Source organism: Schistocerca serialis, chromosome 2 (assembly GCF_023864345.2).
Source record: "Schistocerca serialis cubense isolate TAMUIC-IGC-003099 chromosome 2, iqSchSeri2.2, whole genome shotgun sequence".
NCBI classification, from domain to species: domain Eukaryota; kingdom Metazoa; phylum Arthropoda; class Insecta; order Orthoptera; family Acrididae; genus Schistocerca; species Schistocerca serialis.
Window position 1 is genome coordinate 519449350 of NC_064639.1, and position 144179 is coordinate 519593528.

Genomic DNA, 144179 nt, shown 5'->3' on the forward strand with positions numbered 1-144179 from the left:
CTTGTAGTGGTACTTTCGTGAACAAGGAGGTGACGTCGAAGCTCACGAGTAGGTCATCACTCTGTATTCGGATGTCCTTCAGTTTTCTAACGAAATCCGCGGAGTTTTTCACGTGATGTCTGCAGTGTCCCACCAGTGGTTTCAATAGTGTCGCCAGGTATTTGCCCAGTCCATAACTGTGCGAGTTGATAGTGTCCAGAATCGGCCGTAGAGGCACCCCATCTTTGTGAATCTTGGGCAATCCATACAGGCGCGGTGTCGTGGCCCTCTGGGATACAGCCGTTTCTGCACTGCCTCTGGTAGATCTGAGTCCTTCAGTAGCGCCACGGTTTTCCTGGTCATCGTCGATGTAGGATCCTTGTTGAGTCTGGGTAGAAGAGAATGGCTGTATTCCATTCCTGGACATACTGATCAGGAAGAAAGCGGATGGCACGCTGGGCCTTTCAATATATAGAAAAAAGACACACACAGACCTGTACCTCCATGCAACCAGCTACCACCATCCGGCGCAACGCCAGTCAGTACTGACCACCTTGGTACATAGGGCGCACGTCATTTGTGACAAAGAAAGCCTCTCAGACGAATTACACCAACTAAGAGAGGTATTTCGGAAAACCGGGTACAGTGAAACACAGATTGGCAGGGCCTTCAAGAGGAGACAGGCTGACAAATTTCAGGAAGAGGAAGTTAACAAGAGACTCGCCTTTCTTCCATATTTGGGGCCCACATCAGCCAAAATCGCGAGGCTATTAAGAAAATCAACCATAAATACCGTCTTCCGACCACCGCCCAAGTCGAAAGAAAATGGCATTGTGGAACGGACAAGTTCCGACAAAAAACACCGTTCATTTCCTTAAGCTCACTTTCGTTAAAGAAAACTTCAGGTCTGAAGAATGCCTTGTGGCCTTCTAAGAATCACAGGAATAGTTTTCTAAACTTTTTGAGCACACTGTAAGTTTCAATCTTTTTTTCCGATCTGTTTTCGAAACCGTTTGCGCAGACGTAACTGACTGATCCTGAGTGCTATTTCCAATTTAAAAACAAATTGCTTTATACTAAAACTCGCAAGGACGCCTGCATTGTTTTCCTTAGCTAATCTACGCCTTCATAATGAGGTTCCAAAAGTGCTACAACATTTTGATGAAAACATGAGTTGAAAGACCTGAGTTTGGGAATCTGTGCAGCAATTATCCGCCTCTGTCAGTATGCCGACAATTTGTACCAGATAAAAATTATATTACTCCTTCAGTACCCCAAATATCGTTAAATCATTGGTACGTGGTTCCTGTTCGTACCACACTTACCCACCATATTTTAGATACCATAAAAGAGGAAGCGTGGTGGAATCATCGTTGGTAGTCACAATTTGTAATTAAGACAATTTAGTAACATTACGCCGTTTAAGGAATTTGACAATTACAAAATGTGGACGAGCCACTAGATAAAGCTTTGCAAATACAGTTAAAAACCAACGTACTCACTACTCAAATAAACAGTCCTATAAGAGAAAGTTATAAAAAACTTAATGTGCCCGGCATTTACAGAAACTTGAAGCACAGCAATTATCAATTACTTCACACAGCCACTTCATCAAACTCCTTAAAACCATTTATTACAATAAGATGGCCACACTTAACATTCTTCACTAAAATACCCTTATAAACTTACTATTTCAATCCGTTAAAGTAGCTGTCAATTACAAACTCACCGTTGCCGGGCACTAATAACCTCGCTTTTTTTCCTTATTAAGAAAACGGAATTACTGATAAACTTCGTAAATTCAAACTCCCATGTAGAATTTTCCTCAAAATACATATAAGGAAAACAGTTACCAATAAAGGGTGAATTAATGACACTTCAACACTAGTGCCAAGCTAAGATCCAATTACATAACAAGATAGAACCACTTACATAAAAAACTACAGCAGAAGCAGGGATCTTTAAAAATGAATGTTCACGTGCTCAGACGTGTTAATGAAAGACAACCAGAAAGAGCTGCGCAAGGAATTCAACAGATTCTATGCAATTTAAAGCTTAGCCAGTTGCCAGCCGCTAATTTTTAAGGAAACAGGTTCGTATAAGGACAGGTTACATACAATATATATTTGTACATCTACCAGTTTAATCCGCCTTGGCGGAAGGCAGATAAATAGTAAACTTTGGAAGGCGGTATGTGAAAAACTCCCGGTAGTGGCCAGGTTCTTAAACACGGCCAGGCATAGACCTCCGATGACATTTCACTCCCCGCCAAGGCGCTGGCACTATCATAGGTTCTTGCGCGAATCGCAAAGATATTCCAATAACTCTCAAACATAGAAACACACGGTAGAACTTTTGACTCGGTATATGGGTAAGCGTGTAAAGGAACACGTTACACTACTGATAAATTTGCAACTTTGACCTTAAACGTTTTACACATGGACAACTGTATAAATTGAGCGCAGGCTTTGAAAATGCCAACACAAAATCATTTGATTACAAGAAACACAGAGCACTAGTAAAACTTCTGAGAAAACTTTCAAATAGCGGCCACCATTTAAATAGGCCAACTGAACACTTCCACAGCATATTAAAGTTCGACTGTGAAAGTCTCACCACAATAATAATATTTAAATGCCTCTGAGTGCGTCGGTCAACGAAACGCAGTTACGGCCACTTACTTCATATCACGTATACAGTAAGAATGAGCGGGTTCCACAGCTTCACCGCTTCACTTCAAGTTTTGTTCCCAGCGAAGACACAACTTGTATGTCCAATCTGCCCATGTCGCCAAAACGCCCGACCTATTTCACACCACAACATATAACGGCCATCACACTCGTTCGGCAGCCGTTGACACTCGTCTCCCAGCGAATGTCACCAGATCTCGAGGGTTACCCGTCGAAGGCTAACAACCAAATCGCTTCGCCCAACAACTCGGTGGATAAGAAACGCGAAAAGGTTCAAATGGCTCTGAGCACTATGGGACTCAACTTCAGAGGTCATCAGTCCCCTAGAACTTAGAACTACTTAAAACTAACTAACCTAAGGACATCACACACATCCATGCCCGAGGCAGGACTCAAACCTGCGACCGTAGCGTTTCCAGACTGTAGCGCCTAGAACCGATCGGCCACCCCTGCCGGCAGAAACGCGAAAAGCAAAGATAGCTTAGATCAACCACAATCAATGTCAACGATACGTGAACAAAATGAAACGTGCCCTTACAAAAATTATTCAATTACTGTGCTGGTAAATCTCTTACATTATTTGATTTTCAAACAGCTGAGCAAAACTGAACGTACTCAGACACTTCGCTCTTTACTTATTCTGATCAACACTAAACTGACACACAATATTTTTTTAGCGCAACGCAATCTGACTTTCAATAATCCCTACATAAGAATCGCCCTGACTAACATTAACCTATACCTTTCACAAATCACTTACCTCACAAAAATCTTAGTTAATCAAACTACTGCATTACAGCGAGCGCCACTACTGCCAGCTAAATAAAAGATTCAAACTACTGAAGGCACTAACTACTGATAGGCATAGTTAGCAAATCAAAGATTTTGATAGAGAACAATATACCTACCTCAATAGTGTTAAAAAGTCATAATATATATAGCAGTTCATGTCATCCATTCTTACAAATGTACTGTTTCTGATGGACACACGACCAGATCATCCGCTCTCAAAAATCCGCCATCTCACTTCCCCACATCCACCACTGCTGGAGACTCACCTCCAACTGCGCAACGCTACGCGCTGTTAACAGCCAACAGCCCAACACTACAATAGCGAATATTACAACAATGCCACCCAGCCACAGACTGCACACAGCACAGCCGGTGATTTTCATACAGAGCGCTACGTGGCGTTACCAATATAAAGACCTAAACAGCCTACATACAAAAATAACACTGGCGCCAGCTCGCCACGGCACAAGCATGTTGATTTTTTTTTTTACCTGTGTTTTTGTGAAATGTGATACATAAAACCAAGTCGTATGCAGCGCGTGTGCATCTCTATTTAAATATGGCACATTTGCAGTTCCCCCTCGACATGCTCAGACAGTGAGCCGTGACGGTGGTGGATGTGTGCATACTGGCGTAATGTAGACGAAGACTTTTACACCAACAGGGAGTAGAAACTAAGAGCGACAGCTGCCGTGCTGCTGCTTACGCGGTGCGAGCGCGTATCAACAGCCTCGAAGGAGACTGCAGATCGCAAAATGCGGACATTCGTAAGAACGAGGCGGCGTTGCCTAATCCCCGGCTCGCCGCTGCCTGCCAGCCAAGTTGGCGCGGCTGGCGGCCGAGCGGAGCAGTTTTGCCGGCAGATCGCAGGGCGGCCGTGTTCATCCCCGGCCGGGAATCTCCTTAGAGCGGCCAAACGAGCGCCGGTTTTAAGCCGCGTTGTCTGCGCCAGCAAGACAGCGGCCTCCGTGCCCGGCCGCCGCTGCTGTCTCTCCGCGCTCCGCCGTAATCGGATTTGCGGCGCCGTGCCTGCTGCTTTCTGCCTGCTGTTGCTGCCGCTCGCTGCTCGTCAGCGCCGCTACGCCACGGCGGCAGCGGCCAGTTATCCGGCTGTAGGCGGACGCAGTAGCTGCAGCAGCAGCAGCAGCGGGCGCCGGCGTGCCGGCCGGGCAGCGTGTGTGCGGCCCTGCATAAGCGGTGCGCCCAGCCAAAGGTCAGGCGAGCACACACGCTCCGCGTGACGTCACGTCGGACGTCAGAGGTCGCACATACGCTGCGGGAAAGTAAATATCTCTTGGGGCTCTTTCAGTATGTAACGATTCAAAATCAAACGCACTTTCATCTTCGACCACTGTTTAGTATGTGACACGGTACTGAACACATCATGATACCTCCTATCAATTACACAATCATAAACACACTTAAACGTACCTCCGTCCTAACAGTGCTCACTGCTTTACATGCTTGAGTTATGGGCCATGTTCCTCGCTCAGCAGAACATCAAATTACGAGAATACTAAATCGAAACACCATACCTTTGCTATCAAAACACCGATCAAACCTAGCTTCGCCTCCTGAACCACTACTCATGCCTAACGGCGTATACAGGTTGATCAAAAAGTCAGTATAAATTTGAAAACTAAATAAATCACGAAATAATGTAGATAGAGGGGTACGAACTGACACACATGCTTGAAATGACATGGGGTTTTATTAGAACCAAAAAAATACAAAAGTTCAAAAAATGTCCGTCAGATGGCGCTTCATCTGATCAGATCAGCAATAATTAACATAACAAAGTGAGATAAAGCAAAGATGATGTTCTTTACAGGACATGCTCAGTATGTCCACCATCACTCCTCAGTAATAGCTGTAGTGGAGGCATAATGTTGTGAACAGCAGTGTAAAGCGTGTCCGGAGTTATGGTGAGGCATTGGCGTCGGATGTTGTCTTTCAGCATCCCTAGAGATGTCGGTCGATAACGATACTCTTGCGACTTCATGTAACCCCAAAGCCAATAATCGCACGGACTGAGGTCTGGGAACCTGGGAGGCCAAGCATGACGAAATCGGCGGCTGAGCACACGACCATCACCAAACGACGCGCGCAAGAGATCTAGCACGCGTCTAGTAATATATTTTTTTGGTTCTAATAAAACCCCATGTCATTCTAAGCATGTGTGTCAATTTTTACCTACATTATTCCGTGGTTTATTAAGTTTTCAAATTTATACTGACTTTTTGATCATCCGGTATATTACTAAAGAGTGAGCCACACCTCTTGCTCGTGACAACGTATCGACTAAATCATCCAGGTGAAAACTAACACATTTAAACCTCCTGTCACTCACTGAACTGACAAGCAGAACTCAACCCCAGGAAAAACCCACTGACTTGCCACGACACTTGTATTTAAAATTGAGAGAGCCTGCATTCAACCTACCATATGTCGATGAAACTGCACCTTTGCATTAGCTGATTCATTTTCTTCATCCACAGATGAATGTTGTAGGCGTTGTTTCTCCCACTGCTGTCACCAAACAGTAACGGCTGACAGAAGTTGACGAGCGCAGGTGCACTCAGCAAGATTAGTGCTGGCGACAATGGGCCAGGAGGCTCAGTAGATACACTACTGATGGAAACGAATATTTTTATCGTACTTCGATTAGACAGTGCATCGATGGCTCAGTCCGTTGAACCTGGCCGGCGCTGACTCATGGACAGCTCCTTCCGTCTGGGGTAGGAGAGGCACCCTTCTATGCCGACAACAGGCTGGACACAGCCGGCAACCTCACTAGACCGTAGTGGTGACGTCATCAGAACTGCATGTTGTGCTGTGATGGGGTTCTTATGAGGACTGGTATCTCTTTGCAACTCAGTAGAGCATTCATTTACGGCAGTCGCACATATTGTTGCTGCTGAGTGTGGAACACGACGTGCAGCTCTCTGGCAGGAGTTGGATGGTGGCTGATTGGATGGCAGTTCAGCAGCACTGAGCTATCAAGCCTCCAGGGGACGGAATGATGGTGCTGGGTCGCCACACCTGGTCTTGAAAACATGGTTCTTGCTCGATATACCCTGTTGCCTTGTCGTCTGGTATGGCCAGGCATTGTGGTACCTCTGTCTCAAAATTTAGACCTATTGATATGGATACAGCATGCATTTGTTACATTAAAAGGTTTGCAACCTGGTCACATGGGTTATAACTTGAATCTTGCCCTGCTATTGACCCACCCACTTTGGACATTACCGCTGCATTTTGCGGTTTTCTATCTTGCTGCACACACGTTATTCTGACCCACACGTCGCCACACTGTGGCTGTCAGACTATGGCTGCTGCTGAAGTGCTCCACGGTAGTTTTCTTACCACTTCTTATTAATTTCAATAAAAACTTCGTAGCTTGCTCCCGAGGTAGGAAGCAGCAATATAAAAAGTGTTTGCATCCGTATTTGCTTATGGATGGCCGTAGTTGGGAAAACAGGTAAGTGAGACTTCATGCTAATATTACTGGACTGCAATTCAAGTATCTCCTTCATCCCATGTTCGATGTAAAAGCTCAACGGTAGTGCAGATATACTGAAAAGCTGCTTCAAATTTAAATTAAGAACATATATTTTGTCCTTATTTTATATCTGGCTTTCTCTCAAAAGGTTCATATAACACATACATACGTCACTGCACCAACAAGCAGGTCTCCTGGACACATAGATAACCAAATATAAAGTACACATTCAAATTTTTTGCTTGTAGCGTAACGTTCCATCGGTAAATTAAAACAACTTGAACCACTTGGTTTTCAAGAGGATTCTCCAGATTGTAAGAAAAGAACAGGAACTGTAAGTACTCACCGAAATATTCTTAGTAGGCGTATCGTCTCCCCCTTTTACCATCTCAACTCGTATTTGGCTGAAGAGGAATGATCTCAGCAATTGATTTCATCTCGGGAGGACTGTTCTAACTTTTGGAGTACCGACTCCAACTTATTTTAAAATTGCTGATTTATACACACACTGTACATGCAGTCTGCCTACACGTGTCTTATCATTTATACACACAGGAAAATATCGCAACATTAAAAAATGTTGAATGTGAAATAACAAATTTTGCGAATACAATTGTCTAGGGGAACTATTTAAGTGTTTAACACTGGAAGGTCACAGATTAATGTAAGCACGAGATAAGCGATTGCAAATATGAAATTCTGGTACTTCAATAACCAATTTAACCGCCAGACTGTTGAATGCACGTATGCAAACGTTCATGCAATTTGTTGTACACGTGACGGATATCAGTTTGTGGGATGGAGTTCCATGCCTGTCACACTTTTTTTGTCAAAATAGGGATGATTAATGCTGTTTGTGGTTGAAGCTGGAGTTGTCGTACGATGATGTCCCATATGTGCTCGATTCGATACAGATCTCATGATCAATACTTCCCGAGGAGATCACGAATGTAAAATTAGAGAGATTAGAGCGCGCACGGAGGCTTTAACACAGTCGTTCTTCCCGCGAACCATACGCGACTGGAACAGGAAAGGGAGGTAATGACAGTGGCACTTAAAGTGCCCTCCGCCACACACCGTTGGGTGGCTTGCGGAGTATCAATGTAGATGTAGATGTAGATGTAGATCAAGCAGACCAAGGTAACATCGACACTCTACACAGCGTGTTTCGTTATAACAGCAGTATGTGGGTACGCGGTATCCTGTTGGGAAACACCCACTGAAATACTATTCAAAATGGCAGCACAACAGATCGTATCAAAATACAACGTACAAAAATAGCACACAGGGTGCATGGGACAATCATTTAAATGCTGTTGTTGTCGTACGAAATCGCAGCCCACATCATAACTCCAGGTGTAGTCCAGTATGTCTAGCACACAGGTTGGTTGCAGGCCCTCAGTTGCCTTCTTTGTAAGCAAGACATGGCCATCACTGGCACAAAGCCAAAACCAGCTTTCATCAGAAAACACCAGACCTCTACTCTGCCCTCCAATTTGGAAAAGTTCGTTGTATCACTGTGGTGCCAACTGCTGTTCAAATCGCTGTTGCAGATGCAGTACGGTGCACCGGAGCTACACGCCGAACTTTATGGTCTTCCCTATCGGTAGTGCCACATGGCCATCCGCAGGCTGGTCTTCTAGCGACCGTACATTCTCGTGACCACCGATGCCAGCAATCACGCACCGTGGGTATATTCCTGCGAAGTGCTTTGCAGTATCGCAGAAGGAACATCCAGCTTCTTGGAGGCCTATTACATGACTTCGTTCAAACTCAGTGAGGTGTTGATAATGCTGTCTTTGTCACCTCAAAGGCTTGTATCAACTCACTATCTCCAGTCTCAAAGGTAACTGGTTCAAATGGTTCAAATGGCTCTGAGCACTATGGGACTTAACTGCTGAGGTCATCAGTCCCATAGAACTTAGAACTACTTAAATCTAACTAACCTAAGGACATCACACACATCCATACCCGAGGCAGGATTCGAACCTGCGACCGTAGAGGCCGCGTGGTTCCAGAATGTAGCGCCTAGAACCTCTCGGCCACTCCAGCCGGCCTCAAAGATAATTAACGCTCACGACCGTTACAGTGTGTTTTGAAGATAAACTAATTTCCATCACCTTAGTGACGCTAATAGAGCCACTCTTATGCGACTGTCCCGAAATGTGAATAGACATAATCTTCCAGATATGGAAATACACCCACCAACTTTCATTTATGTCGCACAAATCCTTCTCCTCGCTGCAGTTCTTATTTTCCATCCGTGTAGTATTCAGCAAGGGACCATAAACATATTCAACGTTTACAAGATTTTTACAGGGTCAGTATTCCTAAAAAATAACTTTTAGACTTGAAAGGTGAACAGCACTATTTTCAGCTGGAGCTCTTGTTCTTGTCTTGCATATTTTATTTTATTTCCAATTACCATTTTTCGCTAAGACGGTAAAAATTGAATTTTGGCCTTCGTTGGCTTCAAGACGTGACTCTGAAACATTAGTCTCAGAGTCATCATCGCTTGATATGAAATCAGTTCTCCATCCGTTTCATCTTCTGTACCATAGTAGTATGGGTCACTGAGGATCGATTTCAGGAAAGTAATAAATAGCTACTTAGCGAATAGATGATACAATAAGTTGCAGACTGGAACAACAGAAAGACACACGTTACCTTTCAGCCATAGCCTTTGTCAGAAAAGGAAAACACACACACATTCATTCAAGCAAGCAACCCCTCATGCACACATGACCACCATCTCCGGCATATCGAACACGAATGCAACTGTCATGTAGAACGGAAGCAATAATCAGTAGAATGCAGGGAAAGGGAAGGGACAGTGGGGTACAGGTAGGAGGCGAGAAGAGCGAAATCTTGTGGAGCATGCAGGGTCTAGGCTGCCAACCGATGCAGCGTCAGGAGACTGTGGGATAAAGAGGTGGGGTGGGAGAGGGGTGGAAACAGCGGACAAAAAAGGAGAGGAATGGGGAAGGGAAAGACAGGTGGGTGTATTGGCAGAGTATGGCACACAGAGACGGTGGAAGGAGAGAGTAAGGCGGATGTGATTGGACGGAGGGGAGAAACTCTTGGCTGCGGGATATGGGGTCAATATATTACCGTAGGTTGAGCATGGGATAATTCCAGGAGCAGTGCAGGTTTTGTAAGGATAACTCCAATCTTCACAGTTCAGAATAACTGCTTATGGAGGGGAGGATCCAGATCGATTGGGCAAGCATTGAAATCAAGCACTTAATGTTCAGCTGCATGTTGTGCCACATGGTGGTGTATTTCCTCTTGGCCACATTTGGGCAGTGGCTGTTCATCTTCACAGACAACTGGTTGGTAATCATACCAGGATAAAAACCTATGCAACGACTACAGCAGAGATGATATATGATGTGGTTCGTTTTCAGGAACCTGTTCCCTGATAAACCTGTGACTGGACTAGAACAGAACATGCTGGCTGGGTGGATTGGGCAGGCATTGCACCTGGGTTTTCCACAGAAATATAATACTTGTGGCAAGGGGTTGGATTAGAATGTTGAGGAGGTTGTATGGGCGATGAAATACCATTTTAGGAGGAGTGGTAAGGATCTTGGATAAGACATCTATTTCAGAGCTTGTTGATAGGTAATCAAAGCCTTGGAAAAGAATGTGGCTCAGATGTTCCAGTCTGAGCTATTATTGGGTGATGAAAGAGGCACTCCTTTGTAGCTGGTTCTTGGAGTTAATGGGAGTATTCTGGATATGAAGAAGAATGGCACAGGAGATATGTTTGTGTATTAGGTCTGTGAGATAGTGCCTTTCTGTGAAGGCCTTGGTGAGACACTGAACTTACTGGCCAAAGGAGTTCTTGGCACTGCAATATGCCATCCATAGGTGGCCAGGAGTGTATAGAAGGGATTTTTAGGTGCCAAAGGTATGACAGTTGTCAAAATGCAGGTACTGTTGGTGATTAATGGGTTTAATGTGGACAGAGGTGTAGATGGAGCTGTCGGAGAGAAGGAGATCAATGTCCAACAACGTGGCACACTGGACTGAGGAGGAACAGGTGAAGTAGATTGGAAAGAAATTGTTGAGGTTGTGGAGGAAGGAACATAGGGTGCCTTCGCTCTGAATCGACTTCTTGAAAATATCTTCAATGAACCTGAACGAGCCTAGGATTTGGCATTTTGTTAGGCTTAGAAGGTCTCCTCTAGATGGCCCACAAGCAGGTTGGCATTTGAGGGTGTAATTCCAGTGTTATAACTGTGCCACCAATTTGTTTCTTATATATTCCCTGGAAACGAGAAGTATTTGTGAGATAGGATGAAGTTAGTAATAATAACACAGTAGTGTAAACATTGGTCGTTAAAGTAGAATATTTTATTTCAATTGCAGGTCGATTTCAATCACTGTGTGAACACCTCAGTGCTAGCATTAAGCCATGTGGCTTCATAACAGTGAAGAGTACTAGTCAGACTGAAGTGGCATTTTTATCTCCCATCTGACAATTACTCTTCATTGATATGTGCAGATATTGCAGTTATGCTGCTTGTATTTATGAGTCCATAGGGCCTTAATACTGACACTGATGATGCTCGCACAGTGATTGAAATTGATTTGTGACAGGAAGAAGTATTTATACTTGAATGACCAATGCTAGACCTCCTTTTGTTATTAATACTACTGCGGAGGCTGTGCTGCATGTAACATCTGATGAAGTCCCCATTCAAAAAAATTAAATTTTAAGGCATGTGAGGAATGAAGTGGTGGGTCTGGAGTCTGAAGGACATTGGGAAAGGTAATGTTCAATAGCAGTAAGGCCATGGATTTGATGGATGTTGGTGTAAATGGGAGGTGGCGTCGACAGTGACCAGTAGGGAGCCAGGAGATAATGCGGTGAGAATGGTGGAGTATCATTGAAGGAAGTGGTTTGTATCTTTGACATGATAGGTTAGATCATGGGCAATTGGTTGGAGGTGTTGGTCAATAAGAGCCAAAATTTTCTCAGTGGACAAAACAACCACCTACAGTGGTGCATCCAGGATTGTTGGGTTTGTGGATTTTGTGGACTGTATAGATGGTGGGTATGTGGGGGTTCATATGGGTGAGCAGAGAAATGGATTTGGGGTGAAAGGTTCTGGGAAGATTCTAAGGCCCTAGGTGGGGATTGAAGCTTGTGTTGGACCTCTGGGATGAGATCACTCTGGTCGACATTGTGATGGTAGAATCTGTGAACAAGCAGAGGCCTTCCACAATGCAGTCAGTGCAATTCCTAACAAATGAGGTGGGACCATTGACAGCAGGTAGGATAATTACATCATGATTGGTTTTGAGGTTGTCTATGGCTGGAAGAGCATCATGATGATCCCTCCATTGGCAAAAAATTCCAGGTTGGCCCTCATTTGGATCTATTGGAGCGGACGGCCAAGTCGGAAGTGACCATGAGAAGAAGATTGAATACCCAACGAAATTATAACTTTCTTTGAGTCAGGGTGTAGAATGTCAAAACTCGGAGCTCGGTAGAGAACCTAGAAAATCAGGAAAGGCAAATGCTAAGGCTCAGTGTAGATACAGTGAGCGTCAGTGAACTAAAGCGGGAAGAAGCCCAGGATTTCTGCTCGGATCAATATCAGTATGATTCTTTATGAACAGGAAGCGAGTTACTGTGAACAGTTCAGAGATAGGGTTGTCCTCACGAGAATCGACAGTAAATCAACAGCAACAACAATAGTTCAGGGATACATGCCGACTTGCAAGCAAAAGACAAAGACATAGAGAAAGTATATGAAGATATGAACGTGTAATTCAATAAGTAAAGGAAGATGAAATTTTTACAGTCATAGGTGATTGGAACGTCGTTGCAGGGGAAGGAGTGGAAGAAAGGGTTATAGGAGAATATGAGCTTGATAGAATGAGAGAGGAGGAATACTACTTGAGTTCTGTTATGAAGTTCAGCTAGTAGAAGCGAATAGCCGGTGCAAGAATCACAAGAGGAAAAGATATACTTGAAAGGCTGGCAGATACAGGAAGATTTCACTTACACTACATCATGGTGAAGTAAAGAATCCAATATCAAGTAATGGATTGTAAAGCATACCCAACGACAGATACAGATTGAGATCACAAGTTGGTAATGATGAAGAGTAGGTTGAAGTTTAAGAGACTAGTCAGGAAGAAGCAATGAGCAAGGATGTGGGATACAGACGTACTAAGGAATGAGGAGATACGATTGAAGTTCTGCAAGGCTACAGATACTGCGGTAAGGAATACGTCACTAGGCTGTACAGCTGAAGAGGTATGGACATCTCTAAAAATTGCAATCACACAGGCTGGAATGTAAAACATAGGAACAAAGAAAGTAACTGCGAAAAAACCATGGGTAACTGGAGAAATTCTTCGATTTATCGATGAAAGAAGCAAGAGAAATAATATTCAGGGACATTTAAGTATAGAGAAATACAAATACATAAGGAATGAAACAAATAGCAAGTGCAGGGAACTTAAGGCGTAATGGCTACATGAGAAATTTGAAGAAAGAGTGAAAAGAAACGGTTGTCAGGAGTGACTCAGCATAAAGAAAAGTAAAAACAACTTAACATTAAGGATGTAATGGGAATTCCATTGTTAAATGCAGAGGAGAGAGTGAGTAGATGGAAAGAGCACACTGAGGGAATGTATGAGAGGAGGGCTTAGCTGATGAGTTGACAGAAGAAGAAACAAGAGTCAGTATCAGATTAAAAATGTAGAGGAGGTTTATCAAATAAGGCATTATGGTAGACAACATTCAATCGGAATTTCTGAAATCATTTGGGGATGTGGCAACAAAAACGATTATTCACGTTGGTGTGTAGAACGTATAAGACTGGCGATATACCATCAGAATTTTGGAAAAATCTCATCCACACAATTCCCAAGATTGCAATAGTCGAGAAATGTGAGAATTATCGCTCAGTCAGCTCAAGAGCTCATGCATGTACGTGCTGACATGAATAATATACATAAGAATGGCAAAGAAAATTGAGAATCTGTCAGATGGCCATCAGTTCTTCATTAGGAAGGGAAAGGCACCAGAAAGACAGTACTCACTTCGCGCTTGATAAAAAAAGAAATACTCAAGAAAAATTAAGACACGTTCGTAGGATTTGTTGAACTGCAGAAAGCGTTTGCCATTGTAAAGTGGCGCAATATTATCGAAATCCTGACAAAAGAAAGTGTAAGCCTTAGGAAAGATGGGTAATATACAATATGTAGAAGAACCACGAGGGATTAATACGAGTGGAAAATCAAGAACGAAATTATGGATAAAAAAGGATGTAAGATGGGAATGTAATTTTTCGCCCCTGTTGCTCAACCTGTACATCGAAGGAGCATTAACGGAAGTAGAAGAAAGAAGTTCGAGAGTGGGATTAAAATTCAAGGTGAAAGGATAAAAATGTTAAGACTGCCAGATGACATTGCTGTCCTTAGTGAAAGTGAAGAAGTACTGGAGGACCTATCGAATGGAATAAACAGCCTAATTTAGGGCATATCAAAGAAGGACGGAAATAACCAGAGGTAGCAGAAATGACAACAGCGAGAAAGTCAACATCACAGTTGGTGATCACGAAGTAGATGAAAGAAAAAGCATTTAAAATTTTTTTTTGAACATTTTCCCAGTAAAACAGCGATCTATTAATTTATAACTTACTTAACGGACAAAATAGTGATCTAATTTAAGTCGTTAATTTTTATGTTTTTCGTGTCCAGTTTCGATTTTCTATGAGACCATCATCATAACCACATTTCTTGATGACAGTAGGAAGAGCTGGTGTGGAGCTAGTCCATCCTTGTTGGCGTTCAGAATAGAAGGACGGACCTGCTCCACGCCAGCTCTTCCTGCTGACATCAAGAAATGTAGCTATGATGACGATGTGGTAGAAGATAGAAACAGGTCATCTAAAAGATAAGAATTAACAACTTAAATCCAATGCCGACTATGTCTATTAAATGACTTAAAAAAAGCATTCCTGGCCGAGAGAAGTCCACAAGTAGCAAACATAGGTATTAAAGGACGAAAATACTGAGGACGTTTGTTCGGAGTACGGCATTGTATTACAGTGACACATGGACTACAATAAAAACGGAACACAAGGGCATCGAAGCGTTTTAGTTGTAGTACAACAAAATTGAAAATTATGTGGAGTGAAAATGTAAGGAATGAGGAGGTTCTCCGAGGAATCAGCGAGGAAAGGAATGTATGGGAAACAATGACAAGGAGAATGGAGAGGACGATAGGACATCTGGTAAGATGCATGATACCAGAGGGAGCTTTTTTTTTTTTTTTGGTCATCAGTCTACTGACTGGTTTGATGCGGCCCGCCACGAATGCCTTTCCTGTGCTAACCTCTTCATCTCAGAGTAGCGCTTGCAACCTACGTCCTCAATTATTTACTTGACGTATTCCAATCTCTGTCTTCCTCTACAGCTTTGCCCTCTACAGCTCACTCTAGTACCATAGAAGTCATTCCCTCATGTCTTAGCAGATGTCCTATCATCCTGTCCCTTCTCCTTATCAGTGTTTTCCACATATTCATTTCCTCTCCGATTCTGCGTAGAACCTCCTCATTCCTTACCTTATCAGTCCACCTAATTTTCAACATTCGTCTATAGTACCACATCTCAAATGCTTTGATTCTCTTCTGTTCCGGTTTTCCCACAGTCCATGTTTCACTACCATACAATGCTGTATTCCAGACGTACATCCTCAGAAATTTCTTCCTCAAATTAAGGCCGGTATTTGATATTAGTAGACTTCTCTTGGCCAGAAATGCCTTATTTGCCATAGCAAGTCTGCTTTTGATGTCCTCCTTGCTCCGTCCGTCATTGGTTATTTTACTGCCTAGGTAGCAGAATTCCTTAACTTCATTGACTTCGTGACCATCAATCCTGATGTTAAGTTTCTCGCTGTTCTCATTTCTACTACTTCTCATTACCTTCGTCTTTCTCCGATTTACTCTCAAACCATACTATGTACTCATTAGACTGTTCATTCCGTTCAGCAGATCATTTAATTCTTCTTCACTTTCACTCAGGATAGCAATGTCATCAGCGAATCGTATCATTGATATTCATTCACCTTGTATTTTAATTCCACTCCTGAACCTCTCTTTTATTTCCACCATTGCTTCCTCGATGTACAGATTGAAGAGTAGGGGCGAAAGGCTACAGCCTTGTCTTACACCCTTCTTAATACGAGCACTTCGTTCTTGATCGTCCACTCTTATTATTCCCTCTTGTTTGTTGTACATATTGTATATGACCCGTCTCTCCCTATAGCTTACCCCTACTTTTTTCAGAATCTCGAACAGCTTGCACCATTTTATATTGTCGAACGCTTTTTCCAGGTCGACAAATCCTATGAAAGTGTCTTGATTTTTCTTTAGCCTTGCTTCCATTATTAGCCGTAACGTCAGAATTGCCTCTCTCGTCCCTTTACTTTTCCTAAAGCCAAACCTAGCGCATTCTCAATTTTGTTTTCCATTCTTCTGTATATTATTGTTGTAAGCAGCTTCGATGCATGAGCTGTTAAGCTGATTGTGCGATAATTCTCGCACTTGTCAGCTCTTGCCGTATTCGGAATTGTGTGGATGATGCATTTCCGAAAGTCAGATGGTATGTCGCCAGACACATGTATTCTACACACCAACGTGAATAGTCGTTTTGTTACCCCTTCCCCCAATGATTTTAGAAATTCTGATGGAATGTTATCTATCCTTTCTGCCTTATTTGACCGTAAGTCCTCCAAAGCTCTTTTAAATTCCGATTCTAATACTGGATCCCCTATCTCTTCTAAATCGACTCCTGTTTCTTCTTCTATCACATCCGACAAATCTTCACCCTCATAGAGGCTTTCAGTGTTACGGTATATTAATAATTTTTACTTATGGACCGTCTGACAGCAACTGAATAAAACACAATTTTAGTGCCATACGCGTTTAGCCTTTATTTTCTGCAAGGCATCATCAGTAGCCTGGAATATGTACATATGTTAGCAATTGTATTTTCATTTTTGTCATTGTGCCTATAGGTTATAAACAGTTCTGGTGGTTGGTATTTCCTATTAAGTAGTAATGTTTTGAACTGTACTTACAGGTTGCGTGGACAATTTCCTACACATTACGCTCCTGTTGCATTTTTGGTGTTGTTCTTCTTCTTATGAACGCCACTTGAATGTCAAAGTTGTGATGCAGTATACATAGGCATGACATGCAGGAATTTTCAAACAAGATACAAAGAACATATCAGATGTTGGAAGTACGAAACAAACCATTCCACAATTGCAGAGCATTTAAAACACTACAACCATCATCCTACAAACATGGAACAAGAATGGAATACAATGAGAATAAGCAACCATGACAAACATCTTATACAAATGCAAGAAAACTTCCACATCCAGAAAGCCATAGCAGAAAACAAACATGTGGTAAATGAACAAACACACATCAGCACAGGCTCCCTACTACACTTAGTAAAGTTAATGATAACATAAAACAAAAAATAATAAAAAAAGAAAACTCTTCCCCACATCATCTGGAGACACACACACACACACACACACACACACACACACACACACACACACACACACACACACACATACATACACAAACGCACACACAAGTGCATACACAAACAGACCACAGATACTTCAATAGTTACACTCATAAGTTTGGCAATAACATTCGATCTTTGGCAAAAACATTTGACAGTCGGCAACAGATACCAAAACATTTCTTTAAAACAAGCGTTCAGTGCATAGTGTTGTGGAATGGGAAAAAAACCACAAATTGGCGTTCATAAGAAGAAGAACAACACCAAAAATGCAACAGGAGCGTAATATGTAGGAAATTGTCCACGCAACCTGTAAGTACAGTTCAAAACATTACTACTTAATAGGAAATACCAACCACCAGAACTGTTTATAACCTATAGGCACAATGACAAAAATGTAAATAAAATAGCTAACATATGTACATATTCCAGGCCACTGATGATGCCTTGCAGAAAATAAAGGCGAATCGCGTATGGCACTAAAATTGTGGTTTATACAGTTGCTGTCAGACGGTCCATAAGTAAAAATTATTAATATACCGTAATATTACACGCAACTGAGGAAGACAGGACTATAAAAGTTGAAGAGGCTTTCAATGTATTCTTTCCGCCTATCTGCTTTCTCCTCTGCATTTAACAGTGGAATTCCCGTTGCACTCTTAATGTTACCACCGTTGCTTTTAATGTCACCAAAGGTTGTTTTGACTTTCCTGTATGCTGAGTCAGTCCTTCCGACAATTTATCTTTTTCGATGTCTTCACATTTTCCCTGCAGCCGTTTCTTCTTAGCTTCCCTGCACTTCCTATTTATTTCATTCCTCAGCGACTTGTACTTCTGTATTCCTGATTTTCCCGGAACATGTTTGTACTTCCTCCTTTCATCAATCAACTGAAGTATCTCTTCTGTTATCCATGGTTGCTTCGCAGCTACCTATGTTTTCCTTCCCAACTTCTGTGATGGTCCTTTTTAGAGATGTCCAAACCTCTTAAACTGTACTGCCTACTGCGCTATTCCTTATTGCAGTATCTATAGCGTTAGAGAACTTCAAACGTATCTCGTCATTCCTTAGTACTTCCGTATCCCACTTCTTTGCGTACTGATTCTTCCTGACTAGTGTCTCGAACTTCATCCTACTCTTCATCACTACTATATTGTGATCTGAGTCTATATCTGCTCCTGGGTACGCCTTACAATCCAGTATCTGATTTCGGAATCTGTGTCTGACCATGATGTAATCTAATTGAAATCTTCCCGTATCTCTCGGCCTTTTCCAAGTATACCTCCTCCTCTTGTGATTCTTGAACAGGGTATTCGCTATTACTAGCTGAAACTTGTTACAGAACTCAATTAGTCTTTCTCCTCTTTCGTTCCTTGTCCCAAGCCCATATTTTCCCTGTAACCTTTTCTTCTACTCCTTCCCCTACAACTGCATTCCAGTCGCCCATGACTATTAGATTTTCGTCCCCCTTTACATACTGCATTACCCTTTCAATATCCTCATACACTTTATCTGTTCATCTTCAGCTTGCGACGTCGGCATGTATACCTGAACTATCGTTGTCGGTGTTGGTCTGCTGTCGATTATGATTAGAACAACCCGGTCACTGAACTGTTCACAGTAACACACCCTCTGCCCTACCTTCCTCTTCATAACGAATCCTACACCTTTTATACCATTTTCTGCTGCTGTTGATATTACCCGATACTCATCTGACCAGAAATCCTTGTCTTCCTTCCACTTCACTTCGCTGACCCCTACGATATCTAGATTGAGCCTTTGCATTTCCCTTTTCAGATTTTCTAGTTTCCATACCACGTTCAAGCTTCTGACATTCCACGCCCCGACTCGTAGAACGTTATCCTTTCGTTGATTATTCAATCTTTTTCTAATGGTAACCTCCCCCTTGGCAGCCCCCTCCCGGAGATCCGAATGGGGGACTATTCCGGAATCTTTTGCCAATGGAGAGATCATCAAGACACTTCTTCAAATACAGGCCACATGTCCTGTGGATACACGTTACGTGTCTTTAATGCAGTGGTTTCCATTGCCTTCTGCATCCTCATGTCGTGGATCATTGCTGATTCTTCCGCCTTTAGGGGTTATTTCCCACCCCTAGGACAAGAGAGTGCCCTGAACCGCTATCCGCTCCTCCGCCCTCTTTGACAAGGCCGTTGGCAGAATGAGGCTGACTTATTATGCCGGAAGTCTTCGGCCGCCAATGCTGATTATTTATCAAGGGAGCTATAGAGAGCAAAACTGTAGAAAAATGCCGATATCCGGATATATGCAGCAAATAATTAAGGACGTAGGTTGGAAATGCTACTCTAAGATTAAAAGGTTGACACAGGAAGAGAATTAGTGGGGGGCCGCATCAAACCGAGCAGAAGACTGACGTTAAAAAAAAAGGTTTAAAGGTCTATCCTTATTTCTACTGAAAGGTTGGTGTTTGCGGAAGGGGCCTTGGGAAGGGTAGTGAGGACAGGTTAGTGATAAGGAATTTCTGGCAGGTCACCAATAGTTTCTCAGGTGACAGGAGAGAGGACAATGGTTGGATGGTAGGGGCAGTGTTCATTGTTGGGATTAGGTTGGCTTTGGCTGGAGGTATTATCAGCGAAGAAGTGTTTCGATTGCAGGGATCGGAAGAAAGAGAGTAAGGTTTTGACATGTAGAACAAGGTTAAAATTGAGTGCAGGACTAAAGGTGAAGCCTTTGGATAGGACTGAAACTTCTGTAGGTCTGAGGATTTTGGTGGAAAGGTTGACAACAGTCTTACAGGAATGTTTGGGCACTCGGTTTGGTGGAGTGTTGGTAGTTAGTTTTGGCGAATATGGCAAGTTGGAAAGGTCAGTTAGGTGGGGATTGGTTGCTATGAGGGATGCGAGGAGGAACACTGTGGGTAGGGTAGAAGTTGAATAGTGGTGCCACAACGCGACAGTAGGATGTCAGCAGGTTGGATAATTTATGGATGTGGTGTCTGAAATGCTCCTCCAGGTGTTTTAGGCCAAGGGATTCAATTTCAGAGATGTGATGCATGTAGAAGGGATGGCACAGTACCAGTACGTTGCGGAGGGAGTAGAGGCGGTCCTGGAAGGCCTCTGCCATGGAGAAGTGTCTTTTAAGTACCATGTTTGTGAGTGCCAAGGTCTGGGGAAATCTGATAAGGTGAAGTTTACTAAGACCGTGATGACTGGGTGTAGTGTGATGTTCTTAGGTTAGTTAGGTTTAAGTAGTTCTAAGTTCTAGGGGACTGATGACCATAGATGTTAAGTCCCATAGTGCTCAGAGGGCCATTTGAACCATTTTACTAAGACGCCTCATTACGCCTCTACAAGGGATGACGAAGAACGCCTGGGCAAAAGGAGGTTAACATCATTCGAAAATGCACACTTGAACTACAATTACAAAATTACCCATAATTCAAAAAGTCTAAATGACTGATCCCCAAAACCAAATGGTATACTTACCAATCTCTAAATTAAGTGCAACGGAAAGAAAAGATTTAGGTATGATGAAATGTTCCAAATAATCTGTACATCAATGAAAATTTGAGAGTAAAATTAGATAATCTTAAAGGTATAGGATTTAAATAAAATCAAATAACTCTTAAAAGTTTTTAGCAGTGAGTGATATAATGTACACAGACTCACAGTAACATACAACTGAAACTCACACGGCACATCCAGTGACATTTAAATCAATTTAAATACTGTTCTAAGAAAAAAAAAACGTATACAATAACTGTAATAAAATATTTGAATGTGATATTTTTGCATATGCAGCAACTGAAATGACAAATCTTAAGGCGAAATTTTACAAAATATTCGGAGCAACCTTTCGGTATTGCAAGCGGTTCGCACAGGGAGGTAGATACGCGACACTCCACAAGAACGCGGCCCAATAGCCCAAAAAAACAGGTTATAAAACATACACGAGACATTATTACAAATACAATACAATTAACAGGCGCAGTGGAGCTTGGCAACGAGTAGTTGAATCTCACACTCTGCGAGTGAGGTTTAGAAAATAGCTGGACCGCTTCCTCCACAACCACTCTGTTTTACAATATAAGGAAGGTCAAGTAAAGAAAAATTCTCTTACCGGGTGATATAACAGCGAGCTGCAATAAATTAATATAATACTTCTTCATTTACAGGGAGTGTTTTTTTTCCAAGACCCGCACTACAGGTGTGAAATAGACCATTCTATTTACAGGAAGAGAGCCCAGGCTCAGCCAACTCTTTAAGGCTAGCCGCTAGAACATAGATGGAGCGCTAAGACTCACGCGAAATTTTACGCTGTTCATAACAACAAAATTCACTGAATGTCAGATTTTATGCCCTTATTCACTTTTCTCACCAACGGATCAAGGCAATAAACAGCAAGCATGTAGTTAAAAGGACGTTTTACCACGGAAGGTTGACCTTGTCAAACAAAAGAAATGGTTTAAATAGCAACATGATAATTAGCGGCTATTGGATTCTCTCAAAGGTCCACCCAGTTAATGAGCATTACGCAATTTAGCGCACCTGCACGACACTCGGCTGGTGTAGTATGTAGTAACTGTTGTTACAATACTGCTGTTGCAGTGCTAAATGTAAGTAACAACGTCAAGTTCCTCACTACCGGCCGCGTTGGTCTCGCGGTTCTAGGCACGCAGTCCGGAACCGTGCGACTGCTGCGGTCGCAGGTTCGAATCCTGCCTCGGGCATGGATGTGTGTGATGTGCTTAGGTTAGTTAGGTTTAAGTAGTTCTAAGTTCTAGGGGACTGATGACCACAGCAGTTGAGTCCCACAGTGCTCAGAGCCATTTTGAACCTCACTGGGTATTAAAGGAGAGAAGTAAACAAGCAGCTGATGTTCCGTGACCAACACGTGGAGTAGAGCTCTGGCACAGGTAGCGGTTTGCAGCACCAGTTTTAAGGTAGCGGTGGAAAAGGACCCTCTTCCCTCGATACCAATAATTACGGCGGAACGCGGCCTATGCGCCCGACGTCGAAATCACAGCTGCCAACCCAGGACCGCCAGGTGCTCCGTATGCCCCATGAGCTATCCAGCTAAGACCCACCTGCCTCCATGGCGGACTGTCTGAGAGAGCGGGCGAGCTCGATATCGACGTCTTACAAGCCGCCTGCTGACGCCCTCTAGGCAAAATAAAAGCACACGAAAGCATGACGCCATAGGTCGATTCGCGACACTGCTCAGTAGTTGTGGAAGGAGAGACGAGATCCAGAGAAAGGAAATTTTATAGTTAGGCCGTGGAGTAGCGGACAGAGTTTCAGGGCGCCCTCTTGTCCTTGGGGCCGGAAACTGCCCCTAAAAGCGAAAGATTCAGCAATGATCAACGGCATGAGGATGCAGAAGGCAATGGAAACCACTGCATTGAAGACATATAACGTGTATCCAAAGGACATTTGGCTCGAATGAGATTTTCACTCTGCAGCGGAGTGTGGACTTGTAACCTCCCCCTCACTTATCGACCTTAATGACAGTGAAAAATGAAACCGCGTGTACCTAATGGGAATTTTGGAAAACAATCGTCACCGAAGTTAACCTGTCGGTAAAGAGGCGGGAAAGAGTTACATCTAAATGAAAGGAAAAATTCAAGTGAAACTGGTGGAAATTAATTTTAAAATAAGGATAAAGTTAATAAAGAAAGTAAATGTGCGGCCGTTACGTTAACAATCAACTAGCGGTAATTAGATATTTGAGATTTGGGGGAAATTACGGTCGCCAGTCCTATGAACAATTACTATAATAACTGAAAAGGAAAGGTAATACACATATAATTACGCTAGAAGTGTGGCAACTGGAGGTTGACACGCGTAGTGTGAAAACTGAAAGTTTGTCAGAAGTAATAAATTTCGCTACACTTAATTTAGCAAAAGAATTAATGAAACCGGAAAATCGAAAGTTAATTTAGTGACAGAAGTTAATAGTGAGCTTTCTTTCTGAAGTACATCGAAATACAGTTAGTCTTGGACTACTTCAACAATCATTTCTAAAGCTACTTGAATCTACGCAATTTAGAAAGAAGAGATTTAACTTTGAACTTGAATTAAACGATTCCGAACAATTAACAATAGTAAAATTTAGTACGTACCAAGCTGAGCTGCAGTCACAGGTAAGCTAAAATACGGTAACAAAACTCGCACTCTTAATTTGTGCTTGTGTAATGTAACTATTGTAGACAGCTATGAATACTTAAATTGAACTTTGAAATTAAAGCAGTGAAATGGAATTATGCTGGCGTTTGAATTTCAACGACACTCGGGTTCATTTCGGAAAAGGAAGGGGCCCTGCTTGGCAATGCAATTGGGACAATGAGCAACAAAGGTTCATGCTAAGTTGCTGTAATTTTGCGAGGCAAATGGAACAATTTGAAAAGCTGAGGTCTGCCATACAGTTCTGAAACTTTACGTGCTTTTAGTCTTCCTTGTTGGTTGATTGAAGGTTTGAAGCCGTCGATCGAGGAGGTGGCGACGGTCACTCATTGTCGGCCGTCGCTGTTGCAGAAGCTGGATGTTGGCGCGCCTTCTTCTCGACACGGTCACCAGGCGAAACGGGCTCTTGATGTGCGCCAGCTAATGCTTCCCGTCCGCGACACCATGTCAGAAACTATCATCGCGAATCGAGCGCAATTACATGCTGCCAAACCCCGAAAGCGCGGCAACTCGCGGGAGCGTCACACAACACACCTGCTCCACTCGCTACTCCAGCCAGACTCCTACAGCTCTGCCCGCGCTCCACGCGGCAGAGTTAACACTACCAAAGATCCTACACACTTTGAGTCTTCACACGACCTATCGATGTAATCGTTCGATAGCAGTTTTCCCTAGGCAAGACCCAGCGTAAAAATACAAATAATATTTACGAATCAAACCAATTATACATCGACATAAATGCATAAATATATATATACAAATAGTAAAACAATTACAATATGTAAAGACACAGAAATGTCATATATTCAGGTAACAAAAATAAGGAAAACAAATAATAGTACAATAGATGGAAATAGGAGGATATGCATTTCCGGCGTTACAGGCTGATATGAAACTTCCTGGCAGATTAAACCGTGTGCCGGGTTCGAGTTCGAGTCTCGGCCAGGCACACAGTTTTAATCTGCCACGAAGTTTCGACATTTGGGCTGTAATTGAAAAGGTGTTATGATGATCTCTTCACTCATAAAATATTCCGGGATAGTCCCCCGTTCGGATCTCCAGGAGCGACTGCCAAAGGGGGGGGGGGGGGGGGGTGACCATGAGAAAGAGATTGAGCAACGAACGAAAGGATAACGTTTTAATAGTCGGAGCGTGGAATGTCAGAAGCCTGAATGTTGTAAAAAGCTAGAAAATCTGAAAAGGGAAATGAAAAGGTTCAATCAGGTTATACACTCCTGGAAATGGAAAAAAGAACACATTGACACCGGTGTGTCAGACCCACCATACTTGCTCCGGACACTGCGAGAGGGCTGTACAAGCAATGATCACACGCACGGCACAGCGGACACACCAGGAACCGCGGTGTTGGCCGTCGAATGGCGCTAGCTGCGCAGCATTTGTGCACCGCCGCCGTCAGTGTCAGCCAGTTTGCCGTGGCATACGGAGCTCCATCGCAGTCTTTAACACTGGTAGCATGCCGCGACAGCGTGGACGTGAACCGTATGTGCAGTTGACGGACTTTGAGCGAGGGCGTATAGTGGGCATGCGGGAGACCGGGTGGACGTACCGCCGAATTGCTCAACACATGGGGCGTGAGATCTCCACAGTACATCGATGTTGTCGCCAGTGGTCGGCGGAAGGTGCACGTGCCCGTCGACCTGGGTCCGGACCGCAGCGACGCACTGATGCACGCCAAGACCGTAGGATCCTACGCAGTGCCGTAGGGGACCGCACCGCCACTTCCCAGCAAATTAGGGACACTGTTGCTCCTGGGGTATCGGCGAGGACCATTCGCAACCGTCTCCATGAAGCTGGGCTACGGTCCCGCACACCGTTAGGCCGTCTTCCGCTCACGCCCCAACATCGTGCAGCCCGCCTCCAGTGGTGTCGCGACAGGCGTGAATGGAGGGACGAATGGAGACGTGTCGTCTTCAGCGATGAGAGTCGCTTCTGCCTTGGTGCCAATGATGGTCGTATGCGTGTTTGGCGCTGTGCAGGTGAGCGCCACAATCAGGACTGCATACGACCGAGGCACACAGGGCCAACACCCGGCATCATGGTGTGGGGAGCGATCTCCTACACTGGCCGTACACCACTGGTGATCGTCGAGGGGACACTGAATAGTGCACGGTACATCCAAACCGTCATCGAACCCATCGTTCTACCATTCCTAGACCGGCAAGGGAACGTGCTGTTCCAACAGGACAATGCACGTCCGCATGTATCCCGTACCACCCAACGTGCTCTAGAAGGTGTGTCAACTACCCTGGCCAGCAAGATCTCCGGATCTGTCCCCCATTGAGCATGTTTGGGACTGGATGAAGCGTCGTCTCACGCGGTCTGCACGTCCAGCACGAACGCTGGTCCAACTGAGGCGCCAGTTGGATATGGCATGGCAAGCCGTTCCACAGGACTACATCCAGCATCTCTACGATCGTCTCCATGGGAGAATAGCAGCCTGCATTGCTGCGAAAGGTGGATATACACTGTACTAGTGCCGACATTGTGCATGCTCTGTTGCCTGTGTCTATGTGCCTGTGGTTCTGTCAGTGTGATCATGTGATGTATCTGACCCCAGGAATGTGTCAATAAAGTTTCCCCTTCCTGGGACAATGAATTCACGGTGTTCTTATTTCAATTTCCAGGAGTGTAGTTAGGGTCAGTGAGGTGAAATGGAAAGAAGACAACGATTTGCGGCGAGATGAGTATAGAGTAATATCATCAGCGGTAGAAAACGGTTTACTTGCAGAAGGGTTCGTTATGAATAGTAAGGTAGGGCAGAGAATGTGTTAATGTGAACATTTCATTGATATGGTTGTTCTTATCACAATCGACAGCAAATCAACACCGATAGCTCAGGTATACATGCCGATGTCGCAAGCTGAAGATGAAGAGATAGAGAAAGTATGTGCGGATATTAAAACGGTAATACAGTACGAAAAGAGAGATTAAAGTCTAACGGTCAAGGGGGAAGGAATAGATGAAAAGTTTACGGGGGAATAAGAGCTTTGGATAAGGAGTGAGAGAAGAGAAAGAATAATTGCGTTCTGTAATTAATTTCAGATACTAATAGTGAATACTCATTTCAAGGATCACTAGAGGAAGATGTACGCTAGGAAAAGGCCGGGTGATACGATAAGATTTCAGTGAGATTACATCATGATCAGAGAGAGATTCCGAAACCAGATACTGGATTGTAATGCGTACGCAGGAGCAGATAGAGACTGAGATCACAATATAGTACAGATGAAGAGTAGGCGGATGTTCAAGCGATTAGTCAGGAAGAATCAACACAGAAGTACTAAGGAATGACGAGATACGCTTGAAGTTCTCTAATGCTATGTATACAGCAATAAGGAATCGTTAAGTAGGCGGTGCTGGGTTAAGTAGGCAGTACTGTGTTACGTAGGCATTACGCTCTCATTTTCGAGTAGTTATTCCCTGGCTGAACATTGAGCACTGCAGTAATCATTCAACATCTTGAAGGAGTATTTTCTCTTTTCGGGTCAGCTAAGGTGGTTGTTAGTGGCAGTGTGCCAAACTTCAGTCTAGAGAGATCCATATGTTTAGTTTCTATAATGGTATCTACCATTTCACCACTGTTCAAAATGGTTCAAATGGCTCTGAGCACTATGGGACTTAACATCTGAGGTCATCAGTCCCCTAGAACTTAGAACTACTTAAACCTAACTAATCTAAGGACATCACACACATCCATGTGCGAGGTAGGATTCGAACCTGCGACCGTAGCGGTCACGCGGTTCCATACTGAAGCGCCTAGAACCGCACGGCCATCACCACTGTTCCTCATTACCAGCAGTCTCCGTTTGCGGAGGGGTGAATAGGAACCTAACATCCGCATTGATCACTTACCAGGGAAATACTCAAACCATCTAGGACAGGTCCTTGAGCTGGCTCAATTTCACTATGAAGCTGACAAGACAACCCCGGCTAAATTAATGCTGGGATATTTTATTAACTCAAGAAGTGTTAATGCTTGGATCATTAACGATGTGCTCCCGGAGAAGATCGACCCCGAATTGATTAGAGGAAATTTGGCAAGCACCTTAATGGTTATTCTGCTTCAACACCACAGAGAGTACAAATCATGGCCAGCAGCAAAATTATGAGGGTCCACCTTAGTTATATCAAGAGTGCAGGGTAGGTGGGCATTCAAGAAGCTTGGCCAGGTACTACTGGGAATGTTGAGGCAGATGCTAGGTCTCGATTTGATACTGGCGCCGATTACAGATACTTGATGTAGTATCTTTGATGTACGTATGTTTTTCCCGGTCGCCGTGTGGACACCGGGGGCGTGGCAGAAAGTATGTATTCAGCACCAAACGCGCCTCCGCGGAGAGAGTCGACCTCTTCCCGTTCAGGACACGGGGGCGGCAGTTGGTGGATGGAAAGATGGCCGAACAACAACGCTTTGCTAGCGGTGCCACTTCGTTGATGTGGAACGAACTATTGCTAGGACAATTAAATGGCAGTTCTCAGCCCACGTCCCCCCTGAAAAGGGAAACTCCCCATCCCACCTCCCTCAGATTTAGTGGTAATTGGCCCATTGGATAGCCTGTCAAAAACTGAACAAAGATCAAGCATGAAAACAAGAAGTAAGATGTAGTGAACTGTGGACATAGGAAGCAAAACAGAAACAGTGAACGATCCGTATTTAATATGTGCAATATCGTGTTGTGGTTTTGTAATCACGATGTCGGACTGCGACGATAGATATCCGGGTTCCATTCTCACATGGTCCATCTTTTTTTTTTTCTCCGTAATATTAAGAACTTTCCGTCCGGTCATTGACGTGTCTGTTCGCTGTATTCAGATTTTTGTATGTGTCGTGGCGTAATATCCTTTTGCGACAGCGAGGTGTAGCGAAGGAATCATCAGACCTGCGTACTTCCCATTGGTTCCACACAGGTGCCACACCTTATGCCTTCTGTGTTCCGTTCGGAAGTTTTGACTCTTAAATTCCTCCGTTTTAAAATAGTTCACACCCGTTAATTTGCCGTTTTCATTTCTGTCAGAGGTGTAGATGGTATCTCGCCTGCTCTTATAATTCATCACATTTACTTTCGACGGTAATATATTTTTACCACGTGACTCATACTCTGTGATTGTTTTAACGACCGTTTTATGGCAGGAGTCAGTTTCCGAATTCGTGTTCTGCTTCAGCTGAGTATTAATGCCAATCCAGCAGAACTCGTATAATTTTTCTCTCTGTTCTGCTTCCGCAGTTCTGCAGTATCTAACTTGAGCTGTGATTGCCATTCAGGTAACTTCGTTTTTCTTTTTTCTATGTGTAGTAAGTGAAGCGTCGCGTGAGTCTTTGCATTAAGCTGTGCATTAAGTTGCAAGCAACGCGGTGCCGTTCGGCATCTTCATATGGGAAGCCAATTCATCCACCAATTTGGTTCACGTACACTATGTGATCAAAAGTATCCGGATAACCGCAGAAACATACGTTTTTCATATTAGGTGCATTGTGCTGCCACCTACTGCCAGGTACTCCATATCAGCGACCTCATTAGTCATTAGACATCGCGAGAGAGCTGAATGGGGCGCTCGGTGGAACTCACGAACTTCGAACGTGGTCAGATGATTGGGTGTCACATGCGTCATACGTCTGTACGCGAGATTTCCACACTTTTAAACATCCCTAGGTCCACTGCTTCCGATGTGGTGGTGAAGTGGAAACTTGAAGGGACACGTACAGCACAAAAGTGTACAGGTTGACTGAGTGAGCCCGCCGACAGTTGAAGAGGGTCATAATGTGTAATAGGCAGACATCTATACAGATCATCACACAGAAATTCCAAACTGCATCAGGATTCACTGCAAGTACTATGACAGTCAGGCGGGAAGTGGGAAAACTTGGATTTCATTGTCGATTGGCTGCTCATAAGCCACACATCACGCCGGTAAATGCCAAACGACGCCTCGCTTGGTGCAACGTGCGTAAATGCTGGACGATTGAGCAGTGGAAAAACGTTGCGTGGAGTGACGAATCACGGTACACCTACACAATGTGGCGATCCGATGGTAGGGTGTAGGTCTGGCTAACACCCGGTGAAAGTCATCTGCCAGCGTGGATGTGGTGTTATGGTGTAGTCGTGTTTTCATGAAGGGGGCCTTGTTGTTTTGCGTGGCACTATCATAGCACAGGCCCACATTGACGTTTCAAGCACTTTCTTGCTTCCCGCTGGTGAAGAGCAATTCGGGGATAGCGAATGCATCTTTCACCACGATCAATCACTTGTTCATAATGCACGGCCTGTGGAGACAATAACATCCCTGTTATGGACGGGCCTGCACAGAGTCCTGACCTGAATCGTATAGAACACCTACTGCATGTTTTGGAAGCCCAACGTCAAGCCAGACCACACCAAACGACATCGATACCTCTCCTCACTGCAGTATTCCGTGAAGAATGAGCTGCTGTTCACCAAGAAACCTTCCAGCACCTGACTGCACGTATGACTGCGAGAGTGGAAGCTGCCATCAAGGCTAAGGGTGGGCCAACACCATATTGAATTCCAGCATTACCGATGGAGGGTGCTACGAACTCATATGTCATTTTCAGCCAGGTGTCTGGATAGTTTTGATCCCTTAGTGTATATCTTGATAATCTGGTTAATCATGTTTTATGTAATTCTTAATGAATTATTGAAAGAGTCACTAAAGCCCATTAGCGTTAAAACACGCTAAATTTTCTTAATTCTATCTTTCATTTTAGCTCAAACATTTTGTTTCATATAAAAAATGACAGTGGTAACCAGTCCCTGTAAAATGATCTGTATTTTAATTATTATTGACGAAGAGCTGATTTATATTAGTGTTACCATTGTACCAAATGACATTAAAAGAAAAAGGAGAGAAGAAATAAACGATCCGCAAACAAAAATATTATTCTTTGACAAAAAATATTTCTTTCCTGGATAAGATTCGTTTGCCATATCTATGTACGTTCACTTGCTATCAACGGCCATTTCCCAGATTGTCACACACGTTTTTTTTATTTTTCCATAGCATTTGGAACGACAGTTTTATCCCATTTTACCGTTAAACCGCTACTCTTATTTCTTCGTATGTCTCTGACCACTACTAACTCCCGATTGGTCTTTATTAACGGATTGTCGTGCTGAGTCCTACAGACATCGCATACCCGCATCATGTGTCTCGTAGATCTGAATGTTAATCACCATGCTTGGGGGTCGTGGAGCGGCTCCGGTTCCACCGACACACACACACACACACACACACACATATACACACATATATTTGTATAACTGCAGCAACAATTAGAAGAAGACACCTTTTCTTGTTTATTCTAATTCCTTGGGTATCTGAAAGGTATAATCGTACAACATCGTGTAGCTAAACTGTGTTGACAGAATTTGCTATATACCGGTTGGTCATAATTAAACTTTCCAAAATATTTAACACTTTACAACACAGAAACTAATTACTCTACGAGAACCACACTTGGTAGAATTAATGTCAACGACTTGGGGAAGAGAAATAATGCAGAATCAGTTCAAATGAAACACTTTTAATGTGCTGCTACGGTACATCATACCGTTACATACCATTAGTGCAACAACAGAGTGCCAATATGGCGCCCATCCGTGTCCATAAGAGTCTGAAAGCGCGGGATTCCATTCTGCACAGCAGAACGAAACGTGTCCGTAAGTGTGCTGGCTACCTCTCTTGATATGCTGTGTATCAGATCAGTACATGTGAGAATGTTGCCCCTTTAAACTCTGTCCTTTAGATAGTTTCCCAAACCAAAAATCACAGGGAGTCAGATCAGTTGATCTTGCCTGCTAAGCATTTGGAGACGATCGGCTGATAATTGGATCGTTTACAAATGTGTTTCGGAGAAGCAGGTGAACTTCACAAACGACACGCGAAAGGGGCCCCATCTTCCGAGAAAACTGTTTTCAATACGTCTCCCTACTGTAGGGTGGGTACGACGTGCTGGCGAAGCAATCGCAGTAACGGTGGCCAGTCACACTGCAAATCCTTGGTGCTAGAGGGCCAACCTGTTCAGAAAAGAATGGTCCAATGATGAACGTAGCCGCGAAGTCACACCGTACGGTGACACGTTCACTATACAGAGGAACTTCATACACAGTGACTGGAAGTGAAGATCCCCACACCCGGCGATTCTATGTGTTCACCTCACCCATCAGAGAAAGATGAGGATCGTTTGTACATAGGACCTCTAGTCCTTGCGAGAAAGCAGATAGCGAAGACAACACGTCGTTGTGCGTCCTGTGGTGCAGCATTCTGTACGATATGGATCTTGTACGGATACCATCTGAGAATGATTCGAAACATCTTCCGAACAATGGACCATAGGGATGTTCAACTGTCGTGACTCAGAACCGCACTGCCTGACGATCGGGAATTGCGCACAGCGTTGTCAGCCCTAGCAACATCGATTTCATCAACTACCTGTGGTGCAACCGGTTTTCGCCCTCTTCCCGGAGGGACCCCCAGTTCTTCAGTTGACTTGAACTTCTTCATCATCCTCCGCAAAGCAGGTGGAAAAAGAGGCCCATTGCACAATCCTTTCAGCCGGCGTCATTCTCTAAGTGCAGCTGCGGCATTACTGTTCTTTTGGTGATAGAACTTCACCAAATTTCTTTTAATGTTCATATTTTGTTGCCAGAGGTACCGTCAAGGTCAGGATAACTAAATTTTACATCTTCACCCTGCTCCTCTTGTCCAAACTCATGTTGACACGTCAACAAGTGCACTGCGACTGGTGCGTCGTGTGTGTGTGTGTGTGTGTGTGTGTGTGTGTGTGTGTGTGTGTGTGTGTGTGTGTGTCGGCTCGATGGGGATGGTTGTTCAAGTCTGGTTGACAAAGGTCGGCATCCGTCGATCGCGACAACTCCGATCTGTAATTTTTTGAAACGAACTTCTCGCTTTGCTTGTTTAGTGTCACATACTATTTCCCTTTAACAGATATACGCGTGTCGATGGAACAGCACGCCGAAATGTATAAGCGACCGTCGCTTATAATTGAAGCAATGGTGTTCGAAGGATGTCTGTCTTCTTTACTGCTACACACAGCGACTGCACCACTCGGTACCGCAACAACCCCCTTTATCTGACGGGATTATAAGCTTACGCGAAACTTGATAAAAGTAGTTTTTATGCCCGGTTTGCAAATGAATGTTCGAATGTAGATAATATGATATCTCTAATTATAAGTTCCACCATTCAAACCGATGCTACATTATAGTCGAGCGATGATGTTTACTTGTGAACACTGTAGCGACGTTAATGCTACGCTACGATGTTACTTTACGTCGTAAGTCCAGAGATGATGTATTCACTAAATAACGTACAGAAAGCATCGTAATACAATGTTCCATCACTCTTCACCGTTAATAATGTCACTCAATCACCTTCAGCTTCGGCCTTCTATCAAGAAAATAATTATTTCACGATTACACAAAAAGTTCATTTAAATGATGTGGGCGACACGAAGTATTAACTCTATACCTGAGTTTACTGAAGATCTGAATTATCCAACCACTCTACTAAAAAGCACACCGATCTGTCATTCAGGGAATTGAAGCTACGATTTACATCAGCAATTCTGACATTGACTACAGCTTCCGACAACACGGCGTACCTGTTAATTCTTCATTATTGCATGTATATGTTTCCTACCCAAGTCTATTTGCGGTGTTTATGTCGACGTTTGGTATATTGCTGTCTCCTTCAATGTTCATCACGATCACAGATCACGACGACTAAGTCCCTGAATTAGTTAAGTATCACTGGAGTTACTTTTCCCTCGCGTATAATATCTGTTTCGTTGTCTGGCTAAACGGTATATGTTTAATCACTTTTCTTCAGAACCTTGAGTAATACGTGAATACGATACTTGAAAAACTTTAAAATTCAAATCGGTCTGAAACAATCTAGTATCGGTCAATAAGCGTGCTTCTATCTCGACGTCTACAAGAGACCGAATTAACATCTCTATTGAAGATTTTCATTGTAGTCCCACCGAACTTACAGCTCGATGCGGCTATAACACTTTTCTTGGATAAATGTTATCTCTGAGCACTTTATCTCGTTTGGCTTTTAATCTTCGTAAAGCATATGTTTTGACCTCTTTGTTTAGAGTTTCGTGCTTCGTACATCAATTGATCATCTGATAGTCTTTCATTTAGTTCTTTTCGTGAAATAAATGTTGTTACTTCCTCAGTATTTATGTTGATCAAACTTTCAATAGTGTTCATATTTTGTTGCCAGAGGTACCGTCAAGGTCAGGATAACTAAATTTTACATCTTCTGCTGTCAAAAGGGATGTCATTAGGGGCTCTGTATTTGGGGTGTTATACTGGCTATGTGTGTGAGACTATGAATCATGATGACTAATTGCGGCACCTGTTGGCCATAGTTGGAACTGTATTGTGGCGCTGGAAATCATGCACTTCCCTACTCTGGATATTAAGGTGCCAAGTTTGGTACTCGTACGGTAATTAGTTTCCGTGTTACAACGTCTTCAATAGGGGAAATTTAATTATACCCACCCAGTACAGTAACTAATGATTCATGTTTCTTCTTAGATGTAGAAAGCCGCTAGTAAATGGCTGTTACGGTACAAGGGAGGTGCCTATCGTTATAAGAACACGCAGCAACGGCAAATGTATCGCAAGGACCAAGTGAAGAAAGACAAAAGTATTTTGAAAACTATTAGACTTCCACAATTAAAAAAGATGCTCTCAATTTATTGTTAAGCCAGATTAGCAAAACCACTGAAGTAGAAACATATTGTTAGATGGAAAGATGAAAATAAGGTGATAAGGTGCTTGCTATAAGTTTATTATATTCAGTGGTAGATTGTTTGAAAGGATATTCTCGGTTTTATAGAATAGTCAGTTTGAGTAAAATCCTCGTGCTTTTAATGGTCATCTCCGCCATCATCATGAGTAAGAACCTTATACTTGTATGGGTGCGATTGCAGCGTCTGACACCAACACCAGCTGCGGCTCGCCGCGGGTCCGAGTGACGTCAGAAAGCGCGATGGGCCGGCTCATGTTTGACGCTGCCGCCCCCTCACAAGAGTCAGGCATCCACCTTTACTTCATTTTCCAAAGCGCCCCCAGCCTCCCTCTACCCCCACATCTACGAAGTGAGTACCCCTGGTCCCTATTCAAATTGCTGCTGCTTATTCTAATTTTGGCCGCCTCCTTTATGACAGAATCACAATTCACAATATGTTGACGCATGAACCAAGGCTCTCGTCTTTTCAGAATATATTTTGTGCCAGTTTTCGCGGCAGTGCTCAGCTATGGCGGACTTGTAAAGCTTCCATTGTTTAAAATATCGCTTGTGCTCGGTACATAGGGGATTCAAAGAGTTTTGCACAGTCATCAGTAATTTTTTTTACTTTTTGCAGGAGGAGGATGAAATTTTTTGTGAACACACTTGGAACACTTAGCTATACATTGAGCCTACTCATTGTCGCCTCCATCAACTGTGACGCATCACTACCAACGTTCTTTCCGTGATGTAAATGCACTTTAGTAAAATACTGAGGTTTCACTTTTACACCATCCCTTGAGCAGGAAATAAGGTCTTTCTCCCTATGAAATATTTCACCGCGCAAGTGGGACTTCAGGCGACCAAAGAGGTAAAATCACACGGAGCCAAGTCCGGGCTGTAGGGAGGATGAGGAACAATTTTTCAACCCATTTTCCTGATTTTCTCTTGCGTCATAAGGAGTGTATGGGGTTTGGCATTGTCTTGGTGTAGTCTGATGAGCTGACCCTCAAGCTGTGGTGTGTGGGTCTTGATAGCACGTCCCAGCTTGTCCAATCGCAAACAGTAACGGTCCCGGTTAATTGTGGATCCAGGTTCCAAAAAGTCAACGAAAATGACACCACACTGATCCCAGAAAAAGGAGGCCATCACCTTTCGATCTGCTGTTCGTAAAGTATTGGTTTCTTCTTCCAAAGGGAATCCCGATGATACTGCTGCGATCCACTGCGTCCTCCCCGTAAACAGGGAGCAACTACCTGTGACTCGATGTGGCAGAGTCATTGCCGGTCTTGAAGAGGAACTGCGTCACCTGACATCCACTTCACGGTCTATTATGACTCACCTGTAAATAAAAGAAAATACTTTTATGTGCCAACTTATAGCTAAATGTTCCAAGTACGTTCACAAAAAATTTCATTCTCGTCCTGCAAAAAACAAAAATAAATTAGAGACTACAGCGCAAAACTTTTGATCACCCTTTGTACCTCGATACTACGATTCCCAACCGTGCTGTTTGACCTGTATTGATACTGCGGCATTCGCAAGGGACATCATACACACAGGGGACACGAAGAGCTATGTCGTGCCGTCCATTGTGGCCGAGCGGTTCTAGGCGCTTCAGTCCGGAACCGCGCGACTGCTACGGTCGCAGGTTCGAATCCTGCCTTGGGAATGGATGTGAGTGACGTCATTAGGTTAGTTAGGTTTAAGTAGTTCTACGTTCCAGGGAACTGATGACCTCAGATGTTAAGTCCCATAGTGCTCAGAGCCATTTGAATTTTAGCTATGTCGTCTTCAACAGGACGCAGCACATTCGTATCTTGGGGGCGGGCCCAGAACACATGTCTCCTTCCATGTCTCTACAGCCTACGTCCTTACATGCTGCTCGTTGTCCCACAGTATGGCAGGAGTGCAACCGGTCCGCACTCTTCTGCCGATTCTCAAGACGCACAGATGACGGTGGCACCCGAATACATTTGCAATCTACATGTTGCTAGAGCCATTCTCTCAGTATACGTGTCTCACATACTGCAAGTCAAACTGTAGAGGATCGTCATCAGAAATAATCTTTGCTCCGTGTTCCACGGTGTTCGCAATTGAAGAGATTTTAAAATCCGACCATGTTTTCCATATTCGTAAAAATATCAAAACCATGGTGAATGGATAATAAACGTTTATTGGCAACTGGTTCACTGATTTTTCAATCTCTTCAGAATAACACAGTTTCTGCTTCGCGGCAGTGTTTAAGATTTTGTTCAGCACCGGTTTCGTGTGTATACGATGGTGAAAGCGGTCGGCGTTCAAGCATGGATAAGCGTGAACTGGTTTCCCACACTGAATGATCTAGACGACCTCCTGCCTTCCGATCAACTAAATCATTCTGGAATGGTAGCTTACCACCCTTCTTCATAACGACAGTAAATTTAATGCTTAGATGGACGCCGTCCATGTCATCGACGAACTGCTGCAATCCATTTTCACCGTGACGCCACATCCCGCTATATAAGAAGCGGCTTAGAATAAACAGCAACAATTCTAACAGGGACCTGGGGTGTAGACTTAGATGGGCGTGGGGGCTGACTTAAGATATCAATAGGAAGCAACGACAGAAGCTTGACGCTTGTAGGGAGGCGGGAGTGGCAGTTACTGGGCTTGACTTCGCTCGATCCCGCGGCTTGCTGCAGCTGCTTTGAACCGCCCAACTCGGTTTCATCTCACGGGTCGCTCCGGCCCGCTCTGACTGGTGCCAGGTACTGCAACCGTGCCCATGTAAGCGGTAAAGAGTATGTCAAATTACAGAAATTTTAATAAATTCCTTAAAATATTCTTTATATTGTCTCAATTGCATTGAACATTAATTTTTTTTACAAAGCAATCAGTTAAAGAAATGTTTTCAATACGACTGAGACAATGTATAGAAAAAAAATTTCATAGTATTCTGAAGTTTCATTGAAAGTTTTTAAAATTTCTACAATTTTACATTTTATTACATGCTTACTCTCTCTTTCTACTATTCTAACAATGCCAGATATATTAAGCAGAACATCGTGCCAGCGCGTACAGACAGTGTTTTTACTCCTGTCGATGGTGGTGGAGATAGCCATGAAAAACTCAAGTATTTTGTTAGAACAGATGTGCATTGCAAATCGAAGAGATTTTATTCAGGAATGGCACCTCTGAAAACTGCGAGGGCACGTGGTCTTACAATTATTCCTCTCTTTGGTTTTAAGTGAACTGTAATATAATCAACTTATGATAATGTTTGCAACATATATTACCATTAATAATATAAAGATAAAGGTTGTACTTGGGGCCATTGGCGCCAATGACTAACACACAAAATGAAACACAGTATGTGGCGTCTATCCTTTTTGTACTTGGAGGAGCTTATCCGTGTCTCTTACGTGTGAATCTCAACGTTTACATTCTTTTGGTATAAACGTGTTAAGCTGCAGTTATCTCCAGCGTCACATGGATGTTTAGATTCTTTTGGTATAAACGTGGTAGGCTGTAGTTGTCTCCAGCGTCACATGGATGTTTACATTCTTTTGGTATTAACGTGGTAGGCTGTAGTTGTCTCCAGCGTCACATGGATGTTTATATTCTTTTGGTATAAACGTGGTAGGCTGTAGTTGTCTCCAGCGTCACATGGATGTTTATATTCTTTTGGTATAAACGTGGTAGGCTGTAGTTGTCTCCAGCATCACATGGATGTTTATATTCTTTTGGTATAAACGTGGTAGGCTGTAGTTGTCTCCAGCGTCACATGGTTTTTTATATTCTTTTGGTATAAACGTGGTAGGCTGTAGTTGTCTCCAGCATCACATGGATGTTTATATTCTTTTGGTATAAACGTGGTAGGCTGTAGTTGTCTGCAGCGTCACATGGTTTTTTATATTCTTTTGGTATAAACGTGGTAGGCTGTAGTTGTCTCCAGCGTCACATGGATGTTTATATTCTTTTGGTATAAACGTGGTAGGCTGTAGTTGTCTCCAGCGTCACATGGATGTTTATATTCTTTTGGTATAAACGTGGTAGGCTGTAGTTGTTTCCAGCGTCACATGGATGTTTACATTCTTTTGGTATAAACGAGGTAGGCTGCAGTTATCTCCAGCGGCACATGGATGTTTACATTCTTTCGGTATAAACGTGGTAGGCTGTAGTTGTCTCCAGCGTCACATGGATGTTTATATTCTTTAGGTATAAACGTGGTAGGCTGTAGTTGTCTCCAGCGTCACATGGATGTTTATATTCTTTTGGTATAAACGTGGTAGGCTGTAGTTGTCTCCAGCGTCACATGGATGTTTACATTCTTTTGGTATAAACGTGGTAGGCTGTAGTTGTCTCCAGTGTCACATGGATGTTTTTATTGTTTTGGTATAAACGTGGTAGGCTGTAGTTGTCTCCAGCGTCACATGGATGTTTACATTCTTTTGGTATAAACGTGGTAGGCTGCAGTTATCTGCAGCGTCACATGGATGTTTACATTCTTTCGGTATAAACGTGGTAGGCTGTAGTTGTCTCCAGCTTCACATGGATGTTTACATTCTTTTGGTATAAACGTGGTAGGCTGCAGTTATCTCCAGCTTCACATGGATGTTTACATTCTTTTGATATAAACGTGGTAGGCTGTAGTTGTCTCCAGCGTCACATGGATGTTCATATTCTTTTGGTATAAACGTGGTAAGCTGTAGTTGTCTCCAGTGTCACATGGATGTTTACATTCTTTTGGGATAAACGTGGTAAGCTGTAGTAGTCTCCAGCGTCACATGGATGTTTATATTCTTTTGGTATAAACGTGGTAGGCTGTAGTTGTCTCCAGCGTCACATGGATGTTTATATTCTTTTGGTATAAACGTGGTAGGCTGTAGTTGTCTCCAGCGTCACATGGATGTTTATATTCTTTTGGTATAAACGTGGTAGGCTGATGTTGTCTCCAGCGTCACATGTATTTCTTTAAGAAGATGTTATACCTTGTCACTGCATTCATGAGGTTTAATCCTACTTGCAGTTATTTTCGAATCATCCGTGTCTTCTCATATTAGACAAACATTTGGAAGCAAAATTTAGAATAAGTATTTGGTAAATCAAGTATAAAAGTGGTAAAAGACAAACATTATCCTTACGTCGCTTGTGACAGGCTAACAACTTTTTCCGCAGAGAGTGCCACGACTGTATGTACACACTGCTTAAGCTTTCACTACTTGAGAGAGCCCCCGTGACAGAAGGCTCATCGTACGACTCTGAAACTTTGTGGAATCATATGTAAAGACATGCGGAAGAGGAAAAAGGAATAAACCATTGAAAGAAACGCTTTTAATTCTCCATAGGGTAACATTTGTTAACTGCGTATCATGTTCAATACTCCATGTTAGAAACGTTGCTCAATCTGACGACCATCTGTCACTTACGACAGCATGAAACTGGACAAGAGATTGCTCTGCTGTCGTTCCTAGGTCAAATGTTGTCAGATTGAAGTCATACAAAAATAATAAAACTGAAGTCTGCTCAAATGTCCGAGTCACGTTGCAAATATTAGTGAGTACTGTGAAGTTATTACGGATACCGTTTCACAGTTCGTTGCGGTTTTAGAACGGTGAAACATGGAATGTTTATCTAGCGTGTCACACCTCGTACACTGCTTGAAGTTGGCACATTACGTCCAGCATTTTTAGCATGACAACAGTAACTTATCCGACAAAAGTTGCGTATCCATACGGTAAATAGTTCTCCGTCGACACTGGCTCAAGTCGCAAATAGTTAATTTATACTGCTCTGTATATGTGACAAAACTGTCCTTCTGTGAATTTAATTCAAAACAACGTAACGAGTCATTAGAATTAATGTCTTTTCCCTAAGGATAGTCCGAAGCCTAAATCTCTAAGCCAAGGCGCACAGATAGTTTGCTCTAGTTTAGCATAACTTTTGACTTTCAAAATGTAGTCTCCTCTAGTGACAACTGGCATCTGTGGAATGTCATTACCTCTGTTTGTGGTCAACAACCAAAATGCTAGGTCATATATCTGATCACCACGTGCATCGCAATGATTTTACGCATTAAATAATAGCGAAACCCTCATTCTCGACGTTATCTACACACGAAGTGAGTGAATGAAGCAAAATTCACTATGCGCAAACATCTGGGATTCCATCCAAACACAAATCCGTAGGACTATATTGCGACGGAATTGTGATTCTGTCTATTCATGGTCTTCATAGAAGACCATAATCAACTTCTGTAGACGCCTGTCGACATGAAAACACCATGAAGGTAAGGCATGAAAGAAAAATTGTAGCAGCTAGCCTTGCTAAATTACATTGTACAGAAAGGGGAGCTACAGTGTCCGTGGTCTACTAGAACACTTAATCAATGCCACTTCCCTCCATGTCCACGCAGGAAACCATTCTAGCAGTGACTATGGGATATCATTACAGCAGTGCTACTGGATTCATGTTCTCCTGTCAGAAAGATCAATTAGATGGGAAGCCATCTAGTGAAACCGACCTTATACACTCCTGGAAATTGAAATAAGAACACCATGAATTCATTGTCCCAGGAAGGGGAAACTTTATTGACACATTCCTGGGGTCAGATACATCACATGATCACACTGACAGAACCACATGCACATAGACACAGGCAACAGAGCATGCACAATGTAGGCACTAGTACAGTGTATATCCACCTTTCGCAGCAATGCAGGCTGCTATTCTCCCATGGAGACGATCGTAGAGATGCTGGATGTAGTCCTATGGAACGGCTTGCCATGCCATTTCCACCTGGCGCCTCAGTTGGACCAGCGTTCGTGCTGGACGTGCAGACCGCGTGAGACGACGCTTCATCCAGTCACAAACATCCTCAATAGGGGACAGATCCGGAGATCTTGCTGGCCAGGGTAGTTGACTTACACCTTCTAGAGCACGTTGGGTGGCACGGGATACATGCGGACGTGCATTGTCCTGTTGGAACAGCAAGTTCCCTTGCCGGTCTAGGAATGGTAGAACGATGGGTTCGATGACGGTTTGGATGTACCGTGCACTATTCAGTGTCCCCTCGACGATCACCAGTGGTGTACGGCCAGTGTAGGAGATCGCTCCCCACACCATGATGCCGGGTGTTGGCCCTGTGTGCCTCGGTCGTATGCAGTCCTGATTGTGGCGCTCACCTGCACGGCGCCAAACACGCATACGACCATCATTGGCACCAAGGCAGAAGCGACTCTCATCGCTGAAGACGACACGTCTCCATTCGTCCCTCCATTCACGCCTGTCGCGACACCACTGGAGGCGGGCTGCACGATGTTGGGGCGTGAGCGGAAGACGGCCTAACGGTGTGCGGGACCGCAGCCCAGCTTCATGGAGACGGTTGCGAATGGTCCTCGCCGATACCCCAGGAGCAACAGTGTCCCTAATTTGCTGGGAAGTGGCGGTGCGGTCCCCTACGGCACTGCGTAGGATCCTACGGTCTTGGCGTGTATCCGTGCGTCGCTGCGGTCCGGTCCCAGGTCGACGGGCACGTGCACCTTCCGCCGACCAGTGGCGACAACATCGATGTACTGTGGAGACCTCACGCCCCACGTGTTGAGCAATTCGGCGGTACGTCCACCCGGCCTCCCGCATGCCCACTATACGCCCTCGCTCAAATTCCGTCAGCTGCACATACGGTTCACGTCCACGCTGTCGCGGCATGCTACCAGTGTTAAAGACTGCGATGGAGCTCCGTATGCCACGGCAAACTGGCTGACACTGACGGCGGCGGTGCACAAATGCTGCGCAGCTAGCGCCATTCGACGGCCAACATCGCGGTTCCTGGTGTGTCCGTTGTGCCGTGCGTGTGATCATTGCTTGTACAGCCCTCTCGCAGTGTCCGGAGCAAGTATGGTGGGTCTGACACACCGGTGTCAATGTGTTCTTTTTTCCATTTCGAGGAGTGTATCTTGGGTTCCGTAAGAAGAAGTTGTAGATCCTCTGATGTTTCTAATGTACACACAGGATTTAGGAAAACTCCTCAGCATCTGTCTGAGACGGTTTGCAGATGGTGCTGTTGTTTGCCGTCTTAAAAGTCTTCAAAACAAAACCAACTACAAAAGATCTAGGCAAAATATCTCCACGGTGGGATATGTAACATTGTTCCTTAAGAAGTGAATCGTCTGTAGAGAAAACTGCTAGATTTCGGTTACATGATAAATTACTAAAATTTAAAATTTGTTCATTCAACTAAATACTTAGGGCTTACAGTTACGAGGAAACTGGAACCATGACACAGAAAAAGTTGAAGGGAACGCAAACCAAAAACTCGATTTTCTTGGTAGAACACTTAGAATATGCAACAAATATCCTGAACAGCATACGCTACGATTGTGCGATTGTGTGTCCTTTTCTGGAGTGTTACGGAATCCTTTAACCAGTGGTATAGGGCCAGCGTCTTTGATTAATAATCAAAATGTCATAGATACCGGTTGCAAACTAAAACATTACTCAAATTTAGAATAAAAATTGTCAGCGCTGGCGGCCAAAGAAGTCACCCTCGTTCTGCCAAAGAGGAGGAGATGTCAGAGGTACAGAGCACTCTCCTGCCCTTGCGGTTAGAAACTATCCTTGAAGGTGCAGTAATCAGCTACGATCAACGGCATGAGGATGAAGAAGGCAATGTAAACCACTGCACTAAAGACAGATATTGTGTATCCACTAGACATCTGGCCTACATATGAAAAAGTGTCGCGATGACCTGTCCATTGGCTAAAATAACGGATTAGTCCCGCAATCGGATTTCCGAGAAGAAACTGCCAAGGGGGAGGTGACCATGAAAAAAGATCGAACAGCCGTCAAAGCAATAATGTTCCACAAGACAAGTCGGAACGTGGTAAGGAAACTAATAAATCTCCTCCTCCTACTCATCATCATCTGCTTCCAGGGATTAGGTGTAATCACCTTTCCCGGAATCTATCCCTCGTCCATTCATGCATATCTTACGAGGTCTACCTAGTTCTCTCTTTCCAGTTGGCAATGTATTTCCTGCCATTCTACAAACTTGATCTATTTCATTCTTTTCTCTTCTCTTTTTTCACCAACTGAAAAGATTTTAAAATTTGACCTTATTGTTTAATTTGTTACTATATACATTTTATTACAGCCTCTTACATACTTCATGAACGTCATCTCTGCTGTCTGTATACGGGACTTCACTTTTTTTGTTACTGTCCATGATTCGGAACCATATACAAGAGAAGGTACAGACGTAACTTCATAGAATTTCATATGAATTTCCTTTCTTGATCTTCTTCCCAAAGCTCTTCCAATTTTTCCGCAGATAGCTTGATATTTATCAGCCTTCTTCTCAGTGTCTTTGTCATAGTTAAAGCTAATATCACGCCCTACATTACTGAAGTGGGATACTGATTCTAAAAGTTTCTCATTTGTTACTATTTTCAATCTAACTACAGTGTTTCCTTTGAAAGCCATCATCTCGGTCTTATTTGAAGGTATAGTTAAGTTGTAATATATTGCGCTTTGGCTCAATCTATATACTATTCTTCGCTAGTTATCTTCTGTTTCCAGTATAATTAATTATCTGATTATACTCATGTAACATAGTATTTAATGATATGTCAGATCCACTTCATAACTAGGTCGTCAATATATATATTAAATAAGATGGTTGATAGTCAGCACCTTTGTCGAACACCTTGATTTTTTAAAACATCATCAGACATTTTTGAAACTCGCTTGTATCTAGTTTTGTATTTACATACAGACTCTTTATGGTATTAATGAGATGTTTTTAGGAAATATTTTATTTACGGTATTTCCCTCGAAAAGGTGTCTTTTTACCTTTGAGAGGCTTTCTGAAAAACAGTAAGTACTAAATCGGTCTCTAAGTCAAATTCCAGACGTTTTTCCAATAATTTGTGTTGTTATAAGCTTATTAACATTAGACGATCATCCTTTTCTGAAGCCTGATTGTTTTTCTGTCTTCAATGCGTTAGCGATAATTTGTAGCCTTTGATTAAGAATTTACCCATTTATTTTTATATCTTACATTTAGTAAACTTGTTCATCTACAATTTCCTGTGTCGTTCCTATTGACTTTTTTAAACGTAGAAATAACCTTAGCAGTGTTCCATTCTTCAAGAACTAAACAGATATTCCAACACATATTAAAAAATGGAAGACGTTAATTTGTAAAATGGTTCCTCCATATTCAATTAATTCAGCATTAACGCCATGGAGGCCAGTAGGTTTTTTTTGTTTTTTTGTTATACTTAACGTTGCTTTCAATTCTTTTACAGCAATTTGATACACAGAGTTATTGTAATTTTTTCTAGTACAACTTTCTTCACTAGCTTCATCGAAAGGCAAATTTTTGCAGTGGTTTACCCATTGATTTTCTGTTATTATATTAATGTTTGCAGGATCTTTATCCTTATTATTCATATGTTTCGTGAAATTAAACGCTAGAAAATCTGAAAAGGGAACTGAAAAGGCTCAGTCTAGATAAGATGGGGTCTGTGAAGGGAAATAGGAAGAATATCAGGATTTCCTGTCAGACGAATATCAGGAAATATCAACAACATCAGAAAATTGCGTAAGTAGGATTCATTATAAATAGCAGAGTAGGAAAGAGCATAACTTAAATTTCTTTTATAAGGTAGTTCTCATCCGATTCGTCAACAACGATGCTGCATATGTAAATGCTAGCGTCGTAAGCAGAGGATGAAGAATTAGAGAAAGTATATGAGGATGTTGAACGTATAATTCAGTACGTAAAGGAGATATAAATCTAATAATTATGGAGGACTGGAACTCCATTGTAGGGGAAGGAATAGAAGAAAGTTTTAGGGGAGAATACGGGCTTGGCAGTAGAAATGGGACAGGCGAAAGACTGGGTTCTTCAGTAAATTTCGTATAATAATAGGAAATACTGTATTCGACAATCACAAGAGGAGGAGCTATACTTGTAAAAGAGCAAGAGTCACGGAAGGTTTCCAGCTGGATTACATCATGTTGAGACAAATTCAGGAATCACATGGATTGTAAGGGTTGAAGAAGGACATATAGGGCCAGATCAGTGTTAAGGAATGATGAAGAATAGCCCGATGTTTAAGAGAATCGTACGGAAGAATCAGCGTCGAAGGAAGTGATGCACTAAAGTTTTCAGAGTGATGAGGCGCGTTTGCGGTTGTCTAAGGACGAGGGTACTGACATAACGAATACCACAATTGGCAGTTCAATTGATGTGGAGTGGACATCTCTGAAATGGGCTCTCACATAGTTAGACATAGCCAAATAGATACAAGTCAGGTAACTGTGGATAAATCCAGGGTAACAATTGATCAGTTATAGAAGGAAGTATAAAAATGTTCAAGGAACAGTAGGAATGCAGCAGTATAAATCCCTTAGCAATGAAATAAATAGAAATGCAGGGAAACGAGGATGAAATGGCTGGAGCAAAGGTGCAAAGAAAAGGAAAAAGACATGACCGTCGGAAGAACGGTCTTAGTATACATAAAAGATAAAACAATTATCTGTTAAATTAAAATCAAGGGAGGCAGTGTTAAGTGTACAGTGGGAACTCTAAAGTTAAGTGCAATGGAGAGAGTGGACAGGTGGAAAGAACGTACTGACGGCTTTTCCTTGAGGGGATTGAACTGTCTGATAACGTGATAGAAAAAACTGCAGTCTATGTGGATACATAGGAGATCCAGTATTAGATTCAAAATTTAAAACAGCTTTGGAAGACTTGAGGTCAAATAACGTAGAAGAAATAAATGATATTCTATTGGAGATTCCATAATCTTCCGGGGAAGTGGTAACTAAACGACTACTTATGTTAGTGTGTAAACACTTGGAGACTGGTGATATACCATCAGATTTGCGCAAAAATATCATCCATAAAATTCCGAGGATAGCAAGGTCAGACGTGTGTCAGAATTAAAGCACGAGTATCTTAACAGTTTACGCAGCCAAGCTGCTGACAAGAGTAAAGTACAGAAGAATGGAAAATAAAACTGAGAATCTGTTAGATGACGATCGGTATGGCTTTAGGAAAGGTAGAGGCTCAAGAGACATATTTGACGTTGTTTGTAATGCAAGCAAGACTGCACAAAATTCAAGACACGCTGTTAAGGTTTTTCGAAGTAGAAAAAACGGTCCAATAATAGCAAATGGTGCAAGATGTTAGACATTCTGATAAAATTGTAGTACGTAAGTTTTACTGGTAATGTACAATATTGACAAGGAGGAGGAAGACACAGTAAGACTGTAAGACGAAGAACGATTCGCTCGGATGAAAGGGTGTAAGACAGCGATACAGACTTTCGTCAAAACTGATCAGCCCACACGTCGCTGAAATAATGAGATAAAACGGAAAGTTCTAGAGGGTGATTAAAATTTGAGGTGATAAAATATCAATGGTAAGATTCGCTGATAACATTCCTATCCTCAGTGGAAGTGAACAAAATGTACGGATCTGTTGCATCGACTGATGTCTGATATGTACAGAATGTGGGTTGAGAGTAAGCCATAAAAAGGCAGAAGTAATGAAAAATTACAGAAATAAAAACATTGAGGCAACTAACATCGAAACTGATAGTCGCAAAATAGACGAAGTTAAGAAAATATGCTATCTTGAGCGTAACATAACGCCAGACGGACGAAGCCAAGAGGAAAAAAAAGACAGTCTGGCACAGATAAATACCTATTTCTGGCCAAAAGACAGAGGACCTGATTTTAGTAACAAATTTGTAAGACTTGATGATTGGAGCACGGCATTGTATGATAGTCAATAGTGGATAGTGGGAAAACCAGAACATAAGAGAAAACAGAACTGAAGTGTTTGAATCGTGGTGTTACGGAAGAATGTTGAAGATGAGATGGACTGATGAGGAATGACTAGGTCCTCCGCGGACTCGGCGAAGAAAGATCTGTGGAAAACAATGAAAAGAAGACGGGGCAGGATGGTGGGATATGTGTTACGACAGCATGGAATAACCTCCATGTTACTAAAGGAAACTGCTGACGATAAAAAATGTAGGGGATAACTGAAGACATATGGTGCAAGAGATAGTCTGAGATGAAAAGGTAGTGTAGAAGACGAATTTAAGGCTGGCCTCGTCAAACGAGTCAGGGAACTGATGACTCAAAAATGGGATTATTACTCGACAGTATTAACAGAGGAAATCCTGAAAGTTCAATAAAAGGCACTTGTTTTGTGTTATGTCGAAATACAGCAAGGAGTGTCATGGGTATGATAAGTAAATTGGTGTGCCAAAAATTAAAACAAAGGCACTTTCCGTTGCGGCAAGATTTTTCGTGACGCTTCACGCAGAAACTTTTTCCACTGAACCTAAAAATATTTATTGTCTCCAATCTTCATAGCGAGAAGTGACCTTCATAAATAAATAACAGAAATCACTGTTTGAATGGTAGGATTAAGGTTTCATTTTTCAGATATGCTATTCGAGAGTGGAACGGTCGGAAATAGTGTGAAAGTGGTTCTATGAACCCACTGTCAACCTGACTGCAGAACAATCATTTAGGCATAGGTATCCATGTAGTGGGTTTTACAAATGGTCCATTTTGCCATACTCTTATTCATAGCCAGATTTCATATAGTTTTTATATTATTCAACACTCCTCAAACTTTCCACTTCAGTCTGGGAATATAATATGTATATAATATTTAGTAGACGGTGTCTCTTATACTGGTTCTATGGGAATTAATTTATTTCTGTACCTATTTAACACATCTTTAATATTATATAAAGAAGATAATACTGTGTAGTTTCTATGTGATCTCTATAGAAAATTTATGTCGGAATGACCCCTAAGTTCCAGTCTGACACCAGTAATGGAAAATTAAGTTCTCGGTGAGACAAAATGGAGAAAACACCAGCCATTTTTGCTCACCTTTGTATGAAATTTGTTCCAATGATAACCGATTAATTTAAAGGTACCTTTGATTTCTACATTTTAAACCGTGTTACGACTGAAAAACTCTAGTTTATATCCAGCAGATATCGTGAAGAAAATATATTGTGATGATTATTGCTCTGACTAAGGAGTAAATATTAACTATCAAAATTCTCTGAGAACGTGCACCTTGGGCGAAATAATTTGCTGCAACAAAAGTTCTCTCACCTTTGGGTTCTAGACTGGCCTAGGTATTGGCAACACACAAGCACGACAGAGACACGGAGGGTGAGAGTCTAGTGGGCGCTCAGTGGCCACCGTCATTAAGGCAGAACGTACAGGCGACGTGGGCCGGCAGCACACCGGGGCAATTAGCGGTGTGTTCCGGTGACTGGGTCAGATAACACCCCAGACGCCGCTGCACTATACGCTTAAGCGCTCACTAATCCATCTAGATTTGCCCGAATGCGGCCGGAGCCATTGCCCAGACAAGCACATTCGTGTCTGGGGAATAAAGCCGGCCGGGGATCTGAATCGACGGATAGCATTGACAGTTCATGTGGCATGCACAATGCTCAGACGCGCACGGTACAATCAGACTGTACTTACAAGCATTTTCATCTGGGACTTGCCGACTTTAGAATATCAATGAGCAGTGAAGATATTATATTTGATATTAACTGCTGACATTCAATCATATTTCCCCTCTTCTGTTGACAGAATTATTTTTACAAATGTCTAACAGTTCGTAGGGCAATGCCTGTTAGATTTTACCCTTTTCAATCGTACTGTTGCTATTACGACCGCACAACATCAAAGTTACATCTCTTGAAAAGGACTGAGGTTTGTTGAAAATAGTTGAAAATTTAGAAATTACCATTTCAGATTTGTACATCAGCATCTGTGCTCTGCGAATTACAATATATGAGTGGCAGCCGTTACTTCTAATCGTAGTACGCATTACAATTACTTCCCGTTCCACTCGTGAGGGGAGCGATGGGAGAATTTAAGTTCATTTTACTGTGTGAGAGATGTATTAATGCTCAGACTTAATCCTCTATCCTGAAGCAAAAATGCTATGTTTTTAAACTTCTAGGCAGAAGAAATTTGTGTACCAGATGGAATCTCGACCGGGGAACCATGCATATTCCAACGAAGAGCGATATACTCGAATTTTTTCTGGCAATTCCCTAGGCTGTGGCTACGCAGTCTCTCCATGATACGCCTTCCTCCTAGAGTTGTAGTATGCACGAGAACTTCTGTTTGAAAAGCAGGAGGAACAGATACTGGAGGTAGACCGTGAGGGCAGATAGAGGGCCGTTCCTAGATAGCCATAATGGGAAGAACATTTTAACTTATTCGCTCTGAAGAAGAAGGAGAACATTTTATGTGTAATAAGAGGAAGTATTATGGTTTCATCAACATATGTTACAATTTAATTTACTTCACGAAGAAGTACACCTTTCTTCGATTAGTTTGATTTCTGAAGGAGCAGACACAGTTGAAAAGAAAGTAACTGACAGTATGTAGGGAGAAATTACTTTTTATGAAAATGTTCCTGAGATGCTCGCCGTTAAAGGCATAACTGGAGGAAAAAAAAGATAGTTCAGTCAGTGAAAACACTGCCTGCTCAAGACTAAGTTCCTGGGTACAAACTCCGATCAGGCAAAACTTTTTATTTGTATAGGTTATAATTTGTCGTAACGCGCTCTACAGGAACAAAACGCATAGGGCCGAAAAACGATTCGTAGATTTTGCCCAGAAATCCGCTCTTGGAATTTGATTTTGGAGATACCAAACCTCCAAAGAGTTACATGTTTCAGACAGTGCAGCATTTCGGTAAGTCTTCCCCGCCATTAAAACTCGCCTGTGTCCATTTCTCCTGCCTTCCTTTGTGTGCATTCAATTTCATTTGTTGCTACAAACCAGCGTGTATTTCAAAGTGTTAAAAATCATTTCCATTTCTGCTATACTAATGTCACTCAAACAGTTTTTCGGAGGCTGCTGTGGCCCGTTACGTAATCAGTAAACTGAAGCCTACAATTTCCTTGACTGACACTATGCGTTCGTTTCATTCCATAGCTTCTTGCGCTGTTACTTGAGTGGTTCCAGTTATACCTTGTTAATTCTTTGTAGGTTACTATATCGTGACGTGCATGCCTCACATAGCTGTAAGTAGAGCTCCAGTATCAAGTTTTGATTAATCCCAACATCGAAAGCTAGGATTGAATTTTTACGCAAATAGCACTGTATCGTACAAAGGGTGAACATTAAAAAGTCCGACAAACTTTAGGGACGGATTCCTGATTGGAAATGGAAAGAAAAGTGTCCTATGAACATGTGTCCGAAAATGCATCAATGCCAAGATAGATGACGCTGACGAATGACAATTTCTCCGACAACGTGCCCTGTTTTTCTTGCATGGTGCAGGCTGTGTGATTGACGCAGAGTACTGTAAGCAGCAGAACTGGTCCAGTGTTCATGCCGGAAGAAACCGAGATGGTTTTTGTGTACGGCCGGGAAAAAGGAAACGGTCGAGAGGCAGCATGACTATAGAAAAGCACGTACCCTCACAGACACCCACACGAGGTTTCAAGCCCTTTTCGGGCCTCTCTAAGATCAAAGATCCTTTCAGACCGACGAACGTGCAGGGATCTGGCGGGCTGTGCTATATCGGATTAGGAGGATCAGGTGCTACAGAATACTGAGACGAGCGCTTGTACAAGCTCCAGGCAAGTGGCCCGCCAACATGAAGTGCGTGAAAGTGCGATTACATGTATCTTGCATGTTAGCCGCTGCTATCCCTATCACTTGCGACCCATTGGAGGCCACTTTGAACATACCTTGTGACGAGAATACCATGCAGATTTATAGGTCGATTTATTGTCGTTGTACGCACACCGTTCATTTTCCGACACAAGTTCATGGGACTTTCTTTCCTCCAATTATAAGCCGATTTCTCTACAGTTTATTCGTTTTATTATCGTTTTATTAATGTGCACCCTGTATAACTAAAGCTGAGATATATGTGAGAAAGTATTAATATCATCTAGATGAAAAGTAGGCTGACTTACTGGCGGACGAGTAGGCACCCTCTGGTATTTTATAAAGACAAAAGATAACTATCTCGTTTTGTATAAAGTAATGAACAAATTTCCAAGTGATATGAGGCAGCTACGGAATAGAAGGCTTGTGTGACACGCCAGAACCAAGGAAGAACATTTATAACGTCGAAGATCTGTGCTTAGTTTACTGTACAGACACCAAGTGAAAGTAGTTACATTGGTAAATCGAGACAGACATATTAATTTGAAGGTAAGTTGTGAAGACAGATTTGTTGTAAGCCCTGGTGCTTTCTTACTTGTAAGACAAAACTCAATGAAAATTGCGTCGACGAAGCTGAAAGAAAAGGAGAACAAGGATCGCACCGTATCTCTTGCAACTGAAAATACTGAAGAATATTTGAACTGCATAGATAATCTACTTAGCATTTAATTTACGTATTAGTGTAAATGAAACGAAGAAAAGATTCGAAAGGGAATAAAATGAGGCAGATGAAGATTTGCGCCAGTACTGTTATTTGAAATGCAAAATTGTGTCGGCTGAAGCAAGGTAGGAATCCTGGATATATTCGTGCTGCGGACAAAATCTCTTAATAGAAGATAGGAGAGATCAGAATAATATTCTATAAAGAGCAGTTTACCTAGATAGAGATTAAGCCGTGATTAAGGAATTTGAAACGCCCGCTTAATCACGCAGGGCTAACAGGTAAATAGGATTGTGGAAAGGGCCAAGGGAGTTGCGGTCGGATTCATTTCACAATTGTAATTTATTATCATTTAGTTCACTAATACACTTTAGAAGGAATTAAATTTGCTTCGCGGCTGAAGGCCTCCTAACAGATGCTTTAGAATAAGTCGAATTTGGAAAAGACATGACACACAAATTTACAAATAAAATAAATCGTATACATATATGAGATCACCATGCGGAGCGGCTGAAGGCCGCCGAATTAAATCTTCAAAATTCCAAATATACTATAATGATACTGAACGCAGAAGGCCACAGTGTTTTAAGATGCTACCAGAGCTGGTGGCCCACAAGATTCACAGAAGGAGATAAACGCAATAAGATGGCTGAAGGCCGCAAAGTTAAATTCTGCAAATTAAGGAAATATATACTGCAACAATCGGTAAAACATTACACTAAGTTTAAAAATTTCATTTTTGCAACACCAACGACGGAATGCCCACAATAACTTGTAAAATCTCTCAGGGGAAATTACAATAACCTTTCAAGAGCAGAAGGCGATAATGTTTGGACTTGAAGGAACCTATGAGAACATGTTTCCAGGGCTGAAGGCCCAAAACAAACCTTGCCAAATGAAAAATATAAAATACGGATAAATTACAACAACATTAACACTGCCAAAATGATAATTAAGAGAACGGCACTCAGGAGTCTCCAGTGGATCGGTGTGCCCTCCTTCACTTAGGCCAGACATGTGTTGAGTCTAACTGCCCTTATTTCGTGCGAAACCAACCAAGGGAGAGTCACGGACCGACCGACCAACAGCTTGCTTGCCACGACGGAGTACACGAGAATTCATGGTCCCCCCCCCCCCCCAAAAAAAAAAATTACAATTATTACTGTCCCCAAACAAACGCGTATGTAAACTGAGCTGCCAAAACTACACACGGTATTGGGCAGCAACAACAGGTGAGGAAAAGACACTGTCTAAAAACTTCGTTAGCGGCCGGGGCAGGTAACCAGAACACTAACGGTAACAAGGCAGAAAATTCCACTGGTGCACTTATTATGGATAAATGAATTTGATATTTGATCAGTTCCACCAGACGGCGGCTATCTCGAACACATCACTCGTTGTTGCTCATGGGAAAACCTCCACAACAATAACTCCGGGACCAACAACGTAATGCTCAAAACCACTCAACCTTCACGTCCTGAGTCGTCGAGCGACGATGCTCGTACCGATCGACAGCTCCAGAAAGACTCCGACACTGCGCAGAGACCGCCAGCGGCCGAGTCGACTACGCCGCACGGAGTTGTCCTCGGACGAACCGACCGACCAACCAACAATCCACCAAAAGTCAGGCCTGGGTTAAGCAATGCGTGGCGGCAACGATCGGCCGGGCGATGTCCATGCAGGGCTCACTGCTGCTGCAAGCCAGTGACTGGCTGGCCCGGGCTGCGCTCCAGACGCGTTGCAACTTACTGCCAGGACCCAACTCACGACCCGTGAACTCTCCTCCCCGCACGTTCCGACTCACTCCCGCAGAATTCCGACGACATCTAGAATAGTCGTCAGTGGAAATAACGCCAACAACATGCACAACTTTACAAACACTTGCACGAAGACCTGAACGATACGCTACAGTAACTAAGCACACACGAAGACAAATCGGGAGGCGCACGCACACACACACACACACACACACACACACACACACACACACACAGCCGACTCACGAACGATCGGCGACAGGAACGCGTCGTCCGGTAGGACGACCGACCGACGACCCACAAAAACTGTGGCCCGGCTTAAGTGATGCGCGGCGGCAATGGTTCGGCAGGCCATGTCGACGCAGACCTCACTGCTGCTCCAACCTGACTGCACTAGTGCCGCATTGCAACTCCCCGACTGGTAGGTCCAGACGGCGCTCCAGATGCGTTCCAACCGCCTGGCAGCGCAAATTCGCGACCGGAACTCGCTTACCCGAACTGGCTTACGACGGACAACGACAGGGAAGTAATAGCAGTCGAGCGAAGATACTACGAGAGGGGGTATATCAATAAGCGCTGCTAACGCCGCTCACGGTCAGGCAAAGCGGCAAATCAGTGACCGTAGTGATTTAAATTAAACGCAATGAGATGGAAATACGTTTAAAACAGGGTGTAAAATACATTATGGTGGGAACACGAGCCACACACGGCTCAGAGTTGTCATCTACGCAATAATCTAACTATGTCGAGAATCATTTGAAAACAGCAAGAGTATACAAAATAACGATTGTCTTTCTGGAGTCACCCACAAACCAATTGTGATGCTCACGAAGTTAATAGCTGATTCTCCCTTTCTTGTGGCTGTGAGTCTAACGAAGATTTGCAGATGAATACTAGAAGTACCTGGGTCGTGCAAGTGTTACGATATCAAAAGTCACTTCAGGCGTATTTCACCGTTTTTGACTTTGTACGTTATATTAAATAGCTAGTAATTCAAACGAAATTACAGGTATTTTTTCGTAGGAAAGCAGGTTTCCTAGATGTGTACGTTGTACGTAATCTGTTTGATGAGTACTTATAGAACAGCCCAACATAATCCTGTAAGGTCTTGTACTTTAGATGAAGTAAAGTCTCAAGAGGTTTTGTCGTTTCACAGAAGAGGTAGTTTTCATTTTTTCTATGGCGGGTCTCGTTTAGTAGCTTGTGGCGGCGTTGGATGGTTTTCGCTGAAGACTCGATGCGCCAGCGCCGGTGTGGAGACGGGCCGGCACCTGGAGAGGGGTGAGTGGATGGCTGTCTTTACGGTCGGCTTTACGGCGCCGCCACCGTCGCTGCTGGCTGGCTGTGTATTTTTTAATGAAGCCGCGCTGCCGCCACCTTCACCGGCTCCGGCACAGCCTTAAATCAGTTTACTGTGAACGCAGCCAAGACGGAATGGCAATGCGGTCGCTGAGAGCTTTACTGGTGACTTCTTCGAAAAGGTGTACTCAGAAGTGTGGTTGTGTTTGACCTCTTCTACTGGGAATCAGGAGCTTGGTTCATTTGTCTGTAGACAATTTGCTGCAACGCTATAGTTCGTTGTGATTCGTGAGTGGAAATAACAGTTTTCGTTCTCTTTTCTCGGTATTGTAGTACTGATATGCAATGCTAAGAAATTCTTTGCTATTATGGTTTGGTGTCCCTCCTTTCACGAATATTCACTCTTAAGGAAAAACTCTGCTTAGCTGTATACCGCCATGGCGACTACAGAATTTTTGTTTTAATTACACGGCCAACGGTGGCAAAACCACATTAGAGATATTTAAAGAAGCCTGCACAACATCATCATCTCATCATCATCGACTCAATCATAATTACTGAAGACGGAGGGACCTATAGCTTACTGTGTCGTCGCCATTCTCAACAAGAGTGCCACTACGTCCTTCAAAGTCCGTGGAGTTAAGCGTTTGTCTCATCTCCAATACACAGACCCATTTTTGCGATACCAGCCCAAGAGGTAATTACTGGGTTACCTGCAATAGGACTTACCAACATAATGCAACATCAGAAATTTTGTTCTTTAATATTATAGTACTATAGTATATGGAATATTACAGTAGAGGCTTGTTGTGACCAAATATTTATTGAATAATAAATGAGACTATGTTTGTTTCACCGCTAATTTGTCGCCGCTGCACGCACATCGTCGAAAAAAATTATATATATATATATATATATATATATATATATATATATATATATATATATATATATATATATATATACGACATGTCATTCACCCATAGATACAACACATGACACACCAATGAGCTGATGTGTATCTCCCAGCCTTTGAAAGATACGAGAAAGAACAAACCCCATCGTAACTTGTGAATCACACGTTGCCGTTGGTAGCGGAGTGTACAGTCCCATGTTAGGGAATGTGTGTCCTGTAAGCGGATTGAGTGTTCAACGTCGGAAGTAAAACCGCGGCGTGTATGACGTGTTTACAACACCTCCGCGCTGCTCACTCCGCCCGATACTCGCCATGTCGACAGCTAATGACGACCGCGTCGCAGTGTTACTACAGTACCATGGCAAGTTTCACAAACGAGGAATACGCCGACATCCAACGGAATTGCATATGGAAGAGCTGACGTTGCAAGGCAACTGTATTACGAGAGGTTTCTTAGCCGGCGCCTTCCATCCGCAAAAACGTTTTACTCTGTGGACAGATGCTTGAGGGAGTATGGTGCATGTGTATCACCTCCAGGATTTAGTGGTCGTGGCTGACCGTCGACATACAGTGCGGATGACGAAGAAAAAGTGTTACAAACTGTTGCGGAGGACCGAACAATAAGCACCAGGTCTCTCGCCACTGCGGTCGGAATATCACAATCTACTGTTATGCGAGTATTCCATAGAAACCATTACCATCCCTTTCGCATGCAGAAGGTGCAGGCATTATTGACGGAAGACTACCAGAGGAGGCTGGACTTCTGTAACTTTATCCTACGGCGTCAGACCCACCACCAGCATTTTTCACGAACAATACTCTTCACCGACAAAGCCTATTTCACGAAGGAGGTTATAGTGAATTCGCATAATTATCACGAGTGGGCGGAAGAAAACCTCGACAGCACAGTGATACGAGGATACCAACAACGATGCGGTGTCAATATCTGGTGTGGTATTGTTGATCACCATCTCATAGGGTCACATGTGCTACCACAAAGGCTTACCGGAATTGTTGGAAGTCGTTAGTTTGGCCTCTCGAATGAACCTGTGGTACATGCATTATGGTGCCCCCGCTCACTTCAGCGGCACAGTGCGACGCCACCTGGACAATGCCTTCCCATCGAAATGGATCGGTCGTGGACGCCCTGTAGCATGGCCAGCCAGATCGCCAGACCAGAATCCACTGGATTTCTGTTTGTGGGGCCATTTGAAATCTCTGATTTATGAAGGAGAGGATGTTGAAGTCAACACCCGTCAATGCAGAATACAACATGCCTGTGATATTACATAAAAAAATATAGACATGTTGGATCGTGTTTAACATTCATAATTGCGAAGAGTTCAACTTTGCCACACACATCGTGGCCGTCATTTCGAACAGTACTTATAAACCGCCACTGCAGCTTCTGGTCATGTGTTTCTATATTAGTTGCGATTTGTACAGCTGTGTTGTATTCGTTTGTATTAACTGCCACATACCTGTATAGTATTTTGTATTTTGCATCTATGTACTCGTTTCTTAAAACTGAGTCTGGGACACAAAAGCCAAATTATAAAACATGTATGTACAGCAGTGCAGCCCCTCCTCATGATCCTTTCCCTATGCCAACTAGACACGATACATAATACCGGCCAGCGTAACCGGTACATGATAGATGTGGCCGCTGTCATTGCTCGCAGTGTCACGCACACCGTCGCTTGACGCCGCATGCATCGCCTTCTCGTGAGCGGCTAGACTACCTACAACACTCGCAAGTGAAGCCCTGTTGCCAAACTACCCCCTTGGCCAATGTCGGCGCACAGTAACGCCTAAAAGTCCACTTCTTTTACCATTCAACTGCATTGTCATTTATTGACATACGAACATAGGGAAAAAAACTAATTTATGTTTGTAGCTCAGTGTGTGACAATTTGCATTACATATTTTTCCTCATTTATGACTCACCCTATATATATATATATATATATATATATATATATATATATATATATATATATACACGAGGCCTGTTCAGAAAGTAAGCTCCGATTAATTGCCAAATTGAAACCACAGTGAACATCAGAAATGTTTTACTTGTAACAATTAGCTACACCTTTCAACTACTTCTCTACGTAGTCGCCGTTCTGACTTAGACTTTTGTCATAGCGTTGTACCAACTTTTCAATAGCCTCATCAAAGAAGGCAGCCGCCAGTGCTTTCCGCCAATTCTCCACGCTGGCCTACACCTCGTTGTCTGTGTCAAAATGTTGTCTTCAAAGACAGCGGTTCATGTGACCAGAGATGAAACTCAGGGGGAGACAATTGCGGACTGTATTGTGGGTAATCTAACATTTCCATTTGAAAACGATGCAGGAGCATCTTCATTGCCCCTGCAGAATGTGGCTGAGAATTGTCGTGAAGACGAAACAGCACGACAGTTATGTAATGTTAGCTGCATAGCTTCAGGCGAAATTTCTCACCAGGCCTCGTACTTGGCGGCAGACACTATTTTCTAGACATCTTTACGCACTCACTGCGAGCTCAGAAATGAGAAGAGCGACGTGATGCTAACTGGGGTTATACTAGAGACACTACCCAACACATCTGTGCAAAGCTTTATCGGATTTTCATAGTCGTTTCCATTTCGCGACCGATCGGAGCTTACTTTCTGAAAGCCCCTCATATATATATATATATATATATATATATATATATATATATATATATATATATATATCAGTTTTCTCGACAATGTGCGTGCAAAAAAAAAAAGTTTGTTCAAATGGTTCTAAGCACTACGCGACTTAACATCTGAGTCATCAGTTCCCTAGACTTAGAACTACTTAAACCTAACCAACCTACGGACATCACACACATTCGTGCCCGAGGCAGGATTGGAACCTGCGACCGCAGCAGCGGCGCGGTTCCGGACTGAATCGCCTCGAACTGCTCGGTCACAACTGCCGGCCAATGTGCTTGCAACGGCGACAAATATAGTGGTGAAGCCAACATGGTCTTATGTGTTATTCAATAAATATTTGGTCACAACAAGGCTCTACTGTAATATTACATGTACTATGGTACTGTAATATTAAAGAAAAAAAATTCTGATGATTCTTTATGTTGGTAAGTCCTATTGCAGGTAGCCCAGTAATTACCTCTTTGGCTGGTATCGCAGAAATGTGTTTGTGTATTGAAGGTGAGACAAATAGTTAACTCCAACGCCTTTGAAGGATGTAGCGGCACTCTTATTGACAATGGTGACAACACAATAAGCTGTAGGTCCCTCCCTCTTCAGTAATTATGATTGGGTCGATGATGATGATGGGATGACGATATTGCGCAGGCTCCTTTAAATATCTGTAATGCTGCATCGCCACTGTTACATGCGACGGCGACAGTTTGTCCCGGTACATAGTGCAGATTTGTATCAAATCCACGGCACAAAAGTGATAAAAGTGGCCTCCATGGTACTGCAGGATATACATTTCATACTTTGGCCTACACCAGGTTGATAGAGCAGTTGCCTGGAGTTTGCAGTGTGGCCTATCCCAATGTCCTGTAAAATGCGGTCCTCGAGATCTCGTGTACCCAGAGACCGCATCCTCCCTGCACAGTCGTCTGTCTCAAAGGACCATTGATTACACAAACGCCTGAAATGGGTTCTAAATGGTGTACGATGTGGTTGCTGTCGGTGAGGGTACTTATTTTGGTACAGCGTTGCTGCTTTTCGACCATTTCCATCTACCTAGTAATAAGCATTTCAAGCGTAGAGAAAAAACAGAGAGATTTGGAAGCGAATAAATCACCAGGACCGGATGGAATCCCAGCCATATTATGGAAAGAGTACTGACGGCATTGGCCCCTTATCTAGGTTGCATTTATCGTGTGTCTCTGGCCCAGCACCAAGTCCCAAGAGACTGGAAAAAGGCGCAGATGATTCCAGTATATAAAAAGGGTAAAAGGATAGACCCGCAAAATTACTGACCAATATCCCCAATTTCTGTTCAGTGCAGTATCCTTCAACATACTTTCAGTTCGAATGTTATATACTTTCTTGAGATTGAGAAGCTTATTTCCACAAATCAGCATGGTTTTAGAAGGAATCGGTCGTCCGAAACTCAGCTGGCCCATTTCTCACACGATATATGCGAACTATGAATGAAGAGCTCAGACAGATTCCGAATTTCCAGATTTCCGCAAAGCATTTGGCGCGGTGCTCCGTTGCAGGCTGTTAACGAACGTACGAGCATATGGAATAAGTTCACAGATGTGGGAGTGGATGGAAGACTTCTTAAGTAATAGAACACACTATGTTGTCGCTCACTTCAAGTGTTAGAACGCCGACAAGGCTATCGTCAGGAGTGCCTCAGGGAAGTGTACTAGATCCGCCGTTGTTCTCTATAAACATAAATGATTTGGTGGACACGGTGAGCAGCAATCTGCCATTATTTGCTGATGACGTGGTAGTGCACGGTATGGTATCGAAGTTGAGGGAGTATGGCAAGATACGAGACGAGTTAGACACAATTTCCACTTGGTGTGATGAATGGCAGCTAGTCTTAAATGTGGAAAAATGTAAGTTAATGCTGACGAATAGGAATAACAAACCTGTAGAGTTTGGATACAATATTTCCTGCATGATACAGTCAAGTCGTTTAAATATCTGGGTATAATGCTGCAATGAGATATGAGATGGAACGAGCGTAGAAGAACTGTTGTCGGGAAAGCAAGTGGTTGACTTAGGTTTGCTGGGAGAAATTTAGGAAAGAGTGGTTTATCTGTAAAGGAGACTGCATATAGGACGCTGGTGCGACGCATTCCTGAGTACTGCTCCAGTGTTTGGGATCCATATCAGGTCGGACTGAAGGAGGACAGCGAAGCAATTCAGATTGGTTGGTTGGTTGTTTGATTTGCGGGAAACGACCTAACAGCGAGGTCGTCGGTCCCATCGGATTAGGGAAGGGTGGGGCGGAAATCGTGCGTGCCTTTTCGAAGAAACCATCCAGTCATCTACCCGAAGCGATTTAGGGAAATCACAGGAAACATAAATCAGGATGGCCTCATGAAGGCTCGAGTCGTCGTCCTCCCCAATTCGAGTCCAGTGTGATGACCACCTCGCTCGGTAGCAATTCAGAAGCGGTCTGTTACGTGTTACGTAGATGCTTCGGGAACACAAACGGGAATCTTTGGAGAAAACGCATCTTTTCGAGAAACACTGTCGAGAAAATTTAGAGAACCGGCATTTGAAGCCCACTGTCAAACGATCCTACTGCCACCAACATAGATTGCGCGTAAGGACCACGAAGGTAAGATGGGAGAAATTTGGAATCATACTGAGGCGTATAGGCCGTCGTTTTTCCCTCGCTCTATTTGCGAGTGTAACAGGAAAGTAAATTACTAGCAGAGGTACAGAAAACCCTCCGTCACCAAATGTAAGGTGGCCTGCGATGTATCTATATAGATGTAGATGTAGATGTAGACGTACCTAGTCGTACACTATATCGGCCGGTTCCGGGCATAAATACCGGACCATTCTGGTACTTACAGTACACTGCGTCAACCACACAGCCTGCAACACACAAGAAACACATGGCACGTAGTCAGAGGAACTGTCATTCATCAGCGCCCTCTACCGTGTCAATGATGCATTTTCGGACACGTGTTGATAGCGCCCTTTTTCCTCCTTTTCCAGTCAGGAATCTGTCTTTGCAGTTTTGTCGGTATATATACAGTATATTTGCTGACAATGTGACACAATTGTAATTATCTTTATAACTGACCTTGTCTCTGAGGGGAATTTTGAGATCTATAAATAATAAATTTCCTTTATGTCATTTTTAAAGTATGTCGAGTATTACTAAATAATGAGAGAATATAATTCTCATACGCATTTAGTGCATTGTGAATGAAATGGAGGCTTTCTCTCGATTTTAAAATGTTTCTACTGCAGAAGTAAATCTGCGACTTAGGACAGATGATGCCGTGCCTTGGGAAGCTGCGCTTTTCAATTGACAGCCTCCAGAGGCTGGGTTTGAGACCTTTTCAATAGTTCGCACCACCAGAAACTCATATGTGCACGGGCATCAAAGCCAGCACTTTTATTGCCGAAGTGTGGAGATGCATAGAAGGAGGTACAGCAGTGAGTCATTTGGCGGCCAGCAGCCAACGACATCAGCTGGGAGCTGTTGTGCAGTGCAGGCATGCCGAGGTCTTCGTGATGTGAGACCTCAGACTTCCCCTAGTGACGTCACGGCCTGAGTGCTATGCACAGACGAAGGCGCGACGTCTTTATCAGTTCACGGTGCCGGTTCCAGTTGGAAATTTCTCGGCAAAAGTTTAATCCGTTAAGCATTGTACATTTCATTCAGATTACGTAACAGCAGTAAAGGAGCTGAGAAAGGGAAATTGAAGCTATAATCACTTTAAGCAGTTTCAATGCAACGTAACGTGTACTTTCGTTTCCACCTTGTTTTAAACGCGCAATCGTAACGTCAGACTACGATTTTTGTATCGCAGTGCGAAGGACAATCGAAACGACATAATTGAAAACACACACTACTACACATATAACTGCATTGAAATGGGAAATTTAAGTAAATAACAGCTACTGTTTGTTACAAGGCGGTTTTACTTTATTTTTGAGTAATTACTTGTGAAAATATTTCCCAAAATGTGACATGTATTTGAAATGGTTTCTTTCACATCTTTACCACACGTTCATGTCTCTGAAAAGCGATAACAGTCAATTGTCATTTCTGGAAACTGTTTCAATACTTTCCTATGAATTGTGCTGCTTAGAAACCAACTTTCAAAGTCATCAGATATGTTTTTCTAATAATTCGTGTTCTTCAACGACAATTTGTAGTATGAAATCAGATGGTTGCTTTAAGACACCTGTGCACAGATTGAATAAGCATGAGTAATCTTATTGTTTGTCCCGTTTGGACTGAATTCATCAGCACTAACAAGAAGTGCTTTACATTCACCGCACCCACTTACGAATTTTAATATGCAGTGACATACGTAACCTCCAATATAGAACAGCATGCTTAGATCGTTTTTAGAAGTTTTTATTTTATTTGAAAGTTCAAGAACGTAGTCTAAATTTCTAATAGGTACTTGTTCATCAGGTGTTTCTACAGAGCTCAGTGTCAGTTCTTTTGCACAGAAGACCCCAAATAACGCAGATCTCATTTTTAACACACTCATTATTTTCAGTTTCTTCCAGAGTCTGTCTTATCTGTAGCGAACACACCAACTCTCTAGAGGATTCGCCTGTAACTTACCTAATAACAAATATTTGCAGCCCACAAAAATGGTTGAAACGTATTCAGCAAAATGAATGATAGTTGTGCAAACCGAGTGTTAATTTTACAGTATGTTTAAAGGGAGGTGGTGCTAACTTTCTCCATTGCAGTAGGAAATTGGCAAACTTTTGCAGGTACTGCAATCTGGCATCATCAACAATGCGTATTGGTCCTTGCAATGGGTCTATGACGCGACGGCCATTCTTAGGAGAAAGAACATTTACAATCTTTCACAACAAAAGAATAATCTCAATTACTTCAGCACTGCCTACGGAATATTGGTCGTTGAAAAACAAGTGTAGAGGTGACACGTCTTTCCCATCAAACAGACATATTGCCAATGAAACATTTCGACGCTGAATGTTTAAGGGATGCAGAAATGTCTTCCATAATGATGGTACTAATTTAACTAATTTGCTCTCTTTTGAATGATGAAGGAGCTTTAGATTTTTCAAACGAGCATTTAAGACTTTACAAAAACCCTGGAACCAAGAAAATGCAAACGTTTATTCTTATTCACACTGATTTAACAGGTTATTAGGAATACTTTTAAGTATATGGACAGTGTCAATAAACAAAAGTATTTGGCCCTTAGGGTTCAATGGATTAGGTATGAAGTTCTTTATTGTTTCACCACAAATAAGTTGAAATAAATTACGGTTGATTCTGTTATTATCACTTACCAGTGACTACATGTTGCATCCCATGTCATTAACAGTTTTAATGACCGTAAGAGTACGGTCTTTGAGCTTTAAGGAATTCATATCATCATTATCGGAATATAAAGAAGTCAGCATATATGCTTGGATTTTGGAACCAACTTCATTGTTTTCAGAGATTCCCTCTGATCGCTCTCCTTCATACGTAAACTTCCGCGAAATATGTATTTCATCTAAAATGACGCTCACAATTTTCTCACGTGGATGTAACCGATTACATTTCTTGTAAATAATGTATTTCAGCTATCAGTCGTCCTTTTCAAATTTTATTGGCAGATCTAGATTTCATCTAGAAACTAGCTATTCTCAATACACTATCATTTTTGACCAATGCATGTAATGCCTGTTGGTCGGGCTTCATGCACAGTCCATTGAATGAGTATTGAGAATGGCTAGTTTCTAGCTGAAATCTAGATGTGACAGTAGCATTTAAAAAGGACGACTGACAGCTGAAATCTATTATTTACAACTCAATATAACAGTCGCTGCGTGCATACATTTCTCTCTTAAAAATGTGACCTGGCCAGATTTAAATGCGATTTCGATCTTCATGTCACCTGAAAATTTTCTCAAATACGACGGAAGGGGGATAACGATAACATGAATTCCTAACGTGTCAGTAAGAACCAGGAAATGGAACAAACACTAAAGAAATCCACACAATAGTCTCTTGGGAATATCGTGATCGGTTAAGTAAACCATTTTCAATTTGCTCCTTCTCAAAGTGTAGGTTGTTACTAAGCCTTAAATAATCACTGTCATTCCTTACGTCACTAAAGCATTAATTCATCGTGAAGCAAATATTGTATAGTTTGACCTTAACATCCAAACAATTAGCATTCTGAAAGCTGCTCATATGGCAAAGTAAATTCTCTGATGCAGAGTACTTGGTACAACGTAGAGTATCACTTAATATCCATCTTCAGTTGCTGGAAGACACCTTCTAGCTATTGGGACATATGTCTACACTGATATCACTTAAAAGTTTTATAGAAGAGAAAATAAACGTAATGTCTTTGACACAAAGCCTGTAAAATAGTATGAAGCCCATGGTAGTTTATAGAGAAAGTCATTTAAACTCAGTTCATTTATTTTATATGTAAAAGCATTATAATTTCTAATCTCGTCCTGCACGTATCTTACAATGAAATTTCGTTCTTGTCGACACAAATTCTTGTTTTGTCGTTCCACTGGCCATTTTCTTTCAGCAGACAGGTGAATAGACATGTAGGATGGTTGTCAAAGAAACAAAGCAGGACAGCGTTCGGTGCCACCTTGAAAACTGTCCTCCTTTCTGTTAGCACAGAATCATCTGCTCTCCACATTTTATATTCAGTAACTGTCTGTTTCTCGGCGATGTACTCGCCACAAACTACAGATCTCTCCTCGGATGTGAAATCTCCACGATGAACAGCTCGCAACCACTTAGACCTATTGTTTGGATCTTTTGTAAATGAAAATACTGAAACACTTTTTTCCTTATTCGCCCAGTAATGTAAAGTAAACATTTACAACACCTACAACTAGTAAACGGCCAATATACCTTTCTCAGAAACAAGAAAACCATGCTACTCGCGGTTAAGCAAAGACTTATCGTGCTTACTACTGTCTCCATTAGTTTGTGGACTGTTTCCTAATATGAAAGCACACAAGTCATGAAGCAAATTCAATTCAAAAAGAGCTTACATTTACACGGTGGTCCTCACACTGTCGTTAACAGCTTACTGAATCCACGAGACTCGCACCGGAAGCCGGGAGTAGCCCGCGACTTGCTGCTCAGTGGGGCCAACGAATTTCTGACGTCACGGTAGTAACGTTGTCCGATACACTTCGTGAACGCTTAAATCCGTGCAATGCCCAGGGAAAATCAGTATTTAATTACGAAGAAGTACCTCCCAGAAAACGATTTATTGACACATAGTCAGCATCGATTCAGAAAATATCGTTCTTGTGAAGTACAACTAGCTCTTTATACTCATGAAATAATGGGTACTATCGACAGGGGATGTCAAATTCATTCCATATTTTTAGATTTTCACAAGGCTTTTTACTCCGTTCCTCTCAAGCGTCTTCTAACGAAACTGCGTGCCTATGGAATGTCACCTCAGTTGTGCGACTGGATTCGTGATTTCCTGTCAGAAAGTTCACAGTTCGAGGTAATAGACGAAAAGTCATCGAGTAAAACAGAAGTAATATCCGGCGTTCCCCAAGGAAGTGTTATAGGCCCTCTATGTTCCTGGTGCTGGTTGAAGCTGACCTCGGGGAAGATCAGTTTGGATTCCGTAGAAATATTGGAACACGTGAGGTAATACTGACCCTACGACTTATCTTAGAAGCTAGATTAAGAAGAGGCAAACCTACGTTTATAGCATTTGTAGACTTAGAGAAAGCTTTGAAAATGTTGACTGGAATATGCTCTTTCAAATTCAGAAGGTGGCAGGGGTAAAATACAGGGGGCCAAAGGTTATTTACAATTTGTACAGAAACCAGATGGCGCTTATAAGAGTCAAGGGACACGAATGGGAAGCAGTGGTTGGGAAGGGAGTGAGACAGGGTTGTAGCCTCTCCCCGATTTTATTCAATCTGTATATTGAGCAGTCAGTGAAGGAAACAAAAGAAAAATTCAAAGTAGGTATTAAAATCCATGGAGAAGAAATAAATACTTTGAGGTTCACCGATGACATTGTAATTCTGTCAGAGACAGCAAAGGACTTGGAAAAGCAGTTGCACGGAATGGACAGTGTCTTGAAAGGAGTGTATAAGATGAACATCAACAAAACCAAAACGAGGATAATGGAATGTAGTCGAATTAAATCGGATGATGCTGAGGGAATTAGATTAGGAAATGAGGCACTTAAAGTAGTAAGCCAGTTTTGCTATTTGGGGAGCAAAGTAACTGATGATGGTCGAAGTAGAGAGGATATAAAATGTTGACTGGCAATGGCAACGAAAGAAGAAGAGAAATTTGTTAGCATCGAGTATAGACTTAAGTGTCAGGAAGTCGTTTCTGAAAGTATTTGTATGGAGTGTAGCCATGTATGGAAGTGAAACATGGACGACAAATGGTTTGGACAAGAAGAGAATAGAAGCTTTCGAAATGTGGCGCTACAGAAGAATGCTGAAGATTAGATGGGTAGATCACATGACTAAGAGGAGGTACTGAATAGAATTGGGGAGGAGAGGAGTTTGTGGCAAAACTTGACTAGAAGAAGGGATCGGTTGGTAGGACATGTTCTGAGACATCAAGAGATCGCCAATTTAGTATTGGAGGGCATCGTAAAGGGTAAAAATCGTAGAGGAGGACCTAGAGATGAATACACTAAGCAGATCCAGAAGGATGCAGGCTGCAGTAAGTACTGGGAGATGAAGCAGCTTGCACAGGATAGATTAGCATGGAGAGCTGCATCAAACCATTCTCAGGACTGAAGACCACAACAACAACAATTTTCATGATCTATATTAACGACGTAGGAGACGATCTGAGTAGCCGCCTTAAACTGATTCCAGATGATGTTGTCATTTACTGTCTTGTAAAGTCATCAGATGATCAAAACGAATTGCAAAATGATTTAGGTAAGACATCGTTATGGTGCGAAAAGTTCCAATTGACCCTGAATAAAGAAAAGTGGGAAGTTATTCACATGAGTACCGAAAGAAATACGCTGAATTTCGATTACGCGGTAAGTCACACAAATCTGAAGTCTGTAAATTCAACTAAATACTTAGGGATTACAATTACAAATAGATATGTTGTGGGCAGAGCACACCATAGACTGCGATTCATTGGCAGAACAGTTAGAAGGTGCAACAGATCTTCTAAAGAGACTGGTTACATCACGCTTGTCCGCCCTATTCTGGAGTATTGCTATGGCGTGTGGCATCCGCATCAGGTGGGACTGACGGATGTCATCGAAAAAGTAGAAAGAAGAGCAGTTCGTTTTGTCTTACAGCGAAACAGGGGAGGTGGTGCCACGGGCATGATATGTCAATTGGAGTGGTAGGCATTAAAACAGAGTTGATTTTTGTTGCGACGGAATCTCCTCATGCAATTTCAATCACCGGTTTTCTCCTTAGATTGCGAAAACATTTTGTTGGCACCCATCTATACAGGAAGAAATGATCATCACAATAAAATGAGAGAAATCAGGGCTCGCGCAGAAAAATGCTCGTTTATCCCGCGCGCCGTTCGAGAGTGGAACGGTAGAGAGACAGCTTGTAATTGGTTCACTGAACTCTCATCCAGGCACTTTACTGCGAATAGCAGAGTAGTTCTGATATGTGCCATGTCACGTTGGTACCCCACCGCCGTTGGGCGCGCCTCTAGATACGGAATCTCTTTGGAGTAGAATTGTCTTCAGTGATGAGTCCCGCTTCAAACTGAACCCCGACGACCAGCGAAGACGTGTCTGGAGACAGAACCATGCCACGTCTATGGCTCATCAGGCGACAGCTAGCCGCTTGACCATCAAGCACCGGAAGTACTTTTTTTAGCCGTAGACACATTAGTGTGATGTACTAACTCAAAAACCCCTGAGGACCGACACACAGCCCCCTTCTGGAACGTCTTCCTATAAGGTCAAGTAGCTGCCGTCTCGCCCGCGACCGCCTATTGTACATAGGTATCCTTCAGCATGCGGCGGTAAAGCTTAACGGTTTGTGACTCTGACCACAGTCCAGTAATGATGCTCGGATTCGATCGCCGTTTCGGTCGTTTGGTGATCTGCTAGTATTTCGAGATACTACGGGAGAGCAGCAACGCCAACCATGCGCTAAGATTCACCAAATTTTATCAACCTCCCTCCCCCCCCCCCCCCCCCACCCTCAACCTGTTGTTGCCAAAACCTAGCTATTACAGTTCAGAATTCACACTTCCAAGTGTTCTCCGTTCAGCTTATGTTGCTAGAGGTGAATGGCTTTTTATGAATGTGTCTATGTCGTGGGAGGCTTCCCTGGTTTAAGAGTACGTTCTTTCCTAATTTCAGTATATATTTATTTGTGGTACTTTCTAAATCTTTTATGTGTGTTGTGATTTTTACCACCTTCCTCTAGTAACCTTTCAAAGTAATGACCCTCTGCAAGCAGGGTCGTACTCTATGCTTTCTGACGGTTTGATGCTGGGTAGAATAATAACATGAGACCCCGACGGCCTAACAATATTTATCTCACATGCTAGGTACGAAAACCATGACAGTCAGCTTAGGTGTGGTACGGTAACTTTGATTGTTTTCAGGCAGTGTAACACGGCACGCAAATACTCTGACTATATTCATCCAGTATTTCAGAATGAAAACATGTAGAGACTTCCGACAAACGTTGCATATAATTACAAATCTTTAGGAAACTTTTTTTCTCTGGCACCCTCTGCAAAGTGAAGAAAAGAGTATATCGCTTACTACATTTTCGCTGTTGATGCAGCTAATTTTCAGCATCAGACATATCGTCTGAATTAATTACTTCTTTACTACCGGCTCTATTTCCAACATACTCTGCAGACCGTATTTGCTTATATAAAGGAATGCGCCATCAAAATTATATCAGTGTACGAGACATAGCTCTGAATATATGGCGTCATAAACATTGAGAAGCTTTTGCTTCAAATGGGCAGTAAATCGCCAAGACTATATTCATCAAGTATTTCATAATCAGAGAATTTAGCAACTTCCAACGAAGTGCAAGCATAATCTCGACGATATTCTGAACTTCTTCTCGCTTACCTGCTTAAATAAAGTAATCAGACATAAGAAGATCTTTTGCATAAGGGAATTCGATACTTTAAAGAATCAGTGCTTTATTGTTGCACAGCTAGTTATTCATTAAGACAATTTCCAGGGCTTCTAATTTCTCTCGGTTGCTATATAACATTGTGTAGCTACAGGTGTGCACATGAAACTGAAATAAATGTTCATTTTCAATGCATCGGCAAGACTATAATAAACGGATCCACCACAGCTTCGCATATATGATGCCACTTATAATAAACCTGAGTCCATGATAGACCGCTATGAGACGGGTCACTGATATTCCACTTTACTGCCCAAGCTAATTATCGAATGTGATATTACGTAATGACGAGTTAAGTAGAGAATAACCTACTAAGATGGAAAATATTCAGTGCAAAATTTTGAATTAATTGATGGAAAGCGCATATAAATCTAACTTTTTTTTTTATTCCTATGCAGTGTTAAAGCTAACGGAGCAGCAGAATTCAAGGTAGTGCAGGGAGTCATGTTGGCCACTATTCTAGATGGTGAGAGCAGAAAGGACCGGGCGACAAACGGGGTGCTGTTGTCGATAGATGCTGTATCATGTGGAGGACCCAAATGGCTTCTCGAACCTTCTAGAATTGTGTCGTATGGATATGCTCCCGGCGAAGCAAACAGCAAAATGCAGTCTGAGCAGAGTATTACTACTGTGGTCCGGAGGACTGAAATCCTTTGTCACTGAAATGGGAGGGACTCGGTATAGTGATTCCAAAAAGATACTGTTGGGACAGTAAATATATACAGTAAAGTCTACGTAATAGTTGACTCGACTAGGGATCAACTTTCGCCATAGTAGAGCCAAAAAAGCTGACTTATCTGACGTCAGTGACGGGGATAAGTTTACTTGTTTGAGAAAGTTTATGACAGGTGATGACCGAGTGCAAGACATGGAGCCGGATGTGCTCGAACCTCAGTAGCGCAAATAATTGAATTAGTAGTTTATTTTATTTAACCAAGTGATATAAAATCGCGTAGGAAGTGACTCTGAATGGTGAAAAAAGTTTAACTTTGGATGGTGACAGTGCTTACAACGTTAGACGTGGTTAGACCAAATGAACGAACGTTATGCCGATCCATTGCAACATGGAACTCTAATGCAGTAGTAAGAAATAGTCCAAAGAGTGTTATTCACAAGTTTCAGCTGCCTTGTCCACATTTCAGCTCACTGTTGGAGAAAAATCTATTATTACCCACTACTTTGAGAGTGAGACGAAGCAATGACGAAAAATTAAGAGTTCACTATGAATAGTAGTTGTAAATATATTCCGAAATCTATAATCCGCATATATTATTGATATATGTTAAGTTCTGTGTGGCACGACGCCTTTTACTATTCGTTATCGTATAACAGTGTTCATCTCCTCCACAGGAGCATGAATATTACTTTAATGAGCACCATGAAATAATCCTAAGAATGTTCGCAATAAATAAGTACAAAAGGTAAAACTTATGTAAATGTCCACCAGTTGATTGTAAAGCTACAGTGGCTGAAAAGAATTTCAAATAAACAAATTAAAGATATTAAAGAACTTTATGAAGTGACTGATCCCAGTTTCTGTACAAATCATCCACTATTTCAAATACAAATGCCATGATTGATATCCAGAATGAATGACGTCAGCTGACACACTATATTTCACAGTCCTTCCAAAGTAATAAATAGGTAGATTTACTGCTAATTTTGTAGGAATAAAACGTTTATTGTAACACAGAAAACAACTGAAGAGGATCTATTTCTCGCTCAGGAAGGAGAAGGACGTACACGTCACTGACCTGTGGGGAAAACCACTACGTCAGTTTCGCCGCCGGAATTCGCGCTGCTGCGAACCATGTTTCCCAGGCAAAGTTACGTTTATTGCGACGACGGGTAACGGCCAAACTGCAAACTGTAAAAGCGGACTGCCTTGTTTCAGACCGTGTTCCGCTAGATAATTCGGAAACAAGGGCGTACATGGTTCTTTGCAACAGCTACGAGTTTTTAATTTTACACAATAAATCCAAACTACTTGGAACTTAGCAAACGCTTTAATAATTGGGAAACTCCATTGATGCGGAAGCGGCGGGCGGTGGCGCAATTAAAAGTGCGCCGGGTTTTAAAACGAACGGCGGCCGCACAGCCGGGAGCGTAGTTAAACTTAATTAGCTAGTGCGGCTTGATTGAACAGCCGTGTCGCAGCCAAACGCTACATCACGCCCGGCCGTAACGAGGTTTCCGCGTGTTGTGGATTCATTTGTCACAGCCAACAACCCATTAGAACAAGCTATTGTTCCCAAGTACTACACCAGCATGAATTGCATAGTCTCGCTGAGGATGAAGAAATTGATTGCGCATTGCATTCAGAGCGGCAACGCGTCCGCGAGTTCGTACGGGCCTTCAAGAGGAAGTGTAAACACCAGCAATTACAAAAATAGATGTGTGTTTTTTGCGAACCACCAACCAGATATCGAACTGAGTCATATTATTCGTTCCTTTATTTTTCTTGTGATTATATGAGCTCAGTATTTTCCCTACAGTAAAATTTTAAGTACATACAGACCAAAGCCAGTTGGTTAAGTGTAAATTGAAATACATCTTCTTTGATCCGCTGTTTTAACTGGTGACTGCTCATATCATCAGAATCAGATGACATACACCATCTGATCGAAAGAGTCCCGACACATTTTAGTAGACAACAATGAAGTGCGTGACCATTTTTTACCTTTGTGATGGCTTGAGCTCTGCTAGGAACTCTTTCAGTCAAGTTTCTGAACGTCCGTGGATAAATGACAGCCCAGTCTTCCTCGAAGCCGAAATCGGAGAAGGTAGCACTGTTGAACGCTGAGGCTTTAGGCGCCGTGGACGCTCTAACTTATCTCAAAGGTGAGCCGACATCGCCATTATTGGTATTAATGCTCATCTCAGACATGCCATTGTTTGCAAGCCTCAGATGTTTCTGAATAAAAGGATGCATCCTCGGGGATCCCGGCGGAGGTTCGACTCCTCCCTCGGGCATGGGTGTGTGTGTTTGTCTCTAGGATAATTTAGGTTAAGTAGTGTGTCAGCTTAGGGGCTGATGACCATAGCAGTTAAGTCCTATAAGATTTCACACACATCTGAACATTTTTTTGCATCCTCAGGGTGATAACAAAAATCATCTTTCCAAAATGGTCCATCTGCTGTACGCAATACACAACGGCGTAAAAGATGTTCACATTCTTCGATATTCGGCATGTTCTTAAACACAATAAGGGAAGTACACCCTGACCACGGAAACCACCCATATTTCATTGTTGGCACTGTTCGTGGTGATAGGTAAGAGTCTCAAACATAAATCCACACGGTATATCATAATTCGGCTTAAGACGATCTCCTCCACATTTCATTTTCGCACTATTCATTATGACAGGTAACGGTCTCAAACCTAAACCGTATCATCAGAATGCAACAGGGTATACTGTGATTCGCCTTAACACGATATCCTCCATGTTTCATTGTTGGTACTATTCGTGACGACAGGTTACAGTCTCAAACCTAAAACCACAGCGTATACTATGATTCGCCTTAGCACGACCTCCTCCATTTTTCATTGTTGGCACTATTCATGATGCCAGGTAATGGTTTCAAACCCAAATCCACAGGATATACCGTGATTCGCCTTAACACGATCTCCTGCATGATTCGTTGTTGGCATTATTCGTGATGATAGGTAACGGTCTCAAACCTAAATCCCACCATCGGAATGCCACTCCAAGCCATTCACTTCCAGAAACCCACTGCCTAATGCCGTCGCCTTTACACCACCTCAAGCGTTCCTCGGCGTTGACAACAGAAACATGTGGCTTATCAATAGCTGTAGACCACTCTATCACAAACTTTTTAACTCCCTACGAAACCAAACGTGTGTGTAGAATCAATGAGACTGGCCACAAACCATCCACACAATCCCGGAGATAGCACATGTATATAAATGCGAAAACACTCGAACACATCACCTTAACAACTCATGCCTTCAATTTGCTGCCAAGAATAACATATAGAACAATGAGAAAAGAAATTGGAATCTGTTAGATGACGAACAGTATGGCTTTATGACAGGTAAGGGCACCAGAAAAGCTGTACTGACGTTGCGTTTGATAATGGAAGCAAGACTGTGTTACTTGAAGAGAGCACTTTTGCACAGACATTTTTACCCGTGGTGTGATTACATGTAATCCACGTAAAATTTTCTTATTCTGGTGAAGGTTGCCCTAGTGATGTCGAAACAATGGTCAATTTGACAAAACTTTTGTGCAGCCGATGTGGCTATATATACATCCTGTAATTAAATAACGTACGGTTGCTGGATCTCAGCCAACCAAAAAGATTAAAATTTCAAAACTGAAGAAAAATCAAAACACATTCACAGCATTTGTAGACCGGGAAAAAGCGTTTCTACAGCGTGGAGAGCTTCATCAAACCATTCTCAGGGCTGAAGACCACAACAACAACAACAGCGTAAAATGGCGCCAGATGTGAAAAATTCTCAGAGAAAATAGGAGTGAGCTGTAGGCTAAGAAGGAACACAATATCTATAATAAACACGGGATAGCTATAGAAATGGGAAACAACCAAGAACAAAGTTATCGCATTAAAAAAAGTGGAAGACAGGGATGCAGTCTTCCGCCTTTACTGCTCAGTATATACATCTAAGAAGCAATGACAGAAATAGAAAAGGTTGAAGGGTGGAATTAAGATTTTGAGTGAATGGATATCAATGATAAGGTTCGCCGACGAAATTGCTATCCTCAGGAAAGGTGTGGAAAAGTTAAAAGATCTGTTGGATGGATGAACAATCGCATGAGCACAGAATTAAAAATGAGAAGAAGCAGAAATGAGAACAGTGAGAAATTTAAAATCAAAATTACTGATCAGGAATTGGACGATCTGAAGGATTTCTGTTACCTTGGAAGCTAAATAACCCATGGCAAACGAGACAAGGAGGACATAAAAAGCAAACTAGCACAAGCAAAAAGAGAATTCCTATAATAAAACATATGTCTGTTTTTAAGGAAATAGATTTCTGAAGCATAGCAATGAATGATAGTGAAACATGAACTGAGTGAAGAAGAGAATCGAATGATTGACAAGTGGTGCTACACAAGAATTTGGAAAATGAGCTCAACAGATAATGTATGAGAATATTCTCCATAGAAGGCGAACAAAGCAATATACAGAAATCACTGAGAAGTGGAAGGTATGTGCTGATAAAAAATAATTTACGAAATCAGGGAATATTAGAGGCAGCTGTAGAGCGTAAAAACTGTAGAGGAAGACAGGGACTAGAATACAAACAGCAAAAAACTGACGACGGAGATAGCTACTCTGAGATGAAGAATTTCGTACAGCAGAGAAATTCGCACAGTCATTGTACTAGCTGGTGCCACAATTTTTTCTCCTTTTTTTTTGTCATCAGTCTACTGACTGGTTTGATGAGGCCCGCCACGAATTCCTTTCCTGTGCTAACCTCTTCATCTCTGAGTAACACTTGCAAACTACGTCCTCAATTATTTGCTTGACGTATTCCAATCTCTGTCTTCCTCTACAGTTTTTGCCCTTTACAGCTCCCTCTAGTACCATGGAAGTCATTCCTTCATGTATTAGCAGATGACCTATCATCCTGTCCCTTCTCCAGATCAGTGTTTTCTACATATTCCTTTCCTCTCCGATTCTGCGTAGAACCTCCTCATTCCTTACCTTATCAGTCCACCTAATTTTCAACATTCGTCTATAGCACCACATCTCAAATGCTTCGATTCTCTTCTGTTCCGGTTTTCCCACAGTCCATGTTTCACTACCATACAATGCTGTACTCCAGACGTACATCCTCAGAAATTTCTTCCTCAAATTAAGGCCGGTATTTGATATTAGTAGACTTCTCTTGGCCAGAAATGCCTTATTTGCCATAGCGAGTCTGCTTCTGATGTCCTCCTTGCTCCGTCCGTCATTGGTTATTTTACTGCCTAGGTAGCAGAATTCCTTAACTTCATTGACTTCGTGACCGTCAATCCTGATGTTAAGTTTCTCGCTGTTCTCATTTCTACTACTTCTCATTACCTTCGTCTTTCTCCGATTTACTCTCAAACCATACTGTGTACTCATTAGACTGTTCATTCCGTTCAGCAGATCATTTAATTCTTCTTCACTTTCACTCAGGATAGCAATGTCATCAGCGAATCGCATCATTGATATCCTTTCACCTTGTATTATCCTTTCACCTTGTATTTTAATTCCACTCCTGAACCTCTCCTTTATTTCCACCATTGCTTCCTCGATGTACAGATTGAAGAGTAGGGGCTACAGCCTTGTCTTACACCCTTCTTAATACGAGCACTTCGTTCTTGATCGTCCACTCTTATTATTCCCTCTTGGTTGTTGTACATATTGTATATGACCCGTCTCTCCCTATAGCTTACCCCTTCTATTCTCAGAATCTCGAATAGCTTGCACCATTTTATATTGTCGAACGCTTTTTCCAGGTCGACAAATCCTATGAAAGTGTCTTGATTTTTCTTTAGCCTTGCTTCCATTATTAGCCGTAACGTCAGAATTGCCTCTCTCGTCCTTTTACTTTTCCTAAAGCCAAACTGATCGTCACCTAGCCCATTCTCAATTTTCTTTTCCATTCTTCTGTATATTATTGTTGTAAGCAGCTTCGATGCATGAGCTGTTAAGCTGATTGTGCGATAATTCTCACACTTGTCAGCTCTTGCCGTCTTCGGAATTGTGTAGATGATGCTTTTCCGAAAGTCAGATGGTATATCGCCAGACTCATATATTCTTCACACCAACGTGAATAGTCGTTTTGTTGCCACTTCCCCCCTTATTTGACCGTAAGTCCTCCAAAGCTCTTTTAAATTCCGATTCTAATACTGGGTCCCCTATCTCTTCTAAATCGACTCCTGTTTCTTCTTCTATCACATCAGACAAATCTTCACCCTCATAGAGGCTTTCAATGTATTCTTTCCACCTATCTGCTCTCTCCTCTGCATTTAACTGTGGAATTCCCGTTGTACTCTTAATGATACCACCGTTGCTTTTAATGTCACCAACGGTTGTTGTGACTTTCCTGTTTGCTGAGTCTGTCCTTCCGACAATCATATCTATTTCGATGTCTTCACATTTTTCCTGCAGCCATTTCGTCTTAGCATCCCTGCACTTCCTATTTATTTCATTCCTCAGCGACTTGTATTTCTGTATTCCTGATATTCCAGGAACATTTTTGTACTTCCTCCTTTCATCAATCAACTGAAGTATTTCTTCTGTTACCCATGGTTTCTTCGCAGCTACCTTCTTTGTACCTATGTTTTCCTTCCCAACTTCTGTGATGGCTCTTTTTAGAGATGTCCATTCCTCTTAAACTGTAATGACTACTGCGCTATTTCTTATTGCTATACTTCAAACGTATCTCGTCATTCCTTAGTACTTCTGTATCCCACTTCCTTGCGTATTGATTCTTCCTGACTAATGTCTTGAACTTCAGCCTACTCTTCATCACTACTATATTGTGATCTGAGTCTATATCTGCTCCTGGGTACGCCTTACAATCCAGTATCTGATTTCGGAATCTCTGTCTGACCATGATATAATCTAATTGAAATCTTCCCGTATCTCCCGGCCTTTTCCTAGTATACCTCCTCCTCTTGTGATTCTTGAACAGGGTATTCGCTATTACCAATTGAAACTTGTTGCAGAACTCAATTAGTCTTTCTTCTCTTTCATTCCTTGTCCCAAGCCCATATTCTCCTGTAACCTTAGCTTCTACTCCTTCCCCTACAACTGCATTCCAGTCGCCCATGGCTATTAGATTTTCGTCCCCCTTTACATACTGCATTACCCTTTCAATATCCTCATACACTTTCTCTATCTGTTCATCTTCAGCTTGCGACGTCGGCATGTATACCTGAACTATCGTTGTCGGTGTTGGTCTGCTGTAGATTCTGATTAGAACAACCCGGTCACTGAACTGTTCACAGTAACGCACCCTGTGCCCTACCTTCCTATTCATAACGAATCCTACACCTGTTATACCATTTTCTGCTGCTGTTGATATTACCCGATACTCATCTGACCATAAATCCTTGCCTTCCTTCCACTTCACTTCACTGACCCCTACTATATCTAGATTGAGCCTTTGCATTTCCCTTTTCAGATGTTCTAGTTTCCCTACCACGTTCAAGCTTCTGACATTCCACGCCCCGACACGTAGAACGTTATCCCTTCGTTGATTATTCAATCATTTTCTCATGGTAACCTCCCCCTTGGCAGTCCCCTCCCGTAGATCCGAATGGGGAACTATTCCGGAATCTTTTGCCAATGGAGAGATCATCATGACACTTCTTCAAATACAGGCCACATGTCCTGTTGATACCCGTAACGTGTCTTTAATGCAGTGGTTTCCATTGCCTTCTGCATCCTCATGTCGTTGATCATTGCTGATTCTTCCGCCTTTAGGGGCAATTTCCCACCTCTAGGACAAGAGAGTACCCTGAACCTCTATCCACTCCTCCGCCCTCTTTGACATGGCCGTGTATCTCCCGATAACACGTTGGAACTCAAGAGTAATATCTTCCGCTTATTTCGTGCTATACTTCACAACCGCTCTCCTCAGTGCTCGGCGGCCCCTGTCCGTTGTCTGGTCTTGGTTTAACTGTGGTTGTCCCTTCGTGTTTTTAATTAACAATCACATAACAAGTAGTAATCTTGGGCATATTTGGGAAGGTTGATATGTACCTCACTCAGGTGGCATCCAACGACCAGTCCACGTTCGGAGTCACTGAGGTCGCCTGACCGACCTGTTTTGCATCCCATAATATCTAGCGGTCAGTTCAGCATTACATCGCCAGATACTTTTGTTCAGATGTGGGAACTCTAGATTTCCCGTTGTCATTTCAGTATGGCTACAACTGTCAGAAGTGAAGGACTGCATATATATTCCGGCACCATAAATATATTTGTTCACATAAAGATTTTGTTTCTGAATACGTCAAGACTATTTAAAAAGTTGTGTTTGGTGAGGGTGTCGATGACAATGGTATTAAAGTGCTGCATTGCTCCATATCAGTAATGCCGCTATTTCGCATCAAAATTAAAAGTCGTGTGGCAGTGATGGCTGCGAAATCGAACTGGGTGGGATCCGAGGCCTGTCGAAAATGGTGTTCTTCCTCAGAGAACACTGATGTGGACGATGAGAGCTGCTGCTTTCACCTGTCGCTTCGATCTTAAACAACAGCACCAGCCGGCCAATGTCGGACCTGCAGCATGACGGACAGTAAAATTGCCCATGTGGCAAACTTAGCGATCACGCCTTTCTTATCATTAGGTTTAAGACCCGCAACAGGTCACTCTCCAAGTCTCTACTACAGTTCGCTCTTACAGAAATGAAGGAAAATGTACAGGTCACCTAGTCAGCCTGATAGGAATTTACAGATTTTCTGTTTTGTTATTAATTTTAGCCGACGGCCTTGCCGCAGTGCTAGCACCGATTCCCGTCAGTGAAGCGCTGTCGGGCTTTGGTAGCACTTGGATGGGTGACCATCCGGTCTGCCGAGCGCTGTTGGCCAGCGAGGTGCACTCAGCCCTTGTGAGGGAAACTAAGGAGCTACTTGATTGAGAAGTTGCGGCTCCGGTCTCGGAAACCGACATACAGCCGGGAGACCGGTATGCTGACCACATGCCCCTCCATATCCACATCTAGTGAAGCCTATGATTTGAGGATGGCATGGCGATCGGTCGGTACCGTTGGGCCTTCATGACCTGTTCAGGAGGAGTTTTTCATTAATTTTTCATTTTTATATATTTCTGTAATGTTCAAGCACAATTCACAGTAGGCTACATCCCAAGTAGAATCACTGCTTAAGTGGGGCTGTTTGTTTCTGCAGAAGGTAATTATCTAGTAACATGCCCAGAATAACCCATTACGGGCAGCGAATAGAAAGCTCGGGAGAGCAATCACGTGTTGGCTTCTGAAGCAATAGCTGTCTTTCGACCAGTCTTCCAGCTAACAATTACTTGAATCGCCTACTCCCTCTCTTGGACCTTTTTCCGATACCGAAATTAAATCAGTGGATAGTGCCCTCACAGACCGACCTGGGACTGTTTGTATCCCGTACTTTGGACACAGAAAACTGACCGATGACCTGGCTGTTTAGTACCTTAACCTCCAATCAACCAATCAACCAATAGCAACGTTTAAGAACTCCTTCGTCTGAAAAATCACTTCATTTGCCCACATTATTGTGAATCTAACCACTTGTATGGGTCTATCCACAGTCGCAGTGGTGTTCTGCTAGTCCGGCTGTGGCGTGCTGCCCCAATTGAACATACTTTGACGGTACATCTTTATTGTGGTACTGAAATCTTTTGTTCATCCCTAGTAAGACTTATCAAATTGTGGTCCCCGAGGCCACGCAGGAGAAGAAGGGTTAAAATCTCCTTGAAGAACACGTTGCCTTTTCGATTGCTGACGCTCTTGACTTAGGAGCTCCTGTAGGAGCTGTACTAACTTCCTGTTGAGCTTTGTAGCTCTTCTTACTGTATTGTAGTAGTTCCCAATGGTCCTGAGGGTATTCGGCAGCTCCTCCTATTCTCGTTTGATATTGTTTGCCTCGCTGATACGGTAAGCTCATCGTTCAGCAATTGTAATTTGGAACTCTGATATTCTGCTTATAGTACCGGTTAGTGTGGATTGACATCTGGCAGACCGAACGTCTAAGTTGTAATGAACCTGACAGCAGCCGCAGAAGGTCACGAATTTTTCTCCCCCATTTTCCCCCTTCTTAAGTTCCCTTTTGGTCTGGCATTATCTTAAAGACGTTTCCAGCCGGTCCTTCGAAGAGCCCACTCAGGGTCTCAAAGGTAAAGAAACAAAGGGTACATCACAGGAGGAAACTGTGCGGCACCCCAGCAAGGGTCGGTAAGCCCTGGCGAGGTCCTCGTCTGCATTCGCGTTGCTGCGCCGTGGGGCTTCCTTCGCGGGCGCGGGTGTGCGATGCGGCGGACGCAACGTCGGCAGACAGCTCTGGAATTGGCAAAGGCGCCACATTCGTCCGCCATCCGAAATTGAAAACCACAGAGCCCAGGGCGATGGTGGAGCCGTGCGATCCCGTCCAGGCATGGAAATGCCGCTGTCAGCGTGACGTCACTAGCCAGGCTGCGCGATGCCCTGCGTAACGTGCCCTTATACCCATTATGTTGACAGGATGAGCGGTCCGTAAAAGTGGTCTACACGTGTATCCGATTATAAGGCAAAACTGCTAAAATTTACCTACAGGTCCCAAACGGAGCATTGAGTCACTGTGTATAGATAAATGCATTTCATAACAATAGCATCAATTTCTCACGTTTAGGGAATGAATGAGCGCTTTCGCGAATGACTTTGTAAGAAAACAAAACAAACTTCTAGAGAGAGTAGCAGTCTTATGCTAGAGACGTCAATAATATTTTCTGATTCATTATCTACAACAGTCTTCCAACGCTGGGGCAACTTTTAGATTCCGATAATGCAGAAATGACGTGGTTAAGAGGCGAAGCATTCGTCGAGCCTTATCCGGAGCTCACTTTCATCGGCAAAAGGAAGTTTTTTGAAGGTTCGATAGAGAGCTGGAAAAGTGAAACTGTGACGGCGGAAGATCAGGTAAATAAGCTTGCTTCGGAATGACTTCTCAACACAACCTGTTTTGTCAGTATAGCAAAATGCCGGCGGGTGTAATCGCGGAGTAGCACCACTCGACGTAGTCTTCCCGGTTATTATTCTTGGACTGTTCCTGGAAGACGTCACAGTTGTTGACAATAAATTTCAGCAGTGATGATTACACCGCGGGGGTGTAATTCGTAGCACACCGCAGTGTCGCTGTTCCGTCAGATGCGTAACAATATCGTTTTTGGAAGCGTGCATGTCATTGTACTGGGAGCTGTTGCTTTGTTGGGGCTTAACCATTCCATTATTTCCCTTGTATCAGCATAAAGCAACATTTCTCGTCACCAGTGACGAGACAGGATAGGAATGGTCGGTGTTGTTTACGAGCCACGACGAGCAGGTAGAGTTGCACGTATGGCGACCCACTCATTTCTGTGATTTTCGCGTAGAGCATGTGGTATCTAACCATCCGATTTTTTGGGCCTTCCCCACTGCATTGAGCAGTCGCACGATTGTGGAATGATCACGCTTCATCTTATTTGTCAGTTTTCGAGTACACTGGCGTCTATCATTGTGGATTAATGTGTTTAAATTATCTTCACCAAACCCCAAAGGTCTTCCAGAACTAGTGTCAAAACGATCCTCCTTTAAACGAGAAAGCCATATTTTGCGGTACTCTGTCCAATAGCGTTATCCCCATGCACGGTGCAAATGTTTCTGCCTGCCTCCGCTGCTTTTACCTCTTTATTGAACTCAAAAACAGGTGAATATTCCGGAAATGTTCCTGTTCCTCCACTGGGTACTCTAATTTCTAGCATCCACAGCTCCGTTTCCTGTTTTCAAACGACACAGTGACAATATGTAAAGTCAGATAGCAACACTTAACTACAAATAAAGAATGACAATTGATAAGTAAAGGAATAGCAATCGGATTCCCAACATGCGAAACAAAAACCCTACGAACTTATGCACCAACCTAACATGTGGATCTCCTTCGCCTTCCAACGTCTGAGGAAATGTAATGTGTCCCGTCTTACGAGACCTGTCGGTAAATTTGTGGCCGATGCGTGTCATAACATGGAAACCCTTACAATATGGGCAGAGGATATGTTCATAATAGAATAATGAGGCAGTTCCACAACATTTTTATAGTGCCAATATTTCGTGACAAATGGATTTCTGGTGGTGGCACGCCAATGATGACGGGCACGCTGCAGCTGCGCCCTTTGAGGCTCAGTGTGAGGTGTAGTCTGTCATCTGGTTCTTCACAGTGTAATTTCCTCGTCACACCTAATGACGGATCGCAAGGAATTTCTGTCTAACGACTCAGCTGGTCCTACACCATTCCTATGCTACTTTTAGCAGATACAGTATTTACACGTAATTTAAAAATGCATTAGAAACATTCTAAACTGGAAAAAACGCTTATTTCGATGGTAACCGGTATTGGTCAGTATTTGACGGTCCATTGATGGTAGGCGGTAGCGGTGAATGGAGCTGCTTTTGTTAACTCCATGAACGTCAATTGCAGTCTGGGGATGGTCAGATACTGACCGAATCAGGTTACCACCGAAATAAATGCATTTGCGGTTGAGACTGTTTGTAAATTATTTTAAGGTACTTATACCCAGACCGTTGTTTCTCCAAGAGAAATGTTCTCAGAAAGGACTATTTACATATATCATAATACAACTTATGCTTAGAGTGTTCAAAAAATCTGAATCTAACTGCGAATGTACAATAAAACTATGAGTTTACACATCATCTTCGTAAGATTTAATTTCACTCAAAACATAGAAAAACACGGTATTCACATCTAATGCAAAGAAGCTCGTAGGTTACGTTAAGAAAAACAAAACCCGTTTCTTCAAAATTCTTATATTTAACAAATATTTGGTGTCCATGGTGCCAATTGTGTATCTCTCTGTGATCAATCGATTGAGATGCATATCTCCACCATAAGTTTCCTTTAATTTAGGTCTATGGTCACAATTTTTTCTGTTTAACAGTTTAGCATGGGTGCTGTACACCAACTCTACAGCGCTTATTAGCAATACAGGCTGCAGTACGCGGCGACGTGACATACATGAAGATAAACTCTCTCACACAGAATATATCTCCATCTTCTAGTGGAATATGAGGCTACAGCTGTTCAGTGTTCAATAAAAACAATACCAATCACCGATATATACGTTTATTTCTAGGCAATACTGGTTGCCTAGAAATAGACCTCTGTAACGGTGATTGGTATTGTTTTTATTGAACTCTGACACAGGTGTCGTCAAGCTCGCTCAGCGCTCAGTTTGCTAAAACTGATGGCTGACAGATCTCATATCACATAGCAAGTACCACGGGGTTATATATTAAGCTGACGGCAGGTCAACGCTCTCCAGAGGTTCTGCAGTGAGCACGACAACATGCAGAACGTGAAAGATTACGAATCATCCTCAAGTCATAGCCATTCAGTCACCTCTCATTTCATAAACGATTAATGCTACACCTTCCAAAACTGTCAAAACTGAGAGTCACATACCAAAAGATAAATTTCGTATCACACATATGTGGACCAGAAAACAACGAAAAGGTGATGCACTTTAATCATAAAAAATTATATCTCTTGTGGAGCGACATATTACGTTTTAATTTAACGTAAGTAGACGTTTTCACACTCGGTGTTTTCAACTCTGTATCCTTACCTAGAACATTCGTAAAATCATCTATTACACTCATGAAATTAAGGATTCTTACCCACTATGATTGTAAACTAAAATATTATGTGCACTTAGCCGCGCGGGATTAGCCGAGCGGTCTGAGGCGCTGCAGTCATGGATTGTGCAGCTGATCCCGGTGGAGGTTCGAGTCCTCCCTCGGGCATGGATGTGTGTGTTTGTCATTACGATAATTTAGGATAAGTAGTGTGTAAGCTTAGGGACTGATGACCTTAACAGTTAAGTCCCATAAGATTTCACACACATTTGAACATGTGCACTTAGACACATATCTCTTACTATTGTGAAGTATGCACAAAATTTAACCCTGTTAACCACCAAAACCCCCTGCGGGTCCGGCGGTAAGAATAGGCCCGCAGTATTCCTGCCTGTCGTAAGAGGCGACTAAAAGGAGTCTCAAACGTTTCGGGCTTATGTGATGGTCTCCTGTCGGGTTTGACCGCCATATCTCAAAATTCTTCCGAAGAGCGAGCCAATTGTGGAAGGGCGCCTTACTTGGTGCATTGTGGCCATCTTGCAGTCAGACCTTTCGCCAGCTTGTTCGTTGTTGCATTGCAGTCCTGCCCGCTCTCTATCTCTTGGATACGTTCCTGCGTGCTCTTTCCGCCATGAGATGTGCAATGCCACTTTCTGCACTGACGGCAACCATGGACTACATGTCACCCAAAATCCAGTATGGTAGCCAGTCAGTTGTGGTGAGGCCGCCATGTGCCCTGTTGGTTGTAGCCCCCTGTCAACACATGGATCGCTCTACTGATGCCTGTGCCGTTTACTCCCCATGCATGCCAAGAAGTAGACGCCCATCTCCCTCGGGCATCAGGACTCCCGTCAATGGCCATCCTGCCAGGTAGCCCTTGCTGTGGCTGGGTGGCGCCCATGGGGAGGGCCCTTGGTGAGAGTAGGTGGCATCAGGGTGGATGACACGCAATGAAGCGTGGCACATCATCTCTTGCTGGTGACCAGCCACCAGCAGTCGCTAGCCGTTCAAGGGCACATTTTAAAGCTAACGTGTATGACCCCAAATCGTTCCTTTCCCAGGCCACACCATGGGAGGAACGAAAGGCTAAGAATGACAGTGAAACGTATTCGCCCCGATATCTCGTCTGTACTAGAGCTGATGGGGAATCCTTTGTATCTGTGAAGCCTCAGTTCTTTGTAGAGCATTTAGAGGACAAGTTCGGGGAGGTGGAGGGCTTGTCCAAAATGCGGTCAGGGTCAGTCTCGATAAAAACAGCACCCTCTGCCCAGTCACGAGCTTTGCTCGCTTGTACGGAGCTGGGGGATGTTTCTGTTAATATTACCCCCCATAAAAGCTTAAATATGGGCCATGGCATTATTTTTTACAGAGATCTACTTTTACAGTCTAATGACGAGCTGCGCGCCAACTTAGAGCAACGGGGTGTCCATATCGTCCGGCGTGTCCACCGGGATACAAGGGATCATCGAGTTGCCTCCGGTGCCTTCATCTTGGCCTTTCAGGGTGACACATTAGCTGAGAAGGTCAAGGTGATGGTCTACCGTTGTGATGTCAAGCCGTATATCCCTCCCCCGATGCGGTGCTTCAAGTGTTGGAAGTTTGGCCATATGTCTTCTCACTGTGCTTCCAGCCTCATATGTCGCGATTGTGGTCGGCCATCCCATCCTGATACGCCATGTGCCCCGCCTCCCATCTGTGTCAAGTGCAGAGAGCACCATTCACCTTGCTAGCCGGACAGTAAGATTCTACTGAAGGAATGGAAAATAATCGAGTACAAGACCCTGGATCGACTGACCTACACTGAGGCTAAGCGGAAATTTGAACGGCTTCATCCCATGTGCATGATGTCATCTTATGCCACTACTGTCACTCCTGCTCCAGTTCCATCACCTGTACCACATACAGTCAGCTCTCAGAGCCAAAGGAACACACCTGCTCCCTTGATAGTAGGGTGCACTTCACTCCCTGTTGCTCCTGCTCCATCTACTTCAGGAGCCAGCCCCCCCCCCCCCTCCCCCAACCATCAGGTACATCAGTTCCCCCGTCACAGCTGGAGAAGCGTAAGACTTCTTTGGCTCCTCTCGCCAGGATGAGGTCCCTTGGGGACCTCCCTTCGCAAGTTCAGATAAGTGGAAAAGCGGATACCCACAACTGGCTGAAACAACCACTGGTCGCTGGTCCTAGGGCCTCATGGTGATCGTCTGTTCCTGAGACTGACCCAGGGAAGCCCTCCCAGCCAGAACCGCCGAAGGCACAGCGCGAGAAACTGAAGAAGAAAAAGTTTCTCAAGAATTGTGGTGGCACCTGTCCCACCGCTGCCTATAAGCTCAGCGTCTGGGGATGTGGTCGAGATTCTGGCGTCTGCTGAAGACCTGGATCTCGCCAGTCCCTCAGACGCAATGGATGTCACTCGTGTGGGTACTGAATCGGTGGCAGCAAGTGACCCAGCGGTTTAAACTGCCTCCCCAGTCCCTTCACGCCTTTCTCAGCCATGGACAATACCATCCTCCAGCGGAACTGCAGCGGTTTCTTCCACCATCTAGCTGAGATCCGACAACTTCTCAGCCTTCACCCTTTTCTCTGTATTGCTCTACAAGAAACATAGTTTCCTGAAATGCAAAGCCTCACCCTCCGTGGCTATCCGGATTATTATAGGAACCGGGCAGCTTATGAAAGGGTATCTGGTGGCATCTCCATTTATGTCCGTCACTCCCTTCACAGCGAGTCTGTCCCTCTCCAAACACCTTTAGAGGCTGTCGCTGTTCGGGTGTGGACGCCACAGGTTGTTACTATCTGCAGTCTTTATCTTCCACTGGAAGGTGATGTCCCACAGCATGGCCTGGCTGCGCTGATAGCCCAATTGCCGCAAACTTTCCTTTTACTGGGCGACTTCAACGCCCATAACCCTTTGTGGGGCGGGTCAGTGGCAACAGGTCGAGGCACCACTGTTGAACATGTGTTGACACAGCTCCACCTTTCCATTTTAAAAGATGGTGCCTTCACACATTTCAGTGTAGCGCATGGCACGTACTCACCCATCGACCTTTTGATCTTCAGCCCTAGCCTCTTACCGAATGTCCAGTGGAGTGTGCATGGCGACCTGTGTGGAAGTGACCACTTTCCGCTCTTTCTGTCACTGCCACAGCGTCACCCTTCTGGGCGCCCTTGCAGATGGGCTATGAATATGTCTGACTGGGATTTGTTCTTTTCCAGGGCCGCTATTGCGTCTCTTTCTAATGAAGCCATTGATGCGGTGGTTCACTCGGTCATCACCGGCATCGTTACTGCCGCAGAATCTGCCATTCCCCGTTGTTCTGGTCCCCTCAGAGGAAGACTGTGCCTTGGTGGTCGCCTGAGATCTCTGAGGCGATTAATGATCACTGGCGGGCGCTCCAGCGTCACAAGCGACATCCCTCAGCAGAACACCTCATCGCCTTGAAACGGCTGCATGCGCGGGCCCGCCGCCTTACTCGCCAACGCAAGCAGAAGTGCTGGGAACGGTATGTCTCCACCATTGGGCTCCATATACCTCCATCGCAGGTTTGGGCCAAGATTCGGCGCCTCTATGGCTATCGGACCCCTGTCAGCGTCCCTGCGCTCTCACTGAATGGAGCAGTTTGTACTGACTCCGGCGTAATTGTAAACTGGCCTTCCGCTCCATTAAAGAATGGGTGGAACGTCGGAGCCTTCCATTTCACACCCGCCATTCTGTGTCCTACAATGTCCCATTCAGTGAGTGGGAACTCCACAGTGCGCTAGCCACTTGCCCTGATACAGCTCCAGGGCCTGATCGCATCCACTATCAGATCCTCAAACACCTTTCAGTGGACTGCCTCCTCGACCTTTAGAACCGTATCTGTGTCGAGGGTGAGTTTCCGTCGCATGGTGGGAAAGCAATGTTATCCCCGTTTTGAAACCTGGCAAGAACCCATTGGAGGTGGACAGCTACCGCCCCATTAGCCTCACAAACGTACTTTGCAAGTTGCTCGAACGCATGGTGAGCCGGCGGTTGAGTTGGGTACTCATGTCTCGGGGCCTTCTGGCTGCGTCTCAGGGTGGGTTCCGTAAAGGCCGCTCTGCCGCCGACATTCTGGTGAGCCTGGAGTCAGCCATCCATACTGCCTTTGCCCGCCGTCAGCACCTCGTCGCTGTCTTTTTCGACATGCAGAAGGCGTACAATACGACATGGCGTAGTCACATCCTCTCTACACTTCATGGTTCGGGTCTTCGGGGTCCACTGCCGATTTTCCTACGAAATTTTCTGTCGCATCGTAACTTCCGCGTGCAAGTCACGGCCTCACATAGTTCCTCCCGAGTTCAGGAGAACAGGGTACCACAGGGATCAGTCCTAAGTGTCTGCCTGTTTTTAATTGCAATTAAAGGGCTCGCTGCGCCAGTGGGAACGTCTGCCTCAGCTTCCTTGTATGCTAAAGACTTCTGCCCCTACTATAGCTCCATTGGCATTGCAGCTGCTGAACGTCAGCTGCAGGGCGCTATGCGCAAGGCACAGTCTTGGGCTGTAGCGCATGGTTTCCAGTTTCCGGCTGCCAAGACCTGCGTTATGCATTTCTGCCGGCGACAAACAGTTCACCCTGAGCCGCCGCTTTATCTTGCCGTGAATTTCTTGCTGTGGTGGATACACATCGATTTCTGGGTGTGGTTTTTGTTGACTTGGCTCCCACACATTCGGCAGCTTAAACAGATGTGTTGGTGGCATTTAATGCTCTGCGATGCTTGAGCCACACCAGCTGGGGCGCCGACCGATCTACCCTGTTACGGCTGTACCACGCGTAAATCCAGTCCTGTCTGGCTTATGGGAGCCTGGCTTATGGTTCAGCATCCCCTTCTGCGCCACGGGTGCTGGACCCAATCCTTCACAGCGCAATCCGACTTGCCACTGGTGCTTTCCGGACCAGCCCTGTGAACAGCATGCTTGTGGAGGCAGGTGTCCCTCCACTGCGGTTACGGCGCCAACGATTACTGGCTGTTTATGCTACACATGTTTGTAGCATGCCTGGGCATCCAAATTATCGTCTCCTGTTCCCTCAGTCGATCGTCCATCTCCCAGAACGTCGGCCCCAGTCGGGTTGTACGATCGTGGTCCGCATCAGAAAGCTTCTCTCCGGGGTTTTCCCTCAACCTCCTCCTTTCCGGACCCCTCTGCATACATCCCCGTGGTGTGTGCCTCGCCCTTACCTTCGGCTCAAATTGGCACAGGGCCCGAAAGATTCAGTCCCTCCAGAGGCCTTCTGCCGCCGCTTTCTTTCCATCCTTGCCACGTATCAGGGCTCTGGCGTTGTGTACGCTGGGATGCTGAATGACGCGATCTGACCACGCCCAATAAACTCCGTGCTATGAAGGAGACGACGACTGTGTGGCGGTCGTCCATGCGGGTCTCTTGCAAAGAGTCTGTTGTCCTCTGCCGGCTGTGCATTAGGCACACACGGAAGACGCACAGTTATTTACTGCTTCGTGAGGACCCACCTCTATGTCGCTGCGGGGCGCCCTTGACGGTGGTCCACATTGTGTTGGCCTGTCCCCTTTTAGCTGTGCTCAGGCAGACGTTCCCGTGGCCTGACGCGCTCCCTGCCCTTTTAACAAATAACACTGCCGTGGCAGGCTTAGTTTTGCTTTTTATCCGGGCAGGGCGTTTTTATCACTTAATCTGAGTATTTGTTATGTTTTTTTTTGTTTTGAGTCAGGCTTTGGCCTACGATTTTAGATTGAGTTTTAGTGTGTTTCTCGGTGGTTGGCTTTTCCTTTTTTGTCTCTATCGTCGGCCAACCACTGTCACACTCTGTGTGATTTTAATTTGCTTTGTCTGATTTCTGTCTGAGTCTTTCTTGTCGTGTGTCGTCTGTTGTCGTCTCCATTCTTCGTTTTTATCCTATGAGGGTGTTTGCAGTTCTGAAAAAAGGGACCCATGAACATCGCAGTCTGGTCCCTTCAATCTCACAAACTAACCAACCAAACCACCAAAAGGAACACTCGTGTAAAAACAACTAATGACCACAAAACGCTAAATACGTACAAAATAGCTGTACAGAAAAAGCAGAGAAAAATCCAGTTGTACAAACGACTCAGTCTTGTCAGGTTTATTGCTTGCAATCAGGAGATGGAGACAGCTATTCTGTAATCTCCAACGCTCAGTTTTCTCTGTACCTCTGCTGGCTAGTCTGTGACACCGTCGGCCGGTTGGACAGCCAGGATCATCAGCAACAAACAGAGTTACTGCGTCAGGAAATCCAGGTTTAGAAGAATCAAATGAGTTTCATGGTAACCAACCCCTTTGGGCTTAATGAAGCTCCAGTTTCTGCGTCGTTCATAATTGCAATGCAATGTTGCATTCGTGTCCGATGGACCAGGCACTGCAGACACTACAATCATTATGTAACATATGAAATGTATTCGCCATTGTAATACGTACAACCATCAGCTGTATAGCGAAATGACGACTGAAAATTTATGCTTCACCGGTTAGTGAACCTGGATTTCGCGCTTCCAGTCCTTATTGCGTAGCCGTCAGCTTCTTTCATTGTATGCTGATACAATAGGTCCACCCTTAGGCATCATATATAGCCGCTCACTTGTAGAAAGATGCATACCAAAAGACTGAGAAGTTGTACGAGTTACACCAATACCGAAGAAAGGATTAGGAGTAATCCGCTGATTTACAGACTCATCTCACAAATGTAGATTTCTAGTAGGGTTTTGGATATATATGCTCGAACACTATGAATTTACCATTCACCTCGAATAAAACGATTTGCTGACAGGCAGCCAAGAAGGATTCTGAAAATATAGTTGTTATGAAATATAAACTTCTGACGAACTATTGAGTGCAATCGACAGAGGACGTCAAATTGATTTTGACGGGTTCCCCAAAAGTGACTTCTAATTAAATTGCATGCCTGTGAAATACTGTAACAGTTGTGTGATTGGATTAATGATTTCCTGTCAGAAGGGTCACAGTTCGTAATAACTGACGGGAAGTCATCGAGTAAAACACAAGTAACATCTGGCGATCCCCTGATCTGCATAAATGATTTAGGAGACAAACTGTGCAGTCTTCTTAGTCTGTTTGCAGATGGCGTTGTCATCTCCCTTCTTGTGAAGTCATCAGATGATCAAAACGAATTGAAAAATGACTGTACGAAGCAAATAGTGGCAGTTGACTCTTTATAATGAAATGTGTGAAGTCATCCACATGAGTAAAAAAAATAATTTCATTTACACAATAAATTAAACTGATCTAAAGGTTGTAGACTCAAGTAAATACTTAAGGATTACAATTAAGAGTAACTTAAATAGGAACGATCACATAGATAATGCTGTGGGGAAGGCAAGATTGTGATTTATTGGTAGAACACTGATAAAATGTAATAAGTCTACTAAAGAGGCTGCTTACACTACGATTGTCCACCCTCTTCATGAGTATTGTTTTGTGGTGTGTGATCCGCAAGGCATTGATGGAGTACATCGAAAAAGTTCAAAGAAGGGCAACTCGTCTTCTGTTATCGCGAAACAGGGGAGAAAGTGCCCCGGATATGAATTACTAATTGAGGTGGCAGTCCTTAAAACAAAGACGTTTTACGCTGCAGCACGACCTTCTCATGAAATTTCGAACACCACCATTCTCCGCAGAATGTGAAAATATTTTGTTGGAATCCACCTACTTTGGGAGAAATCAGAATCAAAATAAAATAAGAGAAATCAGAGCTTTGGTGGAAAGATTTAAGAGTTTGCTTTCTTGCATGCTCTTCGGGAATGAATCGGTAGAGAAAAAGCTTAAAGCTGGTTCGATGAACTTTTGATCGTGAATTGTAAGTTAACATGTAGATGTTGTTGTAGAAACATAACATGAGCAGCCGCACTGCCTTAAGTCTATCTGAGCACTCTCCACAGCCTAAAGCTTCTATGTCTTGTCAACCATGTGCCTATCACATGCATTCGTACATTAATTACTTATAGTCCCGATTCGGCACAAATTTTCGTTGTTGTCATTCCATTATACAGCTGATGGTTGTCCATATTCGCAATAGCGAATACATTTCATGTGTTTCATAACGACTGTAGTCGCCGCAGTGCATGTATGAGTGCAGTTTGTTGACACATGGATGGAGACTTATGGAAGTTTGGGTCTGGTGGTGGAGCTTGACCGGATAACCTTACTGTAAGGCGACTGCTCGTGACAAGCGGGAAATTAGGTTTGTGTCCCGGTCCGGCAAAATGTTTTCGTAGTCGTCATTCCACTACACAATTGATCGGTGTCCATATTCTTAACTGGAAATACATTTGATGGCTTTCTGGCTGAGGTCGCTTGCCAGGTGGAAAGCTGTCCACCCACAGCCAGTGAACCAGTTCTACGCCTTTTTTGGGTTTCTGATGACAATCTCTAAGTGTCACTCGTCCTCCCTTGAGCTGCAACATTGAGGTTTTCCTCACGCAGTGTGTCCCGTTACAGACCATGGACATCTGGTAGCATTCTCTGGGCCATACTCCCGACTACCAAAGAGGACGACACAATGGCTCCAATATTGAGCACTTTTCTCACTTACTACAGTTATACCATAAATACAAACCCACAACACAAAAAGGAAATGCGGTTCCATTGGGACCACACCTTGCAATTAACTGGATGGAAATCTTCTGTTTCAGCAACACACCTCGGACAGGATTCTGCAACACCATAGCTCTTATGCTGTATGGATTTATTTATTTATTTTTTTTTGCTTTATTTAATGTTACACCATTGAACTTCTGTAAGTGTGTTTGATAGAATAGAGAACACAAAATTGTATACTCCTTTCTTTGTTAAAACTTTGATGTCGTGATTTGATTCTATGCTGTGTAGCATATGTCTCGTTTAAATGCTTTGACCCATTTGGAGGGAACAAAGCTTACTGTATATGATTGTAATTTTGTGTGAATAATTTTCTGTAGACATGTTAATATGTGCAAATGTTCTGTGTTATTCAATACGTTTGTTTGCTGTTATGTAAACTGCTGATCCTCACTTAGGAATCTTAGTAGTTTGGTGTATAAGAGGTAGGGTGGTTCCCCTCGGGAACGGAACTGTGTAGCGCGCGCAAATTGTGGTTGGCCTAGGTGGAAAAGGTGGAACTGATAGTCAGTCGGGGACGAGCCACCGGTCGGAGATGAGCTACCAAACTGTGCACTGCTATGCAAAGTGTGCATATTGTGCTGATTCCGAGAGAGGCTTTTCTTCCTTCTTTCTAAGGCCCCGGATGGATGGATAATTAGCTAGAACTATTCTGGAATTTGTATCTGTCGTCACCACCAAGAAATAACAGAGTCCAGCAATTCAGTCTGCGAATCCACCTACCAACATGCAGTTGCCACCACGTTGCGCAATCACTGTAAAGCAATACTATAATGATGTACAGTGAAGGATCAGCTTAATGAATGTGTTATTGTGCTCAAATAGAAGGTAATTTATATCTAAATTTATGTACCAACCTTGATTTTCTCCTCATCATAACACCTCTCAGGTTCCTCTCCGTTTGAGCTAAAGTGATATCCGAGTGTCCTTACTAAAAGAAGTTGAAGCCTAGAGATTGCTAATTAATGCCTCTTGAACATAGTGAAGAGAAAGTTAAAGTTAATGTGGCAAGAGAGTGAGTTAAAGTTATTGATGCTTGCTGAAATAATTTTCCCAGTAAAACTGCTTATTTAAGGTGTTGTTGCTAACTTAAATATTAAAAGTTCTTAAGACTGAGGCTTATAAGGCAAACGATCTCATTATTGTCTGCAGTAAATTCTTAAAGGTGAGTCAGTTCTTGCAATTCGGTCAGTATTGTGTTTCGCTGTAGTAAAAGTGAGAAAGCTGCAGTTGTTGAACATTATATATTCAAGTTTGCTAGGTGTTTGTGTATCTTGTGTATTATAAGTGCATGTTAATAGTAATGTTATAAAGACCATTCACTTTATGTAAGCCTGAAAGTAATAGGGTGTTTCGGTATCTCTTATAATTTTTGCAAATAGTTTGTGCTGCTCCAGCTGTTAGCTTCAATCTTGAAACATATGAGTGTCAGAGTTCATTGCACTCGCTTGTGGCTAAGTCTAGGTTGTGTTTGTCCATTATAGTTACTTATACCTACTTTCATAAACGAGAACATTAATCTTTCTCTTGCCTAATTAGGCTGGCGACCGTTTCCCTTATTCTGTAAACAATATAGCTAGGCAAAATTTTGTTTGTTACTATTCCAATATGTACGTAATTTTGACTTTCATTTCCGATAAGCCACTTTCGTTAGGAACAACACGGTCAACATAACAAAATTTCTCTCAGAGGGTAACACTGCTCTGTTGCTTTATACCATAATTGCTATAACAAAATAATTCTCTTTTGCAAACTGCCTCCAGTTTTGAGGTTATGGTATAGCAGTAACAGACAAGAGTGTTATAATTCCTCTTACAGCTACACATATCACTGCTGACATACGCTGTAACCCGTTTCCACGACGTGTAATGCACTATGTACTCACTCGATGGGCCACGTCTCTGTCCGCCGATCCAGAACTGGGCTTGTCTCTCCCACCAACTGTCAGTCGTCTCCAGTGACCTCTTGCTGGGTGCAGAGGTAAACAGTCACTGTACCACCAACTGGCCTACTCTGTGCTCTCATGTTTAGCAACTCCTCCACTGTGTGCATTTAAGGTTGTCACAGGTGGAAGCCCTCATAAGGCGACATGCATATTAGCCAGGACTGAACAAGGACGTGGAGGTCATGGTGCACAGCTGCTCAGCTCGTTCCCAGCACCACGTTGCTCCACCCCAATCTTTCACCCACTGTTCAACATTTCATCGAACCTGACACCACATTCATCTGGACTTTGCTGGCCCCTTTTTGGGCTCTACAAGGCTCATTGTCGTGGGCGCATATTCTAATTACCAGTATGTAGTCAGCATGGCACTCTCAAAGCACCCACACCAATGGATTTTAAACGGTTCAACATTTTTATGGCAACAAGCAACTGTTTAGCTCACCACTTCACCCATTCTCCAATGGCAAAGTGGAGCATGTGGTGCGAACACTTAAACAACAGATGAGCTTTGCCCACCTTTTTACAACAGGAGCCCAGCAGAGCTCCTCCATGGATGGCAGGCAAGTACTCTCCATGTCCTGGAGCCACAGCCCGGAGAAACATAGAACTGTAGAATTGCAAACCAGGTGCTTCCAGCAGGGGTAAGCTGTTTGGGCACACTTGTGTGGAGCGAAATCCTCGTGGATTCTGACCATGGTGGTTGTCACCCATGGCCGGCAGCTTGCAACAGTTGACACTCTATGTGGTTTGGATCATCAGGGTACCAACCAGCAGCGCCTTCCCACTGCATCAGTGCTGCTGGCAAGATCTGACCCTACCTTTCCTGCTGCCATACATTGATGGTTACAACTTGCGCTCTAGCGCACCAGCCGCTGTTCTGTTGGATGCAGATGTTAGGGTGGAATTTTCAGTGCGATTTCTGGCTTCTCGGTCATCGTCACCTACACCGTCGTTGCCCATGCCACCGCGCCCCAGCACGTTGCAAGGCTCCCTGTTTTCTTTCTTTCTTCTAACCAGCCGGCAGTTTTCTGTTCCGGGACTCCACCCGTTCCACCAAATCACCTTTCCAAGCATCGTCTGGCACGCTTCCGGCTCTACATATCCATTACAAGGAGGAGAAATCTGGTAAGGTATAGAACTCGGTGATAGCCGTTGGACATCGCAGCTACATATGCGGATGCTGGTGTCGCCAATGGAAACACCGCCATGACGAAACGCTCGCATAGCAGGAATAACAGCACCTGCGGCTGCCCTTCAGTGGCAGCAGTTCTGCAGTCAGTCGTTATTCCTCTGCGCCGTTGTGTTGATGTTGCTACACATCGTTGTCTTGTTTCTGAATTCGCCAGGTCTTAAGTTCCCGATTTTGGTATATTCTGTGGATTTATTATTCTGCCGTGCCGTCTCCAACGTTGGTCTTTTCTCTCGTTATTCTCCTTCTGCTTACCCTCAGGTGACTCACTCCGACCCCTCGGCTGGTCGGGCAGTTTCTACTGGTTCTCGAGCCTTTCTTGGGCTTGTCATTTCCAGGTCACTACAGCCGGGGTCTATGATTCTGCCATTTTCCTCGCAGATTCTGAGACCCACGTCCAGTGCTGCTCTCTCTCAAATTTCCATCACTGTGTTCTTTCCGTTGCAACCCATGCACTCTTCTCGAACATACGACTTATCAAGGTCAACCAAGATTAATCTGAATCTTCAGATCAGTCCTCTTAACGCAAATGTGGTATTCCATATGCTCCGTCGGCAGTGTATTCATAAATAACTGGATCTGCTCTCCACTACTGTGTGGGTGGTCAAGGCGCTGCTTTCGTTTTAAAATGTCATCGAAGTATGTTGCGTACGATTTCAATTGTGTTGCTGAGCTGGAACCTGTTATTCTCTGAACATTATAATTTAATGACTTCTGATTCAAATTCTTTGAACTTTGCACAGTTTCTTATCATTGGCAACAGATTCCCATTACTTCACGACTCATGTGGCTACTAGTAAATTCTAATTTCCTCTGGACTCGCCAAAAGTTCGGTAAACTGCCTTTACATTGCGCTATACAAATTTCGGTTAGTAGCCCTCCACCAGCGGTATATGGAAGAAAGAAGGGTTTTCCATGAATTTTATTCCGGTACTGGACAGAGACCCCATCGACGCGTCCGAATTTCTTATAACTTCTCTGTCTGGTACCGACAAAGTTACAGAAATTTATTTGCGGATTCTGGTGAATTATCTGCTCATTAATTTCACTGGTTCTACTCTCAGCCAATGATCTTACTGGTAGCACGATTCGGAGTCGCTCAGTTTCTTTCCTCAGCAGTTCTACATTGCGTATGAGGGAGACAAATGTTCGGTTTGTTCATGTTGTACCGTTTCTGTCGCCTCTGACATTGCTCCTACAGAGACAGCACTTTTCGACTTCTCTACCCTACCGGGACCATCCTGTCTAAGGCACTTTTCGTTGTTTATGAAACTTCAATTATCCTTCCGTCCGTTGATTTCGATTCGGAATAAAATTTTCTGCCTAATTCTGTGGTATTTTACCAAAATTGCTTTCGGTCCTCGTTTGCTTCATTTCTGTGAAGTTATACTTTGCTGTCTTTCTACTGTGCTTCTTTCCTTCCTGCTTCGGCTTTCATTCTGTCTGCTTTAGCCATTTTATCTGTCTCCTGTGCCTCATTTCTACCTGCTTTAGCTTTTTCCATCATTTGTTTGAGCCAGAGGGAAATGTCCCCTACAATTCCTAAAATTGGGCTGCTCTGGGCTTCGTTTGGCCCATTTCTCAAGGAATGCTACTTTCACCTTGTACGGTTATCGATGCAGTTTGCCGTGTTTCAGGTAATGCAGCTGCTTTCGACGGCTGTATCTCAACATTTTCGGAAATGAGTTCTTTCACCTGGTAACCTTTCCAACCTGCTTAGAATGCATTCTACTAGCCCTATCCAATTTAAACATAGGAGTTTTTAAACCTCAACCATTCAATGAACAGACAGTAACTCATGTAAAAGTGAAAAACCTCAGAAATATAAAACGCAAGGAAGACAATTTTTCACATGCTACATGTCAAAATCAGCTCCCAAAAAACACGACCACATTCAAAAAAATAAAATACACATAACGCTATCGATGCTGCAGCTGCTAAACAATGATCAAACGAGACCAAAATGGGACAATAAATGATTGTTGCAGCTGATTTTATTTCCAAAGAACTGCCTCAATGTGCCGTTCTCACCGCCAAAAAATCGAATTATCAGAGAAGAAAGATTATGGATAAGGATCGATATGAAATGTTTGCGTTTCGTTTAAGTTACTGGTCTTACTGGGCCAAACCTGCTCTCAGCACATCAGCGACGATCGCAATGCTCATAAGCCGTAATCGCAGATAAAAATGATCTCATAGTTAGTACTTACAGAAATAGGTTGACACCTGATTTTCAATGGAACACCATCCGGTGAGGAAAACAAGTTAGAAACAACAGGGTTATATTTACCGTCTTAGGGTTGCCCAACCAGTACCAATTGTAGGACAACCGACTAGTGCCGAGAACAACAATTTAGTACCGAGATTAAAATCAAGTCTAAATGTAAAAAGTAATTTATTTATTTAATATTTCTACTAATAGCATATTCAAATGACAGTGAATATATTATTTGCCAACAAAATGAACATTAATTTTCGTAATACTGACTGAGAAATTGCTCCAACTAAACGTGCACAAAATCGTGTATAACACTGAAACACTGAACTCTCTAAAGGTTCAGTTTGATCATGAATGCCCTGGTAACGCTGTTGAGGAGACACAATCTATGTGGAAGACAGCTTTGGAAACGCTGCAAGCTTTCCTAATGCCTGCAGCTCAAAAATGCAGAGCAAGCGAGTCCAAGACTGACGAAACAATACAGTTAATCAGGCACATCTAGCAAATCCCACAAATTGTGAAGTGCACAGAAAGTGAATGCGAAAGCTACTCAAATCTCAGAAAACGTGCGCCAGAGTGTACCAGTCAGTGCGCCAGGATGTGCCTGTCAACACCGGACAGAAACGGCCGAGATGGCGTCAGAAAAATGCCGCCACCGACGTCCGCTGGACCATGAGTGCCCCAGATGGCTTCCCTGTAACAAGGATCACAAATTCTCCTCCTCTATTTCACGATCTTTCTAAAAACGTTACATGGAGGTTAAGGCACTCAGCAATTGCCACAGTGCCCAGCGAAAATGTAATATTATTTACCTGGATTAAAACGAAACCTGCAGAAATTTGCCTTGCTTCGCTTATTAAATGCATTTTTAAATGGTTGTTCCCTGCTGCTCTCCGTGTTTCACTCAGTGATCGAGCCATTTGAGCTATGTACGGTAGCAGGGAAGCTTATTTGATTGGATAACAGGGTTTGGAATGAAATGGCAACGAATTTTCTCACGCTGGCCGAGTGGCGCAATGTATATCCGGTCTAAGATCAGCGTACAGGGATGTGAATTTGTCATGCCTAGCTATGCCGAAATGAGTTGAAGTGACTTAACGGCAGCTGCCTTCAAACTGGAAAGCCGTTTCGACCGACAAAGTGAAGGGCGGGGCCTTATCGCAATCGCTTCCGCCAACTGCACACTTGTGGGGACCCTCATACTCTTTTCTAGATCCTCTGTGCTGAAACTAGGCCACGGGACGGACACCTTACCCGCTCATTTCTTAGCCAGTTAATTTGAAACTTTCCTTCTGAGTTAGCTTGCCTTGTAACACCCTCAGAAATAGCCATGAAATGAGAAGAAAAATAATATCACTGAGCGATATGTGACGGCAATGTCACAATAAACGGGCTGCAGGGGTATAAGTGCAGATATTTTTATTGATGGATGAGGACAGAGTATTGAAAAACATTACATCCGTATCTATTTCGTCCAGAGACTGATAACTGTAGCTAGTAGAAAGATTACTGATTTTAGGGTGTTAGTTACAACGAAGTACATGTGGCAAAAGCAAGCCATTAATGCTTATTTTTCCCTAGACAGCAGAACAGGCGTTGAAGAGCGGACACGTGGACGACACTCGGTTAGTCTATGCCGAAATGCATAATCCACTCAGTGGTGCACTTACGGCCGCGCAGAAAGCACCAGGTAGTAAATTACTTGACGTGTTTGCTGGTAGAGAGACGCAGTGGCAAAACAACAAACTCACTGAAGTGGGTACATAGTAAGGTAACAATAGTAACAATATCTGGAATTAAGGCATAACACCATTAAACAAATACACTATATCGTGTCGGTTCAAAAAATGTTCAAATCTGTGTGAATTCCTAAGAGACCAAATTGCTGAGGGCATCGGTCCCTAGACTTACACACTACTTAAACTAACACAACCCATTCCCGAGGGAGGACTGGAACCTCCAGCGGGAGCGGATACTTAGAAAGTGTACTTTTTGTGCAAACAAACACTTATAAAAACTGAACAATGCCCATTGACATTAAGAGACTAAAAGTAAGGTAGATCAGAATGTCAGTGGAGTTTATTGCAGCATTCTAGTGCGAGACGTACACGAGATATCGCATTTGGAAAAGTTCCCATACCTTCACTTGTTCAATACCTGTGGTAGCACATACTAAGGAACAACACAACGCATACATTTGCTATGTGGATTCCGATCAGAAACGAGACAGCTGATCATAACAAGTTACGTTCAAAATTACTACCGGCAGCGGCAACATAGGCTTCCAGTCTCGTATGAAACAACTTCTGCACACATGCTAGCATTTCAGCGGAGGTACCCGAGCGAGCTGCAGTAATATGTTGTTGCACGTCATCGGGTGTAGCTATTATGCGTTTGTAGACTGCGTCTTTCGGTTTTTCTGTCAGAAAAAAGGCTAGCGGTGTCAATGCCGGGGAACGGGCCGGCGCTACGGTCGCAGGTTCGAATCCTGCCTGGGGCATGGATGTGTGTGATGTTCTTAGGTTAGTTACGTTTAAGTAGTTCTAAGTTCTAGGGGACTGATGACCTCCGATGTTAGGTCCCATAGTGCTCAGAGCCATTTGAACCATTTTGAACGGGCCGGCCAACGTACAGGTCCTCTGCATCCGATCCAACTATCTGGAAACTTTTCTTGAAGATGTAGTACTTTGTGCACAGCGGGCTGGACAGCTACCATGTTGGTATCACAGGTTCCTCCTAGTCTCCTACCCATGGAAGATGGTTTCTTAGGAGGCTGCGGTGCTTGTACGCATTCGGTGTTCCATAATGGTTTACTGTCCCACAATACACGTTTACGTTAATTGGAAGCCAACGAGGAATGTCAACAGACCAATAGAGCACGTTTCAGCTCTTTACCTGGCTATGATTGGTACATGTAACTTCATGATTAAAAAAAAAAGGTAATTAATCAGTACTATCCTGTCTTAATGCCCGTATACAGACGTTAACACGATTCTCATAATCGTTTCCATGTAGTTCTTGACTGAGACAGGTGTGATGGGGACGAAATTACATCGATGGAGAACGAGTAGGACACTTACCTGATTCATGTCACTTCCCCGTGCGATTGCGCGGGAGCTAACGTGAGGATCAACTGCAACTGCAGCAAGAACATTAATTTTCCCCATCTTCTGACGTAACCTTGTTCCTCATGACACGTTGTCTAAGTGTTACGCTACCTAGTTCACGTAGCTGGTTGAAGACGTTGACAAATTATTGAAAATGAGGTTGACGTCTGTTGGGACATATTGCCACATAAACCTGCATGAAACAACTACACAACTGATCATTAAAATTGCTACACAACGAAGGTGACGTGCTACAGACACGAAATTTAACCGACAGGAAGAAGATGCAGTGATATGCAAATGATTAGCTTTTCAGAGCATTCACACAAGGTTGGCGCCGCTGGCGACACCTACAACGTGCTGACATGAGGAAAGTTTCCAACCGATTTCTCATACAGAACAGCAGTTGACCGGCGTTGCCTGGTGAAACGTTGTTGTGTTGCCTCGTGTAAGGAGGAGAAATGCGTGCCATCACGTTTCCGACTTTGATAAAGATCGGATTGTAGCCTGTCGCGATTGCGGTTTATCGTATCGTGACATTGCTGTTTGCGTTGGTCGAGATCCAATGACTGTTAGCACAATATGGAATCGATGCGTTCAGGAGGGTAATACGGAATGACTGTTAGCACAATATGGAATCGATGCGTTCAGGAGGGTAATACGGAACGTGGTGCTGGATCCCAACGGCCTCGTATCACTAGCAGTCGAGATGAAAAGCATCTTATCCGCATGGCTGTAACGGATCATGCAACCCCATCAGCAGATGGGGACATTTGCAAGACAACAGCCATCTGCACGAACAGCTCGACGTCGTTTGCAGCAGCATGGACTATCCACTCGGAGACCATGGCTCCGGTTACCCTTGACGCTGCATTACAGACAGGAGCGCTTGCGATGGTGTACTCAACGACGAACCTGGGTGCACGAATGGCGAAACGTCATTTTTGCGGATGAATCCAGGTACTGTTTACAGCGTCATGATGGCCGCATCCGTGTTTGGCGACATCGTAGTGAACCCACATTGGAAGCGTGTATTCGTCATCGTCATACTGGCGTATCATCCGGCGTGATGGCATGGCGTGCCATTGGTCACATGTCACGGTCACCTCTCGTTCGCATTGATGGCACTCTGAATAGTGGACGTTACATTTCAGATGTGTTACGAACCGTGGCTCTACCATTTATTCGATCCCTGTGAAAGCCTACATTTCAACAGCATAATGCACGACCGCATGTTGCAGGACCTGTACGGGCCTTTCTGGATACAGGAAATGTTCGACTGCTGCCCTGGCCAGCACATTCTACAGATCTCTCACCAATTTAAAACGTCTTGTCAATGGTGGCCGAGGAACTGGCTCGTCACAATACGCCAGTCCATACTCGTGATGAACTGTGGTATCGTGTTGAAGCTGCATGGGCAGCTGTACCTGTACACGCCATCCAAGCTCTGGTTGACGCAATGCCCAGGCAATCAAGGCCCTTATTACGGCCAGAGGTGGTTGTTCTGGGTATTGATTTCTCTGGATCTATGCACCCAAACTGCGTGAAAATGTAATCACATGTCAGTTCTAGTATAATATATATTTGTCCAATGAATACCCGTTTATCATCTGCATTTCTTCTTGGTATAGCAATTTTAATGGCCAGTAGTGTATATACCGAAGTGTATTTTTATAAATATAATGTATGGTGGGCTATCAAGATACAGCAGGAAAGTAGTCACAAATTATAAACAGGTAATTAGTAGGTTTTATACACATGAGAAAGGGTGTAACACAGGTACCACATAATTCATAAATATACATCCTCACCTTTAAGTGTTAAAAGTACAAATAGCACATTGCGTTCTCCACAATATTTTCTATGTAATGGTTCAATTTTGTTTCGAACTTATTTAAATGGAGTTGTTCTAAATTTGTGTAATTTATTTACAGCTGGAATTTAATAGAATTTGTTTAGTACTCTAGTAGGGACCTCGCAGGTTATGACGGCAGGGTGAATGCCTACTTTCCCTATCACGCAGCTACCTGGTGTCTATCATTTTGCAATTCGTTTCGATCTTCTGATGACATTACCCGACGGTGAGTAGCAGTATCATCTACAAACAATCCATTATCCAAACTAGAGCATTTTGTGACAATAGCATAACTGTAATGTACTCTACTGCTGCCGGTATATCCGATCTCTTTATAAATTATTAAAGTTGTACGTCGCCCTCTGATGCAGTTGTTTCTTATTTAATAACTGTGAATAATAGGAGCACTGGATGCTGTAACGGTATCAAGTCTTTAAGCTATCGTAAACCATGAGAAAAGGGATATTTAGATTTTCTTTCTTCAAAGATAATTCAGAAGATATACTTTAACTCTGTAAATGATCGTTCAATGATTGGAAACGGTACTACTCCGCGCTGCAGTAAGTTAATGATTCCGAAAATTTTGTTGGATAATAGTCACAAGTATAAACAGTGAATTGGATTACGTAGAATTAACATCACTTCATAACCACTACAAGAGCTAGAATAATTAGTGTTCTAGTACTGCTAACTTAAATCAGAATATGTCCTCAATTCGTGTGCTCTGGAAGTCAAAAAAACAATTGTCAGTTTAAAGTTTCCAACATAATCATATATCCTTCTTATATGAGCTAGTGTGACCACTTGCAGCATTACACAAGAATCACTAAAAGCATAATAAACCGATATTGAAGTCACATCAAACAATTATTTAAATAAAAAAAAGCTGCCTTTTCCAATTCTCAAGTCGTAGCAGTGAAAATAATCAGTAAACTTTTGTGAAACAAGTGTATGTAGTATCTCATGAACGAAGTAGCTCTGTCACGAACAATGAACAAGCAAACACTGTTTTGAAAGCAAACCGATACACATGATAAGTTAGTTACTGATCTCTTCTGTTCAATTCATCCTAATTTAATAGTTATTTTAAAGATACGAAAATACTAATGGGTACTAATGTTCTATACTTCAACTGCAATAACAGTACGTCTTATTTCCAGTACTTTTTCTTCCAGTCATGATCGTTCGCCTTTCGTTTTATACTAGTCTTATGGCAACTCATTGCATTTTTTTCAGAATAACGCTGATTAACTTCTGCCTCACACTCAAAGACACGATGCAGCGGTATCTGAAAAAGCTCTCATCTGTTAGTAGCAATGTAAGATCAGAACACAAATAACATTTATTTCAATTACTCATAGAAAGCTTTTGAGAGACTGGAACTATATTAACTTGTTGTACTTGTCACTGTTTGTAGCTATCATACAATAGTCACATCTCGAATTTACTACGAACTTAAACCCATATCAGACCCCCAACTACTAGCATTGGCGTCATTGACATTACGTATCTGAGCACGTGTAAATGCAGTCGTGAACATTGATGAGGCTGTCTACATTTAATCACTCATTCTTCTGCTAGATCACACTAATGTAGCTCAGAGCTGACCAGTTTAATGTCTTAATACATTTTAATACTTTTTTCCCACTAAGAGCACTACTGCCGACATTGTGCAATTAGTAACTTCCCTATAAATTTGTATAATACTACTGTTTTCAAAAGTTCTCTTCTCGCAACAGAAATGCTAACGATGTTTTGTTGCAAGGGTAAACGTTACGAATATCTAACCTCACTACACGATTTACAAGCTAAACGTACATGTTTAACCTATGTTAATAAATAATACTGACGCTAAGGTCTCACCCTGCTAGAATGATTACATTTACAACCACTAGCGCCATCTGGCGACAGTGGGGGAGCCGAGCGTACCAGTTGCACTACATCAATAAGACGTTCCGTGCACATTCAGAGGATAGTTTGCTCCCGTAAAGTCGTTACTAGAGGCAAGCATGATTTGTTGTTGAGTTACAATGCGTGTATTATTCCACAATATAAATAACTTCGGTTCACAAATGGCCGATATATATTCCCAAGTAGTTTCATAATTTCTATTTTCGCTGGAAAAGACAGTGCCTCACATGTCGACGAAAGTTAGCCTTTCTTGGAGACTGATAGGCACTACACGTTCTGTTGGCCTTACATCCATTTTATATGTCGCAGGCCGGACCATTTTGGTGCGTGACTTTCCGTCAGATTGTTGGTTACGCCTCTCTCAGTAACTTCCCTTAATTCAAAGGTGAGTTCCACGCTACTGTGGCGGAGGTTGACTGCTGATTCGTCCGAATCATACACAGACTTGCCACGTTTACTCGTCACGATGCACAAACTCCGATTGCGGAATGTTACGCCTCATTAACGTACAGAATTTACAAGGTCAAAAAATTGTTCAAATGGCTCTGAGAACTATGGGACTTAACTGCAGAGGTCATCAGTCCCCTAGAACTTAGAACTACTTAAACCTAACTAACCTAAGGACATCACACACTTCCTTGCCCGAGGAAGGATTCGAACTTGCGACCGTAGCGGTCGCGCAGTTTACAAGGTCGGAAAATATATGAATTTGTTAACGTCTTATCACTTCAGTTGATCGCTGGAATTAAACTGCAGTATACTTACCAGTAGAACACGGCAAGTGCCATAAATCGACTTCTCAGAAACTTCGCTCAGTGGAAGAGTAGTCGAAATAAGCGAGACCGTGTCTCGGCTTTCCCATATATACACGACCGTTTCTGAGAAAACGACGGTCAAATCGTTAGAGGCACTTTATCTGTTCAACCTAAGCGATAGCACAGTGGGTAATCTCGCAGCTCCATAATTTTGCACGCCGTGTTCCAAACCATGTTATTATTTATATGTTTGTTTTTCGTTTATGTACCCGTGTCCGTAGAAGATAACCTCGCGAATGTTTTCTACTGTACCCTCAAATAACGTTGTCGTTGTTCGTCTAGTAATTGTACGTCTGGTGGATCAACTGAAAAAAGAAAACAGTAAATGAATGAGAAAGTTATTTTAAATTTCTTTCTGTGAAACTCCTGCAGTGTTCCTTGACTCAAAATCAATTACAAGCGCAAGTTTTCGATAAAGTGATCCGTTATGCGTCGTTTGCCGCCAAATTACTGTCAACGAGTGTAATCTTCAGCAGTCTTAAATACGTTTCATTCACGAGTGTGTGCCATACAAAGAAATGTAGCTGTGGCAGGAACTCTTTCACTCGCGGTACTCGCAATTTCTATGTTTCGAATGCTTCTACGATCTGTCTCACCGAAGAGACTTCCCAAATCCTTCTGAAGAATAAACACATGATTAAAATATAAGAATTAATGTAACAATTTTTATAATACTGAAATATAAGGTAATGAGAATTTAAAAATTTATAACCCCAGAAAATACCGTACTCACATATATGTAATATAGAAATGATACTTATTGTGGAACCCATTTCTAATATTACAATTTATGTAACGGTCTTGTATCGCCTAGCTTAATAAGAAACATTCTGTGGCTACCTTCTACGGAAGTGGGTAGAAAAAGAAAAAGAAATAAATAAAAGTAAAAATAAAAATCGAGTTTCGGACAAGGGTAGAAAAAACAATTTCGGCTGGCACTATAGCGTGCTAAATGGCACCTAAATTACATCGAAAATTTTGACATTGTTTTCTCAGAAACGGGCGAGTATCTACGGGTAAGTCGATACAAGAGTTTTCCGCTGAGCGAAGATTCTGAGAAATAGGGTTATGGTTCCTCCCGGGTTCTACTTGTTGGTGCAAGTATGGCACACAGTTCGTAAATATCTATAGATATTTATTGCAGTGGACCCCCAAGAACTGGTGGCTAAATAAATCCTTCACTTTCCACCAATATCGATCGAAACCACCATTATCGGACATCATGTATTTGTTACAGCACGCCGGCCGGAGTAGCCGTGCAGTTCTAGGCGCTACAGTCTGGAGCCGAGCGACCGCTACGGTCGCAGGTTCGAATCCTGCCTCGGGCATGGATGTGTGTGGTGTCCTTAGTTTAGTTAGGTTTAAGTAGTTCTAAGTTCTAGGCGACTGATGACCTCACAAGTTAAGTCCCATAGTGCTCAGAGCCATTTGAACCATTTTTTTGTTACAGCACAGCAGCCTATATGGCATCACAAGAACTGTGTCACCAGCAAAAAGAACAAAAACATCACTATGCGTCAGTCTCGCCAAGAGCAGACTAGGTTCATACAATTCAGTAACGATAATGTCCTAACGTTTGTTCCCTTTCAGCTCTGCAGAGCGTAGTAGTCTTATTCAAGATTTAATTTTTTTCCTACGAAACAATAATTACTTTAATGACAAAGCGTTCCCTCTTAGTAATTGCAAACCAGTTGTAAAGTCTCGGTTAGCTCATTTCTAATGAATCACTGCTTTTATAAGCATATTTAGTTTGAGTAGGAAGCTTCCGCAGCCGGAGACAGACGTTTCGGCCGTGCGGTGCTCGTCGTCCTCGGTAGCAGGCGCAGCCGCAGCGCAGGCAGACGGGCAGCTGCGCGGGACTAATTAATGGCAGCGCAGCACTCTGTCAACGCCGGCTGCGCCTCCGCAGCTCATTAGCCGCGCCACGTGCCCTTACCGTACCTAAGGGGAGCCACTACTTCGTCAGCAGCTGCGGTTATGGCAATGCATAATACACAGCTAGCAGCTTGCATCCAGTGGCGCCCTTGTAGGTGCCAGTATAGCGCAGCCTCCTCTACCTTAAATGAGCCACTGATTCTGCAGCCCTGTTCGTGCTGTAATCAGTCGACTAGACACATCTTCATACGTGTACCAAATGATTAACATCTAACTGTACATAGGTTGATAATTAAATTTTACACATCTCTGCCTTTACAATCGCAAATAGCCTCCCAAATATACCCCTTTTTGTCACCACAATATTAGACTGTTGGTCCTTATCGAGCCAGCAGAAAGACTGTTGATATCTGTGTCTCTCTCATCTCCTCTGGGATTACTTGTAGTCGGTATGCTACTGATCTTTTCTTTTAACCAGAGACTATTAAGTTGGTGCATAGCGGTTATGTTTAGCGTGTTGGTATTCCGGTTGCTACGGATTTATTTATCGATTGTCTTTTTTTAATTTATTGTTCATTCTTGCTACTTGAATTTACATGTTGTCATTTTATCATTTGGAGATGGTGACTGGGACTGTGGGCCGTAGTAAATGGAATGCTAAGTGGGAAAATTGGAAAATTTATGACTTCTATTTAAAAAAAATGTTCAATAGGGGGCTGACAGCGGTTGAGGCGGCCAAAAACATTGGCACCGTGTGTGGGGATAATGCCATTTGACGTTGGACGGCAAGAAAATGACTTTCTAGTTTTGAGGAGGATCATTTTCAGCCGGCCGTTGTGGCCGAGCGGTTCTAGGCACTTAAGTCAGGAGCCGCGTGGCCGATCTGGTCACAGGTTCGAATCCTGCCTCAGGCATGGATGTGTGTGATGTCCATAGGTTAGTTTGGTTTAAGTAGTTCTAAGTTCTAGGGGACTGACGACCTCAGAAGTGAAGTCCCATAGTGCTCAGAGCCATTTGATCATTTTGACAGTAATAAGTCTCCCCCTTCAAGAAGATATTCGGGGTTTGATGAATATCGTTTACACGCGTTAATCCACAATGATATACGTCAGTGTACTCGCGAACTGGCAAACGTGGTGAACTGTGACCATTCTACTATCGTGCTAAATTTCCATGCAGTGGCTTCAAATGGCTCTGAGCACTATGGGACATATCTTCTGAGGTCATCAGTCCCCTAGAACTTAGAACTACTTAAACCTAACTAACCTAAGGACATCACACACATCCATGCCCGAGGCAGGATTCGAACCTGCGAACGTAGCCGTCGCGCGGTTCCCTCTTGTAGCGCCTAGAACCGCTGGCCACCCCGGCCGGCCATGGATTGCAGAACGTTCAGATATCGGGAGTATGGGTACCGTGTGCTCTAAGCCAAGATCACAAGGTCAGAGCGTGGCCGTATCTGCATCTCTGCTTGCTCGTCATCAGTTGCCTCGTGAACAACACCAACCATTTCAGTTCTGTATCTTTACTGGTGACGAGAAGTGGTGTTTTTATGCTAACGTAAGGAAAAGAAATGGATGGTTTATCCCAAACAAAGCACCAACTTCCCGCACAAAGACCTGCGTGCATTCACAAAAGATAATACTATGCATCTGGTGGAACAGCGACTTTGTGGTGTACTACGCATTGCTTCCCCGTGTATATCCATTACTGCTGACATTTATTTTCAACAACTGAGGCGTCTTGCAGAAGCATCCAGGTACAACGACCAGGAAGACTGCGTGAAGTAATGCTACCCCACGATCACGCCCGCTGTTGGGTTGGGAAGCCATTTCGCAGCCACCTTATTCATATTATCTTGCGCCCTCAGATATTCATCTTTTCCACTCCCTATCGAACAATCTTCAGGGAACTCCCTTCGCGGATGAGAATGCGTTCCCAACATGACTCGATGAGTTCTGCGCCTCAAAAATATTTGATTTCTACAGTCGCGCAATCAAGAAGTTACCCCAGCGTTGGCAGACTGTTGTAAATAATGTTTACTGATGACTAAAGCCTCTCTAATGTGTATCTGTTGTGCTTATTGAACTTACAGGAAATTGATACGAGCTTATTCACCAACCTGTTATTTCCGGAATGTAATTTTCACTCTGCAGCGGTGTGTGCGCTGATATGAAACTTCCTGGCAGATTAAAGCGGTGTGCCGGACCGAAACTCGAACTGCAGACCTTTACCTTTCACGGGAAAGTGCTCTACCGACTGAGCTACCCAACCACGACCCACGACCCCCTCACAGCTTGCGGAACACTTTTAACCTGCTAGGAAGTTTCATATCAGCGCACGCTCTGCTGCAGAGTGAAAATCTCATTCTGGAATCATGCCGCAGGCTGTGGCTAGCCATGTCTCCCAACATCCTTTCAACCAGGAGTACTGGTTATGCAAGGTTAGCAGAAGAGCGTCTGTGAATTTTGGAAGGTGGGAGACGAAGTACTGGCAGAATTGAAGCTGTGAGGACGGGTCGCCAGTAGTGTTGGGTAGCTCGGTCGGTAGAGCACTTTTCCGCTAAAGATAAAGGTCCCGAGTTCGAGTCTCGGTCCGACACACAGTTTTTATCTGTTATTTGTACTAATACCCACAAAGCTTGTCACGTGTTTTCAGTTTTCTATACACCATCATTGACACACTCTTAAAAAGGTAACTGTTCCTTATAACGATCGCACGACTATACCTCAGTATGCTGCAGCGTAACAATTTTCTGGAACAAGATGTTTGGAAGTGAGAGAGGGATCGGTTCCTCTACAGCACGCAGTTTAACTACTTGGGAGAGTCAACTCACAATTCTCAAAGGGAAAGATAATTTTTCGAACAAAATTCACTGTATGCAGTGGTCCATGAGACGTATTATTCAATCAAATTATTCTCTTGAATTTTTATTCGCTTGAATTTCTTTTGGAAAAATATATTAGTTCTCAAACTCTAATATCTGTATCATCTACAATATTAGTAATTACTCAAATTTGTGACAAAAATTGTACAAAAGATTCAATAGATAAGCTTTGAGAGCGAACACAGATTCTAAAGTGCCATAGAAAACAATTGTATATCTCCTCCATTTTTAATGCTGTGTGTCATGTAAGGTTTCCTAAAACCTGCAGCATATTATAAACTACGTATTCTTTTACCTGAGGTAATCGTTGAGTTTTCGGTCTACGTTAGAGATATGGGTTTTCAGAGACCCTTAAGCGAACTTTTACCATTATTGCTCGTGCTAGACATGTCTTGTACTAAGTGTGACCATTATTAACCGACGCTACAATAATCATGTAACTGACTGTATTGTGCCTAGAAAATGAACAGATGAGGAGAAAGACCTATCTTTAGTGCAGTATACTATTATATGTCAGGATTTCTCGTGTATAATTATGACTTGTACTTGAAGTACAATGTAGCATGTACTATGAGAGATCTCCATTTTCTTTGGCTATATTCATGAAATTGTAGTTGGTAATAAAATGTACTGATTTATAGTCTAGAATTCTACGGATTAACATCCCGAAAATAGCAAAAGTATTTGAATTCACTATCGCAGCAGAATTACGATTATCTACGGCACGTGTGTGGAAGCATCCAACGGTATTTTTTATTTCATTTTTTCTTTGGTTTCTGTATATCGCTTGTGTTTACACTTTTGGCCATGTGGAAACATGGTTAGTTACAGGGGTCATTAAAGTGCGTGATACAATGAGAAATATAGTGTGCACTCGAGAAAATTGTTTGTGTTGACCAAATCGACAGTTAAAGCCTACTATATTCCTGACTATATTTAGATACCATTAAACGACGACTGTTTATGCTGTATCATATGAGGAAAATTATGTAATACAAATATACAGATAATCAGCATACTACGGAGGACTTCTGATAAAGACATTGGAAATCACTTATCAGTGTCACCGCATGGGCATCAACGTTGGCTACGGAAATGCAAGTTGCCGTAAGACGCCGATAGTGGTCATGTGGTATTAGGTGGACCCAATGGTGCGCGCGCAGTGAGCCACGCCTCCGGCGGCACTCGACTACGGGCGCGCACTGCCATCGCAATATAGGATGGTCGGCAGCAGCTGCATATCCCTCTCACATTTGGAGCCTCTTCGCAATGTGAGCCTACGCAAACGCCGCCCGGTCGCGGCTTCGACTCCATAGTTTGTGCTTTAGTACATAGAGTCCTTGTTGACACTGAGAGCAGGACTCCATTTCTTGCTGAAATACACTCCTGGAAATTGAAATTAGAACACCGTGCATTCACTGTCCCAGGAAGGGGAAACTTTATTGACACATTCCTGGGGTCAGATACATCACATGATCACACTGACAGAACCACAGGCTCATAGACACAGGCAATAGAGCATGCACAATGTCGGCACTAGTACAGTGTATATCCACCTTTCGCAGCAATGCAGGCTGCTATTCTCCCATGGAGACGATCGTAGAGATGCTGGATGTAGTCCTGTGGAACGGCTTGCCATGCCATTTCCACCTGGCGCCTCAATTGGACCAGCGTTCGTGCTGGACGTGCAGACCGCGTGAGACGACGCTTCATCCAGTCCCAAACATGCTCAATGGGGGACAGATCCGGAGATCTTGCTGGCCAGGGTAGTTGACTTACACCTTCTAAAGCACGTTGGGTGGCACGGGATACATGCGGACGTGCATTGTCCTGTTGGAACAGCAAGTTCCCTTGCCGGTCTAGGAATGGTAGAACGATGGGTTCGATGACGGTTTGGATGTACCGTGCACTATTCAGTGTCCCCTCGACGATCACCAGTGGTGTACGGCCAGTGTAGGAGATCGCTCCCCACACCATGATGCCGGGTGTTGGCCCTGTGTGCCTCGGTCGTATGCAGTCCTGATTGTGGCGCTCACCTGCACAGCGCCAAACACGCATACGACCATCATTGGCACCAAGGCAGAAGCGACTCTCATCGCTGAAGACGACACGTCTCCATTCGTCCCTCCATTCACGCCTGTCGCGACACCACTGGAGGCGGGCTGCACAATGTTGGGGCGTGAACGGAAGACGGCCTAACGGTGTGCGGGACCGTAGCCCAGCTTCATGGAGACGGTTGCGAATGGTCCTCGCCGATACCCCAGGAGCAACAGTGTCCCTAATTTGCTGGGAAGTGGCGGTGCGGTCCCCTACGGCACTGCGTAGGATCCTACGGTCTTGGCGTGCATCCGTGCGTCGCTGCGGTCCGGTCCCAGGTCGACGGGCACGTGCACCTTCCGCCGACCACTGGCGACAACATCGATGTACTGTGGAGACCTCACGCCCCAAGTGTTGAGCAATTCGGCGGTACGTCCACCCGGCCTCCCGCATGCCCACTATACGCCCTCGCTCAAAGTCCGTCAACTGCACATACGGTTCACGTCCACGCTGTCGCGGCATGCTACCAGTGTTAAAGACTGCGATGGAGCTCCGTATGCCACGGCAAACTGGCTGACACTGACGGCGGCGGTGCACAAATGCTGCGCAGCTAGCGCCATTCGACGGCCAACACCGCGGTTCCTGGTGTGTCCGCTGTGCCGTGCGTGTGATCATTGCTTGTACAGCCCTCTCGCTGTGTCCGGAGCAAGTATGGTGGGTCTGACACACCGGTGTCAATGTGTTCTTTTTTCCATTTCCAGGAGTGTATTTTTAATGGGTCTTCGTAAGATTGGAGAAATACAATTCAAGTATATAATCTGTTTATCGTGTTAACTTGTTCTCAGTAATCTCTGTTCCTACCCAGCTTTCCTACGATGAAGTTGCTACACCACTCCATAGCCCACCACTCCTTATCGTGTACATCACTACACAACAGACAGTATCATCGTATCATACGAGAGACAGTATGGTCGCACATGCAGAAGAGTGATATATTCTTCACTCAAAGTCTCAATAACTCTCCAGTCATTACAGACCAGTGGATGTACCATTCTAGCTGTAGCACAAATGGTAACTGTTATATGAAATATAGAACGCTGAGAGGATGAAGTTAGACCTCTTCAGGTCCTTCATTAGTAACTTCATAGAACCACTGACGAATACACAAACATTCAAATGCAGTCGCAAGTGAGATAAAATTTGCTCTAATCACAGCACCAACAGGAAGAAAATTATTGGCTACAACAGACTGACACAGTAACCAGAAATACTCCAACCGTTGAGAGACCACAACAGAAAACAGCGTGCTCTAGCTAACATCTGCTCTGTAGCATAAGGCGTAAACATAAAAGGAAAAAGGTGCTAACATTAGGGAAAATAAGCAAACTAAGAAACGCAACGTCAGACACCTGGGAGGATGCACTCGGAAAAAGCAAGACGTATCAGTTATCGTCCTTTATATTTGAACTTTACAACACTGGCAACAGAAACCAGTAAATCGACACTTCTCCAATACGAAGTATGCTAAAATTAGATACTTTCTCACGAAGTACAAATTTAGATAAACTGTGAACTGCAGTTGTGTTTACTACGAGGTGTGCGTGCTAAATAAAGTGCCTGTCTTTCTCGTCGCATATACCCAAGAAATCTGTGGGGCAATGTTTGTATAAAAATTGAAATTTGTGGTAAGGTCTTATGGGACCAAACTACTGAGGTCATCAGTCCCTAAGCCTACACACTACTTAATCTAATTTAAACTAACTTACGCTATAGACGACACACACACCCATGTCCAAGGCAGGACCCGAACCTCCGACGGGAGGAGCCGCACGGACCGTCACAAGGCGCCCTAGACCGCGCGGCTACCACGCACGGCCAATTTTTGTATAAACCCGTCTACTTACATCATTCTTCGTTTCGTGACTGCAAATACAATTAGTCCTACTTTCTCAACTCCCAAAAACAATTCTGATACAGAAGGGATGTTGTCAGACGAGTTGTCGCCGTCATTTCAGAGTTTGCATGTTAGTACTGCAGCGTAAACATTCCTAGCCTTTCGCAATCACTTCTGCACGCTACCCTATCGTATGCTACCCAAATGAAAGCGTTTGACGATATGTTTAATAACATCCACGTATCTGGATCCAGATACCTGAAGATCCTCAGAAAGTACGGTGTTGAGTAACAAAATATGCACTGTTCAGGTAGCACTCTGTTGTGCATCACTGACAAATAAAATATTTCTTTATATCCATACTGACATGGAAAACCTTCAAAATGACTTGTGGCAAACAAATCAGGCCCTCGCATGGTATCAGCTCTGAAAAATATGTTGTATGCCTGGCACCTTTTCTGACCTCAAAGTGATTCAAGCCACTCTATGGCGATAAAATTTGAAATATATCCAGAAAAGTAATTATAATTTATTGCGAAACATGTGCACGATGTAGATATTACAACTCCGTAGTTTCTTAATATAATTAGGTTCCATGTAAGTTTTAATTATTTACTACATTTGCTTGAAATACGAAAACACATTTTGTTTAGATAGTTTAGTTCCAAAAATTATTTTAACACAAAATATTCATATCCCAGACACTATGTAACAATACTGTAATTTATTAATATCATGTGTAATATCACTTACATGTAGTTTTATTATAAATTCACTCCAACTCACTCTCCTTGTCATATGACGAATAGTCATTACACAACACACTTATCCTAGCATATTCTTTACAGACAAACTTGTGACACCCATCACACTGTTTATTGACTTTCTTGGTTGACCCTGGGCATGAATCACACCGTCTTCTTTTCAGATTTGGAACATTGGCTTCCTGATTATCGCGTTCTGTTTCATTTGGAACATCCTTGAAGCCTGAAGATATTATTGCTGAACGAATGCGTTTTGTTCTGCACTGGAGCGACAGGATTCGTCGTTCAATGTGAGGTTTGACTAGTCCTTTTCCTAGTTCCGAGAAGAATTCTTTTCTTCCATTTTTACTTCTCATGTCATGTAAAAATTTACAATACACAACGTAAGCATCGAGACATCTATTATATCAAAAAAGACAGCAAGTGGTCACTTTCTTGTTTTACTGAATAATGTCTAGCCATCTTGTCAACTGTATTAACTCCTGACTTTTTTAAGTTGTAGAACATTATTATTTCAGATTTTTTGTGCTCATGCTCACTTACATCAACTGTTTGGTGTAGAGCAGACGATAAAATGACTGAATTATTTTGTATAGGAGCATACGAAGGTCAAGCGGTATTCTGTGCATATCCAAAAGTTTTCGATAATGGACTCCTCTGTTTTCATGACAACATTTCTTTTGATATCTCATTTTGGTTGGCCTGAAGAGTTCCCACAAATGTCAATTTATTAGCAAGAAGTTCGTGTCCCAAATGAAAACCTGTAAAAAAAGTTATCAGTGGTAAAGCTCCTACTATTTCCCTTCAGGTGACCAATTAAATCATGTACCACTCGTTTCCCTTGATTTATTTCCCTTCCGTCAGCAGATTTCCCCGTATACACTTGAGCATTTATAACATAATCGGTCTCACAATCTCCAGCAGCCCACACTTTTCTCTCATACTTTCCCACTTCCGAAGGAATGTACACCATGAATGGACGCCGTCCCCTGAAAGAACACAGATGCTTATCAACTGTAATATGAGGTCCAGGGATATAATAAGAAATGCAGGCATCAACGAACATTTCAAACAGGCCTTATAGGTTCAGCTTTTCATCCAGAAGCAGCCTTTATTTCTTCCCTTTATCGTTGAACAGGAGGCACATAATAATATCAGGTAATATTTAAAAGCTCATTGGGGCTCGAAAAATTGGTAAGCCTCTTCTGACCAAAATTCACTCAAAGGCTTCCTACGTGCCTTATGAAAGCCAACTATTATTACTACAAGAAAGAATGTCTGCAGCTCTGTAGAATCAAGTTCAATCCAGCGTTTTAGAGTTGGGTATAGAGTTTTATTATCTTTTGCATGATTTTTGATATGCATCACTATGACACTCTTCACGTGAATGGTGACAAAATATCGGAAAAAATCTGCCCTTGTCTGTAACTGTGGTGACGTGGAGTATGCGCAGTTTCACGTATTACATTCCTTGAAGCATGCTTGCACACATCAGGTGGTACTATGTTATATGTCAGCTGTCCACTTCTAGACGCTAAAGTAGAAGCGCTCGTTACCTGAATACCATTATCATCTTCTTCACAGTCACTCATATCCACTTTATCTTCGACCTGTATATCTTCTTCTATCATACCTCCATCAGCATCACTGTCATCCTCGTTTCGAAAAATTGATTAGTTATTACTATCACTTTTCTGTAAATCTGTGAAAGCCTACTCGAGACCGTAGCCCCTTGCGAAACGTATATCACCATACATGATGAATAAACTATAACACCACATCTAACCTCCTCAAAACTCAGTTTCAACCTGTCCGTTTGTCGTAAAAATGCATGTGAATGTATTTTCTATTCATTGTTTACAAAAATATAGAAATGAATGTCGGTTTATAAGGTGCATTGTTACCAAGATTTATTTTCGTGACAAAACTTCTATCTAACACTGAAAATGACATATTCCTTACTGGGGTATTGTCTGACTCCACTGTAAAAATTTCAAGCTGTTGTGCTATTAACTGTGATATTAACACAAATATTTTACCCATTTATAATAAAAAGTCCGTGATTAGCATATCTGGAAGATGAGTAGTCTACATCCACGTTAAAACTGTTTATTTGAAGTTAACAAGCCTTGTGGTCTAAAAAGACCCCAGACATAGTGCGGGGGTTAACACCCACGTAACAAAGCAGAGGAAGCTGGCTTATTTTTAACATACTCGTGACTGAAGAATTTCTTGACGCGTGTGTGACCTCATTCTCGGGATGAAATAAGATGATAAAATCAACAAATATCTGGTGGGTACTCTTTCTCTCCCACTTACAGGAGACATGTTTTACGGTCGCACTAGTTCACCGCGTCAGAAGCTGTGGTAATTCCGACTGACATTAATTACACTGTTGAGTCTACTCAGGAAAACCAATAATTTCATAACTTCTCAGACATAAATGTTTTTAAAGTGATCGTTGAGCATGCTGAGTCACGATACATACTAATTAAAACTTTGTGTATCGTACCACAACTTACAGTGTATCTCGGAGCCGTCTTGGAAAAGAGAGTGATTTCACCTTAAAATACTAACTAGCGCCGCCATACGCGGTACAACAAGCTCATAGCTGTGCCCATTTATTTGTTTATAGAAATGTTTGAAGAGCTTTACAATATTTCAGCTTCATTGAGATACCATTTTCTATATTGGTGTCCAAACTAATAAGCATTGGAAGCCGCTAGACTTCCGGCATAAGAAGGGAGCCTCATTCTGCCTACAGCCTTGTTAAAGAGGGCGGAGAAGCGGACAAACCTTCAGAGCACGCTCTTCTCCTTTGGTGAGAAACTGCAACCAAAGGTTGAAGAATCAGCAATGATCAACGGAATCACAATGGAGCAGGCATTGAAAACGATTGCTTTAAAGACATAACGTGTAGCCACAGGATATGTGGCCTCTAATTGAAGAAGTGTCATGATGATCTCTCTAGTGGAAAATGTTTCCGGAATAGTGCCTCATTGGGATCTCGAGAAGGGGCTGCCGAGGGGGACGTGACTATGAGAAAAAAACTGAATAACCAACTAAAGGATAACGTTCTTCGATTTGGGGCGTGGGATGTCAGAAACTTGAACCCGGTAGCAAAGCTAGAAAATCTGAATAGGAAATGCAACGGCTCAGTCTAGATACAGTAGGGGCCAGTAAAGTGAAATGGAGAGAAGACAAGGGTTTCTGGTATAGGGTAACATGAACAGAAAATGGTATAATGGGAGTAGGATTCGTTATGAATAGCAAAGTAGGGCGGAGATTATGTTACTGTGAACAGTTCAGTGATAGGGTTGTTCTAATTTGAACCGACCACAAACCAACACCGATAACAATAGTTCAGGTATACAAGCCGACGTCGCAAGTTGAAGAAGTAGAGAAACTATTTGGTGATATTGAAATCATAATAGAGTACGTAAAGGGAGATGAAAATTTAGAGTCATAGGGAAATGGAATGTAGTTGTAGGGGAAGGAGTAGCAGAAAAGGTCACAGGAGAATATGGGCTTGATACAAGGAACGAGAGAGGAGAAAGACTAATCGAGTTCTGTAATAAATTTCAGCTCGTAATAGCGAATACATTGTCCAAGAATCACAAGAGGAGGAGGTATACTTGGAGAAGGCCGGGTGATACGCGAAGGTTTCAGGTATATTACATCATCATCACACAGAGATTCCGAAATCAGATATTGGATTGTAAGGTGTACCCAGGAGTAGATATAGACTCCGATCACAATGCAGCAGTGCTGAAATGTAAGGTGAAATTTAAAACATCAGCCGCGAACAATCAGTACACAAAGAAGTTGGATACGGACGTACTAAGGAATGACGAGATATGCTTGAAGTTCTCTAAGACTATAAATACAGCAATAAGGAATATCATAGTTGGCAGAAGAGTTGAAGATGAATGGATATTTATAAAAAGGGCAGTCACAGAAGTTGGAAAGAAAAACATAGATACAAAGAGGGTAACTGTGATGAAATAATGGATAACAGAAGGGATACTTAGGCTTATCGATGAAAGAAGGAAGTACAAAAATGATCAGGGAAATTACGGAATAGAGAAATACAAGTAGGTGAGGAATGAAACAAATAGGAAGTGTAGAGAAGCTACGACTAAATGGCTACATGAAAAATATGAAGAAATCGAAAAAAAATGGTCGGAAGCACTAACTCAGCGTATAGGAAAGTCAAAACAACCTTCGGTGAATTAAAAGCAAGGGTGGTAACATTAGGAGTGAACCTGTAATCCCACTGTTAAATGCAGAGGAGAGAGCGGGCAGTTGGAAATAATACATGGAAGTTCTCTAAGAGGGAGAAAAACTTTCTCACGTGATAGATGATGAAACAGTAGTCCATTTAGAAGAAATAGGGGATCCAGTATTAGAATCTGAATTTCTGAGAGCTTCGGAGGACTTAATATCAAATAAGGTAGAAGGTATAGATAACATTCCATCATAATTTGTAAAATCATTGGGGGGAAGTGGCGCAAAACGAATTTTCTCGTTGGTATATAGAATTTATGAATCTGGCTACATACCTTCTGCCTTTCGGAAAAATATCAGTCACACAGTTCCAAGATTCCAGAGCTGACAATTATCGCACAATCAGCTTAACTGCTCTTGCATCCAAGTTGCTCAGAAGAATAATATACAGAAGAGTGGGAAAGAAAATTGAGGATGCGTTAGATGACTATCAGTTTGGCTTTAGTAAAAGTAAAAGCACCAGAGAGGCAATTCTGACGTTTCGGTTGGTGACAGAAGCAAGACTAAACAAAAATAAAGACACATTCATTGGATTTGAAGACCTGGAAAAAGGATTCGACAGTAAAATTGTGGAAGATGTTCGAAATTCTGAGAAAAATAGGATTAAGCTGTAGGGATAGGCGGGTAATATACAATATGTGTAAGAGCCAAAACGGAATAATAAGTGAGGACCACCAAGAACGAAGTGCTCGGATTGAAAAGGGTGTAAGACAAGAATGTAATCTTTCGCCCTTGCTGTTCAATCTGTACTTCGAAAAAGCAATGATGGAGATAAAAGGATGGTTCAAGAGAGGAGTTAAAATTCAAGGTGAGAGGATATCAATGATACGATCCGCTGTCGACATTGCTATTTTGAATGAAAGTGAAGAAGAACTACATGATCTGCTCAATGGAATGAACAGTCTATTGAGCACAGGATATGTACTGAGAATAAAACTAAGAAAGATTAAAGTAATGAGAAGTAGCAGACACGAGAACTGCGACAAATTTAACATTAGGACTGATGATCACGACATAGATTAAGTTAAGGAATTATAGTGCCTAGGCAGCAAAATAACCACTGACAGACGGAGTGAGGAGGACACGAAAGCAGATTAGCACTGGCAGTAAGGACATTCCTGACCAAGAGAAGTCTACTATTGTCAAACATAGGCCTTAACGTGAGGAAGAAATTTCTGAGATTGTACTTCTGGAGCACAGCATTATATGGCAGTAAGATATGGACTTTGGGAAAAGCGTAACTGAAGCGAATCTGAGCATTTCAGATGTGGTGCTACAGACGAATGTTGAAATTTTGGTGGACTAATAAGGTGAGAAATGATGTTTTGCACAGAATCGGAGAGGAAAGGACAAGGATAAGTGACAGACGGTAGAACGTCTGTTAAGTACTTAGGGAATGACTTCCACGGTACTAAAGGGAGCTGTGGAAATGTAAACGGAACGTTTTGCGATTCACGCAAGTCACACGTGTAAAGAGATGATTTTAAGTCTGCCATTTGAGTGGAAATAAGGGAGTCATAGCGACTGAGATGTTGGAGCTGTTCAAGAGGGAGTCAAAGAGGCTAAAATTGAAGGTCAATTTCGTTTGAAATATATGTAGGTGGGATTGAGTGTAAGTGACGCACTGACATGAAGACATTGTCACAGAAGGGGAACTGATGATGGGCCATGCGACATCGGAGGTAAAACCAGAAAGGAGAAAAAGAAACTGAACAGAAAAGTCTACACTGTCCAGCATTTACTGTAGCGAAGCCAGTATTAATTATAAATAGAGCGGTTCATGTCATTATATCTATGAGAGTCTCTATCCTCGTGTGTCTCTTCAGGTATTATCATTCCTTAACCACAATCTAAACCTTATAGAGATGATGCTACTTAAACTTTTGTTCGGGCAGGAATTTTGTCATGTGGATTTCGTTGTAAAGACATAAAACGGATATAAATTTGAATATATGGCTGTCTCATTGATTAAATAAACCCACTGAAGTACGTTCGAATAGCGCTCTTTCACGGACTCAGATACGAAGGAGTGAGTGACGGAATACAAACTGTCTCTGTCAACGATCATCAAATGAAATGCTAGCTCCAAGCCTGCGACTGTTGCGTCGAAATTTGTCAGTAGTATGCCAACTGCCGCGCTAAATCCAGACATGGGTAAGTGTCACATCTGCTCTTTCCTATTATACATGACTTCATTCCAGAAACGGATACACATATTCTCACTCACATAAAACAGGTTTAATACGAAATCATAATAAAATTTATGCAGATAACTCACTTCTGTTACGCAGGTAACTGTTTACGAAATTAACTCACTTCTCTGTTTTGACTGACTGGTTGTTTATCAATGCATCTAGAGTGAATTTTGTTGCTTAGGACTGAAAAGGTTTAAATTTTATGAACTTTTGAATATACTGAGCAAGCTGCAGATGAAAGTGAAGATCGGAATAATATGATAACATGAAGTATCTGTCTTAAGGTTACTAATGCTATACACGGATTCGTGTATTTCAAGCTCAGTTTCTGTTTATGTACTTTGATTTGAAACGATGCAAATGAAAGGATCTTTGCAAACAAGTTTAAATTATAATGTTTCTAAGGCTAGACAAAAGTGGTAATGAAACCTTTTAACGCTTTTCTCTCAAATAAATATGATTTTACTGCCAGTGTTAAATAATGGCCAAAAAACATTTTACCTCCAGAAAGTCCCATGTGTGATTGCAAATGGAATATAGTTGAGTTTACTGTTATTGTTCCGAAATAATTGTCCCTGCTCTCGATGTCTAATTATTGCTACCTATCATTCAGTTCTGATTTAAACATTCATCGATTTGTCGACGATGATTGCTTCCTGGAAAGAAATGCCAATCTAACTCCTCTCTCATATAAGATGTACCTGCAGCAGCAGATGTCTGATGTTGGAGCTGTGTTGCGTCCCACGTTTTTAGTGAGGCAAGAAGACGTTAGATGTCGACTAACTATCTCGTATCCAAGCAAATCAATTTTCAAAAAATGCTACTCATTCCCACTTTCACTCGCGTGCCCAGTATTGCTGTGGAAACTCCTTTAACTTTCAGGATATTGATAAAGACTTGCTGAAAAAACTGGCATGTCCTGGTGTTTATTTATAGCTGTGCATGAGTCTCTGTAGACATTGAAAGCGTGGAGGAAAATTGGAATAAGCAGAATTCGGAGTACAAAATTCGCTTGCCTATGCCGCTTCCCATCAGAAATTCAGCTTTTATGATACTACGTCGCACAGAAGTGAATTTAAGCTTCTGCGAGTGAAGGGTTCTCCAAAGCGAGACAATACATAGCGTTCTCAAACAGACTTACGTCGCAACTCGCTTTCTGAAGGTGTTTTCAAAGAGAGAGTTATAGCTTAATGTTCTCGAGCCACTGCTAGTCAGATCTCACGATGATCAACACTGAATTCTTATAACCATATTGTTATCAGTCCTTTAGCGTGCATTCAGAAAAACTCAACTGTTTTCTAGGCATTTTTATTCGTAAATAAAATAAAATGAAAAAGTAATGAGCGGGCATCCAAATAAGAAATCAAACTCAATAAATTGATTTTTCCTTAATGAAAACCTATCGAAAATAGCAAAGCAGTGTCGTCGAGTTTTTAATACACCAAGTGGCAATTAAGTTCAACGTTAGCTTCTATTTGTGAAGATAAAATTGCAGGGTTTAATTCTGTAACTAACGTAAACTTTCGGAAATGGTTCCGTCAATGTAGTAAAAGAAAGTTTCATAGGAAAGATGTCAAATACAAATCAAACCTATCGAGAAAAGCAAAGCATTGTCAATAAATCCTTAATAATCTGAACGAAATCAGTAAATCGCTAAGCCTTGCAACGTAAATTCGCTGTTAGTTTGTATTCGTAAAGATCACAGTGCAGTGCTAAATTATGTCATTGATGTATACTTCCGAAAATAAATCTGTTACTTCTTTAGTGTACTACGAACCTAAGAACGCCATCTTTTGGTTCTTGGTATACTATATCGTCATCCGAGCTACTAAGCTGAGTAGACGATTTTAGATAGATTTTTAAATTACGATTCTTTCTCTTTCGTTTTTGGATTAAATGAAGCCTGTATATTGCCCAACGCTACGCTCAGGCTAACTGTGAGAACCTCATTAAATTTTCGTTTAGTAGTTTTGAAGATTAGCGTGTTCAAACAGACAAACAGACTTAAAGGCTTTCGATAAAAGTCACGCTATCTTCTTCCTTTCGTGATCCGATTTTTATGAAATTAATCCTATACGATGCCCCAAGCTATGTTCTAGTTACCTGTGAAAACTGCATGCAAATCCGTCAAGTAGTTTTGGAGAGTAGCCTGTTCAGACAGACAGACGCGACAATTTTATTGTTTTATTATTAATATAGATAGGATTTACCGGCCAAGCTGATGCAGTCTAACATCTATCTACACACAACAACGGACGACTACGTAAAGATTTAGTTGAGTAATGTGGTATTTAATAATATTTGACTGTCAGCTTTAATGAGTTTTTTTGTTACTCATAGTGAGTAATTTCACAATAACTAATCTATTCACAGCCCACATCCTCAAACGCGAAAATAATTGAATAGTCACTCTCAGTAACTGAGACAGCACCAGCTCCGTAGTTCAGTCTCACGAAATAATACCATTATCTCCTTCATACACAGTCCTAGCTGGTGTATCAAGTATTCATATTCTTCTGATGCAAACAGTCTGCGACTGTCTTTGCTTTGGCGTTTTGTAAATCGCGACACCTTTTTGTCTTCTCCACCGGTACTTTTACAAAATATTGATATTTGTTTCTTGTCTTTTGTGGTCTTCCCTCTTGGCCTTCTGATTTCGTTGACAGTTTCAGATCAGCGTCTCTTCATAAAATCTGGTGATTCATTGTAACAGTGTATTCACCGGGCGGGTAATTTGTTCTGCACATCTCTCAATTTTCAGACTGCAAGTACTACAAAACTTCTCTATGTTCCGACTATTACCACACAGAAACTGCCTCCTTTCCACAAAATAGTAAGGTTTTCCATTAAATAAAACGAAACGTCCCTTTTATCTGAACATCTCAGCTTCAGCTGTTCCTCTTCATTTGATAGTTGTCTCTCACTAAATTTTATGTAGATTACGTTTCTCCTATCCGACCAAAATGCACACTTTTACATACACACTGCATATAAATAACATAAAACAAGAGATGCATACATTTATGTTATACTTCCTTTACATGGGTGTTAACATACATAGAATTAATTTGACAAGTTTTATTAAATATGTAGTTTTAATTAGCAATGGGGAATATCTTCACTACAGACAAATTACTTAATAATACCGTTCTACAGAAAATTCTGCGATGATCAACTTCCCCTCAATATAACGTCTTTTATTTCCAGGCAACTATTTGAAACTGGAGCCAATGAAAACATCCGCTTCCAGCAGGACGTGGTATGAATGTAGTAATTTAATCCATAGTAATAAACTGTTATAGAATCTAGGGACCACGGTTCAGTGTCTACTGAGAAATTAGATATTCTGTCTTATTTTACAGCTTTACAATACTACTGCTCAGGCGTAGTCTACAACAACGTTATTAGAAGAAGAAACCAATAGAAATTGTTCTAAAAATACTTTAGAATAATTTATGTTGTATTATAAGCTCATTCATCACCTTTTTAACGTATTTGTATTGCAAATAACAGATTCGGTACCGAATCATCAGAATTTGGAAATTTTCCCTCTTAAATTGTTTGTGGTTTCAACTCACAATTGCAATAATTATTGTACAACACATATTAATCATGTGTCATAGGCCACTTCTGCATTGTATCTATATGAATTTGTTAAGATAACAGTAACAATAATATCAGGAACTACATTAACGACCCATAAAAGATGTAGGCCACATAGTTGCAATTTGGTTAGAATAATGTTCATTAAGGAAGCAAACTAATAGCGAAAGTGGTCGTATTTAGAGTTACTGTTACACTCCAGCGCATATCCATTTGACATAGTTCGATCATTCACAATCTCATCGCGAATTACAAGTTTCACACACCACCTTGTTACCCAAGCTAGAAGTTAGAATTCACATCGGGCGCGCGGCTGCTCACCGCTCAGAGGCTAAGTCCTGCGATACCCCACGACACGAAATTTTCTAATTCGTTTCACTTCCTACCTGCCTAAAGACCTACCGTCCGCTACCGCGTCTCCGCCAGCACTGTCCCTCTGCCGGTCGCCGGCCGCATTACCCGCACTCCGAATATGCTCGCTCAACTGACTAGGGCAGTTCCCTTTCCTGAAGCCGTCCATCTGATTGACTACATCTTATTCTACACTATTTTACGTTTTAACATATTTTAATTATCAAAGCTTGATCACTTTCATGCTCTAAATAAAGTAACAATAATAATTTCTATTACACAATAAACGGTAAATTCTTTTATTTAAAACCAATACAATTTCCTTTTAAACTTTGAATGTCACGGCCAGTAGCGTGGCAGCAATGTGCTTTCTGATAAATAAATACAGAACAAAAGTAACTATTACCCACTAAACTTTACAATAAATTATCCTTTACCTAAAGATTCAATAAGGTGTCATGCTGTCATCGTTCAATGGGTATTGTGTGCAGGAAATGGTGACCTGATGCTTAACTGAAAATACTAATAATTTAAATTTACTATATCTTTTAAACAAATTAAGCTACAGAGTTGATATTTACAACATTTTTCATTTTAATGAAGCGCTTCTATATGAAATGTTGACGTTCCGATCGACTAAAGCGTCAGATTTTAGCATCCAGGTATTTTTTCCAAAATTTGTAAATTTCACTTTAACAGTAAATCATAAACTATTATAGATATGATCAATATTCAAGTTTTATTGGGATCACCATGAAAATTTATCAAAGATGGCAGATTAAACTAACTGTGGCTTAATTCCTTGCATTACTACAGAATTAAATAGTTTTTATAAATGTTTCCCTTTATGGCCGATCTTTGGTGCGCCATATGTAACACTGCTACGTCTCCTTGGCCACAAAGGCTTTCTACTGGGTTTCCCTATGACGTTGGTTCTCGTCTGTTTCATTAGAACACTACAGCGCTTAGGCGTCAATAGACAATAGACGCCTGTGCGTTTCCCCATCTCGTGGTGAATTTGCGCCCTTTGTGGCATCCCGTCCTGGACGACTGGGTTCGTTTCAGAATTCCTGATGGCGGGCTCTTTCGGCCATATACTTAAATGAGAGTGAAATTCTCGTTACCTCACAACTGCAGATCTACATTTGCAAGGGCAAAACATTGCTACACAAAAAAGAAATTCTAAACGTTGTGCATCAAGGGGTGTTTGGAATTAGTAGCGAGATATGCACTGCCTATCTTCACCCTTGCAGTTGAGGCGCTGCGTGTCTTCTGACATCTCATGACGTAACAGGCATACAGAGCGTTATTCTTCCCGTGTTATCTTAATTCAGCACTGTTTGGCGCTTACTTGGTGTCAAATTTAATTCTGCTTACAGATAGTTGTACTCACTTTGGTTTACATTTCGAAAGGAATGGCATCTCCACGTATTTGCGAATCTTAGAGCAAGTTTGAACTGAAACATGATGTTTTCTTAACGTGATGAGATTACATACATACAAATAACTTACAGTATCTACAGCATTCACGCATGTATAACGTAAACGTAAAATCCAAAAAAGAATTGAGTAAAACACATCGGAAAGTTCCTGTTCCACTTTTAACTACTTTATTTAATTTGTATGTGGAGTGAGTAATGAAGCAAGAAACAGAAAGTTTCCCACTGGAGTGAAGATAGCATCTATAAGATTTCTAATCTCACGGCCAAATGAAAAATCGATTCAGAATAACTGTTACACACAACCGCAAGAACGTACATCCTCCAACCGGAAGTGAATTTACGTAAAACAAAAGGGAACTGGTAGACGTGGCAGTACTAATCAGCTTAACTAAAATATGAGTTTGTACATTTTGGCTGCCGTTGTCTGTGATAGTAATTTTCTTTGAATTGTTACTCCGTTTAATGTTTTCCAATACTCGATAATTCCATTGCTCTGCTGTGTTCAACTCTAGGATTCTTCATGTGTCCCCGGCTTGTTGAAACAGTTCAAAATCTGTTTCGCAGCCATTTTCTAAGGACTGTTTTCCCATACGTTTTGGAGAAGTGGAGGTACTGGGTAAACATATTCAGCTCTTGCAATATTTGCCTTGCCATTTTTTTTATATGGTATCTAACTTGACTTGCGGACCCAATTAAACCCTAGCCTGTGAAAATGATGCGCCATGAATTCTTCTCCGGTGCTAACCTCTTCATATCACAGTAGCTTTTGCACCCTACGTCCTCAATTATTTGTTGGATGTATTTTAATCTATGTTTCTTTCCACAGTTCTTAGCTTCTACAGCGTCCTCTGATACCATGAGGTGATAGTGTGATGTCCTAACACGTCTTGTCATCTTATTTCGTAATGTTTTCAGTGTTTCCCAAAGTGCACACTGGTCCTCACTTTTCTTTTCCATTCTTCTGTATATTATTATTGCCAGCAGCTTGGCTGTCGAAGATGTTAAGCTCATGTCTGATAGTTCAAAAATGGTTCAAATGGCTCTAAGCACTATGGGACTTAACATCTAAGTTAATCAGTCAGATAGACTTAGAAAATACTTAAACCTAACTGATCTAAGGTCATCAGACCCATCCATGCCCTAGGCACGATTCGCAAAGCGGTTCCGGACTGAAGCGCTTAGAACTGCTCGGCCCACAGCGGTCGGCTCTGATAGTTGTTGCACCGATAATAGTAATAACAATTTTCAATTACCCCCACCGATAAACAGGGAAGTGTTCGCGGCTCAGTGTGAGTACGTGAGCACTAAATCCACTTGATGTGGTGGGTGTAGTGGCCACTGTTTTACTTCGATGGTTTAGAAAAAATATCAAAATTACAGACCCTACAGCAAGGGATACTAACATGTAAAATTAAAACTAGCCACCACTTTTAGTCTCTAGAAATAGATACTGACGCACTGGAGTTAACACATGGAAATAAGACGGAGTAAAGCACGTGAAACAAGGGCCATCGGAACTAGAGAGACGATAAGAGGTTTGTCTGCTAAGTGGAGCAGTGAGTTCACTCATCTCTGCCAGAGAGGCGCCAGTGAAATGTTTTCAGTTTTATCTGTATTCAGAACGGAAGAATAGATAAGTAACAATTTGGGACCTGAAAATCTCAGCTTACTAACGATGAACATTTGCATGAAATTAGAAGCACTTAAGCGATCCTTTCGGAAATTGGTATTTCTAACAACAGACATACACTTACGGAAAGTAAATGACACAGCACTTACGCCCAGCTTGTGAAAAGGGATGAGCAGAGCACTCTTAACGGTGTTCCGCCTAATTGGGGCCCGGACTAGCGGCTCTGCTTCCTCCGCCCTCGCCATCGCCTCCCCGCCCCCTTTTCATGCACGGCCTCCGGTGCAGCCGCTATTTGCAAGTGAAAGTGTCTCCCAGGGGCCCTTCCAGGCCCCAGTTCCAGGCGTCGCCGTCAGAGGCGCTCGTGCTGCTACTACCGCTGGACCTCTCGGCCCCCTGCTGGAAACAAATTTAAAACTCGTCTCATCTGCTTTGCCATAAACGCTGAATTATATTACGCGTCCTCAGCGGCCTTACTGGCACCAACTATACCGCGAAAAATAAATGGAGACACACGAGTCCGCGAGCACAGAAGTTTTTACTTTTGCATCTAAGTTTTCTTCGATGTTAAAGGAGCCGGCGGTACCACCCCATTTTTGTTTACGTTTCTTTTGCTCCGTTAAATCTCAGTTTTTAACTGTACGCCTTTTGGCTGTAACAAAGTAAAGAAAATTCTCACCCAACCTGGGCATATAAACTTGCGAAGCGCGGAGCTTTCCTGAGAAATATTCAGGCAACAAGAACGTCCATGTTTTACGACTTTTCCCTTTACTGTTTAATAAAAACAATATCACGAACAGAGAGAGCGGAAGAAACAGCACCACCAACGAGACAATATCCAAGAATTTCCCAAGCGTCTTTTGTGCTACTTGACAATTTTAAATGAAAATGTGACCAACTCAATGCAGGCTATTAAAAAGCTATCAGACTTAATATTGCTGATCTCTTCATCTCCCACGAAAAGTAAATAAAAGTAAGAGAAACGAATTAAGCGCCAATATTACATAAATATTCTTTCTGTATCTCGTGAATGAGTTGTTAATTCCGTTAGAGTGGTAGCTTTTATAAGTAATAGAAGTCTTTATGGGCTGGTATAAAGCTGTAAGAAGAGGACTAGTAGAATGTAGAGTTATGCATTTAGGGTAGACGGAAGTCTCCCTAACGTATCACTATACGTTTATAAGAAATTCTCACTGTCATCAAATACACGAAATAATGTCTATCACAGACAGCTTGACTCTAAGGAGCTTTTATTCCATGGCAGCCATGAATAACATGATTCTGTGTCGTATTTATATGATGCGTAACAGTTATAAGTACTAGATAAACCAATACATTATAGACTCAATGAGAAAGCTAAAGTTGTAACGCTTGGATGACATAAATGTGTGCTTGTGCTGAAATCAATATTTTGGCACCAATACTAAATATTTTGAGAGTGTCACGAAGGGCAACGAATAGTTACCAGCTACATTTGGATCACATCGGGAGAAAACGACGGTAATATTGTGTTTAAAAGTAATATCGTGTAAAAGTCGTTACCTGCTGTCTTCTATACAGTGTGTTCGGAAACTCTCATTACAAACTTGTAGGGCTTGTAGAGGGGAGTGAGTACGTACTGTTTTGAATAGGAATCCATGTCCGGAAACGTGCCGCTTATTTTCCACGACAGTTTCCATTCATACGTGTAACGCGACCACGTCTGCTGAGGGAAAGAGAGAAGGTTCAGAGTTGCTTCTGCTGGTGTGTAATGTGGTAGACAGGATGACGTGTACAACGTTGAAATAGATTACTAATGTTCTTTGTACACAGTATACTGGGTTCTTTTTTGTTTTGGAATAATGTAAAGACGTTATGCTCAGGAGTTAATACAAAAAAATTTGCTTGTTATGGTTAAAAGTTAATACAAATAAATGTGCTTAAGTGACAAATGGATGTTTCGTTATGTTTCATTTCGAATTGTTAGGTAATAGCTGTATCGAATCCCGCCTAATTCAGTTTCTCAAACAGAAATGGATGAGGTAATCATCTGAGCGAAACCGTCGCAGGCCTCAAACGATACGTTTCCAGGCATAGTTTCTTATTCGAAATATCATGTACTCATTCCCCTCTACGAGTCCACAAGTTTGTAAGGGGAATTTACACCTTGTGTAACGTGCGTCACCTAATAGCGTCCACTTACATATTTTGTTTAATTTTGCAAAACGCCTAGTGTTATATTCCTATACAGTGAAATGTATTACGACATATAAACGTCTACAGTCGATACCACCCTTCCGAGTGAAAACATGATCCGATATAAAACTGTGCTAGAGCAGAATGCTTTGTAAGTGTTTGAAACATTTACAGTGTAGCGTAAAACATTTTTGTCCGATGACGCATCACGCGAAAATTTAAACAGCGATCATTATTCCTTGAATATACCGGGTGATCAAAAAGTCCGTATAAATTTGAAAACTGAATAAATCACGGAATAATGAAGATAGAGAGGTACAAATTGACACACATGCTTGGAATGACATGGGGTTTTAATAGAACCAAAAAAATACAAACGTTAAAAAATGTCCGACAGATGGCGCTTCATCTGATCAGAATAGCAATAATTAACATAACAAAGTAAGGCAAAGCAAAGATGATGTTCTTTACAGGAAATGCTCAATATGTCCACCATCATTCCTCAACAATAGCTGTAGTCGAGGAGTAATGTTGTGAACAGCACTGTAAAGCATGTCCGGAGTTTTGGTGAGGCATTGGCGTCGGAAATTGTCTTTCGGCGTCCCTAGAGATGTCGGTCGATCACGATACACTTGCGACTTCAGGTAACCCCAAAGCCAATACTCGCACGGACTGAGGTCTGGTGACCTGGGAGGCCAAGCATGACGAAAGTGGCGGCTGAGCACACGATCATCACCAAACGACGCGCGCAAGAGATCTTTCACGCGTCTAGCAATAGGAGGCTTTTTTTTTGTTCTAATAAAACCCCATGTCATTCCAAGCATGTGTGTAAAATTTTACCTCTCTATCTGCATTATTCTGTGGTTTATTAAGTTTTCGAATTTATACTGACTTTTTGATCACACGGTACATTTAGTATTTTTATAATGTATCATTTACGTATCCTGCGGATATTATGATAAACTGATTTTCCTCCAAACAAATGAATATTAAAATAACAAAAACTGCTTCATGTCATTGCCGAGGGGACGTCGTGCATTAGCTTCTTGTCGTACGAAACTCTGTTCTACAAGAAATGGCGATATGAACATAGACATTCGTCTTACATTGGCTACAGATTATTCTTGTGCAAGGCAGAAACACTTTGTTAACGATAGAGTAGCAATAGACTTCAATAGCAGAAAACTGTTTTTTTTTTTTTTCTCTCTCTACGTTGCATGGGCTGCATGTTCTGCAGCTTTGCAAGTTGCATCTTATACGTGGCTTAGTTACGAGCATCAGATGAGTTAATAGCAAAGACTCCTTCCTCTTTGGAAAGTGAAACACATTTGTGGGCGATGTCTGTTGTTAGTGTGCAAACAAATGAAAACCTAGTCACCCACTACGTGTTCTTCTCTACAAAGTTCTTGAAGAGTGCATCAGCGCATGATGAAGACCGTAATTAACTGCTATGCGCTATATGACGCCGCCGAAGAACATACATGTGCACTTTCAAGCTGACAAAACAGTAACGGTACTGTGTGAAAACTCTCCGTAAAAAATACAGATGGAGAGCAAACTACAAATTTACAGTCATTTATGTTCCTCTACCTCTAAATACGATTTAGAAACACAAGGTGCGCTTCAGAATGACTGGTGACCGGTCTGATTTGTGTATGCTAACATGTTTTGCGAAAGCATGTAACATGTAGAAACAAGCGGAGAGGTTACACGAGGCATGGAACACACTGACCTGGAGCAGATACATACACTACAGTGAGTCGACTCTAACGAGTGTGGAAAAACGTGTCAGAATAAGAGGAAGCAAAAGATCTTGTTTCCTTGGAAACTGCGGAAAACGGTGATGTATAGAACAGATTCAGTCAGTAAAAAATACATTTTTGACCGATTTAAACATTTTCCAAAGAGGAAATATGTTGACGGAGAATGTTATTCAACTGTGACAATTGCTGGCACAAAATCGACGGCTGACTGGAAACCGAAAACTAAGTAACACTCAGCTACTCTCAGCATTTACAGAGATACATACAGGATGAGTGAACGTCCCTTGTCCTATGCCTCATATATCGACTAACAAGCAGCAGTCAACACAAGTAAGTATTTTTTTTTTTTTAGTTTTTATCGATAGTTGTAGGTGAAAACAACGTTGTCTGTAAGGCATCATCAAGCGTGGTACGATTTGGTACCGACAGTTTGCTCCGAAGCTACGTTAATAAATATGACGAATGAATACACAGTTGCTTGTTTCGCGCTTCGATTTAAATAGATTCCAAAATTAGTCTTCAATGTAAATTTTTATTTTCGTGTCCGCATGGAATCGACACTGCTAGATATGAACCCAGGTATCTAGAACGGTGTACGTCACTAAGAGAGTAAGCAAATACAGTAATAGTCTCTTGAGGCGTAACCCGGTACATGTTCTGAGTCCGTTATTTTACACCAAAATGCTAGATTGCTTGTAGGTTGCCGTGATCAGTGATAAGGAGATCAGCCGAGTGACGATTCTCGAGATCGGCGGACGTCAGCGCAGGTCGTGCTCCGGCGAAAGGATGCGTCCTCTCGGCTTACTCTGTAACGTTTTCCTTCAGTATTTTACCTAAGTGTGCTTAAGTCCTCGAATGTAATAAGGAGGGTACAGAGTTAGTCGACACTTAGTGACTGATAGTATGTACTGCAGCAACCCGTAGCGACCATGGGACAGTTAAGGGGCAAAATTCCTATACTGAGAATATTGCTTCTAAGATTGCATCACGTACCAAGAGACCCATCGTAAGTTGGGGTCGACAGCGAAGTTCGGCACCAACTGTCAGTACAGCGACACAAAGATCCTATGCCTAGAGCGACAGAATGCAATATCTGTTTCAAAACCACGATAACTTCTTTTTCCCTATCTGTAAAATACTAGATGAGTATCTGCTGTTGCCTGTATATGTATTTATTCCAATCTTAGATTGGTACATCTCCTGCTCTGTCTACCTCCTCCATCCCCACACATTTTCATTCTCCTTCTGCTCCCTTCTCTGCTCATCACCTCATGTCGCACACTCTGACAATTTTCTTTTCACCCCCACTCACTCTGTCCATCTCTTAGTCTCCCTTTCCTTTGCTTATCTTCTTCTCCCCATCTCAGCTCCTCCTCTTCATTCCCGCTGTCCATCTCCTCTATTTTTCCCTCTCTCTATCCATCCCCCACTCTGACTCTCTCTGACCATCTCTTCTCTCTCCCTGTCTCTCTCCATCTCCTTTTCTCTTTCTGTCCATCTCTTCCACTTCTCCCTCTCTGTCCACCTCCTCCTCTTCTCTTTCTCTGTCCATTTCCCACTGTCCCTCCTTCTCTATCTCCTCCTTTTCCTTAACTGTGTTTGCCTCCTCCTTTTCCATTCTGTATGCCTGTCTTCTTCTCCCCTCTTCTCTCTCCAAGTTATCTCCCCCACCCAAATAGGTACGTGATGCTTCTTAGCTCCACAGTATTTCTATGCAGATAGTGAATAATTTGTGTATCAAATTTAGATGTATACATACATGTGTTTAGGACGAGCTCTTTACTCGGTACTTTGCCTTGCCCCAACCCTCATTTCACAAATATTTAACATATTTCACGTATATTTGTAAACATATGTCACCACTGCCTGTTTCGAAATTCGCGCTGAAGTGTGTCTTCACGCAACTCAGTGTTACCTGAACAATGTGTCTTACACTGATATGATTTTGCAGATACATACAGTGATATAAATATCTGGATACTGTATGCGGAATTTGTTGCGAATAGACTTAGTAGTAAAGAAGTATTCAATTATAAGGTAATGCTTGCTGCGAATGTATATGACGTCATATCTCCTGAGCTATGTCGTACAATGATATAATTTTGTTGATACATTCAGTGGTTCATGTGAATGCTGTCTGGAAAATGTTTGCGAATATATTTAGAAATAATGAAGTAATAAATGAAAATGGCATGTCTGATGCGGCAGTTTTACTGGATGAACAAGGAAACTTTTTCTCTTTCATTACTTTGTGGTGGTTATCACAGAGGAAATGTTTCGTGAAGGTTTGAAATTATGTGTAAAGTTTCTTGTCAGTCACTGCGTTCCATCATGGATAAATGAAGTTACCTATCTGCGCGTCGTGAGCTACGTTACTTTTTCGCCTCCATCCCTACCTCTTCGATACATAAGTGGTTCTTATCTCCACAGTGATACTTTCCAGACAGTAAGTTATATGTGTACCCAGTTCGGTTGAAATCGCTACAGTGGTTTACGAGGAAATGTGGAATATACATAAAATCGTATTTACATAAATACATATGTACATACACCAACATTCTTTTAATATGTACAGATTTTTGCATTGACCTTGAGAAACTTAATCAAGAAAGACACTGATTCAAAAAATCCTAGCACTCGTAATAAGCTGCAATTCACGGTAATAATTACGTATGTCCGGTGATGACCTTGTAATAACACAGCTCTAATGCTCTATTGATTTACTTTGCCTTTTGTTTTATTTAATGTTACATCGTTGAGCATCTGTAAATGTATTTGATTGAATCGATAACACAATATTGCAAACTCCTTTGTTTGTTAAAACTTTGACGTCTTTTAGAGTGTAGGAAGTGCAATCTCTTAGGGTTCTTAGTTATTTTGTATGTAAAGGGTGTTGTGGTTCCCCTCGGTAACGGAACTGTATTGCGCGCGCAAATCGTGGTTGGCCTAGGTAGAAAAGGTGGAACAAAGAGTCAGTCGGGGACGAGCTACAAAATTGTCAACTGCTCATGTAAAAGTTGTATATTGTGCTGGTGCCGAGAGAGGCTTTCCGTGCCGCTTACTAATGCCTCGGATGGATGAATAAAGAGTTGGAACAATTCTGGAATTGATACCTATCATCGCCACCAAGAAATGACAGTGTCCATCAATCCTACCTGCAAATCCACCTACCAACCTGCAATCGCCACCACAGTGCGCAATCACTGAAAAGGAACCAAGGAATAATAGAAATGTATGGTGAAGGATCAGCTCATTGGATGTTTTAGTGTGCACAAATATAAGGTTATTTATACTCGAACTCTTATGCCTACCTTGATTTTGTATCCCTAGTCATACAGCCACTTAGGGTCCTTCCCATGCTAAAGTCCTTATTGAGAGAACATAAAAGCTCAGTGTTTTAGCAGAACTGAGTAATATAGTAAATAATGCTTGCTGAAAATAATTTTTATATTATAACTGCCTATTAATATTTTGTTGCCAACTTCTAAAATGAAAGTTCTCAAAACTGAGGCTTATAAAGTTTTGCTTGTTAAATGATCACAGTGCAGTCTATTGAAAATCAACCAAAGGTGAGCTTAAGAGTTGAGAACTAATACTGTTGAAAGTTACATGTTCGTACTGGTTAAGGGCTTGCTTCTCTAGTGTACTGAAAGTGTGTTTCGTGTGCTCTGCTACAGTGGTCAAGATTAAGGGGGCCCCCCTCCACTGAAAGTAGTTCAAATGCACAAAGTTACTTATTTATTGCAATTTTCGATTACTCTTGCTATTCCAGTGAAATTCTGTACAATTTTGGGCTCCCTTTGTGTATTAAAAGTGCATGTTGATGTTGTAACAGGATCAACAGTTTGTCTATTGTGCTCATGGTAGATAACGATTAATAGGAAGATCACGATCTGTGAAAACAATAATGTCTTTATTCAAAAGCAGTGAGAACTAATCTGTTAGTGAATTCCATTTAATTTTCATTGAAGTAGAAAGGTGTTTAACAGTAACTAAATTTGCTGTGGACCATATCCATATTTCATGTCAGATAGGAATTTATTTGAAAAGCAATGTTAAACCTATGTCCAATTTACGACTGTACAGTGAATATTAATAGTAACGTTATTGAGACCACTCAGTTTGACTAAGTGCTCAAGGTAATAGCGTGTTTTGCTATCTGTTATATTTATGCAAATAGTCAGTTCTGAATGGTAGCTTTAACCTTAACGTAAACATATTGTATTCACGTGTCAGAGCCCATTGCACTCGCGTGTGGCAAAGTATACGTTGTGTTTGTCCGTTAAAGTTACTCATATCTATTTACTTGAACAAGAATGTCAATCATTCTCATGCCTAATTAGGCTCACGACCGTTTTCTTTACTCTCTGAACAATGTCGATAGGTAAAATATTGTTTGTTACTGTTGAAATATTTACGTAATTCTGAGCTTCACTTCTGATAAGCCACCTCCGTTAGGTATATCACGGTCAACACAACTAAGTTCCTTTCAGAGGGTAACACTGGTCTGCTTCTTTATACTGTAATTGCTTTTATAAAAATAATTTCACTATACGAACTGCATCCAGCTTAGAGGTTATGGTATAGTAGTAGCAGACGGAAGTGTTATACGTGGCTTTTCCGTGACGGGACTACTTGTTCTGTTGGGGCATTGTACGTAATAAGCCAAATCTGGTATTTGATTGCACAAGCTACATAAAACCGGTTGCAGTGTTATAACCTGCATTAAGGGTTGTAAACTGTTATAGAAGTAAAACATACAAAGAGAACCGAACAGTATCTTTCTACATTATACACCACCAGAGGAAGAGAAGTGAAAACCCAGATGACACGGTCTGATGTTAATGAAAATTCGTACACCCACGCACCATCATACTATATGGAAACAATTAGTTGCAGTTCGTTGTGTCAAAGAAAACGGGAAGCAGAGTGCATTAGTTTGATCACGTCTAGTGTTTTTACAAGACGTGGTAGGATGTGCAAGGTGTACAACTTTGCTTCCGCCGTTTTCCGATAGGTGGCCACAACGCTAAGTAGCGATCGAAAGAAACAGATCGCAGACGTCAGGCAGTTAGCTTGGACCTCGGTCCACATAACCTCATTCAAACATTAGTCGATTTGTCTGCATCATATTGTTGTTCTTCATTGAAAATAGTTTACGAGCCTATTTCTTTTCATTTGCGGGAGGTGCTACTGTTTTGTTTCAATATGTAGAAAACAGCGGCTGAGTCTCATCGAATGCTCTCAGGTGCGTGTGGTAAGGACGCTATTAGTGAATGAACGTGTCGTGAGTGGTTTTAACGCTTCAAGAACGGTGATTTTAACGTCGTAGAACTGTATAGTGGTGGAAGAGAGACTGTTTACGAAGATGCAGAATTGGAGACATTGCTCAGTGAGGACTGGAGTCAAACTCAAGAAGGATTGGCACGATTTATGGGAGTGACACAGCAAGCCATCTCAAAACGTCTCAAGGCTATGGGCATGATTCGGAATAAACGACCTTGGGTCCCGAGTGAGCTGATACAAAGAGAAGTTGAACGGCGTTTGTGTATTTGTGAACAGTTGCTTCAGAGGCAAAAACGGAAGGTATTTCTGCATCGCATTGTGACCAGAGACGAAAAATGGGTAAATTACGGTAACCCTAAACGCAAAAAATCATGGATATATCCTGGCCATGTTTCCACGGCGACGGCCAAACCGAATATTCACGGCTGCAAGATCATGCTCTGCATATGTGGACCAGCTCTGCGTCGTGTACTATGAGGTGTTATAATCATGTGGAACAATCACAGGTGCTCGTTATCGAACGCTGTCAATGCGTTTGAGCAGAGCATTAAAAGACAAATAGCAGCAATACAGCTAGAGCCACGATAAGGTGATTTTGCAGCACGACAGTGTTCGACCCCACGCTAGAAAAGAGGTCAAAGAGTACTTGGAAACATTAAAATGGGAAGTCCTACCCCACCCGCCATATTCTCCAGACATTGCTCCCTCTGAGTATCACCTGTTTAGATCAATGGCGCATGGCCTGACTGACCAACACTTCCGATCTCATGAAGAAGTTACAAACTGGATCGATTCGTGGACCGCTTCAAAAGATGAACTTTTTTTCGTCGCAGGATTCGTACACTGGCCGAAATGGGAGAAAGTAGTGGCCAGCGATGGAAAATACTTTGAATGATACATGTGTAACCAATTTGTTTCATTAAAGCCTCAAATGTTGGGGAAAAAACGGCGAAAGCAAAGTGGTACACCTTGTATAAGGGGTGTAAACAGCTTCAGGTGTTAAGTGATCATAGTGAAAGAGAAAGAGATGCTCGTGTGAGACGACGTTGTCAGCACCCGACAGAGTATGAAATCGACCTCATTGTCGATCTCCATTTAGCTAACTGGTCGAATAGTGCAATATCCAGATTTGGTGGGCTATTCAGATGTGATGGTGCCCGATGTTGGATTGCATGGAAACGTGTCAGCATGCTTCCGACCTACCACATCTAACCACCACAAGAGAGAGCAGCCGTGTTGTACACATGACGCATCTGCACCTGCCAGTAGTGAACAAATAGCGGGCTCTCTGCAACAGTCTGTGACGTCCCTCACCATTGGTCAGAGACTATAGGCAGCCGAGCTAGACAATTATTGTCCCTTGCTTAAGTTGCGTAGCGGCAGCTGAGATAGACAACTATCGTCCCTTACGTAGGTTGCCGTTAACATCACGACACAAACGGCTGTGAATGGTGTGGTGCTGGGACCGGAAAGCATGGATGGATGCTGGACGGCTTGACATTGCGTTCAGCGATGAATCGTAAATGTGCGCAACTTCACATGTCGTCTATGGCCTGTGAGTTGGTGGCAATCTGTGGAGAGATCCCATTCTCCCAACATTTTGGGGAAGCACAGCGGTGTTACTACTGGCGTCACAATGTGGGTGAGCCATCGAGTATGACTTCAGCACACGGCTGGAAAGATGGAAGTAACTCTGACGACACAAGGGTACTTATGCACATGCAGCGTCTTTTTAGTTTATTTCCCATGCGAAAGTATCATGGTGTTACAGGATAATGTTCGTCATCACATGGGACGAGTCTCTATGAACTCTCTGTTCGATCACGTGTAGGACTAGGTCGGATGTATCGAGGATATGTTACAACATCTTTGGCCATAATGCCTCTGGAGAGGCTACAATGGCCTTATGACACACCTAGCAGCCTATCAGTGCATGCGTGATGGGCAGACGGGGTACAGCCTCATACGCGCTCATGCTGCCAAGTTCTCTATAAATCTGTCTAGACTACGTAATGGCTGAAATAATATCACATACCTTGTTAACCGATGAAATTTCGTTTCCCCTTCCCCTTCAGCGAGTTCCACTACTTTCGTCAGGCAGTGTAGTTAAAGTTGTCACCATTTCTAAAGACATTATGTGTTTAATTATGAAGCATGTTAAAAGTACTGAAAAGTTACCTTGAGTTCAGAGAAATGCGTATTAGTCAAACAAGGTTAAAGATAATCCGAAACATTGTTGTTTGTTCACAAGAATCTGTCTGATACAATAAGCTTGAATCAATAAGTAATCTATTTTGTAAAAGAAATCTACCTTCAGTTTAATTAAAATTAAATTTGTTTTAATTAACATACAGTGAGTAATGCTAGTACTTTACATATTTTTGGAATTATGGTTTGGTTTTTACGGCCCTGTTTTGTCGAATTTCAGTATCAGATGAGCACACTTCATACAAATCTAATGTTTTGTGTATTGTATGAAGTGGAACAATTTCGTAGCTCTGCCACAGGACCAGCAACTTCTTTAATATTTCACGAAGCGTTTGTTAGCCACAGTCGTAGTACAATCGTTTGGCGACTAGTTTCGAACAAATTGGATCATTCGTAAGCCTGGCCTACTGAGGGTGCACTGAAAGTGCCTTATCTTAACAAAAAAAAAAAAAAAAAATCATCAAAATGGCAATGCACACTCTATAAAATGTTGCAGTTGACTGTCACATCAACATGTGCCTATCAACAAGTCAAGTTGATTCTGATTTGCTTAGTAGGCACATGTTGATTGTAACAGTTATCTGCGAACATTTTATAAAGCATGTATTGCGATTTTGATGTTTGGCGTTAAGATCAGGCACTTTTAGTGCAGACTCAGTAGAAGACCAGGCTTGAGAATGAACCAGCTGCTTCGAAACTTGTCGCGAAACATATTAACTGCTGCTGCAACAGACTTGTTAATAAGACGTTCGTTCTGAATATTGGTTTAAATAACGTACAACGTGGATGATGCAACACAAATAAAAATATTCCATAGTAAATCATGGTGATACGCATAAACAAGCAAAAAAAGAGATTCACAATGAGAAAATGCCACCTACTTTTAGTAATAGCCAGCTATTCGGTAAGCTGAATCTTAACTGCTTTCCTGAATTCCACACAAAAATAATTGTTTTTGCGATCAGCATACGACTGCAGGTATTTCTCTGCGTGCCGAGGCTGTGCATGTAGTAGTAGCGTTTACACAGAAAACTTTTCTCATAACACATTTATTCGCAATAGTGTGGTCTTTTTGATTTGGCAGCACTACGAACTGAATTGTTTTCGTTGAAGTACTTCATTAGTTTCTTCTCATTAAGTTGCGGATTCATTTTACTTTAAATGCAGTCCTTCCAAAAGTCTCAGCCTTTAAATTAGTCAGTGTCAATTATAATAACTAGAAATGTTAGGACCGTTTGTGAATAAACAACTATCATCAATCACGGTGGAAGATCGGGACTTTCTGCAGATCTACTCTGACGTGGGGACAGGCCTCGTTAACGACCTGGTGCTGGCGTAACCAGTCAGCGCGCATCGCAGACGAAGTGGGCCTTCTCCAGAGAACGGTGGCTGGAGCCTGAGGGCTGGAGGCGTGTACCACGGTACTGTATATATATATGCGTCACGGCGCCGGGTTAGCCGCGAGCTTGGCGCCGCAGCAGACGCCGGAATTAAATTCCCGATGATTGGATTATCCCGGGACTCGCTTGCTGGGGAAATGGCTTGGCGAGAGGCGCCTGCGCCAAGCTAGGCTGCTGCCTCCCTCCCACCCTCCCAGCACTCAATCCTGTGACGCCGTCGCTGCCTCACGCACCGATCTCATCGTTCGTACAATCGGGTGGGGCTCCCATTTCCTCGAGAAATTCTCGGTCTCTTTTTCCACGCACGTTAGCGTCTCCAGTGGAGTCACATATATCTGTGGAAGCTTTTGTTGAAGTGGCGCAGTGGGGTGTAGATGGAAATCCTCTATCACAGTTGTCAAACTTTTTCCATCAAGAGCCAATACTAACGATGTGGGCGGTAACTTGCGCCGCATATTTGCCGACCTCATTGTCAATTGGTAACCCATTTAAATCGGTTTGTTTTGAGCCGCCAGTATTCTAGGTAGGATATGTATCGGAGAGATGGACCACTGCATGCGAGGGACCAGTGGCTATTTCACAAATATGCCACTGGAGAGAAGCGTGCCACTACTTGCGAGAAAGCTCAATTGTGAATAAACGTGGTGCAAAAGCCTTGCTGTCATTTTCGTATTAGTTTTGGAAGACAAACACATCGTCTGGAAACTTTCACAGTATAGATGCATTTTTTTCGTTTACACAATACCGATTTAGTTTTTATAATGCGATCTTGACAAATGCATAGACACGAAACTAACATTCAATGGCCACCAGTTCGCTATCTACAGTCAGAATTCGGTGGGATCCATTTTTCCTAGAGAGTCGGGTGAGATGGGAAAGTGTTATTTCGGAGAGATGGAACATTTGTTTTCATTTTAGAGGGATGAAGCACAATTGAACTTAGTTTCAAGGCGTGCACGAAATGCAACTGAAGATGGTAGCAGTCTCAGACTACTCTTATCTGTTGCAAGACATGTCTGTGCCAAAAAACTGAGGAGCAAAGTCTCACACGCAGGTCAACATACGCACTTCAAAGTTCATCAGAAGACCTACTGGTCACAAGCACATCAAAAGAGCAGAGTTATCCTAACAAGTCAAATTCGTTCAATGACAGAACTTCGCAGACTACTCCTGCTGAACTTAAAACATTAAAGGTCACCATCTCAGAACTGACTACCCTTAAGCCAACAAAGAGAAAACTTTGGAATAAATATCGACTGTTCCTGCTGTTGATAAATCATAATTTTGAGAGAGAGGTGGAAACTGTATCCAAAGGGCTAAACTCTGCTGAAAATATTGAAACTCTACAGAAAGAGAGGGTCAGGAAAAGAAAGTAAACGGAAATAAGGCACAAAAACATCACTAAACGGGAATACTAGTGAAGAGAAAAAATTACCGAATAAGCTAAAAACGAAAAAGGCTGCAAATTGCTCACCGTATTCATCAGATGCATACATTGTAGAAGATTACGAAAATAATTTTGATGAATGGCATGAAGATGAATGTGTTGGATGTGGAGAAATCTGTTAGCGAACTAATATATATGAAGATTCGATTCACTGTTTCTCCAATTCTCAACGATCACATGAAAGTTGTTCAACATCTGGTAACAAGTGTAACTGCTGTGGTGAGAGAAATTCAGGCTACTACTTGAAAAACAGCAACATTTTCTTAGAAAAGCCAATGTTCATTCAAGATTTATGATAAAGTGATAAAAGTTTGTTAGACTAAAATATTTAACAATATAACTTGGCATTTATTACAACATATTTCAAAGAAAAACATGAAATTTTATTTGAGTCTTTTTTTCATGTAGGTCCATTTTTATATGGTGCATATCTCCCAATACACTGCTCCATCTCACCCGTACAGCTGAGTGAGATGGACTACTCATGTATATGTTCATTTTATCGTATCTCTTGTATTTTATGTAGAAGCACCTCATTAATATATTGTACTTAAGTTTATAGACACTCTAAACGAACAGGCTGCCAGAAATAACAAAAAATTGAAACACGCAAAAATCTTGTGATGAAGGAAGAAAAAGTTACCTAAACCTCCCGGACTTGAGCTATAGCAAGAGCACGGTAAGTTAGTCGCCACCCCCCCTCCCCCCCCCCCCCGCCCCAAGTGATTGTTAAAAATCGGCACCGTTCAGAACACTTCGAGTCGACTGTCATTTGTTTCAGATTTCTGCCACTCTCAGCGGCCCCACCATATTTATGACATTGTACTTGTGTGACCCTCCCCCATGAACCATGGACCTTGCCGTTGGTGGGGAGGCTTGCGTGCCTCAGCGATACAGATGGCCGTACTCTAGGTGCAACCACAACGGAGGGGTATCTGTTGAGAGGCAGACAAACGTATGGTTCCTGAAGAGGGGCAGCAGCCTTTTCAGTAGCTGCAGGGGCAACTGTTTGGATGACTGACTGATCTGGCTTTGTAACAATAACCAAAACGGCCTTGCTATGCTGGTACTGCGAACGGCTGAAAGCAAGGGGAAACTACAGCCGTAATTTTTCCCGAGGGCATGCAACTTTACTGTATGGTTAAATGATGATGGCGTCCTCTTGGGTAAAATATTCCGGAGGTAAAATAGTCCCCCATTCGAATCTCCGGGCAGGGACTACTCAAGAGGACTTTGTTATCAGGAGAAAGAAAACTGGCGTTCTACGGATCG